The 142,274-nt window shown below is 39.7% G+C and overlaps 2 protein-coding genes and 1 long non-coding RNA gene across 3 annotated transcripts; 1 reads left to right on the forward strand and 2 right to left on the reverse strand.

The window, feature by feature from the left end:
• Positions 1 to 11,132: 11,132 nt before the first annotated feature.
• HEBP1 (heme binding protein 1) lies at positions 11,133 to 23,886 on the reverse strand. Its single transcript, XM_070946762.1, has 4 exons — positions 23,700 to 23,886; positions 16,079 to 16,217; positions 15,766 to 15,946; positions 11,133 to 14,579 (listed from the first exon to the last, which is right to left on the reverse strand). Exons 1-4 carry the CDS (start codon positions 23,775 to 23,777, stop codon positions 14,399 to 14,401), a joined length of 579 nt encoding a protein of 192 aa, XP_070802863.1. The 5' UTR covers positions 23,778 to 23,886; the 3' UTR covers positions 11,133 to 14,398.
• Positions 23,887 to 26,071: 2,185 nt separating this feature from the next.
• LOC139319465 (uncharacterized) lies at positions 26,072 to 44,506 on the reverse strand. The gene is made up of 4 exons (XR_011600625.1): positions 44,113 to 44,506; positions 36,529 to 36,692; positions 33,373 to 33,502; positions 26,072 to 28,341 (listed from the first exon to the last, which is right to left on the reverse strand). It is a non-coding gene; the product is annotated as an uncharacterized lncRNA (long non-coding RNA).
• Positions 44,507 to 54,634: 10,128 nt separating this feature from the next.
• FAM234B (family with sequence similarity 234 member B) lies at positions 54,635 to 92,045 on the forward strand. Its single transcript, XM_070947602.1, has 13 exons — positions 54,635 to 54,701; positions 59,031 to 59,423; positions 60,778 to 60,876; positions 61,229 to 61,417; positions 72,224 to 72,354; positions 72,763 to 72,910; positions 76,641 to 76,782; positions 80,395 to 80,538; positions 82,147 to 82,228; positions 82,829 to 82,984; positions 88,157 to 88,259; positions 88,860 to 89,083; positions 90,203 to 92,045. Exons 1-13 carry the CDS (start codon positions 54,665 to 54,667, stop codon positions 90,206 to 90,208), a joined length of 1,854 nt encoding a protein of 617 aa, XP_070803703.1. The 5' UTR covers positions 54,635 to 54,664; the 3' UTR covers positions 90,209 to 92,045.
• Positions 92,046 to 142,274: the final 50,229 nt, after the last annotated feature.

Genomic DNA, 142,274 nt, shown 5'->3' on the forward strand with positions numbered 1-142,274 from the left:
GAAGTTTGAAAAAAATTCATAAATCATTTTTTTCAGTGCCATTGTAACTTTGAAGAGTCACTAAATGACTGTCGAGGACTACATGCATAGCTCACAAGCTTGGAAAGGCTAGTTTAGTTCAGTATTCTTTTTCTGATAAAAGTCCACAGATTATATGACCACTACAACTGTTACTTGCTGTTTTCTAACAGGATACTGTTATGGCAATGCCTTTTAGCCATTTCAATTGATCATCCGCTGCATCATCAAAGCAGATGATTCTATTGCTCCATCTATCTAACATAAATGTACTTGGATAATGACTCTGATGTCTAAAATGTTGAGAAAAGAAGTACATTTTTAAAAATCCTCTACGCATATAATTTGTAAATTTCTGTCCTATTCTGCTCTGTAACTGAAAGTCTTTGCTTAGCTTTTCCTACTCATATAAATGTTCCACCTCCTTTCTAGTCATTTTAACTGTTCTTTTGTGCATTTTTTTTCTCAGCTGGATGATTGCAACTGTTATTTTCAGCTGGATTGTTTTCCAGCTGGGTGATTTCAACTGTTCACAACATTATTCACACACACACACACACACACACACACACACACACACACACACACTGTGCTTATGTCACCTATTCACCAAGATATTTTAGAGTATTCAATCCTTATTTGAATATTCTTAATAATTGGTCCACAAATTGGTTGTCTCATTGTTCTTCCTTGAACTGTAGTCATTTTGAATAACTAAAACAGCAGAGATTCCACTACAGATCGCTGAGGGATTTTAAATGTTTCTCATACTGTATAAAATACTATTACTGCTTCCTGGATGGTTCCAAATATGACTTTTATTGTGCAATTTTCTATTGCATTCATGAAATTTTATAAGCCCAAGACATATTCATCTCTTTGTGAGGTTGGGATTTTGTTTTTTGTCATTTTTGTCATCTTCTTTCTACCAACAGAAGAAATTATATGCTTAGGGCTGAACTGCAGTCCTTGGTGCTCTCTGAGCTTGGTTATTTGCAGATGTTGCAGATATTTCACCACCCAACTAGTTGTAGTGAGTGTGAAGTTTGCTACAGGTACATGCTTACCTGTTGTAAGTTTTAAGTACTGGAAAATAACATGCTAGTTTTCTGATTTGGGCAACTTTTGAATGTACATTTATAATACCTTTGGTTGGACAGATAGTATTAAGATTTAACTATATACTAAAAAAAAAAAATAGCTATCTCTGGAAACAATTATATAAGCCAGCTATGGAATGTAATGTTTAATAAAAACAGATTTGATCCGTTTTCTCATGCTGAATTGGTTTTATGGGGAAATTCAACATTAAAAATTGGGGAAAATTGTAATATGGAAAAATTGGATGAAGACAGGATTATTATTATTTTTTTTTATTGAAAAAGTTTTACAAATACAGATTTTCCCCCCTTTTCCCCCCCCTCCTCCTTAACCCCCCCTCACCCTCCCCTTCCCCTGTGGCTTCTCCAAAATAAAACCCAGATTAATAACAGATTATATAATACTTTACCATCCTTTTACTCTATCCTCCATATGCTGACCCTTTCTTTCTAACAATATTATTATATCCCCCTTATACTATACATTTCAAAGTAACATTCAGCTGTAAAATTATATAATAAATCCTAATTTAGCAATTTCAACTCATAATCTACCCTTTTCCTCCTCCCCCATGCATATATCTCTTAATTCAAATCTTTTACGTATATTAATATAACATAACATCCATTTTCTTAAACTAAACAATCAGTAAACTAACCTATCTCCACCCACTTTTCTACAGGTCTACCATACATAATATTTTTAATATCTTTGTTCTTCTGCCCACACCACTAAAAAATATTTTCATATGTAAATAAAATCCTCAAATGACTTTAAACTTGTAATCCATATAACATCTTCTGTAATGTCTTTCAACTGGATTGTTAATTCCATCACCCATGTTAAGGTAACATCAAATTCAAGTTCCAACAGTATGTTCAGTATCTTCAATTACCATCTGCCCCCATCAATAGTAAATGTTTTCGTATATAAAAAACCACCCGAGTGACTTTATATTTATATTCCATATAGTGTCTTTTGCAATGTCTTTTCATCTAGATTATTAATTCCAACCACCGTATTAGGGTAACAACCAGATCTTCTGCAAGCCCCAATCCCATAGTTCTCTTGCCTTGTAGCTCAGCATAAACGTAATCCATTTGTCAAAGAGTCCAAAATAGAAAGTTCCAATCCACTCAATTTAAGGCCATCTTCCACATCCCAAAAGTAGAGCACTGCAGAGATCTGTCACTCTCCTCAAAATAGTATAAACTAATACTTTGCCTCAACTACATTTTCATGTATTCAATCGTCTCTTAAGTAACTGGCATTACACTGTTGTTTAGTCTAAAAATTTTTTATTTTTGTAGGACCTGCTTCTTCTTTTCTTAACTTTTTGTGGCTTAAATCTCCATCCTGGTTGCCTTTCTATGAGTTGTATATCAACTGATTGATTTCCATGCTGGTCTGTAATTTGATAAGTCATCATATTAGAATCCAAAACCGCCTCTCTTGTATTTATAGGTAGTCCAACTGTGACCTCTGAAGGAGAATCCAAAAGCGGCTCATCCACAAAGGCCTCTGTAACTTGTTGTTTTTCCATTACCTCCACCTCCATCTGCTTAGCCTGAATTTCAATCTCTTGTTGATTTTGCTTTTCTTCATTCCCCTCGTGTGTTATACATGGAGATGTTGAACCCATTTTAAGAACCTTGTAGTAAAATTCTTCCGCTTTTTCACCAGTACTTAGTTGATATCTTTCTCCTTGATATCTCAGTATTATACCAACTGGAACATCCCACCTGAATGGGATGTTTTGTTTCTTTAGCTCAGTCACCAAAAATCCAAAATCCTTTCTATCTTTTAACATCTTGGGCGGCAGCTCTTTAAATATCCAAATCTTCCTTCCATGCATTTCAAGAGTGGAGTTAAAAGACTTTTGCACGATATCATTTCTTATTTCTTTATCAGTAAAGTAGATCACCACATCTCTAGGCAACTGCCTTTGCTTTGCCACCCAAGAATTAACTCTGTAGGCCTTATCAATCTTGCAGGATACCTCTTCAGGACTAACCTTTAAAATCCCAGCCAGAACTTCAGCAGACACCTTTCTCAAATCTTGTCTTTTATTTTCCTGTATTCCCCTAATTCTAACCGCAAATTCCATGAATCTGAATTGCATCATTGTGGCTTCATTTTCAATCCTTTGTTTTATATTATCTTCATTGTAAGTCTTGTAGTCAGCTTCCTTTATTTTTTAAAACTTTTTAAACTCTACTTCTGAGCTTTTTTCTTGAATCATTATTAAATCATTTTCAATTCTTTGTATTTTATTGTCCAAATTATAAATCTTATGATCAACTTCCTTCATTTTAGACTCTATTTCTAAATTGATCTCTTTATCCATCCTCATAATTACATCTAAGAAACTTTTCATATGTTGCTTCAGGATATCATACTTTTGTTGAACCAACTCTTTAATTTCCTGTCAAAAATTTTCAAGGTTCTGGTTCACAATCTTATCATGTCTTGCCATCTCCTCCTTTAGGTCTGTAAAGCCATTCTTCTGCATCTGCAAACTCACAACTTGTTCATGTGGTTTATAAATGGGGGAGCCCCCCCCCCCCACAGCTTGGTTATCTGGCTTTGTCAGTTTTAACGCCATCCTGCCACACAAACAGATTTTTTTTCCCCTTTTGAAAGAAAAAGACTTCTCTCCAGACAATATCAATATCAAGTCTCTAAGAAGGAAGAAGCATGAAATAAGAATTTTTCTCTTCACTCCTAGCCAGCGCTATTGTTTTAGATACTTTGTAATGTATTAAACTATTCAAACGGAAGGACTTTCGCTTTCAGCTTTCTTCTCAAGCCTCAGCCAGTCGCCATTTTAAACTCTCTTTTTTTCCTCCTTTCACTCTCCTTTACTTTTAAAATCAGTCTTAGGGTTAGAAATACTTGCAATTTAGGATCCCAGATCCGGATTTCCTCCTACTTGTTCAGATGATCTGTTAGTTTCATTAATTGGTCTGGTCCCATCGCCTGGCTCTGCAAAAAGCAGAGTTCTCCTGAAGCCCGGAGCAGTGGTGAGCGAAAATAGGGAGCCACATCTTGCTTCGTCCCCAAGAGTAAAACAAAAACTCTGGGGATTTCGCAGAGGGCTCTATCTGCCCTCGCCGGCTCTGTCTCACATTTCCTTTAGGAAATGGAGTTTTTTGAGCCGCCTTTCAGCTGTAAAGGCGGCTCTTTACGGGCGACGGGGCTGGCGGTCTCAAAAGACCGTCTGACGGCGATGGAAGCCAAACCGGAAGCCAAGACAGGATTATTGACATTGGAGCAATTGATTGATACTGAGGATGAATTTTTAACATATGCTATGCTGAGAGACTATATCATCTATGAGATTTAACTCAGTGGCAACATTTACAGCAACAATATTCCTTGGCAGCATTACAGAATAACCAGAATGGAAGGGACCTTGGAGGTCTTCTATTCCAAACCCCCTGCTATCATGTTACCCCTAGTCCTTCTTCTCATTAAACTAGACATACTCAATTCCAGCCACCATTCTTTATATGTTTTAGCCTCCAGTCCCCTAAACATTGCTTGGATCAGCAGCATTTTCAGCTTCTGGGACACCTGAGATACTAGAAGAGCTAGTTAAATCTTTTAAGACTAAAAAAACCTGCTACCAATATTTTTTAGAGATATTTATTATCAATGTACCTATTTGATATGCAAAAATTAAGTGATGAGCAGAATAAAGGCTCCTATATTGCCTAGGTAATGGGAGTGTATCTTAACTTCTATTGCAAGAATGTCAACGGATTTCAAATTACAATTTTTACAACAACAAAAATAGAATTTATTGGACTCCATTGTGCTTGTATAGAAAAGGATTAACACAATATTTTGTTAGAGGTGTAAGAAGGATAATACTTTCTCAAAACATGTTTTTACAATGTCCTATACTTACTATATTTTGCAAGAAAGCATAGGGATATATAAATGTATATAAAGGAGGTGCCATGGCTCAGCGGTTAAAAATGCTGAGCTTGTCAGCTGGAAAGCTGACAGCCTGGGTTGAAGGCCTGCCAATCTAGCAGTACCAAAGCATGCAAATGCAAGTAGATAAATAGGTACCACTTCAGTGGGAAGGTAACAGCATTCCATGTGCTTCACTGTACAGTCATGCTGGCCATATGACCACAGAAGTATTTTCAGACAATAATGGCTTCCTTGGCTAAGAAATGGATATGAGCACCAACCCCTTGAGTGGGATACAACTAGTCAGGGGAAACTTTTAAATGTGACTATGACAAAAGCTAAAATTTTCAGAGGATAACAATCTCTTGAATTACATACCTAGTATGTGGAATTTAACAACTGAGGAATGGAAACGGATTCTCCATGCCCTTACTATAGCTAAAAGACTGATATTGCAACATTGGAAAGATATACTTATGACCCCATTTACTCAATGGATTGAAGACTTGATTTCATTTGCTATTTATGAGCAGATTGCCTATAGACATAGACTTTGTGTGGATAAATGTAATGGAATTTGGGATTCATTTATACAAAATAGAGTTGGTTCAAAAAGTATTATAGTTGTACAGTATAAGTGTGTATGTTTCATTATATAATTTTATATAGCATTGTAATTGTTTACTGTGGCAAATATTCATTTTAATCACATAAATGCTCCCCAATAGTTATGTCTCCTTTCATCTTAACATATATATTTTAATGTTACCTCAAGTTCTAAAATAATAATTTTGAAATAACATGAAATTCACATTTGTCATATTAACAAGAAGCGTTTTCCCTTCTACAGAATTCATTCAAAAAATGGAAAGATCCATTTAAAGCAAATATACCAGAAATAAATTATTTTGCAAGGAAAATCCATTGTAAATGCTAATTAACTTGATGAAACAGTGCTACAAAACCTCATTTTTTAAAAGTATAATTAAATGGTAAATTTTAATTTTTTTTAAAAAAAGGAGGCCAAATTAAGCTCCAAACCATGCGCCAAAAATTCTTTCAACTGGAGGACTGCTGCCAATTTGCATTCTGTAATTTAGGTTATAAGTGAAATTTGCATTTAAATAATATGAGCATGACTTCAGGAAGACAAGTTACTCATATTATTTATGTCAGAAAGTTTAAGGCAAGTTAACAACCATAAGAAAAAAAACTCAAGCAGATGTTGAGACCACTCTGTTTTTCGGTGCACTCACCCATTTCTTCTGCTAAGGTACTTAAATCTTCTAATGCTGTCTTTGAAAAATATAGCAATATACAAGCATCTGGCATTTCAGTCTTATGCTGTATCACTCACCCAAGACATGGAAAGTACACCAGAATTCAGCAAGGCTATGCAATACAAATCAATGTGCAAGAATCAAGCAGCCAGTGCCATAAATCAGAACTACTTGGATAATTAGTGTTATAGCGCGGGAATAACGAGAGGCACAAGCAAGCTAGTGACAACAGCTCTTTAATTCAGAGTGAGACTTCAGCAAAGAAACACAGGCAACAGCCCTCCTTATATACAGTTCTGAAATAACCGTTAACCAATCACAAACATTCTACCATTCAAATCTCCTGCACAAAATAGATACATACATAACACCCCTCCATTCCCAGAAGGCACTTATTCTATCTATTTACATATTTACATACAAAATCACGCAGGTGACCAGGGCGTGATTTCACTCTGGTTAACCTGTGCAGGTCAGTTGTTGGTGAGGCGTAGAGCCAGCCAGAGGGACCTTCCGTCTGTCCTGGCTCCACCAATGGAACCTCCTGGATTTCCCCAGAGGCGTGGCCATCCCCGGCTGGGAGTGTCGACTTGTCGGGGTGGCGCTGGAGCCCCGGCTTACCCGATAAGTAATCCAGTTTACTCGGGCTTGAGATAGCTGTTTTGGAGAAACTTTGGAAGTCAGGTTCAACAGTATTTGGATTTTCGTAGGTTTCACAATCTAAATGCCTTCGCAATTGATCTATGTGCCTTCTCCAGATTTTACCTTGCCCTACGTCTACAGTGTAAGATTTTGGGCCGGTGATTCCCACAATGGTTCCCCCTATCCATAGTGGACCGCTAGCATAATTCCTTGCGAATACTGGGGTTCCTATTTGAAATTGCCTTAATCCTATTTCTTCCCCCTTGAAACTATCTTGGGAATAGTTTGGATGTAGACGGTTGAGAGTACATCTAAGTTTCCGACCCATTAAAAGTTCTGCTGGACTGCGCCCTGTGGCAGTGCACGGGGCAGCATTTTGTATTGTTAAGAATTGATCGATTCTGGCTTGCCAGTCACCCGCATCGAGTCGGGAGAGAGCTTCTTTGGTTGTTCTTACAAATCTCTCCGCAAGGCCATTAGAAGCCGGATGAAACGGAGCTGACAGTACGTGCCTTATTCCTAACTCGGCCAGGTAGCTTTCAAACTGTGTCGCCGTGAATTGGGGCCCGTTGTCTGATACCAGGGTGTCTGGTAACCCGTGGGTTGTGAATAGCTTCCTGAGAACCTTGATTACCGCCTCGGAAGTGGTTGACGGCATTAGGGCTATTTCCAACCATTTGGAAAAAGCATCAACAATTATCAGAAAATTCTGCCCATGAAATGGCCGTGCGAAGTCTATATGAATCCTCCCCCATGGTCCCTTAGGCTTCTCCCACTCTCTAACGGGAGCTACAGGGGGATCCGGTCGGGACTCCTGGCAAGGTCTGCATTTTCCAACCCATTCCATGACATCCTGGTCAAGTTGTGGCCACCACACATAACTTCATGCCAGTCCCTTCATTCTGACTATACCAGGGTGCCCCTCATGTAGCAGTTCTAAAACCCAATGCCTCAACCGTGAGGGAATTCCCACCACCCTATCGCCCCACAATAAACAACCACCAAGCATAGACAATTCGTTCTTTTTGGCAAAAAATACTTGAAACTCCCCACTGTCCACCTTAGTTGGCCACCCTCTCATGACCCAGCCCATAACAGTTCGAATAACATTGTCCTTGGTAAATGCCCTTGCCACCTCACCAGACGAGAGAGGCCCCAGAGATATGACATCAAGCAACAAGACAGGGGTTTCCGGCGCCAGGTTTTCCAACAAATCAGGCAAGGGGAATCGGCTGAGAGTGTCAGCATGGCCCAGAGTCCGGCCCGGTTGGTGGATTAGTCGATACGAATAAGCGGCCAGGAAAATAGACCTGGTCATCTGGGGGGAAAGAGCGGTCGGTGTTGGTTTGTCGCCAGCCAAAAGTCCCAACAATGGCTGATGGTCCGTTACTAGTTCAAAAGTCCGGCCAAACAAATATTCATGAAATGTTTTGACCCCTGCTACAGCCGCTAAGGCTTTCCTGTCCAGCTGGCTGTAATTTCGTTCTGCACTGGACAGGGTGCGAGAGTAATATGCAATGGGCGCCTCTAACCCATTCGGTAGTCTATGGCTCAATACAGCGCCTACTCCAAAAGGGGACGCATCACAGACAAGAACAAGCGGCAATTCCGAATTGTATTGAATTAGAAAACTGTCTTCCGACAAAAGTTTTTTGACAGCTTTAAACGTGGCCGCTTCAGTCTTGCCCCAAACCCAAGAACGTTTTTTCCTAATAATCTGTGTAACAGTTCAGCAATGGTAGCCTTGTCCTTAAGGAACATTGCATAAAAGTTCAGAAGTCCCAGAAATGCCTGTAGTTCAGCCTTCGACTTTGGTGTGAGTGCATTTTGGATGGCCCTTACTTTGCTCTCTGTGGGGTGTATGCCCGTGCCGTCAATTCGGTAGCCCAGAAATTCTACAGATGGTACTGCAATTTTACATTTAGTCTTTTTGACTTTTAGTCCCGTTTCTCTAAATCTGGTGAGCACTCGCCTAACTCTTTCTCCAAGCTGCGCCTCATTCTGGGCACTAATGAGGACGTCGTCAAAGTAGGGTACAACCCCCGGAAGTCCTTGTAATAGGCACTCCATGGTGCTTTGGAAAAGCCCTGGTGCAATGCTAACCCCAAACTGTAGTCTAGTGCATTTGAACGCACCTCTGTGCGTTACTATAGTCTGAGATTCTGCCATAGCGTCATCTACCGGCAGCTGCTGGTATGCCTGCGCAAGGTCTAATTTAGCAAATATCTTGCCAGGGCCCAGGGAATGAAGCAAATGGTGGACGATTGGGACTGGGTACGCGCTCTGTTGGAGCACCTGATTGATCGTGCATTTATAATCAGCGCAGATTCTGATTGACCCATCTGCCTTGACTGGCATGACTATTGGGGTCTCCCACTTAGCGTGATCTACTGGGACAGCACCCCTTGCTTAATCAGTTTGTCAAGCTCTGCGTCTATTTTTGGTTTTAAGGCAAATGGTACTCATCTTGCCTTTAACCCAATCTGGGCTACGTTAGGGTCTAGGTTGAAAGAAATAGGGGTCCCCACATACTTGCCTAGCGTCTCTCCAAAAACGTCCTGGAACTCGTGCAGGAGGCTGTTCTTTAGAGACGGTCCGCTGAGGCTGTGGACACCCGTGAAGCCCATGCCGAGGGCTCGGAACCAACCTAGGCCCAGGAGGCTTGGTAGCGACTTGCTGACGATCGTCAGGGGAAGCTCCTTTTGGAAATCGCCATAGGTGACCCAGAACGTGCCGACGCCTTCCACAGGAACTCGGTTTTCTTGGTAGTCGAGGAGGCGAACTCGTTGTCGTGATAGCTGGTTTCTCTGGAACTTCGGTAGAAGTGACTTAAGCGTTGCCCAGGACATGATTGACAGGGCAGACCCGGTATCGATCTCCATGTCGCATGGTCTCCCTTCAATCTTTACTCTGGTGTAGACTTTTTCCTCTACAGATGTGCTGGCTTGGCCGATTCTCGTGCTGTAGGTGTCTCGCTTTTGATTCTTGCGCCGTTTTCTTGTGCCGCCATCTTCGGTTGGCTGAGTTGAACATGTCGGTTCTGAGTGGTCATTGTGGTCATGTGACTTGTTATTTCTAGGAAATTGAGCTCTACAGACCCTAGCCAAATGGCCCTTTTTTCCACATTGCCTGCAAACGGCGTCTTGATATTTACGGCGTCTTGATATTTACAGGACTGTCTCTCGTGAGCTCCACCACAACTCGAGCAACTTTCTCGGTGATGATTTTGCTCGCCTTTCTTTTTGTCAGTGTGGAAAACGTCCTCATCTGACTCTTCTTCCGTACTGGTCCGCTCTTCCTCTTGGTGAACAGGTGTTGACTTTGGGGCGTCTTTACCTGACTGTAGACGTTGTAGCGCTTCGGCAGCCTTAGTGGACGCTTCGTGTGCTCTTGCTTCGTCAAGCGCGCTGGCTAATGTCAAATCTGGCTTTGCGAGTAGATGCCTCTGTAAATGTGTGTCTCTAACGCCACACATCAGTTGTTGTAGGAGTGCGTCTTCAAGATCCCGGTAGTCGCAATGCGTTGCGGCTTTTCGAAGGTTAGCCTTGTATGCGCTGACCGGTTCTCCTTCTTTTTGTACTTGTTGCCGTAACTCGTAGCATTGTATAAACTTTGAAGGAACGGGAGCGTAGTGGGCTCTCAGATTTGCTTGCAGCACGTCCCAGGCGACCGTCTGAACCGGTGCAGGTTCGCAGAGAGATTCGGCCATCTCAAAAACTTCTGGCCCGCAGTGGCTCAGGAAGAGAGCTCTTTTCCGATTTGCCGAGAGACCCTGCATCTCACTTGCTTCCAGGGAACACTCGAACCTGGTTAGATATGACCCCCATTTCTCTCGGGTCGGGTCGAAGGGTTTTGGCGGAACGTAGGCAGACATTGCAGTATGTCTCCGCAATCCGCTCGTCACCCTGGCTGAAACTCAAAGCTCTTTTTGTTTTGCCTCTATCCCACCTTTGTCGCCAATGTTATAGCATGGGAATAACGAGAGGCACAAGCAAGCTAGTGACAACAGCTCTTTAATTAAGGGTGAGACTTCAGCAAAGAAACACAGCCAACAGCCCTCCTTATATACAGTTCTGAAATAACCGTTAACCAATCACAAACATTCTACCATTCAAATCTCCCGCACAAAATAGATACATACGTAACAATTAACAAATCAAAGATCCATTTGATTCAGCTTTCTGTTTATAATTGTAATGAGACAGCAGCTTTGATGTTTACAAGCAGGACATTACAAGCCTTCCCATCTTTGTACTTCCCAAGAGTCATCCTTTTTCTCAACTAAAAATTCTGTTTATTTTTGCTTGATCTAGCTTTTCCAGCGTGGAGCTGAAGTGAAATGTTTTGTGCTTCCCTAAACCCATATATCTGCTATCTAGGATGATGCTCCTATTTCTATTATAAGCACTGCAATATGAAACAGAAAGCCTATCAGCCACAAGCATACTTTTAAATAGAACAAGTGATTGTATAACCTCATATTTTGTTTCTTTTAATAATTTTTGACAGCTAAATTATTAATCTTTTCAACTAATTTATACTTATGATAGAGGCAATTACACCCTTAGAAATGTAAAAAACTTTTTTTTTTAAAAAAAGGATACATAATAGCAGTTTTGAAATCCATATTTAGGTAAGTAATTGCATAATTATGCAGATGCTGACAAGCCTTAGCAAAAGACAACTGGGTATTTCATGGCTTGAAATTCATGCACCTGTGTAATATTCTGTTATTCTACTGCAATGGCATTAAGAATATGCATTCTTGATTCCAATTCCAAATAAACCAAGAGGGTGTTGGTAATCAGAATCCCACTAAAGAATAAAGCAAACAGATACATTCATATTCCAAGGGTATTCCAGGAACAGTCCAATGGCCAGGGATAGAAACTGACCTACCAAACAGACCCTTTCTGTTGGCCTTGAATCTGCCTTCATCTGTGTTCCTTGAGCATTAGTATTGCTTTGGTCTCAACCTCTGAATCAAATCTGGAAGACCAGCTTTTGGTAGTTTTGGACTATTGGCTCCACACCAATAGTCCAAACTACATGGAGTTGGTTACTCTCCCTATCCAGTCTGGATAGCCTCAAGAAACTTCATTATCTGACGAAAACTCTTGCCAGTGGAGGCATGGCATTTCTTCATATTCTTTAAGATATGATAGGAATTAAGGAAAGAGGGATTTACATTGAGATTCTCCATCTATCATTCATTAGGAGAGAGAGAGAAATGAATATCTTCTATCATACTACGTACACACATAACCACCCCAAATCTTCAGAGTATATTTTTGTTATTTTTGCTAAAATTGAGATTTCATTTTAAAAAATTGCACAAACATGTATCAAACTTGCAACATAATTATAGGCATTAGAAACCAGAAATAATTGTACATGATGTGGCAAAAATAGGAAGGGGATATGTATGAAAGAGTAGCAGAAGATGAAATTTCTTATATAAAACATTAACAATAATAACTTTATTCCCATGATCAACCTTCCCAACCTGGCATCATTCTGCTGTTGTGCTGAGAAGCTGCAGTGCCACCATACCTGAGAAGGTTGCCAAGCTCAGGAAGGATGACTTCCTTCCTGAGGAAGGATGCTAAGCTCAGGAAGGATGGCTCCACAAAGTGATGAAGACAAAGTCCACAGTGTTACAGCAATGGCTTTTGAGACATGAGTAACCTACTCAATTACGTTACATGGCAAGCAGTTATCAGACCCATGGAAGAATCAGAATTATGACAGAATATTTGCTATGCATCCAGAAAACATCAGGTTTTTTGACATATTCAGGTCAGATTGAAAACCTGTTTGGATTTCTGGAATGCTGTTAGGTAGTTTAGTAGTTACACCTATTCAAAAATAGCCTATTTACACATTGTTATTTCTCAATAATGAAAATATCAGCAGCAACATAGGAACTGCCTTTTTCAGCTTTCTCTCCTGCTCTTTATCATCTGGGAGACACCAGGGGGCGTCACCAAGAAACATTTTTTGACTTGGCATTTCTAGCCCTGCCAAGTTATCAATACTTTGGGTGATTTGCCTTTTTAGGTCAGTTGTCAAGAATTTTCTTTTGGGACAGGCTCTTTTCAATGGGATGTAGCTTTATTTTGATAAAATTGCTCTTTATTGTGATGGCATTGGTATTCAATTTTTCTTTTTTTTTATGAGAGGAGGATCAGAAAGTAGGCTATAAATCACCAAATAAGTATATTTGTTGGCTGGGAAATAGCAATATTTGCCTTGTTGAGACCACTTATTCTGCATGTTATACTGTGCTACTTGCAGGTATGATTTAATGTGGCACTTTTGGACAGATGTCAAAATCCCCACCACTTATCCAGTATATCTTTTTTTTTTTAAAAAATCACTTTTTGGGGTCTCAATGGAGCTCTGAAGTAATAATTTCCAATTTTCTGTTCATTCATTTCTGCCTTTCCAAATGTAACTAGATGACCCATAGCTACATTTATTTTTAGTGTAAACTCCTAGTGACTGCCTGGACAAGTCTTTACACTCTGCATCATGTTAAAAATTGTCTCTCAGGAACAAGAATATGTTCCGTTCTCTAGAGTAAAGATACCTCCCTTATAAATACTTAAAAAGGATATACTTTATTCCTTTGCCATCTATACATTCCCATAGTATCCAATGCCCGTTCTTCCCAAGACTGCTACACTTGGAGATGGTAACTATTGTCAGGACTGTAGGAAGTCCTGTTCAGGTTAGCACAAAGCAAGTTGAACTATTGAACAGAAAATGACTATTTTAAGTTTGAAGAACCCTGGTTTAGGATTGTGACTTGCCAAGTTAATTGCTGTTGTCAACAGCCATCTATCATGGGCATCTCATGGGAAGAATGAGAATATGTGCATACTGATGTCATCAGATGTCATGATGCAAGAATGCAGTTGTGTGATTATGTCAATATGGTTTGTTACAGGTATTGCCATCACCGATAGTAATAACATGAACGAAGGGGAAAATAAATTACTAGAATAGAGTTTAGTTTGGCTGTGTTTTAAGGTCTGGGTTAATAAGAACTGACAGAAAAGAGATAACCTGGATTTATTTGAATTAATATTTGGTCTTCCCACAATTCAATAATTGGCCTGTTCATTTGTTCTGGTGCAATAAAAAACTATTTCTTATGGCTCACTTAGTGCAGTTTAAAAATATTGTTCTTTGTAGAAGGCACTTTATTCTTCCTATTCTACGGAGGAGAAAAATCATCTCAAGAAATATAATTTATGCCTTATGAAATAAATGGCAAATACAAAAGAATTTTATGAATATATGTTCATTAAAAATAAAAAGAAATGCTGAATGAATCTCAAATGCAAGCCGTCTTAGTTTTCGTGTTTTCACTTTCATTGCTTTCCATGGCATTGGTGGTTATTTTTCTAGAGTTCCTTCCAGCCTTTTTAATTGGTCACTTTTTTCAACAGCCAAACTTCATTGCGCCGCCCATAGGGTTTCATGGGGGGATCGTAACCATTGCAAAAATAGAAGTCTTTGTGGAAGGATGCCTCATTTCCTAAAGCAGAGGTTAGCTTGGCTGCATAATTCACATAGTCTACTTCTTTTGCATAGCCTCCAAACAGCCTAGGAGGGGGGGAGAAAAGAACAACAACAATTAAAGACTGTAAAAAAAAGTCTACAGTTCAAATCATGTGTGAATGAATTCCAGGGAGATGAATTCGAAAATGAATGCATCAGGGATGACATTATTTGTATTTGACAGGAAAAAAGAGTGAATGATTGAAAGTTATATGTAAATAGTAAAAAAATAGAGCAAGCAAATTAATTTTTGTACTTTAGTAAATTTTAGCACTTTAGTAGCTTATCTATTCTCAAGAGCTGTGTCCGGGTTGTTTCCACAGTTATTCCATTTCACTTCTTCATTCCACAGAATCTGAAATAGCCCAAGTTCAAGATCCAATTTGATACACCTAATACTGGGTCTTAATTTTCTTGAATTGTCAAGGTATATAATGCCCTATCTGCTCTTTAGAAGGCCAGATCCTGAAGATGAAACTCAAATACTTTGGCCACCTAATGAGAAGGAAAGACTCACTGGAGAAGAGCCTAATGCTGAGAACGATTGAGGGCAAAAGAAGAAGGGGATGACAGAGAACGCAGTAGCTGGATGGAGTCACTGAAGCAGTCGGTGTGAGCTTAAATGGACTATGGGGATGGTAGAGGACAGGAAGGCCTGGAGGAACATTGTCCGTGGGGTTGCAATGGGTCAGACATGACTTTGTGACTAACAACAAATAATACCTTACAGAATTATATTAGCAAAATTAAATTTTAAAATGGAACCTCTTGCTTCAATTAACTTAAAAGCTAATGATTCAATAGGGTAGTTATAATTCCCTTGCATCCATAAGAATCATGCCTTGATGCACAGATATTGTCTTTGAAATAAATGGAAGCTGTTGTGAAATTAAAACTATATTTTTGGGTTGTGCCAATAGAAAAATGCTTTGTACTACTGCATGTTGAAATAAGCACTCAAGATAACTCGCTGATCCAACGTTAACTATGATTATAATCTGCTGAATATTAAAAATTAACAAAGATAATAAAATCCAAAGTATTCCTAGAAAATCTTGTGCTCCCCAGTTGTTCAGTCCTCATAGTCTCTGTAGCCAAGGCCAATAGCTTTGTTAGAGAGGGTGATAAGATTTCAGGTTGACTACATTTGGGAAGTACCAATTTAAGGAAAGTGAATGGCAGCCATGGACAAATCTGAGTCCTTCACTCAAACTTCTTTAAAGAAACTTACGTAGAATAAACAACCATTTCTTCCCTTTTCTCAACCTGGATGCTCTCATCAGTCGGTGAAGGGGGATTGTTCTGGAACTGGCTTGGAATCCGTAGCAGAACTTTCACCTTGTGCTGCAATGATCCGTCCTCTGCAGGAAAGACTGTGCTACACACTGGGGCCATCATCCCCATGCCAGCTCCTGAGAGTAAATGAATAATTGGTTCTTTATTGACAAACAAAATTATGTTCACCTATAAATAGGTTTTTCAGTGTTGCAAATATACAGCTAAGCAACTGAGTTATAAAGAGAGTCCTGAAAAGGGAACCTCACCTTGATTATTGCTTCCTCCAACATATTTAAGGAGCTTCAGCACTGCTTCACGTAAAGCCTCGTCAAAAGGCTTTCCAGAGAGTTCAACACTGGCAAACATCCCACCTTCATATGTCCTTTCCTCATAGGCTACATCATCCTAGTATCCCAAGAGATAAAAAAAAAAAGATTAATTGATGCATTGCTATAAATATTCATACAAAAAGGGCAGCTCATTGCAAGAAGTAATCTATAGGTTGGCTACTTACCTAAGAACTAGAAAACTCTTTAAGAGAGATAATGAATTATCTATGCATAGGTTTTCTATTCAAAGAGTAGTTTTGAAAAATAAATCCCATTTAATCTTTAACCCAATTCTAACCATAACACCAGTGGTGGGTTCCTCCCAGTTTGGCTCGGTTCTGCCGAGCCAGTAGCAGTGACGATATGATGTCACCGAACCGGTTCTGCCCCCCACCCCCCACACGTTATTCTTAGCTTTTATTTGGCCCCACCCCCAATCTATTGCTGCCTCCCAAGTCCCAGCTGATGGGCCATAAGGAAAAAAACTGTTTAAACTCTTGCCGCTGGGCTTCAAAGGGCCGCCCTACCCTAATCAGTGGTAAAAGGCGGTTTGGTGGTAGGCCAGTGCCTCCAAAAACAAATGAGTAGACCAGTGCCTGCAAAAATAAATGGGTAGACCGATGCCTGCAAAAATACATGAGTAGACCGGTGCCTGCAAAAATAAATGGGTAGACGGATGCCTCCAAAAACAAATGGGTAGACTGGTGTCTGCAAAAATACATGAGTAGACCGGTGCCTGCAAAAATAAATGGGTAGACCAGTGCCTGCAAAAATACATGAGTAGACCAGTGCTTGCAAAAATAAATGGGTAGACCAGTGCCTGCAAAAATACATTAGTAGACCAGTACAGCTCTGCAAGCAGTTAAAAGCCTGGTATACCAGTACCTCTGCTAAATCCTAAAGAATTGTCACATGACCATCAAGCCACGCCCACAAAATAAGCCACGCTCACAGAACCGGTAGTAAAAATTTTTAGAACCCACCCCTGCATAACACCGTTCTATACATGATGCTCTACAATTATTGAATAGTCAGAGAGGCAATAACAAGCCAAGAACTCTATTATAGCCTGATTCCCATCTCCTGTCCAAGGCTGTTGCCACCAACTGTCCAATGGATGATATAAAGTGCTATAATAATTGCAGTATAAATATTTATACAACCTAAACATAAGAACATTAAAGAGTGATATAAGTACGTGCAATAAATAAATGCTAATATTAAGCAAACAGAAAAACTTCTTCACAACAGAATATCCACCAAGAAGTAGAGAACTGGCCTCAATCATTCTAAGATTGAATTCAGGAAATAAGTGTTGGAAACCATGTATATGCAGAAGTTTGCAAAATATGTCTTCTGTTTAAAAAGAAAATCTGTAGCAGTCTATATTACAAGCCAATGAGGTGCAGGCTTGCTAACATGCCCCAATATACTTAATTAATTAATAAAAGAAATGGGACAGATGTGGAATTGAGTAACTGAGATAAGGCCTTGGCTGGCAGACTGGCACGCAGAAAAAGAATCACCCCATGTTTGATTGAGTTTCCTTATTTGCATATGGATGTACAGATCAGAGGCGGGTTTCAGCAGGTTCTGACCAGTTCTGGAGAACCGGTAGCGGAAATTTTGAGTAGTTCGGAGAACCGGTAGTAAAAATTCTGAGTGGCCCCGCCCCCATCTATTCTCTGCCTCCCAAGTCCCAGGATGAACTGGGACTTTGATCAGGAGGAAATGGGGATTTTGCAGTATCCTTCCCCCGGAGTGGGGTGGGAATAGAGATTTTACAGTATTCTTCCCCTGCCACGCCCACCAAGCCATGCCATGCCCACCAAGCCACACCCACAAAACCGGTACTAAAATTTTTTGAAACCCACCATTGGTACAGATCTCCTTTATAAAACGTTTTATTATTTCAATTACCCTTTTTATTCACTCTGATATTGTCTGTGAAATAAAGCGCTTGAGGCCATTCCCCTGGCCTCTTCCACATAGCTCGGCAAAGGTTGCTGATATGGTAGAATACAAACTTTGCCAGGAGAATAACTCTGCAGATGTCTGGGCACCCCACACTCATTCAGTGGAAGTCGTAGCTTCCCTTCTCCTAATTCAACCAGGGCAGGCAATACCAAAACCTCAAATGCTTGAAGTGGAAGGGAAATTGTGTCTCTGTTAACCCAACTCCCCACTCCATCCCTCCTCCTCTGTTTGAAAAACCTTTGCCTTGGAAAGAAGGGGAGAGAGAGCTGGAGTTGAGAAAGGACTCTGTGGAGCAGGGGTCTCCAACCTTGGCAACTTTAAGCCTGGTGGACTTTGCTGGCTGGGGAATTCTGGGAGTTGAAATCCTCTAGACCTAAAGCTTGGAGACCCCTGCTCTGGAGGAGACCAATGAGGAGGAAGACATAAGCAAGATGGAGAATGGAAATAGCTACATGGTTTCAGTGGGCCAGTTTATAGGAGAAGCATAGAGAAAACCAGTTCTCAAGTAGAGCTGCGGTAGGGGTGAGGCTGAACTTTTTGGAGACCAGAGGTGATTGGCAGCTGCGACATTGCTCGCACCTTTTCCAGAGGCATAGCAAAAGCAGACTCAGCAGGGCCCATGGTACAGCACAGCTCTAGAGGTACCCAGTTTCCTCCCTGGCATGTTCAGACTATATAAAAAAAATCCCGCCTGAAACCATGATGCACCTCTACTTATCACAAATGACTTTACACAAAATGATAAACCATAATGCAATTTATTTATGGTTTACAACATATGTATCAGGCTTGGGGGCTTCTAAACCATGACTTAAGGCCTACATGAAGTATAAATCTGGTCATTTTAATTTGATCAACATAGTCACTAAAAGAGACCACAGATTACTGCCTTGTATGAATCCAGTGGATAATAATGAGTTACACAAATCAGTAGACTAACTCAGTAGAAGTCGGTTTTCTTTGTTCCTGTGATATTTTATCACGATTAGTTTAAATCAAGTAATTTTAGATTTTTCTTTGGGTCCCCCCACTTTTTGCTCTATTTTACTTTATATTAGTTGTATTGTGTTTAAAATGTTTGATACAATTATACATTTTAAAAGAAACACAATGAGGGACCTGCAACCTGCATGTAGCCCTAGGAGCTTGTAAACTTTGCTGCAAAACTTTAGCAACTTTTTTTTCAGCAGCAGCGGAATTTTGGGGCATTCTTTTAACTGTGTCATGGCTGGGGAAAAAAAATGGTTAAGTAGGGGTGAAAGGTTTGGCCCATTAATCCTTAAATAAAACACATGCACATATTTAAGTGGGCTGTGAAAAGACTGCTCAGCCCTGATGTAGCTTGCCTCCTGAAGCATGGTCATGTTGACCTTGGCACAACATTGGGAGAAACAGGGCTGGAAAGAGGTATTTTAAGCCCAGAATCATCACTGGGGTCATCCCCACATCCCTTTTGTTCCTACAAGTTGGCAGACAACTCCATGCAATTAGAGTAGATTTTCAATATACACATAGGACTCCTATTCTATTTCATTCTCATTTATTTTACAGGTCTGGGCACTAAATAAACTTTCCTAAATTTCTTAGGGAAAGGTGGGATACAAATGTGGCAACTACGTGATAGATTTGGAACATAAACATTCATGCTGAGTAGCAGGAGAAAACACTACCAGCTGTGAAATAGCTAGTAATTTGCCTTCTATGCCTCTCATAGAAAGAAAATGTAAGATTTGACTAGCATCTATGCCCGTGATGGCGAACCTATGGCACGTGTGCCACAGGTGGCACGTGGAGCCATATCTGTGGGCACGCAAGCCGTTGCCCTAGCTCAGCTCCAGCATGCATTCCCCTTCCAGGAGTCTCCACGTGGCCCGTTTTGGATGCCAGGTAAGTACAGGGCTTGCGCAGAGGCTCTGGGAGGCCTTTTTCGGCCTCTGGAGGGCCTCCGGGAGGCGGGGGAGGCTATTTTCACCCTCCCCAGGCTCCAAGAAAGCTTCTGGAGCCTGGGGAGGGTGAAAAACGGACCTTCCGGGCCACCACTAACCTTTTTGCCATCGCGTGCCAAAAGCGTGGGGAGCGTGGGGGGGGTGTCGTGTGCTCATGCACAGCGGTGGGGGTGTCATTGAATTATGGGTGTGGGCACGCCCGCACATGACCCCCTTGCGCTCCCCCCGCTTTTGGCATACAACAGCAAAAGGGTTAGCCATCACTGATCTATGCTGTTGGTTTTCTATATCACAGTACAAGGATTGGGCTGTGTATGTGTTATTCCTCAATGTGCAATTTTCATACAAGAAAGAAAATGTTCACATTATTAGATAGAATAGTTACAGCCATAAGCCTACAGCTGGGAGCTATAAAGGATTTAAGATATGTGGCTTGCTATGTCATGTAAAATACTTCCAAAAAGTGCAAGGTTTCTCTGCAGATAATTTTGCATCTTCCATTTTGCACCTGGGCCAAATGGAATATGAGGTAGAAATTGTGTCTGGAGCCATAAAGGTCAGGATGAAGAGAATCATTAGACTAGATTAACAGAGTTGGAAGGGATCTTGTAGGTCATCTAGTCCAACCCCTTGCCCAAACAGGAGACCCTACACCATTTCTGACAAATGGCAGTCCAATATCTTCTTGAAAGCCTCCAGTGATGAAGCTCCCACAATTTCCAAAGGCAAGCTGTTCCATTGGTTGATTGTTCTCACTATCAGAAAAATTCTCCTCATTTCTAGGTTGAACCTCTCCTTGATCAGTTTCCATCCATTATTCCTTGTTTGGCCTTTGGGTGCCTTGGAAAACAGTTTGACCCCTTCCTCTCTGTGGCAGCCCCTCAAATATTGGAACATGGCTATCATATCTCCCCTGGTCCTTCTCTTCACTAGACTAGCCATGCCCAGTTCCTGTAACCGTTCTTCATGTTTTAGTCTCCAGTCCCCTTATCACCCTGGTTGCTCTTCTCTGCACTTTTTCTAGAGTCTCAATATCTGTTTTATAGTATGGTGACTAAAACTGGATGCAGTACTCTATGGTGTGGTCTTAGTACAGCTTTATAGAGTGCTATTAGTACCGCACCTGATCTTGATTGAATCCCTCTTAGGATTCAATCAAATTTAGGATTGCATTGGTTTTTTTGGTTGCCACTGCACACTGCTGGCTCCTATTTAACTGGTTGCCCACTAAGACTCCAAGATCCCTCTCACCGTTACTGCTATTAAGCCTGGTTTCACCCAGTCTAAATGTGTACTTTTGGTTTTTCTTGCCTAAATGTAAGACTTTACTTTTCTCTACATTGAATTTCATTTTCTTAGATAGGGCCCAGTGTTCAGGTCTGTCAAGATCCATCTGGATCTTAAGCCTACCTTCTAGGGTGTTAGCTATTCCTGCCAGCTTAGTATCATCTGCAAATTTGGTAAGTTCCCCTTCTATTCCCTCATCTAAGTCATCTATGAAGATATTGAAGAGTACTGGGTCTAAGATGGAACCTTGTAGTACTCCACTGCTTACTTCCCTCCATGTAGACGTAGACCCATTAAGGACTACTTGTTGAGTACAGTTTGTCAGTCAGTTACGAATCCATCTGGTGGTGATGCTATCTATCCCACTTTTTTCTAGCTTACCAAGAAGTAGGTTGTGGTCTACTTTGTTGAATGCCTTGTTGAAGTCTAAGTATATTATGTCCACAGTATTTTGCTGGTCTACTAATTTAGTCACTATGTTGAAGAATGAAATAGATTGGTTGGCATGATCTGTTTTTAACAAACTCATGCTGACTGCTAGTTATTACATTACTCGTTTCTAGATGTTGGCAGATCTGTTTTTTTACTATCTTTTCCATATCTTCCTGGGTATTGATGTTAGGCTGATTGGTCTGTAGTTTCCTGGATCTGTTGTTTTTCTTTTTTTGAAGATGGGAACCACATCAGCTCTTTTCCAGTCCTCTGGTAGTTTCCTGGTGCTCCAGGATTTTTGAAAGATGTGGTTCAGTGGTTCTGAGACAACATCTGCAAGCTTCTTTAGAATTCTGGGATGTAATCCATCAAGTCCCAGTGATTTGTATTCATCAAGATCAGACAGGAATCAAATTGAGGCTCACATTAGGGAAGACAAAAGAGTTGTTGATTCAGGAGACAATGGATTCCAGGATGGTACCAACTTGAGGTTTACAGGAGTTGGGCTGAAAGAACCTATCTGGGGTTCTCATTCAGCTCCTGTTAAAAGATCAGATGGAAGCCATAGCCAGGAAAGCTTTCCTCAGTTTTGAATGGTGTACCTGTAATGGTCTTTCTTGAAATTAGAGCTGCTGCCAATTATCACTCGTAACATCCTATTTGGACCACCATAACTCACTTAACAAGAATCTGCCCTTGAAGACTGTCCCAGAATTCAATTACTGTGTACAGAACATACTCACATACTAATACAGAGAATTCAAGGCTACTGTTATAATAGTACAGCAGTATGCACTGGTTGCTGGTTTGTTCCAAACGCAACTGAGGTTGCTGGTTATAACCTAATCAAATTGCAATCTGATGATCTTTAGACATACCTATTCCAAATAGAATCTAATAGCTCAAGATTGGTGGGCCGAGGATGCATGTTTAAAGCATAGACACACACTGCCCTGTGCGGTATGACAAATGGCAGGTTGGAACCAACATACTGTGTTGGCCTTTCTTTATGGAATAGTTTCTCCCAGATGAGAATAGCATTTGCCTTCCCCCCCCCCCCCACTCCAAATTGTCAATCTGGGTTGGTCACTGGGACCAGAGGTTTAGTCTTCCATGCTGGAGCCCAACCTCAGAGAATTTCTCTCCCACCAGAATGTGTGCTCTGAGCTATTCTATAGGTAGGATTTATATGGTGTCTGGTTGTGTGTGGCCTTTTAGTTGATTGGGTGGTTGATGACCCGGTGTTAAGTTGTTGGCTGCTGTTTCCTTCTGCTGCCAAGTCTCCAGCTCCTAAGTACCTGATAAGCTGGTGGTAAATCAGCACTCCTGTTGACTGACAAGGGGCCCCGTTTCCCAGCCTTGTTTAAATTCGATTTGGTCCTTTGGGGACTGAGATTAGTAGGTTATCCTGGAATGAGAAGATTGCTCTTCTCAAACCGTCTGGATCGCCTCAGATTTGAGTTTGACTGAATTTAAAGAGTAGAACAACTTCTCCTTCATGGGCAGCAATTGCAAACATTCCCCATTCTAGCAGTTGCTCGGCTTATTGTACTGGGTTTGTGAAGTCTGTTGAGCTACTGCTTGCTTAATCGGTTAAGCCAGGGGTGGGCAATTGTGGCTCTTTCACAACCTGTGGACTTCAACTCCCAGAATTCCTGAGACAGCCAAGCTATCTCGGGAATTCTGGGAGTTGAAGTCCACAGGTTGTAAAAAAAGCCACAATTGCCCCACTCCTGGGTTAAGCCAAAATTGACTCGGTTTGCATTACAGACCATACGACGAGGTGGGTGAAGGAAGCCCCCAGTTGCCCCTTTCTTCCTGCCCCTCCCTCTGGGAGGCTCCCACTTCCTTGTCCAGTCGAGGAGGCGACCGAGGCGATTCGTGTGGCCCTAGGGAGACCCCGCCCTCATTCCTACCTTCTCCCCCTTGCTCAGAACCCGGCAGGGCCAAAGCTCCGCGGTCCCAAAAAGGGAATTTCTGATCATTCCAAACATGCTGAAGGGTTCTGGCGGAGGATCCCGCTCGGCAAGAAGCAGCGCTGCCCGCCCGCTTGGGTTTCGCGCAGAGAGGCGAAGGCTGCGCGGCGCTCTTGCTCCGCCCTTCCAGCGGTCAACAAGTGCTGAGGGAAGGGCGAAGAAGGAAGGGGAAGCGAGCAGCAGCGGTTGGATAAACTCGTGCGGACCAGACTCTCGCAGTGGTCTCCAACCTTGGCAACTTGAAGCTTGGCGGACTTCAACTCCCAGAATCCCCCAGCCAGCTTTGCTGGCTGGGGGATTCTGGGAGTTGAAGTCCGCCAAGCTTCAAGTTGCCAAGGTTGGAGACCCCTGGACCGGAGCACGAACAGCGCAGTCGCCCATTTCGCTGTTCCTGCGAAGAGTCTGGGAGGTTGTGCCAGGCCAAAAAGGAAGAAGATATTTTGGCAGGGCTTTTTGTTGTTGTTGAGGGGCGAAGGAGAAGAAAAACTTGACTCCCGCGCCGCCTCCAACAATCCGAAGGGTAGAAATGAAAGGGACCGAAGCTTTTCCCAAAAGTGGTAGTAAAGTTTCCTGAATGAAGTAGAGCAGGAGCAATTTTTGGAAAACAAAAAACAGGAGCAGTTAGAAAAAGGCAACACGCGATAGGCGTGGGGAATGGCTAGCTAGCTACCAATTTATGTTGCTGCTCTCATGTAATCGGATGTTGCAGGCACAGACCATTCTAATGTCGATGGGGTTTTTTTTTTCCTGATCTTATTATATGTGTTCTTGTTCTTTATGATGGCTTAACTCAAAGCATATCTTGTTCCCTTACTTTCTACTGCATGAAGTAGATAAAATAACGAGTTTATATTGCTTAAAATGTTCCCGGGCGATCTCTTCCATTCTGTTCCTCTTTTACCAGTATGGAAGTGAACAGCTGAACAGATCAGAATTTATTGTTACCGTTTCTCCTTAAGAATATAAACAGCACTTTGATCTAAGATAGTGGTTTTCTCTGGCTGCTAACTTAATATAATGTACATCCGCTAATCCTGACCCTTTAAATCAGGGGTCTCCAACCTTGGCTACTTTAAGCCTGGAGGACTTCAACTTCCAGAATTCCCCAACCAGGTTTGCTTTGGTTGGAGATCCCTGATTTAAATGTAGTTGAAAGACATCAAATTGAGGAAAACTTGTCTATGCTGTTATTCCAGCCTGGATAGAAGCTGGAGATGCCAAGGACTGAACATTATTCCATGTTATTTGTGATATTTTATAATGATTATAAAGTGTCAAGGAGGTAGCTATAATCATTGTTTATTTAGCTGAAACTACCAAAAGTACCAAAGACCGTAAAACAAACTTGATACCAAGATTTTCTTCTAAAGTCTATCCCTTTTCTCAACCAAAGGACAATAAAGAGCTTTAAAATAAAATTTGACCAATTAGGCAATATTTTGGAATTGCAATTTTCCAGGCGTGTGTATCTATTACAGTGTGTATTAGTGCATTCTTTTAATTAACTAACAGGCCCTTCCCTTGTAAATTAGATAACAAGATGACAGTTGTCACTCAGTGAAAAACACCAGATTGTGATGAATAAAAAGTGGGTGGAACAAACTTTCACAGTTATGCACTAAAATAAAGGCTAATGAAAGACAAAGGCATGGAAGTGGCATGCTTTAAAAAAAAATTCTGGAAAGTTTCAGGTATATGTGGATTACTGTATTTTGGAAAGGGTTTATAGCAGGTGTGAAATCCAGCAGGTTCTGACAGGTTCTGGAGAACCAGTAGCGGAAATTTTTAGTAATTCGGAGAACCGGCAAATACCACCTCTGGCTGGCCCCAGAGTGGGGTGGGAATGGAGATTTTGCAATATCCTTCCCCCAGGAGTGGGGAGGGAATGGGGATTTTGCAGTATCCTTCCCCTGCCACGCCCACAGAACCAGTAGTAAAAAAGTTTGGATTTCACCATTGGTTTATAGTGTGGAAAATACCACTTGTGGGGATTCAAAAGAGCTACAATGTCTGTAGGGCAATACAGAACATTTATTTTTGGAGTAAAAAGTTAAACGTTCTAAAGAAATGTAATTTTCTGTAGAAAGGAAAAAAATGTCGGAGTTACTTGAACATGCTCATCAGTTCTTGGCTAGCTCATGATTAGTCTCAAGCAACAATTAAAGCAGCTGTGCAAAACTTAAAGAGTTTCCATATGAATTGGTTTCCTTCCCATCTATATTCTGAATCAAGTAGATTTAAATGCCTTGCTGAAGATATCTCGAAAGAAAAGAATGAGCCGATTCCTTTTAAAGTTTTAAATATGCTTTATGCTTCTGATGATTGACTATAAAACAAATTCTTCAAACAGCAGCCAGTGGAGACACTTATTCACACACTTCTGAAAGAGCCATGGGGAAATAGGTGCAGATCTATAGTGGGGTGTCTTGATTCAATAAAGTTTTAATCATTCACACAAGTTTTAAAATAACTGAAGCATGTTGAAGGTGCCCATTTTGACTCCATGCATTCAATTTCTTAGCTATCTAGCTAGACATTTTCACTTCTAGTTCACTTATGGCTTTGGCTGAATCTACTATGGTGCTGTAACCACTTCCATATCTGGGAAAAAGTTTAGGGGAGGAAATTGTGACAATTCTCTAAAATTGACATGATTAGCCAGACCTACTTTTTCAGAGTATATTTAGGGCAGGATTTGCTTTTATTATTATAGCTTTCTTCTGACCTTTCTATCCTCCTAGCTAGATTTTGTTTAGGCAGATTTGTTTGGAGAGAAAGATATTGTTATGTTTTTTTTCCTTGCTTCTTTTATGATCCTCAACCCTCCCCCAAATCTTATCTTCATTTGTCTGGCATATGTACCGCATTACTTTGCAAGTATGTGACTATCTCAGTTTTTTAGTTGCTTTAATTCCCAGAGACAGGCCTGGATGCTCCTGCAAGTTTTCTTGGCAAGGTTTTCCAGAGTGGTTTGCCTTTGGCTCCTTCCTAGGACTGAGTGTGTGTGACTGGCCCAAATTCATTCAGCTGACTTTGTGCCTGAGGTGGCATTTGAATTCACAATCACCCTGGTTTTAGCCTGATTAACCACTACACCAAACTGGCTTTCAAAATAAAATTCTCTAAATGGAGGGAATTGTGCACAAATAGTTCTGAGTTTGTCCATTTGCTGTCAGACTGATTTATAATTTTGATTTAGAAGACTATTCAACTCAGTTGGCCCGCTCCAGCAACATGAACCAGTTTCTACTTCAGTATTGACTATTTACTGCTTATTGAATACTCACTGCTCCCAATATGGTGCCTTTTTTTCCCCTTCAGATACTCCTCCAATGTTCTTCTGGCTTTCAATATCTGTGCGATTTTCATCATTTCTAATGAATCTTTTAAAAAAATTGCAGGCTTCCCATACTTATACCTTCTAGCAAGATAAATGCCTACATTTGCAAACTATGAAATTAGCATGATACTCAGTTAAATAGTCAAACCTGGTGGTAAACTTCACTATTATGATTCCAACTAATGCTAAAACTGATTTGTTTGTTCCCTCTCCTTTGCAGCTCTGCCCCATCCTCTAATTTTTGTTAGTTCTGTTGCTTCTTGTTGTGTTTGAAAGGTCCTAGCTCTATGTCCTTTTTCCAAAGTGTATTAGCTAAGAATGAGCTGCTAGCTGAGGAATGTGACTCTGCTTGCTCTCATCTGATCATTGAATCAGCTACAATTATAAGCTCCCTCCTCAGACATACAAACAAACAAAAGTACAGTCCTTTAATCAGAAAACCACAGTCAAACATTCTTCCCCAAGGTTCAGCAGATCAATTTCACAACCATTTGATTCCCTTGCAAAACTTTCCTGACCTTTTTTTGCTTCTCATAACAGCCATCTGTCTATTCTCTTTCTAAAGAATGCTGACTTTTAGAATTGTTTTTTAAAACTTGAATCTCAAAGCAAATCAAAATCAAATCAATAATTTTGAAGTACAAAATTGAATTGACTGTTGATACATCAAAATTTCAAATCTGAATACAGTGCTTATATGTATTAAAAACTCACAGTGGGAAAGGAGGTTTCTTGAGACTTCATGGGCTACATGGACCAGCCTAAAGACTGGAGATTTTTGTTTGTTTGTGTTCTATAAAAATGGTGCTCCACTGAATTTAGAAATAGGGTTGAAAATATCAGTTGAAGAGGAAGAAGGAATTATTTTTTCAAATAGCAAGAAGTCACAAGTTCAAAAAGCACTCGTGAGGAGAAGCATCTTCAGTGAATTGGCGTTAAACCTGTGTACTTTTAATCAGGCTTTTATTGTGTGATTTCTTAAAAATCTCAGGAATTGCTAGTCTTCTTCCTTCATAAAAAACAAATTAGTCCCTCTGAGCTCGCCTCCATGCATGGGTCCTCTTCTCTGGTAGTCTTTGCAGCTGGAGATTAGAAAGCTTTTGACTCCTTCTGGCCTTGTAGCGGATAACAAACGGAGCTCTTTCTATGATCCTAAGCCTCTCATTCAGTTCTGCCAATCTTGACTTTATTGAAGCTACTTGTTTCAGGAGATTATCAATTGCTTCTGAAGCAGGGCGGAGGCTGCAGATTTAAAAAAGTATCATGAGGTGGTGTACAGATCAGTATTCAACAGAAACCATAGCAATCTATTGACAAGCAATGGCATACTGCAATAAAGCATATGTCACAGTTTATGATAAAGTTATCAACAAGGTCAGGGCAGCCTTTCCCTTCCTGGAACTCTTCAGATATGGCAGACTGCAATTTCTGCCACTCCTAGCCAGTATGGCACTGACAATTTAGACAGGGAGATGTAATCCAATTCCTCTGGATAACTAGTTAGCTTTTGACAGGAAAAAACATCCATTTTTTTTGCTAGTTGGTTCCAGACGGAGCTTGGGCTATTCCCTGAAGTTCTGGCTCATGATGCGGCTGAAGACCTGGTGGCCGCCTGGGATAGGGCGGCTGCTGGAGCTTTGGACCGCGTCGTGCCTTTGTGGCCTCTGACCTGGTGCCGATCCCAGGTGGCTCCCTGGTTTTCCGAGGAGCTGAGGGAAATGAAGTGCCAGAAAAGACTCCTAGAGAGCGGTTGGAGGGCCAGCCGGTCCAAATCTGACCAAACACTGGTGAGGTCTCATATTAAGACCTACCTAGTGGCGATAAGAGCGGCAAAGTCTGACTACTTTTCTGCTCTTATCGCATCTGCAGATAACTGCCCAGCCGCCCTGTTTAGGGTGACCCGCTCCCTGCTCCATCTGGGAGCGTGGGAAGACCCCTTGGAGGGTAGGGCTGAGGATTTTGTACAGTATCTGCATGACAAAATCGCTCAAATTTGGGAAGGCTTGGACTCTGACGGGGTAGGTTCAGATGGGGTGATGGAGGAAGGTCTTGAGAGTGTTATCTGGGAGGAGTTTGACCTGGTGACTCCCGAAGACGTGGACAGGATTCTGGGTAGACTTAGCGCGGCCACATGTTTATTGGACCCGTGTCCCTCCTGGCTGGTGCTGGCTTCCCGGAAGGTTACACGAGGCTAGCTCCAGAGGATTATCAATGCTTCTTTGAGTGAGGGTTGCTTTCCCGCCGCCTTGAAAGAGGCGGTGGTGAGGCCCCTCCTCAAGAAGCCCTCCCTGGACCTGGCTGTTTTAGCGAATTATTGTCCAGGCTCCAACCTCCGCTTTGTGGCGAAGATTGTTGAGAATGTGGTGGCGCGACAGTTCCCCCAGTACCTGGATGAAGCAGTCTATCTTGATCCGTTCCAGTCAGGTTTCAGACCTGGGTACAGCACGGAAACGGCATTGGTCGCATTGGTTGATGATCTCTGGAGGGCTTGGGACAGAGGTTTTTCTTTTGGTCCTGTTAGATCTCTCAGCGGCTTTTGATACCATCGAACATGGTATCATGCTGCGCCGGTTAGAGGGGTTAGGGGTGGGAGGCACCGTGTTGCGGTGGTTCTCCTCCTTTCTCTCTGGCCGGTCACAGTTTGTGTTGACGGGGCCAGAGGTCGACCTTGAGGCGCCTTGTGTGTGGGGTGCTGCAAGGGACGGTCCTCTCGCCCCTTCTGTTCAACATTTATGTGAAACCGCTGGGTGAGATCATCCGTGGTTTCGGGGTGCAGTTCCACCAGTACGCTGATGACACTCAGCTGTACATCTCCACCCCGGACCACCCCAATGATGCCCTTTACGTGATGTCCCGGTGTCTGGAGGCCATGCGGATCTGGATGGGGAGAAACAGGCTCAAGCTCAACCCGTCCAAGACTGAGTGGCTGTGGCTGCCGGCGTCCCGATATAGTCAGTTGGTGCCATCTCTGACTATTGGGGGCGAGTCATTGGCCCCCACGGAGAGGGCTCGCAACTTAGGTGTCCTCCTGGATGCACGGCTGTCCTTAGAAGAACATGTGACGGCCATGGCCAGGGGGGCTTTTTATCAGGTTCGTCTGATCTGCCAGTTGCATCCCTTTCTGGATTGGGACTCCCTACGCACGGTCACTCATGCCCTCATCACTTCCTGCCTGGACTACTGTAATGCTCTCTACATGGGGCTCCCCTTGAAGAGCACCCGGAGGCTCCAACTGGTCCAGAATGCGGGCGCGCGGGTGATTATGGGAGCATCATGGCGCTCCCATGTAACACCTCTCCTGCGTGAGCTACACTGGCTTCCGGTGGTCCTCCGGGTGCGATTCAAGATATTGGTTACCACCTTCAGAGCACTCCATGGCTTAGGACCTGGGTATTTACAAGACCGCCTTCTGCTACCAATAGCCTCCCACCGGCCAATTCGCTCCCACAGAGAGGGGCTCCTCCGGGTGCCGTCGGCCAAACAATGTCGGCTGGTGACCCCCAGGGAGAGAGCCTTCTCTGTGGGGGCTCCTGCTCTCTGGAATGAATTGCCCCCCGAGATGCGGAGGATTCCCGATTTACGCACCTTCCGCCGGGCCCTCAAGATGCTTTTATTCCAACAAGCCGGGCTGGTCTAATTTTTAAATTTTTAATCGTTAACTTTTAACTTTTAAATGCCCAAAATGGGTAGTTTTATTTTAATTAGATATGGGCCAAATTATTTAATATTTCTTAAATTATTTTTAAATTTTATATCTGTGTGTTTTATTTTGGCTGGACACCGCCCTGAGTCTTTCCGGGAGAAGGGTGGTATATAAATTAAATAAATAAATAAATAAACTAGACTTCCTCTGAGATCCACCAAAGCTTACACTGGTTGGGCCTTTTGATTTGTAACAGATTTAGATATACTTTACCATGAAGGAAGCAACCAAATATTTTGAAAGGTGGGGCACATTGTACATTAAACTTACTTTAAAAGCGTAACATAGACAAATATTTAAAATATTATAGGTTAATATGCAGCTGTATGCTAAATGCAAAATGTTTTGATACCAAACGCATGGTATCAAAATGTATCAGAAGATACATTCACTGACAGAAAATAAAATCCCTAAATAATATTGTTTATATGAATATGCATGACACTGATCAGGACAATTCAAATTCAGCATTAAAGATGTCTAAACTACCAACAGTGCAAAGTATTTGAATACTGCAGATATATGTCATGAACTGCAGATACATATATTGGTATAAATTGTTAAAGTTTGAAGCTCATTATATTAAAATAGACCACATTCTCCTTCACGTGATTAGTATTAGCAATCTGAAACAAATTAATTCTAAAATTAAGAATAATTGATAGAGGATCATTTGAATGTTGAAGTGCTTCATTTATGTTATTTCAGTAACATTACATAGACCAATGGTATTTTATTGATTTGATATTCATTTTAAACAACAAGCAAAGAGAAACAATTATGTTGATATTTTTTTATGGATCATAATTTGCTTGAATTAATCTGTCTGATAAAGGATTTTTTTTACTTTATATTCTGTTTGTGTTTATGCCTGACTCCTGATTTCAGTCAGCCCAGGTAATAGTATATTCAGTATCTGTGTGTATGGCTGTATGAAAGAAAAAGTGAGAGAGAGAGAGAGAGAGAGAGAGGGAGACTCGTGCTGAATACATCTTTAATCTTTGGAAAATGGATTAGGATAGGCATTTTATTATGTATTTAGCATGACATTTAAAATCCTTTAGAGACTCCTGTACACTTAACTACCACTTTGCATTTACTTTAAGAGCATATCTTACACAGGGAAGCATTTCATGCTTACAACTGACACCATAAATGTTTCAGAAGATAAGCAAATAGCACTCATCTTTTCTAACATTAAAAATTACATCCTTCTTATTTAAAAAGAGGTAAGTGCAGTAATTTATTTGTTGTCAATGGGAACCCGTCCTCCTGCTCCACTCTCATATAACCTGCATCCAATCCTACCTACCCCACCCCACTCTCTCTATTTTTCTCAGCTTTGTACAGCTACTTTTGAATGATGAACAGCAATTTCTTGCTTTCTGGTGGATAGACCATCACTTATCTCTTGATCTTTAGAAGTCTAACTCATTTGTTAAGCTGAAGCATCACTGTCTAAGCCTGTTTAGATTTATCTATCAGAGATGCAGCCTGATTCTTCCCGCATTTACTCAGAAGTCAGTTGATGAGATCAAAAGAACTGTCTTGCTTTTTCTGTCCTGCTCAAGCTTGTACCTATTCTCTTTTAGGCAAATCTTATAGATGCCAGCATAATTCTAAACACATTACACATTTCTATAATAGCATTATATTTGTTGTTTTTATTTCTAGAAAACACACACACATAAATGCACACGCTAACTACAGAGTATTGTAGTTCCACCAGAAGACATGAGAATTGATAGCTGAAACTCATTTTGTCCTCATGGAGATACATAAAAGTGAAACGTGTCTCATGCAAGTGGAAAATGAAACAAAACCCCCCTAATTTCTCATGGACCAATGGCAAGAAAAGTCTGGAGCTGCAATTCAGCAGCAATAGGTGTGAGCCACAGAATCTCCACATCAATGTTAATGTAGTCTTTTCTACAGAAGGACAGATTAATGAGTCTGTCATCTGCAACTCTATAACTGTCTGGTTTGGTTCTGCAACCCAACAAGACAGACACAGACTTCAGAGGATAATTAGAACTGCAGAAAAAACAGTTACTACCGACCTGCCTTCCATTGAGGACCTATATACTGCACGAGTCAAAAAGAGGGCTGTGAAAATATTTACAGACCCCTCACATCCTGGACATAAACTGTTTCAACTCCTACCCTCAAACCTATGCTATAGAGCACTGCACACCAGAACAACTAGACACAAGAACATTTTTTTCCTGAACACTATCACTCTGCTGAACAAACAATTCCCTCAACACTGTCAAACTATTTACTAAGTCTGCACTACTATTAATCTTCTCATTGTTCCTATCACCCATCTCCTCCCACTTATGAGTGTAACCTTGTTGCTGGTATCCTTAAGATTTATATTGACTGTTTCCCTATGACTATCATTAAGTGTTGTACCTTATGATTCTTGACGAATATATCTTTTCTTTCATGTACTCCGAGAGCGTATGCACCAAGACAAATTCCTTGTGTGTCCAACCACACTTGGCCAATAAAGAATTCTATTCTATTCTCTTATATAGAGTGATGAACTGCCAATCTCTTATTCTTACCTAGACAGTTCTGGCAGCAGGGTGTCAGGGTGACTTAACAAAGAGAACTTTATTTGCCAAAAGATGCTGTTCCCCCACTTCTCCAGTAGGCGTGTGATGCTCTTGGTGCCTTGAACGTTGACCTTGTCAGCTAAAGAACCAAAATTGACATGATTTCATGCAGGGAAAAACAAAGACTCAGAAACAAAATAGTTTTCTTATCAACTATCAATACACAGCTACTTTTGTGAATTAAAGAACAACTTTAAATAGTGTAATCTGCAATACAGGTATATTTTATTCAAGTCCTGCTTATGGCCAATACTGGGAGGGGACCAATAAAGGAGAATATTTGTAGCTCAGGGTTGAAATGAGGGGTTTTTGGTGCTCTTTGAGCTTGCTTGTTTTCTTGCAGACATTTCATTACCAAACTATCACTGATGATGTTACCTACTTTGGGCAATGAAACATCTGCAAGAAAGCAAACAAGCACAGAGAGCACCAAGGACCCCTCACTGGGAATGGAGGCAGGGAGAGAAAGCAGAATGCTAAATGAGACCGTTAAACTATACTGCTCAAAAAAATAAAGGGAACACAAGCAGAAGACATCCGAGATCTGAATGAATGAAATAGCCTTATTAAATATTTTGTTCTTTACATACAGTCGTTTATACGCTGCTCAAACAACTAAAGGGAACACAAAACTACTGTATGTAACGAACAAAGTATTTAATAAGGCTATTTCATTCATTCAGTTCTCGGATGTCTTCTGCTTGTGTTCCCTTTATTTTTTTGAGCAGTGTATTTTCTTCATACATATGTGCAAGATTTCTTTCAGTTTTCTGAGATTAGCTTTAGAAAAAAAATTTTTTTTAGACTTTTTAGAAATGTGGGTGGCTGATCCATTGTCGACTTCTCTTCTGTACTCCTGCAGATTGCCAAGTTTGTACTGCTGGCTTCTGGGAACTAGAGTTCCTGTCAATTTTTGGAAGGAAACAAGAGTAAACAGGTATGGCAAACCTGTATTAGGCTTTGATTTCATTGAGGACGTACACATCTCCCACCAAAACCCCACACTAACCACATTTATTGCCATCATTTAGAAACCTACTAAGGTTTAATGTTTTTATTACAGTAATGCATTTTGACTACTTCTGAAATATCACTACCATTATTTTTTAAATATTGTGTTCATATGCACTCCCTTTTGCTAACTTTAAATTTAAAAGTTTAAAAATTAGTGTAATGTTATGCTTGAATGATATTTGGATAGGCAGTGCTAATTTTCTATACTTATTTTTGTTGGTCTGATTTTTGGAAAGATGGGCACTATGGATTTATATAGAGATAGGGTAAGTTAAGGTAATCAAAAGCTACAGAAAAATGGATGTTTCTTTTTAGCTTTCTTCCAACATTAGAGGTTTTTATCTTTAGTGCACCAGTATGTTCCAGCATTCCTATCTCAATGTCTGCATAAAAGTTGGAAAAGCTGGCCAACTGAGATAGGGTTTCTATGGAGACAACTCTTCTTGTGTTTAAGCTTTTTAGTAAGGGAGGGGAACTGTCCATGCTTCATTGCTGGAGATGAGTTTACACATTTCAAAGAATAAAAATGAAGAGAACAGTCTTGATTAGGTACTTTCAAAAGTATAAGCATAGATAGGAATGTCCGAACCTCTAACTCTGCAAAAAGCACCAGCCTAATGCAGTATAAAGGTAAAGGTAAAGGTTCCCCTCACACATATGTGCCAGTCATTCCTGACTCTAGGGGATGGTGCTCATCTCTGTTACAAAGCCGAAGAGCCAATGCTGTCCGAAGATGTCTCCGTGATCATGTGGCTGGCATGACTAAATGCCAAAGGCGCACAGAATGCTGTTACCTTCCCACCAAAGGTGGTCCTTATTTTTCTACTTGTATTTTTTACATGCTTTCGAACTGTTAGTTTGGCAGAATCTGGGACAAGTAACGGGAGCCTGTTACACGGCACTAGGGATTTGAACCGCTGAACTGCTGATCATTTGATCGACAAGCTCAGCGTCTTAGTCACTGAGCCACCACAGGGCTAGATGAATGTGGTAGATTTTGCCTGAAATACATCCCAGTAATAATTGCACTGACAATACAAATTGGAGTAATTTAGTTTGTCCACTTGCAAGATACTGGAGATATGCGATATTTCAGAAAAGCAATGAGAATCCTTTGAGGAAAGACAACCCAACCGTTTCAAGGAAAAAATGCAAGGGCCGTGGCTTAACTATTGCAATTATTGTATGAGAATTTTCATTACAGCATGAAAATAGTGATGAGAAGAAAAAAAATATTTGGATTCCCTACCCCCCCACCTATGGTATTTGATAAAACTTAATTCACAGATTATTTCAAAAGCGCATTTTGGAGAAATGTAGATTGCTGATGTAGCTTTTTTGCACTTATTTTATAAAGGGCCCAGAGATTGAGTAAATACCTCTCCATTTATTTCCTGAGTCTACAGCCAGCTCCCTTTTATTTCTAAGGGACAATATAATGAAATTATTTTTTCATTGTGGTCTAATGAGCATGAGATATGCTATTAAGAAAGTTTTCTTATTTGTCATGGAGAACTTTGGAGAAATTAATCATCAGCATTTGATGGAGAATTTTGAAAGATATGTGCTCTTCTCTCAACCTTTATATTACATTCTAAAAGTGTGCAAATCAGGTTAAATCTCACTAGAATGATGGATCTCTGAACTGGATTGTTGAGTTCAGTTGATCCAATCTGAAAAGATCTGATCTGGACAAAGACTTTTTGTGTAGGAGAAAAGATCATAAAATTGGCAGATAAATTCAAATTGATTCATTTGTTTTATCGGACCTGATTATGTGATTTGGAAAACTGATTGAATTTAGAAGTTATATTGTTACTTTGTTTATATTGTTATAATACCAGACATACATGGATAACATTTTCATCTTGCATTTGTTTGTAGTTTAGTGTTCTGTATTCAGATTGTAAAAATAAAGGAGTCATTCAGTACCTTACAAAAACATTCATATTTGTATTAATACAGAACAATCTGTGCTCATGAATTCTTTAGAGGGTTAAACAAGCAAACATAGATAGCCTTCCTCCCTCAAGAATGTGAGTCATCTAATGTTCCACAACTGCTGTTTTCTTGCCTTATTGCACCACTTACCTCCGTCTCTGTAGTCCCACTCCTGAATCTGATCCAGAAACTCCTTCTTACAAAGGCTGTTGGGCAGGGAGTGGAACAAGAGAAGAAGTGGGAGAACACCTATGATGGGCTTGGTCAGAACCTTCATCTTCTAGGTCAAGAAAATATAATCCAATTCCAAGTTTCTTTTAAAAGAGAAAAGAGAAAAGAAAGCTAATTCAAAGAAGCAGAAATAACACAATACAAGTTAAATGTCTATGGAGATTCTCAGTCATCCAGGTCATGGTTGTCCCAAAAGTTATATAGTTACTTTTCAAGAGGCAACTGTACTTCCTTGTTTTTCTTTGAAGATGTTTCACTTCTCATCCAAGAAACTTCTCTGAGTTTCTTCTCTGAGTTTCTTCTCTGAGTTTCTTGGATGAGAAGCGAAACATCTTCAAAGAAAAAGAAGAAAGTCCAATTGCCTCTTGAAAAAGAACTTTTAGGACAACACAATATAAGTCCTTGCTAGGCTACACAGTTATATTCAACACACGAGGAATTATATTTTTGGATAATTTTTACCTTAGAAAAAAATAGCAAGTTGTAGAGATCACTAAAGAGAGAATGAATAAAACGCCCTTAAAACCTGCTATATGATGCCAGCCAGATGTAGTTTTCCCAGCCAAATAATTTTTCCCAATTTAGTGAAATTTGATCTTACTGGATAAAGGTCATTAGACAATTGACATATTAGTAACATAGTGACTCCACTTGTTCTGTTAGTTTTCACAAATATGGCTTAAAGAAAGATGTATGTGGCTCATGTATGTAAGTCTTCCCTTAACTTCCTTGGAGCCAATACAACAATCTGCGTCCTAATAAGGAATTAAAATAATTGCAAGGGAAGGTTAATCTTTCTCTATTTCTTCTTGGTTGACACAATTATTGGATTAGAAGGCAAAGTGCCACCCTATCTCTAATCCTATCCTGCTTGTCTGGTTCACTGCAGTGAGCCAAGGACTAGACCCTGAGAGAAGCAAGCCAAAAGCCAGCATTCTCTGTTTAGAGCTGACAGTTATTTCTACACCAAAAACTGCTCTCTTTCAGGGTCACCAAGCACAACAGAAAGACTGACGGGCAGAGTCTGGGATAGACATTTTGTACTGATGTCTCAATGATGTACACAAGTGTGTAAAGATGAAGCTTGCATCATGAAATAGTCTCTTATGTTGCGGAATAAGACAATTCTCTTCAAGATCAGGATGTTCTTAAGCACTGAACTATATTGTAACACTAAATACCAGATGATCTTTTGCTGTTTTTCCTCCAATGGAGTAGCATAATTGTGGCTGTGAAAATGACTACGCCATTATTGCATTTCACATTTGACTTTTGTTGAGCTGGGTGTACAGTACAGCTGATCACAACTGGTGGCAGCACCCAGCCAGCCTTAGCCATCTTGAAAAAGCTGAGCAGCTGACTATAATTAAATAAGAATTACGAAGAAATTCCCAGACTTTAGGCTACATTGGAAAATTAGGAACCCATCCAAGACAATGGCAATCCCCTTCTGTCTTAGTGCCAAAACAGCTGGATGGCCATCTGTGTTTATATAGGTTCCATGGGTTGAACTGTGACCGATTTTGCATTATTATGGATATCTGATGATTGCTATAACGAGGGCTTCTGGCAGTCAGTAAGCAGTTGTGGTAATTGTGTTAGTTCTGTTAAATTGCAGAGGATTAAAAGAAACCCCAGTACTTTCAGGATTACTGGTAATAATTCACAAGGTTTATATCATTATAAACTAAGTTCTCATATGAGAAATGAAAAAGTGGATATTTCATGTAGAATTCATGTGTCAATTACTTATGGTAAGCTTTGAAAAACTTAAATTATCCTTCCAATTAAGTATGATTTGCATTACTTAATGACCTAGAAATCAGCATAGCCTCTCTTCTGAATACTCTCAGGACTTAATGGGAATTGACTCAAATATGAACAAAGGTGAGCACTTTTCCAAATTGGGGAGTCCAGCTATAGTTTAAGAAGATTTAATGCTCAATGGAACATTAAAATTTATTTCATGCTTTCCCATCCTGCAAGTGCACGGTGGAAGTTTCACAGTTTTTAGATTAATGATGTTACATCTTTCTAATATTATGACTTTTTTTCTCATCAACACTCGCATCTCCCTCTCCCCAGCCTTTAGCATATCTTCATGCCTGAAAGTTACATTAAATAATTACAGGAAAGAAGTAAGTGAGTTAAAAAAAAGTTTTGGAAATTTGATTATTGACAAATGCTTAAGTATGCAATATATCTTTGATCCTAATGTCGGACTTTTAGACAGATTAAGTGGAAGCAGGTACCATGATCTCTGAAATAAAAATTGCACAGTGGCTTACAAGTTGACCTAAAAATGTTGTTGGTAACATTATACAGGAGGAATTATATAGCAATATTTTTTTACAGCAATATTTGTGAACATCTCTCTCATGTGAAATATGGACAGGCTCACTGATTTTCTACAAGCTGCTGAAGATTTTGCTTAATCCATTTGTTGTACCGTACTATATTTCACTGGTATTATCCTTAGTGACTTTTTCTGCCAATTCTTATTAATAATTGAACATTCTTCTTTCTAAATAAACTGCTATCCCTTTTTATATTAAATTGGTAATGAAAATGCCTGATCATTTTCTCCCAGCAGAGACAGATCAAAGTTTATTATATCAAAAGGCTGAAATTGTAGCACAAATCTCATAGGTCAAATAAATGAAAGTGGAGGCAATCTAACAGCTCCCATCCCTTTACTGACTCAGTCCTATGAGATAAAATATCTCAACTCTTTCTCCATTGAGGATATAAAAGGCAAAAATAAACTCTCTCATATCTGGAAAAAAAAATCTTCTTGACTATAGATTCTATAAAATGTAAATGGTAAACCTTCAAACAAAAATTCCACATATTACATTTTTAGGGCCTTGTGAGACCAATCTTCCTCCCCAATCTTTGTAACAATACACATTCAATTTCTATTGATTATAATATGCCATCATACCTAGTTAGGTAGTTTTATTTGGATTACTATGCTATTTTCCTTTTTTACTATTTATAATTTAAAATTGAAGGCTTTAAAAAATGTATTTGTCCTATTTGCATTCTTCTCCATGTAGTTGAGTATGACTCGATTTATGACATCACAAAGAGAGACATAGCATTTAGAGTATGGAAACAAAGTCATAACCAGAAGCCAACAAGAGTTTGTTAAAAACAGATCATGCCAGACAAATCTTATTGCATTCTTTGACAATGTGACAAAATTAGTGGACCAGAGAAATGCTGTGGATATAATTTATTTGGACTTCAGGAAGGCATTTAATAAAGTAGACCACAATCTACTACTTGATAAGATATAAAAATGTGGGTTAGACAGCATCACCACCAGATGGATTCATAAATGGCTGACCAACTGCACTCAATGAGTAGTCCTTAATGAAACTGCATCTACACAGAGGGAAGTATGCAGTGGGATACCCCAAGGCTCTGTCTAATGCCCAGTAGTCTTCAATATCTTCATCAATGATTTAGAAAAGGAAATAGACAGGAAACTCATTAAATTTGCAGACCACACCAAGATAGTAGGAAGAGCCAACATTCCAGAAGATAGGCTCAAGACACAGAAGGATCTCGACAGACTTGGACACTGGGCCCTATCTAACAAAATGAAATGCAATGGTATGAAAAGTAAGGTTCCAATTTTAGGCAAGAAAAACCAAATGCACAGATATAGAATAGGCAGTACATGGCTCAATCATGGTAACTGTGAGCTCTTGGAATCCCAGTGAACAATTACTTATGGTATTTTTCGAAGTATAAGACACACTTTTTTCCCCCGTAAAAGAGGGTGAAAATTTGGATGCATCTTATACACCAAATGTAATCCCGCCCACCTGCTGGCCCCCACCCTTTGGCCTCTGCCTCCAAGCAATTTGCCTCCTTGCAGCAAACAGCAAACAGCCCGTTTCAGTTTCAGCTTCAGCACAGCCTGATTAGCACAAGCAGCTGATTGTTGTTGGATCGGCCTCCTGACCATCAGGTGTTTCAGGCTGCAGGGATTGCCATTGCCTATTGCTGTCTCCGACCTCATTTCTGGCCTTTGCTGTTTGCTATTTGCTGCAAGGAGGCAAATTGCTGGAAGGCAGAGGCAGATTTTTTTTTCTAGTTTTCCTCCCCAAAAAAGGTAGGCACGTCTTATAGTCAGGAGCATCTTATACTCTGAAAAATATGGTAAATATGAATCAGCAATGTACTGCAGTTGCCAAAAAAGCCAACACAGTCCTAAACTGCATTAACAGAGGGATAGAATCAAAATCATGTGAAGTGTTAGTACCACTTTATAATGCCCTGGTAATAGCACATTTGGAATATTGCATCCACTTTTGGTTACTGCAAAGTAAAAAAGATGTTGAGATTCTAGAAAGAGTGCAGAGAAGAGCAACAAAGATGATTAGGGGATTGGAGGCTAAAACATATGAAGACCAGTGCAGGAATTGGGTATGTTTAGTTTAATGAAAAGAAGGACTAAGGATCACATGATAGCAGTGTTCCAATAAGGGTCTGCCACAAAGAAGAAGAGGGGGGAGGGGTGTCAACCTATTCTTCAAAGCAGCTGAAGACAGGACAAGAAGCATGGATGGAAACTAATCAAGGAGAGACGCAACCTAGAACTAAGAAGAAATTTTCTGACAGTTCGAACAATTAATCAATGGAATGACTTTCCTCCCATAGTTGTGGATGCTCCAACACTGGATGTTTTAAGAAGAGATTGAAATAGGATTTCCTGCTGGAGTAGAGGTTTGGACTAGAAGATCTCCAAGGCCCCTTTCAACTCTGTTATACCGAAATCCACTCAAATGGAGCTGTCCAGCAAAATTCCAAGCAATGTTGCCCCCCCCCCCAAGTAATATAATGAAGTTGCTTATTGAACTTACCACCAGCATCTGAACTAGAAGGACTAAGAAATTTTAAAACAACTCTTACTTGCCATTCCCTTTAAAATAAAACTATTAGATTTATTGTGGTTACAAAGTCTTACTTCCAGACCTCTGAGATGCCATCTCTTTGGTCCTAATGATATAATAATTTAATTAATTTAACATTGATTAATTTCACATCGTAGTGACTTGCAAGATGTATGAATGGGACTTGAGTGAGCGAGAGCCTTTCAGGGTGCCAAACAGGCTCTCTTCTCAGATCTTAAGCTCCTGTAGTGGCCAGGAGTAGAAGTTCTAGAGACAGTATGAGGAACTGTTGGGTATATAGAGAATATACAAAAGTGGGATGGAGCTAAATTTCTGTATTTCAGTTGTTTGAAAATAGCTGTTGCTATCCTTGATTTACACATTACAAATCTTTTTTTTTTAAATCTATCCAGTTTTTTTCATATTTGTCTGCACCATTGACAATAGTAGTTATTTATCTTTTTTACTGCCCTAATATTATGTTCTGTTTCCAGTTAGCAAGATAAAAAGAAAAAAAAATAGCAAAACCAAAAATTAGAAAGGGAGTGCAAATGTTATGCTCTATTTTATTGGATTTTCAGCCAATTTGTCATTGCAGAAAAGCAATTTCTTTTATGGTTGCTGTTCATTTAGTTGGATAATCATGATATTAAAGGTTCCTAAGTCTAAATTGGGGGAGGGGGAGAAATAAAAAAAAGTAATAATAATTTTTAAAACTTTATTGATTTCTGTTTCCCCACTTTTTTTTTACATTTGCAACATTTGTAAGCATTCAGGCCTCCTTAAAAGGCATACTGTAGGTGGTTATATTTACCATGCTGCATGAGACATTGCATATATGGCAACCGTTCTTGCTTAAATTTAATTAGTTTTCTATTGTACATGTATCTTGTTAGTTTTGTCATTGCTGCATATTCTTCATGTTTAAATTCCCAGTCAGATCATGCTGTGATTGTGTTTTTCTTCTAGAGTTGAGCAGTTTATTCTCGCTGCTATAACATATAACTTATGAAATTGTTATTTTTTCTGAGATTAATGCCTAATAAAAATAATTGTGGTTTCATTTCAAATTAAAAATCCAAAATTTTCTGCATTATACTATGTATGTCTTTCCAATACTTTTGAATTTTTTGACATGTCCACTATATGTGATGTGTATATATATATGTGTGTGTGTGTGTATGTATGTATATATATATGTATGTATGTATATATGATATATATGTGGCTCAGTGGCTAAGACACTGATCTTGTCGATTGAAAGGTTGGCAGTTCAGCGGTTTGAATCCCTAGTGCCGCGTAAGAGGGTGAGCTCCCATTACTTGTCCCAGCTTCTGCCAACCTAGCAGTTCGAAAGCACGTAAAAAAATGCAAGTAGAAAAATAGGGACCACCTTTGGTGGGAAGGTAACAGAGTTCTGTGTGGCTTTGGTGTTTAGTCATTCCGGCCACCTGACCACGGAGACGTCTTTGGATAGCGCTGGCTCTTCGGCTTTGAAACGGAGATGAGCACCACCCCCTAGAGTTGGGAATGACTACCACATATGTGCGAGGGGAACCTTTACCTTTTTATATGTGATAAAATGTTCTTTCTGTATCATGGCATTTCCAATGTTCATTATTATAAGATTTGTCCATTTAAAATATCATTGATGGAGTGGTGTAACATCTATATAACATTTGGTACCAATTTTCCTTCGAATTATCAATTAATGCTTTTTAAATAGATTTTTATAGATTTAGTCCATTATCCTTCCTATTGTTATAGTGTAACTGTGACTTTAAAATTTCAGTCTCTAGTTGATTTATGGATCACTGTGTGAGATTTTTCATGTACATTCCATGTTCTTACTGTACTCTAAGTCTGTCTTTGCAGCTTCAATTTTTCTTTTCGTTTTGGCAGCATCAGCAACTAGACATCCCAAAGAGTTTATTCTAGTCAGGCAACAATTATGCCTTTTAGTTTGCCTACTATATTCATTGCTTCTTAGGCTACAGGCCTATGCACATTTACCTAAGAGTGAATGTTAATTGGTAGCTGCCTTTATTGTAATGGTTTTTATTTTTAGATTTTGAAAAATGAACCCTTTTATATGAAATGAAGAAACAAAGAGAAAAATTAGATAAATTAAAGTGAAATAAAATAAATTCTGGTAAACAAAAGAAGTAATAAAATCCAGACAGATTCAACCCTGCTTATAACTTTTACAATTTATATATTATTGAGTACATATTGTTAAGCAATAAGTTGCTTTGGAAGGAATAAATGACTGAAATGAGTTAAACTTAATGTCTGTTATCCTACAGATATATCTCAAAAGAGGCATAGTTATTTCATAACATAGATAACCTATATATGTCCAGAATCTAAACATTTATGTACAGAAGATCTATTCAAAGATTCTCTCTCTCTCCCTTTCTCTAACCACTTGAACTACTGCCTCATTGATAAAAAAAGCACATACATTTTCACATTTGGGCAACTAGACTCATCCAGAGAACTGATAGAAATATTACAGGTCATATAATACCCCTTGTATATTGGACATTTACCTTATTCCTGGCTAGGTAACCATGATATTCTATGTAAAATTTACCTGGATTTCACAGGACGATGCTCTCAAGAAGTCTGTTTTCTCTTCTTTTCTATTGCAGACACTCTTCTAGGTTCAGCTGGTAAGTGACATATCCTATTATGTACTATTGTGCTTCTTATTCCACATGTTTCCCCAAACTGTGTTCAGAGCTTTGTCCAATTTCTCCTTTCTCAGTCTCCCAACTTATCCATTCAAGCTAAACATCTCTTCCCCAGTGTAGGGGAATAGCAGAGAAGTGAAAATATCACTAACTGGCTTTTTTCAAAGCTACTTCTCCTGTCCAGCATCTTCTGATTCATCTTTGTACTTCCCGTTATATCCCCACAATTATTTGGCAGCCCCAATGATGATATAACCCCGTTTGCTGTCCACAGTAGTTCCTACTACTCTGTTGTTTTCCTTCATGGAAGACAAAATTTGTAGCCAACTCTGAATCTGTTCCCCAGGATGATCCTGCTGTTTGTCAAATTAATTCTTCATTGATTACCTCATTTGGGGTATATTATGCCAAAGCCTTTTTTTTTGTCTAAGTAAATAAGGAAATGAAGGGTGTTTCTGTTTTTTGCTTTTTCTTTTTTTGGTCACACATTCCCTTACTCACAAAGTTCCTGGATTGTTAAACTAAACAAAACCAGAATTACTCAACAGTTTCATAACAGCACAATCTTAAACATGTTTACTTAGGATTAAGTATTATGGAGTTCAGTGAAACTGCAATGAAAGAACTTCCAAAGAAATATATGGTAGTTTTTGTGTCTGAGCTTCTGTGTTCTTATTCATCTTTCAAAAGTGAACTGACAATTCAGAGGTACCATAGAATAATATATCAGTCCTTCAAGGTAGACAAATTTAGAAAACAGGAATTATTAGGAGTCTTGGAATGTACTTTAATATTGTTAAAGTATTGTAACAGAATCTTGAAAAACTGTCAAATATCCTCCCTACTTCAACTTATATCTAACCCAATCAAACTGGAGTAGTTTTGAATTTCTTTTCATGCTTTATTTTTCCAGGACTACAATCTATTTTCTGTAATGCACTTCACTCCTCTTGAGTCAAACCAACCTTCATATTGCCTTCCCCATCAATATTACTCTTCCCTCTCATGAGGCAGGTCTAGCAACTCATCATGGAAATGGAGAAGGCCAAGATGGAAAACTTAGATGAATTCAGAATGCCCACCCCACCCCACCTCCTATTGCCAAGCTACACCAACTAGAAAGACTAAGGTGGCAGGAAACAAAGTGTTCATTGTCTAGTGAGTCTAAAGTTCATAGAGTTGGTGCTTGCATGGATAGTATGGTATTGTTAGGCCAATTGTGATGTAGTACTCGTGAGGGATAGCCCTTCCATTTAATTATTGTAAATATTCATTCCTCCTTTTCTTGAATCCAGAATTTTAAAAACAAGAACAATATTCCACCTTCTATTCCTCTTCCATGTCTATGAAAGTAGACAGAGAGGAGAAGTTGCTGAATTGGGACAACTTCTCCTACCATTGGCTATCAGAACTCTCTGAGCAAAAGATGCAATCTGAACACTCTCTGACATCTTATTTTAGTGTTTTGGCAATATTACAATATATTTTCTCTGAGAGGAAGAGGAACATATAAATGACTTTTGAGAAACAGTTGTTGGTCAGTCTCAGAAGAAGGAGGCGAATCAACGTATAGGTCTCCTTAGGGGTCATCTGTTCAATCTTTAACTATGGGTTTGCTGTTGTGATAAGTAAATCTTATCCAATTTATCTATTGGTGATCTTCCTGCCTTTAACTTCTTTAGAGTGTACTTTGAGGGGTGGGGCTGGCAAAATTTTCAGATTTCAAGATTGTGATAGAGGGAAATGGACAGGAAATGTCAATTCAGGTTTGCATGATGGCACATTTACCAATTTATTTTGTGAGTTAGGAGTATAGGGGATGTGGAAATTGAAGCAGGATAGAAATAACACCTACCTGATCTTATATTGAGTGAGAGATTATCCGTTCTGCAAGTTTTCCTGATTCTTGGGGTCTGTCCTAACTTGCACAAGATGGATGGATCCTGTTGAAACGTCCTTCATCTTATTGTTGATATGCTGCTTTATTAGCAAATCTTTGATGAGGGTACAATAATTCCCTTCAGCGGGGAGAAGGTAAGGTGAGGCAAGAGGGCCTTTTCCTCTTCACTGAAGCCTGGAGGAATAAAAGTCCTAAAGTAAAGTTCAGTGTATCAGTTTGCACAAAAATGGAGATCTGGGTGTCTGAATAAAGGCTTGGATGAAAAGATACTCAAAGGTGTTTTGCTCTTGATTAGACATTTAAATTGGCATTCTTAGTTAAAGCTTACACATTCTGTTAAACAGGAATGATGCTTCTAAAAAATGGTAATATCCAGAACATTTTAGAGATCTTTAACCTTTCTAGGTGTCTGCATGTAAATATGAAATGAACTTTTATAGGCTCCATCTCCACATTATTTATAGAAATCTGATACTCCTAATAGTCCAAGATAAAAAACACTTTTTCCAACTTGATGTACTGTTTGCCTTCATGTTGGTGCTGTATCACGTTCCTGACTTGAATTGAATATAAAGGTTATCTGAAAAAAAAATCTGAATGTCATTCAGATAAATTACTATACAATTGTCCAAAATATCAGAGAATAACTTACTCATGAATCTGGAGAATGTGACAGGGCAGGTAATTACACCACAGGGCATTACTATGCATTCAAATTTGTCACATCAGCTGTCAAAAGCTGATAAATATCCATGTTCCCCTTTCATTCAAATGGCTTTGTAAGCTCTTTCAATTTAATGAAAATGCATGTATAGGAGAAGGTGTGGCAGAACATGGGAATAGAGTTAAAAGGGGGATCAGCCTAGAATCCCTACGTAGCCACAAGCAAATTACATCCCACCTCTCTTGAATTCCGTTGACCCTTTCTAACCCCAAGCAGTTAGTTAGTTGAGAAGATTCTTGTCCATAGGCATGAGTAGCAATAAATCAATTTAATTGGACCTTCATGTGTGGACCTGATCTTTTACACCTGACAGCTTTCTTCTGAGGCAATCCAGGAAAGAATGGCAGGTAATGGGCCCTAATAATCACAGAGGTTAGAAGTCCATCATGAACAGTTCTCATAGGAAAATAATCTTTTTAATTAAAAAAATGTGTAGGTGCAAGAAAGAAAGAAAGATTTTTTTTCTCAGACTGATACAGAAATTATTTTAAAGGAGCTCATTTCTGAATAGTCATGGAATATTGCCTTTTGACCGGGGCACAGGGTCCAAGTACACACACCACACCCATTCAACGTATATATCCAGATGCAAACCTCATGTTCTAAGCAGAAAAGCTGGAAGAATAGAGAAGACTTAGAACCTTCCTTTTCATTTTAACAATCTGCTTTATATCTCTAGGCTCCTGCCTACCATTTGGCAGAATGAGAAGCAAACAACCTTGATCAGAATTTCTGTAAGGAAAACCATATGATTTCCCTGGGTTTCTCAACAATCTTCCTTCAGACAGCTAAGTTCACACTGCCATTTGTAGACATATTTGGCTATTGGGAAGTACATATTTTTCTGGAGACCATTCCCAATGCAATCAATCTTTCCAATTGCTCACAATTGGAAGGTTGCAGTTACAGGGACACTGTGGTGTCCCTGTAACCTCAAAGCAGTCTGCAAGAGCCACAAGTATTAAGCCAGAGGATCTAGTATTAAAAAAGTAATGTATAATATCAGATTTGTAATAAAAGGAGCTTCCAAAGCCATGATTGTCAAGATGTGTTCCCCTGCTTAATGGGAAACAGCAATTCTTGCTGCTAAAACAAAAACCAAGAAAAACAAATAGTTTTAAGAGCTGTCCAAACAATAATCTATATCACATGGGTTGTTTACAGTTGTTTTCATTTCAGAAGGGCAAACACATTGCAGTTTCCTTCATTACCATTCAGCAAACCAAAATTCCTGGAAACATTTAAAACCTGAACAAGTAAGATAAGGAGCATTTAATAAAGCCGTGAGGGCAGATGGTCTCATACTGAATAGCAATTTCTATGCTTCTAAAATTTACCTATGTAAAACATTGTTAAGAATTATGTATTTTGAAATAGCACTGGCTAAAGGCATGACTAAAAGCATGGAAAAGAATAATTAGCAACAATGTTTAGATAGCTTTTCATTAACCTGTATGTTTTTTTCAATGAATGAATAGGATTATATTTGGGAGATTATCAGAATTGTCAGAAGCGATTAAGAGACAAAAGAGCAATAAAACACCAGGACCAGATGGGCTGCCGGCAGAATTTTACAAATGTTTACAAGATACTGTAGGCCCATCAATGTTGGAAGTCTATAATGGAGTATTGATTGATGCGAAGATACCAAATTCGTAGATGGAAGCAAATATTACTCTGATTCCAGTGGTGGGATTCAACCAGTGTAACAACTGGTTTGCTTTACGCATGCACAGTGCATTTGAAAACAGCTCTAAAATTTACCTTCTACTGCAGCCTCGGTGAATAAAACAGCTGAGGTGCGGCAATCCGCTCTGCTGTGCCTATCAGCTGGGCTTCAAAAAAAGGAAATATAGGTCAGTATAGTGCAGGGGCGGATGGGCCCAGCTGATTGTCGGAGTGAACCTGTTCGTTCTCAACTGATCGTCAGAGCTACCAGTCTGCCCGAACCGGTCTGAACTGGCTGAATCCCACCCCTTTCTGATTCCAAAAGAAGACTCAGATTTAATGCAGATAAAAAACTATAGGCCCATATCTTTACTGAATGCTGACTATAAAATATACGCTTCAATAATGGCAGAGAGACTAAAAAGATTTCTAAATGAATTTATACATTCAGACCAAAATAGCTTCTTGCCTATCAGACAGATTAAAAACAATATGAGAAAGATTTTAAATACATTGGAATATTATGAAGCACATCCTGGAAAACAAATGGCGTTGATCTTCTTAGATGCACAGAAAGCATTTGACAACGTAAATTGGCAAATTATGCTATTACAACTAAAAACTATGGACTTTGGTGAGAGATTTATTAATATGATAAAGGCAATATACCATAAACAAATGGCAAAGGTGATGGTAAATGGAGATGTGATGGAAAATTTTAATATAAAAAAGGCACAAGACAAGGATATCCACTATCTCCCTTACTATTTATATTGTCATTTGAAGTGTTAAATAGAAATATTAGATAAGATACAGAAATTAAAGGTATGAAAATAAAAAAGGAATAATATAAATTACAGGCATTTGCAGATGATTTGGTCTTTATCTTGGAAGACCCACAAGAAAATGGACTTAAACTATTAGGAAAGTAGAAGAATATGGTGAAGTTGCAGGACTGAAAATAAACAAAGGAACAACCACTATAATAGTTAAAAATTTTACAGACACACAGAAAAAAGAACTAATGAGGAAAATAGATATACAGATAGTCAAGAAAGTTAAATATTTAGGAATTCAACTATTGGCAAGGTGTGTAACGATTAAAGAAGATAATTATTATAAATTGGTGCAACAAATTAAAATGGATTTGGAGAAGTGGAAAAATCTACAATTATATCATTGATGGGAAGAGTACCCACTATAAAAATGAATATCTTGCCAAGATTACTATATTTATTTCAAACAATACCAATAAAACTGGAAAAAATATTTTGAAAAATTAAATAAAACAATATTAAAATATATCTGGCAAGGGAAAAAAGCAATTATAATTTTGAAAATGCGATCGCGCATGAAGCACGTACACGAAGAGGTGATTGTGCGCAAAGCACGTGCACAAAGAGAACCGGTAGTAAAGCCGGTTAGAACCCACCACTGGCAGTTTCATATGGTAATATTGACTTTTACAGTGATCAATCACCACTGGGATATTAATGCCTACCAATCTTCCTCCCACCATCACCACACTCACCTTATCATACCCCAGAGCCTCCTGGAGAGAGTTTAGATTCCTCTTTTCCTTTCTTGCCACTATTCCACATAATCCAGTCCAACTATAGCTAAAATCTTTCCCCATCTACTTCCAGGTTTGTTTAGGTTGTTTTTGATGCTGCATAAAGGTATTTGGACACACATTGCCATAAGATAGCAAAAATGATATATGATCCTGTCCCCTTCAGTCCCCTTGCCACAGGGACAAGATGGCTGCTGCTCAGAATGATGGGCTCCATGCAGGGATGGGCTTCAAAAATTTTAGCAAGGGGTTCTCTGCCTGGTTGCTGGGTGGGCATGGCCATGGTGGGAATGGCCTAGTTAGCCTCCTACACCATGGCAGGGGGTGGGGAGGCGTTTTTGCCCACCCCAGGCTCCGGAGGCTTTCCTTGAGCCTCCGGGAGGGCGAAAATGGCCTCCCCAGGCTCCAGAGGCCCTCTGGAAGATGGAAACAGGCCCATTTCTGGCCTTCCCAAACTTCTGGTAGGCCCATTTTTCGTCCTCCCCGACCCTCCATGCGTGCCCTGCACTTACCTGCATCCAAAACAGGCTGTGTGGGGACTCCTGGGAGGGGTGGGGTGGGCGGGGCCAACCAGGAGTGGGATTTGGAGGTTGTCCGAACTGCCCAGAATCTTAGCGAGAATGTTGTAGTCCACCAGCAGCCTGCGGAGTTGGCAGTAGAGTCGGACAGCAATGAGGCTGAGGAAGAACATGTGCCAGTCCTGGAGGCTGAGAAAGGCCTGGATGAGGGCTCTGCGTCAGTGGCAGAGATGGTGCCAGGGCCATCAGGGAGTGATGTGCAGACTTCAGAGCCTCCAGAGGCTGACAGTAGAGAGGCAGAAGAACAGGAGGAACCTGTTCCTAATGCACGTATGAGAAGAGCTGCCAGAAGGCAGGAGCAGCTAAAGCAGAGAGAACGACTTGGGAGTAGGGCCAAGAGATGATTCGCCCCTCCCATATGGTTTAAAAGACCAGCAACGGCTCTTGGCCTCTTTGCTGGAAAATAATGGTTGAGAGAATTGCTTCTTGTTTGGCTGTAGTTATTTCTTCTGTTTCTGAACTGTTGCCAAGAAAAGTCTTTGGCAGTTTGCCTAATTATCCCAAGGTCAGAGATAAACTAAAGACTGGTGTTTTATGGACTTTGTTTTCATTTCATTTAAAATACGCTGAGAATGAGTTAATTCTCAGCTGTTTTAATAAAATCTGTTTGTTTTTTGGAACTGTTTGCATTTAATATCAACTACGTGGGCCTGGGTCACAACACAGAGGTTCTTTCGAACCCATGCGAACCCCCATCAGCCCACCCCTGGTTCCATGGAAGCTGTAAAATTCAGACCAGCTCCAACTTAACTACGAGTCTGATTGCTCTCCTGCTGCCACTCACTTTTGGCACCTGGATCCCCAGATCTTCTGCAGCACTTCCCTGGGTAATCACTCCTACAGCTGAGCAGGACAACACAGCTTCCCACCCCCAAAAGATATCGATTTCAGTCATTATTGTCACTGCAACCAGCTCAAACATTTTCACTGGCTCCACTGCAGCTAAATGCAGCTAAATGCAGCTAAACTCCATGAGATGATCGAAATGCAGCTAAACTCCATGAGATGATTGGTGGAATTTCCACTTAGTGTTAAGCATCTGTACTCCCCTGAAATACTGCTTGGTTATGTTGTTGCGCTATCACTATGCCACCAGTTCCACAGTTAGCCTGATCCACATCATCTTGTCTGGCTTTGGTGTCTTTCTTGGTTGCTGATCTATCTGATTCTGCCCAATCATCCTGGAACCCCTCAATGTTGTTATCCTGGGCTCGCTAATCCATAATCCCAAGGCTCTATGGAAAGCTATCCAAGCAGTAGTTGCAACAGAGAGAAAAGAACCCTGTCCTGCCAGAGCAGCAAATGCTCTGGGAACAGAACAGTTGTTCTCTCCAATAGCTGCTGGAACCTCCATTGTCTACCATTGTCTGCCAATGGTAGAAAGAGAGGTTGAGACCATCTATATTCATGATGGTGAACCTATGGCATGGATGCCACAGGTGGCACGTAGAGCCCTCTCTGTGGACACGCGATCCGTTGCCCCAGCTCAGTTCCCACCGGCCCGCTGGTTTTCCGGTCTCTGCCATGCATGCGTGGGGGGTGGGGCACATGTGGAAGATGCACGTGTGTGGGGGTCGGGGTGCATGCACAGGGGGTGGGTGCATGGGGGGGTTTACATGTGCATTGAATTATATGCATTGTGCACGCTTTCGGCACTCAGTGCCGAAAAGGTTAGCCATCACTGATCTATATTCACTCAAGTGACTTGTTCTGTCCCAGCTCCGGATTTCTGAGGATATTGACACACACCAACGGCCCTTATCAAATTTATTAAGTAGCAAGAATAAACCAAAGTCCAGCAAAGGTTGGCAACCAGCCCAGAAAACAAGATATGATAAGACTTTTCCAAAAATGCTCTGATGATAATTACAAGTTGTTTCCAGCAAGAAACTTACTAACGGCATGTGACTTAAATAGGCTAAGGGAGTGGCCAATTATCCTCAAGCCTTACTCTCGAGGAGACTCCTCCTCCTCCTGAGTAGCCACTCCTGCCTTTTGGCAGCCCTGCGTGCTTGAGCATTGAGAAGAGGCTCCTTCACTTTGCTCTCTCCACTTGAAGGAGCCTCTGGAGGTTCTGAAGGCCCTGGCTGAGTCTCTGCCTCTGGCACCACATCCTCTTCAGCCTCCTCGCTGTCTGACACGAGCGCCGGCTGCGCAGGCTGCTGGCGCGACACACCAGCCTCCTCATCGTCAGGATCAGCCACGATCCATGCAGACCGCTGGTGGGACACAACATGACTATACAGCTCCTACAACATGCTTTAATCACAAACTCCCTTATGTTGACACCATCCCTATTCTTTCCTTACACTGTTATGAAAAAGAAAGTTCATTTTGAGCAGGTCAGATCATTATTGTACTATTTCTCCAGAGATCTAAAAAAAATCTGAAGAAGAATTTGCAAGGACAGCCAAGCTGTTAATATAGATCTTATTTATAATAATGCCAAGTTTCCATCCAAGAAGTAATGGGTAGAAACTTGTTAAAGAGAGATCTAACCTAGAAATAAGGATAAATTTTCTGACAGTGAGAACAATCAATGGAACAGCTTGCCTCCCAAGGTACTGAGTGCTTCATCACTGGAGGTTTTCAAAAATAGATTGGACAGCCATTTGATAGGAATAGATATAAGATTTCCTGCCTTGAGCAGGAGGTTGGACTAGGAGACCTCCAAGGTTCCTTCCAGCCCTATGATTTTATGTTTACATATTCACTAACTTGCATGCACTATAGGTTTTTTTTTTTTTTAAATGGCATTACAGTGTCATTCATCTTTGAAAAGGTATTTTGTGATCCAGGACAAAAAGATTGTGGCATCACACATACCCTCATGGATTGTTTCGGATCACTGTCTGCTTTCTTCTGTAGGCTGTAAGAGGTTCTTATCTGGAGGCAAAGTCCACCTTGGCTGCAAATCAAAATTGTGTTGAATATTGAGGCAGTAATGTTTATATATCTGGGACTACAAATATTGATGGTGCTATTTGCAGAATCGAAAATGTTGGTGCCAAGATGAGATGCACCACAATTCCCCTAGAAAGGACAAGCAACGCATTCCAGTGGTAGAAAAACATTCTGATCCTGGACATACTGTAAGCGGAAACGCTAATGGAGTATCCTGATCGGAAAGTTCGTTTTCATTCTCCGATCCTTGAACGACGTTTGACTAGGGACCAAAGCACTTGAAAGGCGCTTCCTCTGAAGACGCCTGCTAATGCCCCCCTCCCTCCCAACGTTTGAAACATAAGCAACCTTTCCAGCCAACTCCCCCCCTCCCCCTCCAATTAAAATACGCCTCCCCAAATGGGAACTATCGTCCCAGTATATCAAAGGGCAGAAGCGTTCTGTTTGGTCTGGCTTTTTCTGTCGGAAAGCAGGATAAAATAATCAGACCGTGAAAGAAACAGCAAAACACTTGTCGACTCTCGTCCCTTCCAATGCCTCACAGCTGCCTCTTTCGAAGGAAGGGAATTTACAAACTGAAAGCCTTTGATTGAAAAATGTGATTTACTGTATTAGAATTGCCGAGGTGTGTGTGTGTGGGGGGGCGGGGGGAGTAGGAGAAATCCTGGCGCCAAAGTATGCGCCAAACGTCGGAACCCGATTCGGTCGTGGTCAGAAGAGTTCGTGATCAGAGGTTCTACTAGTTATCTCTCAGGAGTTCCAGTTCCAATATTAGCAAAGTTTGGCTCATATCTTTAATGCCCTATGATCCTTTAAAAAATTGGTACCCAGCATTTTAGGGAAAGCTGAAGTGGATCCCTTGCATCATGTCATATGATCCAGCCACAAAATGCCTTACGCTGATCACCTTAAGGCGGTCTCAGCTGTAAAAGATATATACAGCTGCAAAGCTAATTACAAACGCAGACTGGCGGCTGTTTTCCCATCTACGTAATTTTCGTGCAAGCACGCTAAAGACCATTAACACCTTAATGCCTGCTGTCTGCAAAACTACACTTCCCAGGAGGCAGACGAGTCGAGCGCATGCGCGTCTCTTGCCTCCAGCATGGCTACGGTGTTGTCACGGGCGCTGAAGCTGCCAGGTAGGGGTCTTGACTTGCAGCGCGCCAAACGCTGGTGGGAAATGCAGAGTGGGCAGGATGAGGATGACATCCCTGGAGTATGCAGGGCTGGGGGTTTTAGACTCGGATTTCTCAGTCCGAGAGAACATCCGGGTCCCATCAGGAGAATAGACCCACCAACCTCCTCCCCGCGTATATCCGGGTCCCAGCAGGTGCCCTTTTATCTCTGACCATGATAGAGAAAAAGAAAGATGAATGGAATGAAAGAAGAAGGATAATTATGATAGGGAGTGGAGAGGCGAATGAGATAAATGCTGGCTGTTAAGCGTTTGTGGATGCGCAGTATAGGTGCAGAGACCACCCAGTTCTTTTGCGGGGAGGAAAGGTTAACCTTGATGGCAGAAGAAACCGGGGCAGTGCTGGTCCCAGGGAAAGTGATGGGGTGAAGCTTTGAGATAGAGGAATGGATAGGTATTGTTTTATTGTTGCGACAGAGATGGAAAATAGGTCTGCCTGTTTGTGCAATCTTTGTTTCTAAGAGCAATTTGGACCAAAGTATTGCTAGCCAGCGTTTTTGCAAATATTTACATTTCACTAGGAATAACTTGTTTTGGAAGTAAAGGAATTTATTTGAGAACTGGACAGACAGTGATAATGGGAGCCAGATACTTTCTGGCTATGCTACTACATTGCAGTCATCTTCACTTTCATTCATGGAATTTTCAGTGGGCTTAAATAATGCTTTTGGTTTTTTTGGAATATTTTTTTTGTTTCTTGACAGAAAAGGGGAAAAGGCAGAGCAGATAGAATAATAATACAATCCTTGTTTATTGGCTGTGATACCAGCTGTCCATTTGGAATCTGCCCAGCTGTTAGTGAAAGTGCTGGGAAGGCTGTGGTTGATTTAACTGAGTTTTTGTAATCTCTTTAAACTTCAAGAGATATAACTATAATTAAAGTCTTATTTTAAGCTTTTCATGGTTGAGTGAGGCTGCATATTGCACTGCTTACAAAGGTCAATGAATACTAACTTTCTTGCACAGCTTGGCTTATGTTGTCCAATATTTTCTGTTGGGCTAGTCTTAACCTTGAGTGAAGTCATTTAGGTGAGATGGATGATATAGGAATATGATGAACAAACATGTTTGTCTTTTTTTACATTTTAGTAGGTTTAAAGACTGTAACTTTGTGTAAAGATGCAGAGAAACACATTTAGAGAGAATTGAACAGTGAAAACTGAGCTGCGTTCTCTTCAGTGAATTGGGAAATTCTGGAAAATTAATTGAAAAATTCCAGTTAAATGCAGATCGAATTAGTGCATTATGGCACATAATTTGATTTGGTGAGTTAGAGCTGGAGAAATTCCAGACAAAAATGAGAAAGTACACCTAAGAAGGTGACTTTTTCTTTTGAAACTTAGCATCTTGCTATTAGCTAAAAATTTGGACTATTCTAACTTCTAGTAGTTGTAACTAGCAAAAGTAAATCAAATATCCTATAGCAATGTAAAGAGAACCAGTTTAGTGTCATAATTAAAAGATGGATAGAAACTGAGAGACTGAGTTCTAGTCCTGCTTTGGGCATGAAGCCAACTGGATGACCTTGGATCAGTCACACACACCTAGTCCTAGGAAGGAGACAATAGCAACCACTTCCAAAATCATGCCAAGAAAACCTCAGGAAACCTGTCTGGGCAGGTGTGAGGAGTTAAGGCTGACTTAATGGCAAAAAAAAAAAAAAAAAAAAATGTAGAAAAGCCCTGTCATCTCTTATGCTGGAATTCGATTAATAATGGTTGGCTTCAGATTCTACTTTTCCTTTATTTTGTTTGCTCTGGCATACATCTAGAAATTCCCAGGAAGAGAAATCCCTGGAGAATTGAGATAATGCACTTCTGATTGGGAATTCTTTCAGCTATCTTGCTCATCAGACTGAAACCACGTAATCCCTTTTTAAAGCATTTCCCCCTTTCTATCAAATACAGCCTTTTTCTCTGCATTATTTTTCCTTGTAGAATGCAGTCATATAGCGTGTATCCTATAGTTTCCTTTTTTTCCACAGGCATTGAGAATATTTAACTCCAATTGAGTTTGTGTAGTATGTTTTTCTTCACATTTGATATTTGATTTGGAATAGGTTTTTGTTACTGACATTTTAAAATATATTTTTAATCATCACTGGGAAAAATAAAAAATAAAGAGTTCATGAGGAGTGAGGTAGCAGATAAATGGAATAAAATTGAAAATACATAAATAGCATCCATAACATTTTCAGAGCAGTGGAAATGTGCCAGTTCCATAGCTGCCACATAAATTCCAAAATGTTAATGTATCAGAAAGCAAAGTAGTGAGGCTCCTCCTGCCACAATAACTTAGTTCGCAAGTTAAATTGGTCTTTGTTGGTAATAAAGAGGATGCCCAAAGAGAGATCTTTGTTTTGAATTAGGCTAACTTCTCACTTAATTTTGTTGCAGTTAAAAGGATATTTAAGCACAATTTCAGATGAAGCATAGAACCTGGTAGGCCACTGAGTGCCATGGAACACACTGGTAAACATAAGTGCTGATTTTAGGATCCAGGATTTATGAATTATTTTTATATGGGGTTATGTGGGTTATGTGAGTCATGGCTCAGCGTTAAGATGCTGGGCTTGTTGGCTAGAAAGCCAGCAGCCCAGGTTTGAGACCTGATTGTGATGCAATGGGGTGAGCTCCCAAACCCCCCCCCCAGTTCCTAGCAGTTCAAAAGTACAAATGCAAATAGATAAATAGGTATCACTTTGGTGAGAGGGTGCCTTGTGATTTCATGCTGGCCACATGACCATGGAAATCTCTTTGGGGAGCACTGGTTCAGTCGCCTTGAAACGGAGATGACCACCGCCCTCTATAGTTGGCAACAACTAGAGGAGTAAAATCTGCAGGAACTCCTTTTTTTTACTTACCAAATTTCATTGCCTATACAAAGCAGGCAAAAGAAATTTGACAATTTAGTTCTTTGGTGAAATTGATATGATTGGGTGAAAGTGTGATTCTTTTTAAAAAAAGTATAGTAACGGAAGGCATGTTTCTTGCTATAGTAAACCATATTAGATATGTTTCATGGAATATTAAAATGTGATCTCAAGCATATTTATGGGAAGTAAGTCATACTGTTATACATGCTTATTTCCAGGTAAGTGTGCATTGATAACAACAGTTTAAAATTCCTTTCTATTTGAGCTATAAAGTCAAAATGATTTGTTAACAGCTTTTGTATTTTGAACATTGCTCTAGAACAGCTGAAAAGTGTTGCTGTGATAATTTGGCTTCCTGAACATGTTTACAGATTTTTGGCTACTAATCATGAAAATAACTTGTAATTTAAACTATAATGTAGAGGGGTGGGTACTTATCTTTACTACCAGTTTGCAACCAGGCCGCGTGCATGCACAGAAGCTTCTACGCATACGCAGAAACTTCCTGATGATGTCGGGGTCGGTGGGCGGAGCCTCCTGCCGGTTTTACTACCGGTTCTTGCGAACCAGTCCAAACCGGGGGCAACCCACCATTGATCATGTACCATTTTATAGAAACCATCGGTTTTTACACAATGACAATGTACAACTTTCAGTACCTCCTGTTGGTTGGGCTGCAGACATGAAAGAAATATACAAAAACATGAAACTGTTGTTGAAGCACATCCAGTACAACTGGAATATCTGCAGAGATTTAAAAGTAGTAGCTTTGCTGCTTGGAATAAAGCTTGTATATATCAAGTACTGTTGTTACGCATGGGATGGGACAGTTGTGCAAGGGAGTGGCATTACATTAAAAAAATGATTACACTTACATTTGTGTTTAGTCTGAACAATGCCAAAGGTTTTCAGGAAATAAAACTTTGGAAAAAATTTTGTTGTCCAGTGTAAGTTTACAGGACTAGGCCATAAACGATAAGCTACAAAATCAAAAGTATTTTAATTATTGTGCTTTGAAAGAAGTTGAGAGATTTTTTTTAACTGCCTCACCAAAAAGATAGTTAAGAGCAGAGTTTCCCAACCTTTGCAGACTGGCTGGGGGAGGGGAGAGGGGATGGTTTTGCATGAGCGGCGGGCAAGCATGTGTGCACATGCAGCTCCATTTGTGTGAGTGGCAGGTACATGCACTTGCTGCTTGTGCAAATAGAGTGCATGTACCCACGCTTGCCCACTTCTCGCGCAAATGGGGATGTGCGTGCAATGTTCCGAAGGGCTCAAGGCCTAGTAGTGGGCTGCAGCCCGGGAGTTGGGGACCCCTGGTTAAGAGGACAGAATTTTGGTATATATAGATTATATAGTTCTTTCATCATATTTCTCACTTTTCATCTATCTTCTCAGGTAAGAAGAGTCCAGACCTTGGAGAATATGACCCTCTCACTCAGGCTGACAGTGATGAGAGCGAAGATGACTTGGTCCTCAATTTGCAGAAGAATGGTGGCGTTAAAAATGGGAAAAGTTCCCTAGGGGAAGTCCAGGATGTCGATTCCGATATGGAAACTAGTATAGCCAAGCAGCATCTCTCGGAGGGTATGACAGAAGAGTACCCAAGTGAAATGAACAATAGTTTGGAACAGAAGACAGCCAGTTCCTTGATGCCTTATTTGCGCACCGCCATCTTTTTACTCACTGTGGTTATCTCCATGATCCTTGTGCTGGTGTGTGCTTTCCTCATTCCTTGTCCACCAAGAGACTTGCATAATACTTGGATTCACAACTTAGGACAAGTAGCAGGTAAGAAAAATAACATTTTTGATTATGAAATGTATTCCTTACCAAGAAACATACTGAGAGTTTTGTTGAAACTATAGATACCAATAAAAGAGAATATTTGTAGCTCAGGATTGAAATGAGGGCTCCTTGGCACTCTCTGAGCTTGATATTTGATTATCCAAACTAGGTAACATCATCAGTGCTAGTAAGGTGTGTGGTTTGCTGTCAGTTTATATTCTGGTGGCTTGCCTGTCAGTGTTGGTGGGGGTGGTTTTAGAGATTATTTGGTTGACTCTTTGGCAGTTTCTTGCCTGGGGTATTTATACCATACTGAAAGTTTTATTTCAATTTAGTAAAAGCTATCTTAGGTTATATCCAATTAAGCAATTGTTCCAAATTGTCTCAAATTCCATAAACAAAACATATTAAAGCTTATTTTTAAACCAGTTACATAAATATATCTATTTAATTCTATGGCAGTTATACTGTTCAAAGATTTATTTTCTTTGATTTTGAATCTAGCAATTACACGTACATTGGACTAAATGCTCTATCCAGTTGAACATTTAATGGCTAGATAATTAATGTGCATATGTGAATCTTTTGAGTCATACATGGGAATGTTAACTAAATTTGATCTTTGGACAGAGGAAAAAAAACTCAGGGCTTAAATGTAAATTAATTTACTATTCCAGGAAACAAAACAATTATCTTTTATTTCTTAATTTCCTTAATTTGTTATTCTGTAGCTGGAAATGCCATTTTTAAATGCTGTTTTTGGTATTTCCATGTTTCCCACTTCAGAATTATATGGAAATGGTATAACTACTTTGATATTTAGTATAATGCAAGATATTTAGTATGTGCAAGAGCTATTATGTTGTAGAGTGAAGAGCAGGATTTGTAGTTTCTAAAAAGCACAGCATGATAGGAAGTAATCCGCAAAATAGCTTTATGTCAGTAACTTATCTTTAGATTCCAGTTTGTTACTTTGGGCCAGTCCTGACATCAATTTTGTTCAATTCCTCTTTTCCTCATATTGAAATATTGCAGAACTCACGCCAGGCATCTCATGTTCTTGGATTTTAGGTGATCTGAATTTTCCTTTACATTTGTAACAATAGTGGTGACATTGAGTTTCAGGATGCGGGGTTGTGATCAAAAGCTTCTCAAGAATATAGTTTTGTGAGATGTTAGCTCAACTGAATTGATTACAGTGATCAAGAAATATAACTGAGTGGGCTAAGCTGCAGAAAGTAGTGAGATTACATTTACCAAGATTTTTATGATACCTGTGTCAATAGTCATCCTGAATATGTTTAGAATAGATGGGAAGTACACCCTGGAAAAGTAATTATTCCACCTTATTTTTCAGATGGAGTTCTGTTTCCACCAGAACTTTTTGATGTAAATAATGATGGTCTCCCTGATGTCTTGCTCTCCTTCACAGCTTTGAAAAATGCTAGCGTATTGGGTAAGTGTGCAAATCGCAATAAGTAATTTGAGAATTGAGAGCTTAATGAAATTGTAGCAAGCTGGCAGCCCACAAACCCAACCTTCTCTTTAGCAAACTTGCCTGCAAGGAACATGAACACAATTTCTCCATATCTGGGTGACAGTTTTTAAATAAAATATTTAGTGGTTTCTTATTGAACAATCACTTCAATTAATTAGTTGAGTTAATTTGTTTCCTGCGATAAGTTGCAATGTATACTTTACTTTCCAAGTAGCTTTGGAAAAATTTGAAAGTAGCCCAACCTTCCACAGCAGTTTTTTTCCTTTTCATTATAGAAAGATCAATTTACCTCTTCTACATGTGTCCTCAGGTGTCTCCACACCATGGGTAACAATAATGGCACTTTCGGGTATGAACGGCAGCATCTTATGGTCCAGTCATGTTAAAGAAGAGATTCTGGGTGTGCAGTGTAAGAATTTGGACTTTGCATTCTCTGCAGAGCCAGTCTGCCTTGTTACTGGGACCTCTACTTTTCTCAGTCTTCTGAGTGCCTCATCAGGTAAGTTGACTTGGTGCAGCTAATAATTCACACTATTGAAAATGAGGAGTTTGGTAGCCCCTTTTCTGACTCACAGATTTTATTAGAAGGAATAATGATACCTTGTTGGACAGCTTCTTTTTTTTTTTTTCTTCCAATACTTGATCAAGGGTCTACTGTTTCATTGAATTGTCAACCTTCTTTCTTCAGGGCTAATATTATGGTTTACTTTTATAATAATGTAATCTTCAACAATGGACACAAAAAGGTTCAATAACTTCATTGTAAGACACAATTTTGGAAACAGGCACAGATTTATAAAGTGGCAAATATTTTGCAGGTCAAACTATGTTTTATTCTCTTCCTGCCACCTTCGTCCCGCCCATCAACCTAGCACTCTCTAGATCACTATTTCTCAATAATTCTGAAAAACACAAAGAACAAGAACTGATGGTGGATCAGACTAACCACACCCACATGCAGTCTGGTAGTATAGCCAGTATAATATGAATTGTATGTCGGAACAGAAAACTAACAAACATTTTTTAAAAAAATGTTTTATTAGTTTTTTATTTTTAAATATACATCAATATCAATACATGAACAGTGTGGCCCTGGGTATAATTCATTTTGATACAAACATCAATAATGATAATCATAATAAGTTTTATATTAATCAAACTTATATGATCCTAGTATTAACATACATGCTTTTTTAAAAGCAGTTATTGAATATTTCAATATTCCATTTTAATACCAATGATATTGTAAGCATGCATGGTAATACCATCTTTCCCCCTCTGATCTTTTCCATCAAATTATTACTTCTATTATATAAAAAGAAAAAAATATATCTACTAATATTCCCCCTTTCTTATTTCTACCTCTATTTTAACTTCTAATCAGATCACTATTGCTAATCCTAATATTAATACACATGTTTATATAAGGCATAGCTCTTCTTTATTTAGTTTTTCAAAATCACAATTCGTCATTCAAGTACCAGTCTTCCTGTTATTTAAACATACCTTATAATACCCTTTTTCAACCTCCATTCTTTCCATCTAACTATTGCTTTTTATAAAGGGGTCCCACTCATCATCTTCAGGCTGGTGTCTTCGGCTTCGTGCTTGTGCGAGGAAAGCGTGATCGGAGCTGCCGTCTCTCTATAAATACTGGTGGGGAGGTGTGGGGTGCTGGCTTTGTTGCTGTGAGCAGGTTGGTTGCCTATGTTGTTACATCTTGATGAGTTGATGTTTGCAGATTAGTTGCTGCACCCCCCTCCGATCCCCACACAAAGCAAACTGACACACGCCATGAACACATGGCAAGACCTCAAACTCGGAGCCAAACCAAAGCCCGGGATGAGGCATCACAGACATCTGCTCAGGACATTACATCAAATAACTCATGATATCACAACATTAGAACTCAGGATGTTAACACAGCCCATTACCCAGGTCGTTAAAACACAAAAGACTAATGGGCACACATCAAGGACCTCACCCACAAAGGATGTTACGAAACAGCTGACTAATCTGCAAACATCAACTCCATCAACTAATCAAGATGTAACAACACAGGGACTTCCGGTTTGCGAGCTTCGGCGACGGCGGTGATTTTCTAAAGACCGCCAGCCCCGCCGCCTGTAGAGCCGCCCCGCGAACGAGGAGCGGCTCGAAAACTCCGAAATCTTGAAGATTGCAGGAGCAGAGACAGCAGGGTACAGGTTGAGCCCCTGTAACCCCCCCAGGGAATCGCTTCTGGGGGTGAAAACAGGAGCGGCTCCCTTCCAACCTGCGGAGACTCCGGGCGGCGTGGGACGATTCTGCCTTCAGCAGAACAAGCCGATAGCAGCAAACTTTTAAAGTGAGAGGAACTAATTCTAACAAATAGTGGAAATATCAACTTGAATCCAGAAACCTGAAAATTGCAAGTATTAGTGCTTTATTGACTTTTTAAATTAAAGAGAAAGTGAGCGAGTGAAAGTGATTTGAAAAAATATGGCGTCCAGCACTTGAGTTAACGAGCTAGTGAAAGTGATTTGCGAAGCCTCTCTGCTTTGCTACAAAGTTGAAAAGTTGCTACAAAGTTGTTCTACCTAAAGGAAAAAATTTTTCTTGCTAAAATTTGACTTTGCTTTACTTCAGTTTTACTTGATTAAATCTGGGGGACTTTTTTAGAAGCTTCTGTGGAAGAGGGAAAGGAAAAAGAACTTCCCTCTTTAGAAAAACTAGCTTACGTGGCACGATGGCTTCAAAGAAGCAGGAAGGGAAGGCATCAGGGGGGGGATCCCCCACACACAAACATCAAACGCAACTTCCCCCTGCTCAACAGCTACAAACTCAGAAAAAAGAACTTGATGTGGGAGATTTAAAAGAATTTATTTCTAAAACTTTGGATGAAAAATTTCAAGAATCTCAACAGGAAATAGATCATAAACTTCAAAAATCACATGAGGAATTTTTGCAGGAAATTAATGAAGTTAAAGATATGGTGAAACAGAATCAAAATATGGTGACCAAAAAAATATCAGAAGTGGCGTCTGGCCTGGCAAATTTTATTGGGAAAGTTGATTTTAAAGTTGAAGAACTCAAATTAGAAGTTAATGTTAGGATGAAAGATAATGACTATAAAATTGAAGAAGCTGACAATAAAATGCAGAGAATTGAAGATGAGATTGTCATGATACAATTCCGGGCGATGGAATTTGCCATACGGCTTCGGGGAATTCGAGAGGAGGAGAGACAGGACTTGAGACAAGTTTGCTCTGAAGTCCTGGCTAAGATTTTACAAGTTAATCCTGATTTGGTATTTCATAAAATAGATAAAATTTACAGAGTGAACTCTTGGGTGGCCAGACAAAGACAACTGCCTAGAGATGTGGTCATATACTTTACTGAGAGAGAAATTAGAAATGAAATCCTCCAAAAATCTTTTCACACCTCTGTACAAGTGGGGGGCTCACGACTTGTAATTTTTAAAGAATTACCTCCTAAAATGCTGAAAGCTAGAAAAGAATTTGGTTTTCTTGTTAAGGAATTGAAAGATTTACAGGTACCCTTCCGGTGGGATGCACCAGCTGGGATAATTTTTAGATATAAGGGAGAAGGATATCGATTGAATACCGTGGAGAAGGCACAACATTTTTATAGTACTATTCTTAAGGAAAGAACACCATCTCCACGTACATCTACAGTTTTGGAGATTAAGGAGAGTGAAGAGAGGCAATTGGAAGAACAGTCTAAGCAGGAATTAGAAAATGTGCAAGGTGCAGAAGGAGGTTTTCTGAGTGAGCCCTTGCTGGATTCTTCTCCAATTTTGGATTTGATTCAGTTGACTGAAGTTAAAGATCAACGTATAACTAGAGCTCAATCCAAGCTACTTAAACAAAAGCAACAACAACAACAGGAAAGACAAGACAAGAAGGCAGCTAAGAGTACCCCACAAGAGAGTGGAGCTATGGGAGGAGCAAGATCGAAGCTCTTGGATGAACTTCAAATATTTTGCTCTGCGCTCCAGAAACAGGCTGATGACCCTTAAGTGTCTATCTTGGAATGTTAATGGGTTGAATTCAGCACAGAAAAGGAAGAAACTATTTACATATTTGAAACAATTTAATAATGATATAATATGTTTACAAGAAACGCATATTACAACTCAAGATCAGAAATATTTGATAAATTCAAAATTAGGAGTACATTATATATCTTCAACTTCGCAGAAAAAGAATGGTGTGGTTATTTATGTAAATAAAAAATTAACAGCAAAAGTTATAGAAGTAGATCAAGATGGTAGGTTTGTAGCAATTGAATTGCTCACAGCAAATGGTCAAATTCTTTTGATTGGAATTTATGCTCCCAACCAACAACAGGATTATTTTTACAAGATGTTACATACTAAAATATTGCAATGGGACTATAGATCTATTTTATTTATGGGAGATTGGAATGGAGTAATTGATTCTAAATTAGACAAAAAGAGCTTGGCAAAGTCTAGAATTAGACTACCGCAGACCTTTTTTGATATGAAAGAAGATATGGAACTAAAAGATGTTTGGAGAATACATAATCCAAATGAATTGGATTACACTTTCTTTTCCGATAGACATAGATCTTTTTCTAGGATTGATTTTATCCTGTTGTTAAATGATCTACTTGTTAAGACAAAAAGAACAAAGATTTTTCCAAGAACTTTGACTGACCATAGCCCTGTATGGATAGAAATTGAGATGGATAAGGTTGAGAGACGTTCTTGGAGATTAAATGAGAACTTGTTTAGATATGAAAAAAATACAATAGAACTTAAAAAGCATTTGAAAGAATTTTTTGAAATAAATTTGAATAAAGGTACCCCAATTGAAATTGTTTGGGACGCTAGTAAAGCTTATATGAGAGGGGTACTTATCTACATGAATTCTAAACATAGACTGTTCCGACAAAAGAAAAGATTTGAGTTGGAAATGGAAATAAAGAATAAAGAACAGTTACTTATTAAAAACCCAACAGATGAAAGAATACGAAGTGCTATAAAACTTTTGAAAGACCAATTTCAAATGCTTATGGCGGAACAAGTTGCAACAAGTTTACAATACGCGAAGCATAATACATTTTGCAATGCTAATAAACCGGGCAGATGGTTGGCTTACACACTGAGGAAAAAACAAAGTATACGGACTATTGATAGTATTGACATTGGAGGGAAAGAAATTTTTCAACAAAAATTAATTAAAGAAGCTTTTGTGGATTATTATACTAAATTATATGCCAAAGAAGAGGTGCAGAATGGACTTATAGAAAAATATTTAAAGGATAAGAGAGTTACAAAAATTACTGATCAACAAAAAGAAAGAATGAATTATCCTATAACAGAGGAGGAGATAATAGCAGCAATTAAGCAGCTAAAAACAGCCAAAGCTCCTGGCACGGATGGTTTGACTGCAGTGTATTACAAAACTTTACAAGCTGAAATGGTGGGACAACTTAGAGATTTATTTTGCAATATTCAACAAGGGGGTAAAATACCCCCATCTTGGACAACTGCTTATATATCTTTGATACCAAAGGAACAAGTTGGTCCTAAAAAACCAGAGAACTACAGACCAATATCTCTTTTGAACACAGATTATAAAATTTATGCGAAGGTATTAGCCAACAGGTTGATGCCAGTAATCCAAAAAGTGATTCATGAGGACCAAGCGGGATTTATTGAGGGCAGATACATGAAGGACAATGTAAGGCAAGTAATAGACTTATTGGAATATCTTGATAAGAATAAACAGATTTCTGCAGTGCTGGTTTTTTTGGATGCGGAGAAGGCCTTTGATAGAGTGGATTGGAACTTTCTACTAAAGACTTTAAAAAAGATGGGCTTTGGGGACCAATTTATACAGGCGATTTCAGCAATTTATCAAGAGCAAAAAGCACAGATTATTATTAATGGAAGTTTGACGACAGAGTTTAAAATTGAAAAAGGAACAAGACAGGGATGTCCGTTGTCCCCACTTTTATTTATTTTAACATTGGAAGTCTTGCTAAATACAATACGGGACTCAAAAATTTTGAAAGGTATAGTGATAAGGCAAGAGGATTACAGAATAAAGGCATTTGCAGATGATCTGGTTGTTACCCTATCACAACCAATGGAATCAACAATCCTGATGAACGACATTATACAAGACTATGGTAGAGTTTCAGGTTTTAAACTGAACTCAAAAAAGACTAAAATGATAGTTAAGAATATGACACAAGATCGTAAACATGAGCTTGAAAGGAGGGCAGGTTTTGAAATTGTACCTAAGGTAAAATATCTTGGAGTTCAGGTTGCAGAATCAAATATGAAATTGTTTCAAAATAATTATGAGGTGTTGTGGCGAGAGGTTCAGAAAGACATGGAGACTTGGAAAAAGCTGCAACTGTCTTTACTTGGAAGAATAGCAGCAGTTAAGATGAATATTTTGCCAAGATTTCTGTTTTTGTTTCAAATGATTCCGGTGCTTAAAAGTGATAAACAACTGAAAGTCTGGCAGTCTGGTGTGAATAAGTTTGTCTGGAACGAGAAAAAGCCGAGAGTGAAATTGAAAATTATGCAAGATGTTCCGGAAAGAGGAGGCCTTAAACTCCCAAACCTACAGTTATATTATGATGCAGCAGCTTTAACTTTAACAAGTGATTGGTTTGGAAATAAAAAGGCTGGAATATTGAATGCAGAAAGTTTTGATCTTGAATTTGGATGGCATGCTTACTTATTTTATGATGATAAAGTTGATAAAGTATTTAAAAGTCATATACTCAGAGATTCTTTGATGAGAGTTTGGAAGAAGCACCGACTCAAATGGGATTATAAAATACCGCTATGGCTGGATCTTGGTCATACCTTGTGGAATACAAATATAATGTCACTCGGGGGGTTTTTATACAAAGAGGTTCTTTTTACAGATGCGGGCAGATGGCAGCTGAAGACATTGCAGACACTGTTGGACGAAGGGATTAATTTAACCTGGTTACAATATAATCAATTACAAATGAGATGGAAAGAGGACCAAAAAACTGGTATTATACTGCATGAGGAAGAATTAGTTAGACATATAAGAGAGAAAGGTCCAATGCATATTAAAAGGCTTTATAATGTTTTGTTAGAAAGGGACTCAGAAACTGAATTAGTTAAAGATTGTATGATTAAGTGGGCACAAAATTTTGAAGAACCAGTGATGTTGGAAACATGGGAAAAAATTTGGGTTCAGAATGTTAAGTTCACACAGTCGCAGAATTTGAGGGAAAATTTTTATAAAATGTTTTATAGATGGCATTTGGATCCTAAAAAGTTGTCATGTATGTACCCTAATGTTCAGCCAAAATGTTGGAGATGCGAATGTTTGGATGCTACGTATTATCATGTATGGTGGACCTGTAGGAAAGTTAAGGCTTTTTGGATAAAAATTTGGTGGGTCATGCAGAATGTTTTGAAGAAAAAAATTCAATTTTCTCCACAATTGTTTTTATTGGGTATAGTTAAGGGTTTTACACGGGGTGAAATAAAACTAATATTATATATGATAACAGCAGCAAGATTGTTGATAGGTAAATATTGGAAGAATGAAGCTTTGCCTACTATCGAGGAATGGACTTTGAAGATGGCCAGTTTTGCAGAGATGGCGAAGATTTCAGCGTATTTAAAAGATTGTTCACAAGAGACTTATGAATGGGAATGGAAAAGGTGGATAGAATATGTTCAGAACAAATACCAAACTAGAAAGTATCAAATAGCTTTTATTTGAAAATAATGTATTAGAAATATTTTAATGTAAAGAGACAAAGAGGAAAAATTATATAGGGGGAGGGATGGGTTCAGGTTTATATATTAGTGTTATTAGTTATGAGTATGTAATAGGGAAGTCTGGGGGGGGAGGGTTAGGGAGGGTTAGGGAGGATGGGAAGTTTGGGGAGGGAGGTGGGGGGGTGAAAAAAGGGGTGAAAATGTAATTGTAAAACTTTTGCAATAAAAAAAAAAGATGTAACAACACAGGCAATCAACCCTTTCACAGCAACAAAGCCAGCACCCCACACCTCCCCACCAGTATTTATAGAGAGACGGCAGCTCAGATCACGCTTTCCTCGCACAAGCACAAAGCCGAAGACACCAGCCTGAAGATGACGAGTGGGACCTCGTCGAAACGTCACCAAGATATTATCAATCTTACATGGGAAAAGACCCGAATACACCAAAACTTGTATATCTCCATCATCTCTCACCTGTTTTATTACTTCAATACTTATTTGTTTTTTGGCTTGCCTCCCATACTCCTCTCTTGGATCTTCATCTCTATCAACATGTCATGGTCAGATCACTCCCTCCTTCGCCTGGACCTTCGAACCGCCATACCCCGCCGCAGGGAGGCGGAACCGACCAGGTGGTTCCGCCCCAGGCGCCTGATGGATCCTGAGAGATTCCAGATGGAGCTTGGGCCATTTCCTGAGGTTCTAGCACACGACTCGGCTGAGGACTTAGTGGCCGCCTGGGATAGGGCGGCGGCTGATGCTTTAGACCGAGTCGTGCCTTTGCGGCCTCTGACCCGGCGCCGGTCTCACCTGGCTCCTTGGTATACTGAGGAGCTGAGGGAGATGAAGCGCCGGAAAAGACGCCTAGAGAGCAGTTGGAGGGCTAGTCGTTCTGAATCCGACCGAACACTGGTAAGATCTCATATTAAGAATTACCTAGTGGCGATAAGAGTAGAGAAGAGTAACTACTTTTCTACTCTTATTGCGTCATCAGATAATCGCCCAGCCGCCCTGTTTAGGGTGACCCGCTCTCTGCTCCATCAAGAGACGCGGGAAGACCCCTTGGAGGGTAGAGCTGAGGATTTTGTACAATATCTGTATGACAAAATTGCTCAGATTCGTGAACAGCTAGACTCTGACTGGATTGATCCAGAGGAGATGACAGGGGCAGGTCCTGAGAATATTATTTGGGAAGAGTTTGATCCTGTGACTCCTGAAAGCGTGGACAGGATACTGAACAGACTAAAGGCGACCACATGTTTATTGGACCCGTGTCCATCCTGGTTGGTACTGGCCTCCCGGGAGGTGACACGAGGCTGGCTCCAGGAGATTATAAATGCTTCTTTGAGTGAGGGTGTCTTCCCCACCGTCTTGAAAGAGGCGGTGGTGAGGCCCCTCCTCAAGAAGCCCTCCCTGGATCCAGCTGTATTAGCAAATTATCGTCCTGTCTCCAACCTTCGCTTTGTTGCAAAGGTTGTTGAGAGTGTGGTTGCACGACAACTGCCTCAGTACCTGGATGAATCGAATTATTTAGATCCGTTCCAGTCGGGATTCAGGCCCGGGTACAGCACAGAGACAGCATTGGTCGCATTGGTTGATGATCTCTGGAGGGCTCGAGACAGGGGTTGCTCCTCAATCCTTGTCCTATTAGACCTCTCAGCGGCTTTTGATACCATCGATCATGATATCATGCTGCACCGGTTGGAAGGGTTGGGGGTGGGGGGCACTGTTCTACAGTGGTTCTCCTCCTTTCTCTCTGACCGGTCGCAGTCTGTGTTGACAGGGGGGCAGAGGTCGACCCCGAGGCCCCTTATATGTGGGGTGCCACAAGGATCGGTCCTCTCGCCCCTTCTATTCAACATTTATGTGAAGCCGCTGGGTGAGATCATCCGTGGTTTTGGGGTGAAGTACCATCAGTACGCTGATGACACCCAGCTGTACATCTCCACCCCAGACCACCCCAATGATGCCCTCGAGGTGATGTCCCGGTGCCTGGAGGCCGTACGGATCTGGATGGGGAGGAACAAACTCAGACTCAACCCATCCAAGACCGAGTGGCTGTGGTTTCCGTCGTCCCGATATAGTCAGTTGGCGCCATCTCTGACTATTGGGGGCGAGTCGTTGGCCCCCACAGATAGGGTTCGCAACTTGGGCATCCTCCTGGACTCACGGCTGTCTTTTGAAGAGCATATGACGGCCGTAGCCAGGAGGACTTTTTATCAGGTTCGCCTGATTCGCCAGTTGCATCCCTTTCTGGATCGGGACTCGTTACGCACGGTCACTCACGCCCTTGTCACCTCACGCCTGGATTATTGTAATGCTCTCTACATGGGGCTCCCCTTGAGAAGCACCCGAAGGCTCCAACTGGTCCAGAATGCAGCCGCGCGGGTGGTAATGGGAGCAATGTGGCGCTCTCATGTAACCCCCCTCCTGCGCGAGCTGCACTGGCTCCCAGTGGTCTTCCGGGTGCGCTTCAAGGTTTTGGTTACTATCTTTAGAGCGCTCCATGGCTCAGGACCAGGGTACTTACGAGACCGCCTCCTGCCACCAATAGCCTCTCACCGCCCAGTTCGCTCCCATAGAGAGGGACTCCTCAGGGTGCCGTCGGCCAAACAATGTCGACTGACGGCCCCCAGGGGGAGAGCCTTTTCTGTGGGGGCACCTACCATCTGGAACGGGCTTCCCCCGGAGTTACGAAACATCCAAGACTTACGCATTTTCCGCCGAGCCCTGAAAACATTTCTATTCCAACAAGCTGGTCTGGTCTAACTCTCCCTTTTTAATTGGCTTTTAAACTGTCTTTTAAATTGGGTTTTAAACCTCTTTAGATAAATTTGGATGTTTTTTAATCTTTGAGCCTAAATTACTTAATCTGTTTCTTAATAGTTTTTAACTTCTATATGTATTTGTATTTATTATGGCTGTTCACCGCCCTGAGTCCTTCGGGAGTAGGGCGGTATACAAATATGAAAAATAATAATAATAATAACAATAACATCTGTACCTTCACCATTCAGACTGAATATTTCTCCCATCTTTATCCTCCTAAGCTGCCAGGTCTCCAGAATATCCACTTAAGCCCCTATTTCCCTTTCAAAAGTATCTTCCTGGTTATCCTATTCCATTTTTAAATCTCTTAAGTGTTTTTCCCTTGGTTTATCTCATCAGTCATTATTATCTTTATCATCTTTTCCCCATCTTTTTGCTTTGTCGGTTGGTTTGTCCATTCTGTCTTTTCTTCCGTTCTTTCTGCTGTAGGTTTGCTGGAGCAGCCCTGGGACAGTGCAGTGCACGGTTGGGAACCTTGGACCTGACTTAATTATTGTATTTCCAGTGACCTTTAGAAATTAAATTATTGGAGTTGCGATCCTAACATACTTGGAAAGTGCTAAATTGAATATTTGATAGATGTGACCAACTTGGCTGAAGTTTGTTCAATTGCCACCTCCCCCTATACCCTCGCCAATCGAGCACACCCTACCTGTAAATCCTAGCCAGTTGGTAAGATGCTTCTTGGCTGATACCAATTTTATTGTATATCACCCTTTAGGAAAACCAGTTTGGACCTTTGATTCCTCCCACTTTTCTAATGGAATCTTGGCTGCTCCAGCTGTTATTATACCTGATGTGGATGGAGATCGGATCAGCGATTTGATGGTCTTGACTCTTGGAAAAACACAGGTAGGGTGCGTTTCCCAAGCCTGGGTAAGGAAGGAAGAAGATCTGAACATACTATTTTCTTATAGCTTATCCCAAAAGGGTGTCCAAGATATTTAGAGAGTAACAGATTTGGCAGGGCTATAATAATTGCTTAATGAATAGTCTTCCACAATGTGCCAGTCATTTTTTCTGAAGCAGAAAAATAATATAAACTTTTGTTAATTCCAAAACTGCTAACTCAACTTTCCCCACAGCATTTGATCCTCCGAGAGATTGGCAAAATAAGAAACCTGATAAGATTTAACAGGATGCAGCTAAAAAATAATTTAAAAATGTTTTTCATTCAGTCTTTCTTGGATGTGCATTCGATGGTGGGTGTTTGGACTTCCATCTTCACATTCCCTCTTCTTCTTTCTTTTCCTCATGTAGCCAGAATTGAGCTTTATCCTGATATCGGGTAAAACTGGAAACCCAGTGGGAGGACCTGTGAAGTACAGTATCAATAGAAGTGGAAAACTGATTGATCCACAGACTTATATCACCTGCCATGGAGCAGTCTACATCCTGTTTGGCTTTGGTAAAATGTCCAGTTGCTTTGTTATTCTTATTTCTAAAGCATACTGAAATTATATAAAAGGAGTTTGACCCATAAACCCTGGTAGCATTACTTTGGTCCTGATGACAAGCATTCCATGGGCTTCGCCTCCAGTATACTTATTTCTTTAATTTATAAATGCCAAAATCATATCAAGCATAGCAATTTACATTCCTAAAGAATATCTAGTTGGCATGGTGGGTAAAAAATGAAATCACTATGGATGTGACTTTTCTGTAAAGGCCAACCCTATTCAGTATCTTTTTAAATGCTATCAACTCCTTTTATTTCACATTTATACGTATATGGTACATATAACTGGTCAGTGGTGGGATTCAGCCAGTTCGCACTACTTCGGGAGAACCGGTTGTTAACTTTCTGAGCAGTTAGTTGAACTGGTTGTTGGAAGAAATTATTAGGGCAGAGAACCAGTTGTTAAATTACTTGAATCCCACCAGTGTAACTGGTACTATATTGCTTAGAAAGGTACCAATTTCTTTCATATAAAAAAAACCTAAAACTATAATGATACCTGAGCAGAAGGGAAATGGCCCAAAGAGCAGAAGAAACAAAAAATCAGCTCCTAATTGACAAGATGATTTTGGAAAACTGCAAGAGAAGGAACGTTAACTTGAATGCAAAAGGAGGCATTCAACTCCCTGCCATACAGTTGGATAATCAAGTGCCTAGAAGGAGTCAATAGAAATATCAGAAGCTTTGTGCAAAAGGCAATGGCATAATGGAAGACATAGTTGCTGGTCAATGGTGATAGATTGGGAGAAATTAACAGCAAGATTGAAATTTCTCAAGGAGTCTCACTGTCACCACTACTGTTTGTGATTGCACTGATTCCTCTGTCAAAAAACCTGAACAAGTCAGGCCATGGCTATCAAACATCAAAAGCATCTGCCAGGCTATCCCACTTCCTTTACATGGGGAATCTGAAGCTGTATGGAAAAACACCACCTAAAATAGAATCACTGCTCAATACTCTCCTTATATACAGCTAAGATATTGCAATGGAGTTTGGACTAGACAGATGTATAACCCTTACCATCAACAGGGAAAAACAGTAGAAACTGAAGGAATCTAGATGTCCTATGGAAACATCAAGAGTCCGAAGAAGATCACTACAAATACCTGAATATCTTTCAAGTTGACAACAACAAACACATTAAAATCAAAAAATTAGAAGGGAATATATGAAGGGAATACACAGGTAGTCCTCGACTTACAACAGTTTGTTTAATGACCATTCAAAGTTATAACGGTGCTGAAAAAAGTGACTGACCATTTTTCACACGACCATTGTAGCATCCCCACGGTCACGTGATTTACATTTGGATGCTTGACAATTGTTTCATATTTCTGATGGTTGTAGTGTCCGTGGTCATGTGATTATCTTTTGCAACGTTCTGACAAGCAAAGTCATATGGGGAAGCCAGATTTACTTAACAGTTGTGTCAGTGATTCACTTAACAAATGTGCCAAGTAAAATGGGGCAAAGCTCACTTAACAAATTTCTCATGTAGCAACCTAAATTCTGGGCTCAATTGTCGTACATTGAGGACTACCTGTATAAAAGATCTTAAAGTCCAAACTTTAAGATCAAGGCATTGAACACCTAGGCAATTTGAGTCGTTAAATACACAGCTGGAAGTATGGAGTGGATCCAAGCAGAACTAAAAGCCCTAGATAGGAAAGCGAGAAAAACAATGACAATGAATCATGGTCTTCATTCACACAGTCATGTTGACAGACTACTTACCAAGGATCAGGGATGGGTATGAAATGTTTCAATTACACTAGAAGTTGAAAAAAGGGTATTAGAAGAATATCTGAAGGACAATGAAGAAGATACAAGCTTGTACACAGTGAAGGCTTACTGAATACCAGAGAGACCAAACTGACTTACAAGAAAGACCAAATGAAAAATAGAAAAGAGATGTGGAAAGGCAATTACATGATCAGTACATAAAAAAAAAACCCTAGCAGGCAAAGTAGATGATGAGAAAACCTAGCCATTGCTAAGAGCAGGAAAGTTGAAGAGAGACACAGAGGAACTACCGTGTTTCCCCGGAAATTGTTTTATATTTTTTTGAACCCTGAAATAAGCGCTTAGCCTTATTTTTGGGAAGGTCTTATAATTTTGGGGTGCGTGGAGCAAGATCAGGCTCCTCTTGCCATCTTACCTGATTTCCAGCTCTGTCTCCTTTTTTTTGTTTTTATTTTGATTTATATGCCGCCCTTCTCCGGAGACTCAGGGCGGCTTACAGTGCGTTAAGCAATAGCCTTCATACTTTTGTATATTTATACAAAGTCAGCTTATTGCCCCCACAAACTGGGTCTTCAATTTACCTACCTTAGAAAGGATGGAAGGCTGAGTCAACCTTGAGCCTGGCGAGATTTGATCTTACTTTAATTGCAGACAGCTGGTGTTAAATTACAGTGCTTCTGTCTGTTGAGCTAAACCAGGCTCTTTAACCAGAGGAAATGGTGGGGACTGGCTGCGCATGCATTTAAATATTTTTGGGGTGGGCTTATTTTCAGGGGAGGGTTTATTTTCAGGGGAGGGCTTATTTGCGGGGAAACACAGTAATTCTCACTGCACAAACTAAGCTTTAAGAACAAATGCATTCAAAGCTAGAATTGCGAAGATGTTACCAGACAGCAAATGCCATCTCTGCAAAGAAGCTGAAGAAAGAGTGGCTGCCTGTTTAGCTGCTGCCAGACGATCACACAGACTGACTGCAAATAATGGCATGACAGAGTAGCAATAATGTCGCATTGGAAGATCTGCAAGAAATCCATTTGTTTGCAAGCAAGAACTAGTGGAAAACAAAGTAGACAAAGTAATGGAAAACGAAGAAGATAAAGTGCTCTGGGATTTTAGAGTTCAAACATACAGGTAGCTGCCACAGAACAGCCTAGGCTTAACAATTGTTGATAAGATAGGCAAAAAAGTCTGGGTAATGGATGTTGCAGGACCTGGAGACAGTAAAAGAGAAGGAACTCTCTAAAAATCACAAAGTACAAAGGCCTACAAATAGAAGTAGAACAACGATGGCAAAAGAAAGCAAAGATAGTACCAATATTAATACACATCTTGGGTGCAATCCCAAAACATCTGGAGCACCACTTAAACACCAGCACCGACAAATCACCGTCAATTGCAAAAGGCAGCTTTATTGGGAAAAGCTTACATCTTGCAGCAATACCTTTATCACGATCAAACAACATCTGCCTATCCCAGATCCTCAGAAAGGACTTGATAGGTAGGTTAAAATGCCAAATCCAGCCTAAACATCTGGCTGACTATGTGATCAACCATAATAATAATTTAGATAATAGGTCACATTAATACCAATGCAAAGAGTCTTGTAGGACTTTTTTATAGTGCAGATCTAGTTCATGTGTTCCGCACTAAATGAGTCCAGGGTTTGTCATGTCTTTTCTGGGAAAACATGAAGACTAAATGTAAAGAGCTCTAACAGAAAAATCCACTGCTCCACCATAAAAACTCCCAAGATCAACTGAACAGAAATATGATTATTGTAGAGTAGCTAGAATTTTTATCTGTATACATATAAAGGCCCTCATAGTGATGGGATGTCCCTATTGAATGTCTTTAACTTTCCAGTTGCTAACTGATTTCACACCTGCTTTATCAATCACAACAGAATTTTAGACTTTGCATTTCTTTTTTACCTAGGTCGGGTCTATGCAGTTGCTTTACGAGATATCTTTGCGCAGGCCAGAAATCATGATAATTTCCCTCCAGGGCTGCAGCACGAAGAACCAGAGTGGGAGAAACACAGATCGATCAATTTGTTAGAGTTCATTGATATTTACAGGTGGGACACTATCTTTTCTCTACAGTGAAATTTGTGAATCACCCAGTTTTAATTCACTGTGAAATGCACAAATCTTCAGCTGGCTAAAGATTCAAAAAATGAGTGCGATGATATAGTTTTTGTTGTTGTGGTCCAAGTCCAATATACATATACTGTAAAATTAAGATTAAACTAAAACTACAATTGGGCAAAACCAATGTGTCGTGCACTAGAAATATCGATGTATTACAAAAAACTCTTATTGTCATGACCTTTAATTGGATGAAAGAATGAATGACAATTTTTGGCCCATGTCTCCAGAGAGAATGAGGGAATGAAATTTGGGGTGGTGGTGGCTTTTGCTACATTGCTGCTCTGGTCATGTGATCTCCATTTTCAGTGTTCTGTGACAGTTTCCCAGTCAATCTTGCAATCTCTTCCTCCCTCCCCCACCCAACAACAGCAACTTACCTGCCCATTGGGAAGGAATGAGGGGGGGAGGGACGGAGGGAGCAAGGGAAGGAGGGAGATTTCCAATGCCCCTGCCAAATTCCCACAAAAAAACTCAATTGAGAAGCTCGCAGGAAATTAGAAGTTGCTCCTGCTCCCACTGCATTTTTATCTATCCATCCTTGATCATTCTGTTTCACTGTTTTAGGTAAGGAAATATCTTTGAAATAATGACCAAGTGGGGCATTGGTTGTCTATTAAACACTAAAAGTGAACTATGTAAAACTATACAAAACAGACCAAATTAAAAAAAAAACAACAGCAATAAATGACTAACATAAAAACCTGAATCATAAAGTAGCTAAAATTAGCCCTAAATTTACAGATGGTAACTAATAAACAGTAAGAACTATCTAATTTGAAAACAGAGATTAATATTTAGTGGTTAAAACTTATAGTTAAAAGGTTGGGGTAGGAATAGTTGTTTCAGATTAAATTACTTAAAATATTTATGAGCCTGGGCACAGATGCGTCTGTAACATCAATAGAGGGGTTGTACATAGAGATAAATATACACAATGCTCAGTGGTGGGTTGCTACCGGTTTGCCCTGGATCGGACGAACTGGTAGCAGCGATGGTGGGAGAGTCCACCCACCCACTCAGACACTTCTGCACATGTGTAGAAGTGTAGTTCATGTGCTTGAGCGCGCATGCGCCCACGAGCGAACCGGTAGTGATGGGTTTTGGAACCCGTCCCTGACAATGCTATTCTAGGTCCTGGATAAGTATGTAGAGCTGTGAAACCTAGGACTCTATTGGCATCTTAATGTGGGCACCGATTTATCTGCAGGCTGCATGGATATAAATCAGGGGTAGGCAACTACAGCCCTTTTATGACTTATGGACTTCAATTCCCAGAAGTCCTGAGTCAGCCACACTAGCTCTGGAATTCTGGGATTTGAAGTCCACAAGTCATAAAAGGCTCATGGTTCCCTATCTCTGATATAAATAATGGTCTGCTTTGGCCCACTGTGTTTATTATGCTGCTACACAGAATTTTGCAATGTGGTACGTAATAGCAGGGAGGTTCACTATCCTGCAGCATTGAACATTTGACATGCTGCTGCTTTGTTTTTCTCTAGAGGTGCAGACCTGGGGCCTCAGGCACAGGCAGTCTCTGAAAGCTTTGAATACAGCCCTTGGAACCTGCCCAAAAGTGATTGCTGAATTCTAATATCTAATCTGGTTAGAAGGGATCATTATTAAAGACCATAGGCTGTAATCCTATTTAGTTTAATCTAATTTAATGAAATTGAATCATTTTGGATTTTTCCTGCTTTTACGTGTTGTCTGACAAAAAAAAAACCAAAAAAAAAAAACCAGATATCTAAAAACTTTGCATACAGGTAGTCCTTAACTTACAACCATTCATTTAACAACAGTAGTGACTTATGATCATCTTTGCACTTATGACTGTCACAACATCCCCATGGGCACATCATGCTTCGGGTTTCCTCTCTTAAGGAGGTGGGCATCAAGAAGTAGGGCCTTCTCCATAGTAGCTCCCATCCTGTGGAACATCATCCCTGCTGAGATAAGATTGGCCCCCATTTTGACACTCTTTCGCAAGGCTCTGACGTTATGATTGTGCCAATGGGCCTGGGGACCCCAAAATGACATGGAGCCTATCAAATGGCTTGTTTGATTATTGTCACGCTCTCTCTCTCTCTCTCTCTCTGTGTGTGTGTGTGTGTGTGTGTGTGTTGCTTTTTGTATTGTTTTTGTATTGGGATTTTATCCTTGTAAACCACCCAGTGTCATATAAATAAAAAGTAATCAGAATTTAGGGACTTGTCAACCTGCATGTATTTATGAAGACTGCAGCATCCCAGGATTGTGTGATTGCCATTTGAGACCTTCTCAGTTGGATTCCAACAAGCAGAATCAGTGCGGGAAGCTGGATTTGCTTAACAACCACATGATTTATTTAATAACTGCAGCAATTCACTTAACCACTGTAGCAAAAAAAAGGTTGTAAAAATTTCCAGCTGCCTTGCTTAGCAACAGAAATTTTGCTCCCAATTGTGATCCTAAGTCAAGGACTACCGATATACTCTAATTATTCCTTAGCAAAAGTGCAGGACAATTGCCTTAACCCTATCACAAACATTTTATGCTGGAATTGGTTTTTAGTATTCTGTTCAAATTATGCTGCAATATTTTTGGTGGGCTTAAAAAGTAAAAGTCTGAAGTGTCTTTCCCAAACTCCCAGCAATAGCAATAGCACTTAGACTTATATACTGCTTCACAGTGCTTTATAGCCCTCTCTAAGTGGTTTACAGAGTCAGCATATTGCCCCCAACCATCTGGGCCCTCATTTTACTGACCTCCGAAGGATGGAAGGCAGAGTCAACCTTGAGCCTGGTAAGATTTAAACTGCCAAACTGCAGGCAGCCAGCAGTCAGCACTCATCAGAAGTAGCCTGCAGTACTGCACTCTAACCACTGCGCCACCAAGGCTCAATACACAAGTTGTTTAGATGGTGCCCCAGATACAGGTTACAGAATCTTCTCCTTCATGTGAACTTAACTAACAATCCAAACCATGGTTTGATTGAGAGTTTGTTTTAGCGTCTACCCTTATTTGATAATCCTATTTTATAAAGACATTAACAATTCTTTTTTTTTCTATTAAAAAAAGCTATAAGTAGTTGCATAAATGTCTTGGCTCAGGTGTTCTCTCTGAGCCTCAAATACCCAGCACAATTGTTGTGTGGTTAAAATTAGAAGATTCCAAGGACAGAAATCACAATAACAACCAGCTGAATGGTAGCACTTACCCAGCCTTGGTTAATCTAGAAAAGTTACCCTTAGTCAGACCTAGTTTTTTTAAGATAAATTTTTATTGCTTTTACAATAATAACAGAAAAATAAAACAGATGGTACAGACCTGGTTAATGCTTGAAGTAGAGACCATCAGAAAGTTCTAAGTTTATAAAATAGACTGGAAATTGAAAAAAAACCCCACATTATAAGAAAAAATGGGGAACCTGTTCTGTACAGCACTGCTGCCATAAAAATGAATCCGTGACCAGAAAAGCAGTAAGAATTGAATATACTGGGAAAATGATTGACATTACTGTAATTTGCTCATTACTTTTGTTTGCTCTCTGTATCTTGCAGTGGTGGCGTTGTGTTTCTACAGGCAGTGAAATCTCCTGACAGCAATTGCAGTGACCTTTTGATCACTACTGAAGATGGTTTGACTTTACTGCGAGGTCAAGATTTGGAACTGCGTTGGACTCTAGAGCAGCCGGATATTGACAGGTTACTGGGTTTGAGGGGGTGGGGAGTGTGACCTTTTCTACTTCTCCTATTGAGCTCATATGTAGTGGCAGGTTAATAGGGAACAACTCTTGTTAGCGTTAATCTATAGGAGCTTCCTCTCAGCTTTGTGGAATGTTTTTCTCTTAAATCAGCTTTTTTTAAATCTGGTTAAGCTGGATGGGGTTTTGGGGAGTTGGCATTCAGCGCTTCGTGAATCATCAAGTTGGGTCAGGTTGATCTGTTTGTGAAGAGCCACTGGGAAACAGCTCTAAGCAACTGAAAAATATATTCATCTGAAATAGTGGTGGAATTTAAATTTTTTTTACTACCAGTTCTGTGGATGTGGCTTGGTGGGTGTGGCAGGGGAAGTATACTGCAAAATCTCCATTCCCACCCCACTCCAGGGGAAGGTTACTGCAAAATCCCCATTCCCTCCACACTCCTGGGAGAAGGATATTGCAAAATCTCCATTCCCACCCCATTCTGGGGCCAGCTAGAGGTGGTATTTGCCGGTTCTCCGAACTATTCAAAATTTCTGCTACCAGTTCTCCAGAACTTGTCAGAACCTGCTGATCTGAACCTTTGATGGCTGGTGTTTTTTTTTTTTTTAATTATTCCATTAATATAACATGTCTGTAATGTCATAAGTTGATTCTCAGACATGAAAATAAGTTAAATTATAGAGGACAGTAATTACTGACATCAACATTTATCATTATGGAAGCAGAGAACTCATTCTGTTTTGGCTAGGCAGTTATTCACTTACCTGCCACATTCTTGTTAGTAACCCTTATTAATGGGAGTTTCTCCTTTCAGGAATCTGGTTGGCCTTTGTTGCCTCCAAGCCAGCAATGAATATATTTCCCCTTGTTAATTGTTTGACTCATTTAAGTTATTCCCTTGGTGTTAGATGAGCAAGTACATCTTTAGTTTATGCCAAAAGCTTACTAGATATGGCAGCAGCCCTAACTAGATGAGAAATAATATCACACACAAGCTTTAGAGGGAGCTTTAAACAAGCTCCCTCTGACTATAACTATGAAATGATATGACTCTGCAGTTGAAGCAAGAAGCTTGGTATTAAAAAGAAGTAGCATTAAAAAAAGTTTTGGTTTGAAGTTGTTCAAGTTCAGATGTGCGGTGTACATATGTGTATGTGTGTGTATAATCCTAGCCATGTTAAAAAGATGCATGAAAGAGTCATGAGGCTTTGAAGGCTACCTGTTTTTTGTATTACATATGTGCACAAGATTCATCTCCAGGCACTACTCTGAACAGGGGCATAGTGGCCATAAAGGATACAAAGCTTCAAGTGAAGTAGAAATGTAGCTGAATCAGATTCTACTCAAGTGGGAAAAATTGCTGCTAGGAAATTCAAGATATTACTAGGGTCCAAAACTGTCACTTTGGTTTTGTATTAACAACTACTCGTCTCCTGGTTAGGAGAGCAGATTCAGTGGACAAACACTTTGAAATCTTTTGATGAAGTCTAGGCTCATAGGAATGCAGATATGCTCCAATGAAGGAAAAGTTACTTCTCTCCAAGCATGGACATAAGATGTTTCCTTTGTCCACTTTTCAGTCTGACTCCTTTCTTCATTTTTGCAGCCAGCCTTGCCCAGGGTACTTCAATGATGATCAAACTTTGGACTTCATGCTTCAGGCCCAACATGGAAACGTCTCTAAAAAGGTGCAGTCACTGCTTGCTTACAGTACAATCCTCTGCAATCTTAACTATTCAGGCAGGTAGCTCCAAAGTAAATGTTTATTACATTTTTCCTCAACCCAATGCTGGTTGGAAATTCTGCATTTGAAGAGCACCAAATTGGGAAAGAGTTGTATAGCTGCCCAATGTACAATTTACAGTCAATCCATTGTGACAAGCAGTATTACTTGAATACTAATTCAAGGTAAGACAGATGGTCCTCTCCCTTTGGTATTTTGGATTTTAATTCCTGCAAGTGGTTAGTGGCAGCATAATGTAGATTATATAGTTCATGCCATTTAAATGTGTCTGCTGTTGATACAGCTATGACCTTTCTTCTAAACAGTGACCACAAGAAGTTGACTACGCTTGTCATGTGATCATTCATTTCTGAGAGTTAAGGGCCAAGCTAGACATTAAAGACATCTTGGCATTTAATGTGCATCTTTTAAGAATGGTAATGAAAGGGAACACAACAGATGTGGAAAGCGTGTTTAATCCCTTTTTTCACTTCTCTTCCATTCCCCCCCCGCCCCTTCTCCCCTGAAGTTTTATCTTGCTAATTCTGGGTTTCTCCATTTTCAGATTCTGGTTGTAGATGGTAAATTAGGACTGCCAGTTTGGAATTATGAGCTGCCGTATCACATGAGAAAATCAGATGCACTGTCAGTGCTGACTTTGGACAAAAAATCTGTATTTCTTTTCTGGGCTAATGAGAAGCAATCTCTCTTCAAAAGCTTGGTGAGTGCAGAGTTCTTGAGTATGGAGGAGGCATTTGCCCTGAAACCACACTATTTAATTGAATAGTGGTTGAAAACAAGCTGCAGTTATATAAGGGCATGAAAAACATTTTGCCCATTCTAACTTTTCTGATTTTATGTGTTTCCGGGACTTTGAAACAATATTTGGGGGGAAAAAATATTTTCATTTCTGTGAATATTTTCCTGGCCCATTTCTTTATTTAAACACATATACACATCTGTCATCAGCCTGAATCAAAGGCTTCTTCCCTGAAAGTTATGAACCATAACCTACCATGCTTTATAAACCAGGTTAGTAGATAGAGGGTTTTTAATTTTCCTGTCTAGGGTTGAGAGAAAGAGACAGACTGGCCCAAAGTCACCCAACCAGCTTTAATGCCAATAATAATAATAATAATAATAATAATAATAATAATAATAATAATAATAATAATAATAGTAATGTGTTGTCCCAATTGTAATTGGAGCCCTTGGAGCAATACCCAAAGGGCTACCCCGCTATTTAGAAATTCTAAATTTGTCGGACTTGAACATTTTGACTCTACAAAAAACCACCTTACTCGGAACAGCTTACATCCTCCGACGATACCTTAACAGTTCCTAGGTCCTTGGTTAGGACTCGAGCTGCTGAGCTATTAACCAGCCTCATAGGCTGTGAATCTCACTAAAGATTAAAAAATAATAATAATAATAATAATAATAATAATAATAATAATAATAATAATAAATAATAATAATAAAAACAAAAAAAAAAACAAAAGCAGAATATAAGAAAGAAGTAATTGAGCAGCGAGCTGAAAATTGGAAACACAAAGCTCTGCATGGCCAATACTTGAAAAGTATTGAAGGCAAAGCTGACCAGAAACTAACTTGGAACTGGTTAAGATCAGGAGTACTGAAAAAAGAAACTGAAAGCTTTATTTTGGCAGCTCAAGAACAAGCCCTAGGCACAAACTGTATGAAGGCAAAAATTCAACATGTTACCACCAACAGCAAATGCCGCCTCTGCAATGAGAAAGATGAGACAGTCGACCACCTGATCAGTGGGTGCAGCAAAATTTCACAAACTGACTACCTACAACGCCATGACCGTGTTGCTAAAATCATTCACTGGAAATTGTGCCAGAAGTTTGGATTTGAGTACAGCAAAAACCACTGGGAACATCAGGTTGAGAAAGTTTTAGAGAATGAGAAACTCAAGATCTTGTGGGACTTTAGGATTCAGACTGACAGGCACTTGGTCCACAACACACCTGACATAACAATAGTTGAAAAGAAAAAAGTATGGTTCATTGACATTGCAATATCTGGTGATGCACGAATTGAAGATAAGCAGCAAGAAAAAATCACAAAGTACCGGGACTTACAAATTGAAGTTGGGTGACTGTGGAAAAAGAAATCGTGTGTTGTCCCGATTGTAATTGGAGCCCTTGGAGCAATACCCAAAGGGCTACCCCGCTATTTAGAAATTCTAAATTTGTCGGACTTGAACATTTTGACTCTACAAAAAACCACCTTACTCGGAACAGCTTACATCCTCCGACGATACCTTAACAGTTCCTAGGTCCTTGGTTAGGACTCGAGCTGCTGAGCTATTAACCAGCCTCATAGGCTGTGAATCTCACTAAAGATTAAATAATAATAATAATAATAATAATAATAATAATAATAATAATAATAATAATAATAATAATAATAATAATAATAATAATTTTATTTCTATACCGCCCTTCTCCCGAAGGACTCAGGGCGGTGTACAGCCTATTAAAAACACAAAAATATACCGACATCAATTAAAAAATAATTAAAATTATTAAATAATTTCGGCCCAAATTAAAACCCAAAAATTTAAAACACCCAATTTAAAATCATTTACATTGATAGCCCGGTCTGGCAGAACAGCAGGGTCTTGAGGGCACAGCGAAATATACGGAGGTCGGAGATCTTGCGTAATTCCGGGGGCAGTTCATTCCACAGGGCAGGAGCTCCCACAGAAAAGGCCCTCCCTCTGGGTGTTGCCAGCCGACATACCTTGGCCAATGGTACTCTGAGGAGCCTCTCTCTGTGGGAGCGGACTGGCCGGTCGGAGGCTACTGGTGGCAGAAGTCGGTCTCGAAGGTACCCAGGTCCTATAAGAGGATTAGATCCTTGGGTCTCTCTTCTAGTCTAGTAAACATTACATTTATTTCTCTCTTTCCCTTCCCATCCCCCATCCCTACATATTTCTACATTTTAAGAACAGCTTCCTTTCGCAAAAAGCATCAGCCTAATGCAGTATAAAGGTAAAGGTTCCCCTTGCACATATGTGCTAGTCATTCCCGACTCTAGGGGGCGGTGCTTATCTCCGTTTCAAAGCTGAAGAGCCAATGCTGTCTGAAGACATCTCTGTGGTCATATGGCTGGCATGACTAAACGCCAAAGGCACACAGAACGCTGTTACTTTCCCACCAAAGGTGGTCCCTATTTTTCTACTTGTATTTTTTACGTGCTTTCAAACTGCTAGGTTGGCAGAAGCTGGGACAAATAACGGGAGCTCACCCCGTTATGCGGCACTAGGGATTCGAACACTGAACTGCCGACCTTTCGATCGACAAGCACAGCATCTTAGCCACTGAGCCACCGCAACCCTTATGCAGTATAGCAGCTGCAAAACCCAGGCATTATGCATTTAAAAGCATATACAGTACATGATAAGAGATAAGAAATAAGCTTTTAAAAGCCAATAAGTGTTTGCACCCACATTTCTTCCTAGAAAAAGAAATCCACATGGGGATTCCATTTCTCTTGTACCTGCCTGTCTACACAGTCTTTATAGTAGATTGACAAGTAGGGCCAGAGTAATATAGATACAGGCAATGCTTAAATATATTAGTCTCAGATTATGAGATTATCAGAATCTTAAACTGGATTTGGAAGCAAATTCCAGTTCTGAATAGGCAAGCTTTTTATTCCCATGTATCCTAGTTAGCAAAGTTATTGGCAAATTATGGAAGCTACAGACCTAATCATCTGAAAACATCAAATTGTGTCTCCCATTGAAATTTCACACTAGCTGCCTTAGAAAGGGTAAATATTAAATATTACTTTTCCATATCTGGAATGTTGATTATTTTTCAAATGCTTGCCAGTTCCATTAAATTTATAAAACCATAATGGCCTTGGGTTGGACCTGTTTGTCAGATCACACATGTTGGAAGATGTAACCATGTTTATTTTGAACCTGGATTCAATCTGGCATGCTATGGAATTGCTGCTGCCCTAGATATAAATCCAAGATAGGGAACACACCTTGCATTTTAGGATAATTATTTAGTAACTACAAGAGTATGCATTTCTTTGAAAACAACAGTCTTCAAGCTTTCATCTGTCTTTTAACAAAGGGGCTTATTACTCTTGTCAGTGAGCAGTAGTAATATTTATTACTGCAATGCAGCTTTGACCACCTTGAGATAATCTTCATGCCAAGATTGCATAAACAATCTTTATTCATCTCAGCCAAGCTATATCGGCTACACAAAACGAAAACATTGACCAAACTCTTAATGTCAAGTTTGATAAATCCACACAGGCATTACCTATATAAGGAACTGAATAAAATACGTTTAATAAACTTAAAGGACTAGCATAGCTAGAGAGAAATCTGATACAGATATCCTCAACTTACAACCAGAATGGAGCTCAAAATTTCTTTTGCTAAGTGGGACATTTGTTAAGGGAATTTTGCCCCATTTTACAACCTTTCTTGCCACATTTGTTAAGTGAATCACTGCAGTTGCTAATATAGTAACATGGTTGTTAAGTCAATCTGGCTTCCCCATTGACTTTGCTTCTCAGAAGGTTGCAAAAGGGGATCACATGTCCCCAGGACACTGCAACTGTCATAAATATATGAGTCACTTGCCAAGCGTCTGAATTTTGATCACGTGAGCCTGGGGATTCCACAATGGTCTTAAGTGTGAAAAGCAGTCATAAGTCACTTTTTTCAGTGCCATTGTATCTCTGAACAGTCACTAAATGAACTGTTATAAGTGAAGGATTACCTGTACTCATATGTTATTGTGGTGTTTCTACTCTGACATGACATGATAGTGTTCCAATATCACACGGGCTGCCACAAAGAAGGAGTCAAGCTATTCTCCAAAGCACCTGAGGGCAGGTTAAGAAGCAATGGGTGGAAACTTATCAAGGAGAGAAGCAACCTAGAACTAAGGAGAAATTTCCTGATAGATAGAACAATTAATCAATGGATCAACTTGCCTCCAGAAGTTGTGAATGCTCCAACACTGGAAGTTTTTAAGAAGAGATTAGATAACCATTTGTCTGAAATAGGCTTTCCTGCCTAAGCAGGGGGTTGGACTAGAAGACCTCCAAGATCCCTTCCAACTCTGTTATTCTATTCTATTCTTTCAAATGATTTTTCCTCACCCTGTCTGTACTTTTCCTCCACTGATAGCACATGATCATCGGAAGATCATGTAATGAGAAGAAAACAACAGAAGGTTAAAAACTAACCTTTTCTAATTCTTTTTTTCATTTCAGCTTCCTTCATATCACATGACTGTTGCTATCATTAGTAACTTCAGTTTAGCCAATACAAACAACCATATAAAGTGCAGTTCTGATCCTGCCTTAATCTATGGATTTGGGCAAACCACTGCTTCCCTGCCCCCGTCCCCGCCCCCTGCTTTTCTTGGAATAAAATAAAATGAAATAAAATGAAATAAAATGAAAGCCGCCTCTTAAGAATTTTTTCAAGGAACACTGGCAGTTATTGTGAATCTGGTACTTTAACTTATGAGCAATATTGGGGTTCGTGCAGGAGGAAGCAAGATGAAATTGTGATAATTGACATGCGTACATAGACTGATTTTAATGAGAATTTGAAAGTGGTAATAACTGGAAACATCCATGTACTGATTGCTGTTTGATCGTTAGAAGCTTTTCTCATCTCTGTTCCAAGTTGCTTTAGTTTCTTTTTATTACACTGTGTAATCTTGTATTTTGCAGTGTAGCTGTCATTACCTTTTATCACTGTCCATGCTGGCTGGGCTATGGAATTGGTCTACATGGTCTACTTTAATTCTGTTGAAATGAGTGAGATGAATTAAGCAGGGGCCCTTTATGACTGCGTCTGTTGTTGCTACTGTTTTAGGAACCCAGGCCAAGGATTCACCATCTTTATCTTCTTCATCCTACTTTCCCTTCAGTCCTTTTGGACCTGAGTAATACGACAGACCCAGTAATTGCTTCATCTAGTGAGTATGCCAGGAAAAATCGGGAAGGGAAAGCCAAGTTTGCTTAAGTAAATGCTGAAAGATGTCCTAGTTTGTGGTGGCTAATAATGGCTCAATTCCCTTTTTTTTGCTGGGTTGTTTGTAGTGCTTAAGTCTCTTAGTTAAATATTGATCTCTCCTTTGAATGAACAATGCAGTTCATTATTTGCATATTTCATTAAACTGGTCTAGGCTGTCAAGGATCTAAAATACTGAAGATGTGTTTTTCTTGGCATCTTATATTCTTCTAATAAAATTGGTTGCGTTTTATGACTATAGGTGTTAAATGTTGCAATTACAATTTCTAAGACGTAGAAGCAGTTACAACGTGCTAAGATTTCAGATAATTTGTTTTTGCTTCTGTGTAATTGTGCAACCAAAAATGCTGTGTGATTGTGACCTTGTATCTGTGCTGCAGAGCCATTTGTATTCATACCGCTGATCACCGTTCCTAGCTGTTAGCTGTAACTAGAAGCCAAACCTGAATTCATTTAAGAACAGCTAATAAATATTAGCTTTAGGAATCCAAATGTGATTTATTGTTTACTGGTGGTTGTTTTTGTTCCCCTTTTCATCTGTTAGTTGGAATAAATGATCTTCAAAAAGATGCCTTTTATATTACGGTGACAAGAAGTCCCACTTCCGAACACCAGCCAGGGGTTCTGTCAGTTAGGAAGCTCCGCCTGAGGTGGGCCCTGATGACACAGAGCCGGGATGTACCTCTGAAAGACACAAATGCCAAAATCAATCATGGGGAATTGAGGCGGATTCTTTCTAGGATCAAATTTATTGATTTTGCTCAGAAGGTGAGATTCCATGGGGTTTAAACATGGGCATGTAAGAGGGTGGAGAACTAACGTGACTGTTCTATTGAAGAGGAAGACAAATGATGTTTTGGTAAATTACAGAATAAAAGAGTTGAGAAACTGCTAAGCTATATGATTTCTCTATTTTGATATGGGAGGAATTGGCCTTGGTCATGCTCTGATTCTACAGTGCCTCACTTATCTGGAAAATGGTTAAGTGAGGCCTCAAGTAAGCAATTGAGGATTAAAGTTTAATGTTTTAATTTGCCTTCCCCTAATACAGAAGTTAACTTGCATGACTCAGAAATGTGATATAGTAGTTAAAGGTAGACAATATGGATTTTTATGTTTTTATTTGCTTTCCTAAAATTTAGTATTGTGCTTTTGAGTCAAAAATAAGATTGGGCTGTGAGACTTTTGGGAGATGAAGGAATCCTGTATCCACTCGATGAACTAACTAATTGCTCAAATACATAAAAAAGGTCAATTTTCAGTGACATCAGAACTGCTATGTGGAAATATGGGTGAGATTTCGTGGCCAATTGCCTTTTTCTGTACTTCTGCAGAGTATTTCCATATATTGGAAGATTGCCAAAATCTCTGAAAAGGAAGTCTTTATTAAAAAAAAAAAAAAATAGAAGAAGAAAATGAATAAACTCCAGTAGATAAATTGGAAATTGCTTTATTCATTAAGATTGAAGTTTCAAATATAATTAGTAGTATTCTCGGGCAAGAGTAGGCTCATTTTTCTAATCTGTTGTGATCTTTGGTGCAACGAGAACTGCATTTATCCTAAATAGGTTCAGAGAGATTTATATAGTTCACATATTATTGTAAACTATTATGTGTTTGGTTAACACAATATGTGAATTCCAGTTGTAATTTGTGTATTATGGTTTACAGATTAGCTTGACGGGAGAACCTAGCTAGTGATAAATTATTCAAAAAACCATACTTAACTAAAATCTTGGTCCTGACTACTGTCTGGCTGACATGATATAGTTGATGTTTCATCTCCCCTTCTCCCCACATGCTGTTACTGTTAATTGTGCCTTTCATAAATACTAATTCAGAAGCTAGACTTGAAATATCTGACACCTTTTCTTCTTTCTACCTCAGTTCTAGCCACATATCTCAGGTGTTCTGAGTGACAAATATGGAGCCACTGTCTACAACCAAGCTGCTCAGTCAGACTTTATGAAAACTCCGGTTAATGAAGAATGGGAACTAAGCCCAGATGTTTTAGCACTGGGGAAGCCAAACTGTTCACCCTTAAGTATCCTGACTTGAAGGAAAGCTGCTTGTCCCTTTGTTTGCTATTACATGTCTGCATACTTCTTTCCAGGTGGATTGAATGTGTGTATTTAAACAGGGATATTGGGATATGGGTATTGCCATCTTAATTTATGAAATATATTAAAAAGTTCCTATTTATATTGTAGAAGTATTTAAGATCCTATTTATATTGTAGAGGTATTTCAGTGTATTCTGCCTTTTACCACTAATCCCTTGACTGGCACTCTTCACTCCGAGTTCCTTCAGTTTTTTTAACCTCCTTTTGTTTTAGGATTACTCTTTTTTCTCATTTAGTTATTCCTATCTTCCATGTCTCAATCCATAATTCACAGTGAATAATAATATATGTCCTAGTGCCATTTGATACATGCATGCATTAATTCATTCATTTGGAGCCAGATGGATTAGCTACTGAAAGTTAGTCTAGTGACCATCAAATCTCCCAAATGAATCTAGAATCAATCTATTTATAGGGGAGTTTTATATAACAAATGGATAAAATGTTTGTCGTAATGCTCTGGTGTATTGACCAAATGAATTCTGATTAGGCATTCCAAGGAAACAGCATGACAGATGCTTTTGATGTTAGTATTACATAAACCTCCTAAAATAGAACTTATCTATCATTAAACAAGGTGATGATGATTCTACTATCTTCTCATAATGTATGTTCTCAGTTTTGTTTTAAAGTATTAAAAAAATACCAATTCTGAAAGAAGATACAATTGAAGCTTTTTCATAAAAACACGAGAGCCCTAATGAATAAGACCAAACATCTGTTTATTCTAGCATCCTATTCTGGCTGAACATATGCCTTTAGAAAAACCACTAGCCATTTCCTGCTCCTGTTCCCCAATACACATTTTGGTGACTCCATTGCTTATATTCCTCCTTTATGAGAAATGTCAATTTATTTCTGGATCAGGTACGGATCAGTACTACTGCCTTGGCAATGTAAGAGGAATTGCCATACTGGATTGAATTCAAGATCTGTACATAATCCCTTTCAAATGTGTTTCTTTATCAGCTTTTATCCTCACAGTAATTCTGAGGCAGTGGCTCACTCTACTGCTTTATTTTTATTTGTATATGTTGGAAAGGAGTTTTGGTAAATTGATATATTATACAATATATAGCACTTCTTCCTCACTGCCGCCTCCTGGGCTTGTTCTGGTTTTTCAGATAACTTAAAGATGTACGATAGTCTTTCCTAATTTTGTGTCCTTCAGCTATATTGGACTGCAACTCTTTTAACAGTTTAAGACCCTACTGTGTAGCAGTAACAATTTAACACAATCATAATATGTATGTCATAAATATTTTGGGTGTGTTTTCCATAATGCTTCACGTGGCAGTTTGATGTATCTGAAAGGCACCCAATTGGAGAAAGCAGTATCCACATTGCTTCCAGGGTTTCTTTAACAAGGAAAAATCTGTGCTGCTCATCCTGTTGGCAAATTTTGAAAACTACTTGAAATGATGACATGCATCCTGAGTGTCTCCCTTCAGTTCAGATTTGATTTATGCCATTTGGTGCTTCTGAGCTTTCTGTGATTGTTTTTTCTTCTTCTCTCCCTGTATTCCCTATGCACTTTAAAGAAAAGGCTTGTCTGTATGTTGTTCTAAGCTATAAATCTTACCAGAAGAAATAAATATGTACAGCATATCTCTGTGTCAGCTGAGTTTTCTGGCTTCTTTATGACAATTGAAAGTGGGTCTTGAAAAGAATAAAATTAGAGTCTGTAGGCTGTCAGCGGTTAAAACTGCCATGAGAAGCTACAGTGGAAATATGCACATATCGGCTGTGATCATAGTCAGCCTTCTGCCTAGAACAGAACTTGCAGAAATCCTTTTTCCCCTGGGGGTGAAATCAGATTTATGGAATAAGGATAGTTTAGCCATGACACTATGTTAATTGGCCCTTCAGTTAATCATAAACCTATTCTTCCTCATAAGTCTAAAGTTTATATCCATGGATACACATTATTTAAAATCCAACAAAGTCTGACAAAATGCAGGACATATGGAATGAAGACAAGGAGAAGCTAATCATATCATTCAGTAAAATAAATCCATATTGTTCAGTCACTATGTGGCTTATGTGAGAAAAGACCAGGTTGTCCGGGATAGGGTGTCAGTGCCAATCAGTATATATGAGTTTCACCAACTTCCTGTTATTTCATGCTGTTAGCAAGTCCTGAGGCTGTTTTGCTGTAGAATGAAATAGAAACACTTTTACAGGCCAGTATATTATCTAATAACCTGCATTTGTGATTGGATTTTATAAATGCTGATTCTCCCGCCATTAAGTAAATAACACAAGGTGGCAATTTAGACTTTAAATATTCATATTTCTCCCTACTCTAACTGAATAGAGCACCTCATGCCTATAAACAGTGAACAACTGTGATCAGCCAGCATAGTCTAGCTATTACAAGCCAAATGTTCTCATACGTCAAAGTGCTCCTTACTAGTTGGCCTAAATTTCAGCTCCTACTGTCTCTGGAGCATTGACTTGCTTCCTGTGGCTCTAGGCAGATGACAAGACTGTCAATTGGAAAAAAAAAACTTGCCAGCTCTGAAATATACGGAGTATATGCTACTTGTATGCTTACACCTGCCTGAATGAGACTCTTGGTTATTTGTTCCTTCTGGAGAGCAAGAGCATGGGAAAGTGTTAGCCTGAGCTGTTTTGCTTTGGTGTCCAAAGGTCCTATTTTTATGAAAAGCCACAACAATAAAAACAGCCCCAAAAGCAAGCTGTTTCTTATCTTAGCTGCGAATGCAGTTATGCAATGAATGCTAAAAGCAGAATCCTTGGGATGTGGAAGGCTGAGAGTATTTCTCGGCAAACTGTGAGTAGATTAATTTGTTTTCCATGAATGTTAGTAAATGCTTATACCACATTCCCTATTTAATGACAACATCATTGGAATGATATTAATTTATGGCATTTCTAGACAAATCTGTAATAAAGGTTGTCTGTCAGGGCACTCCCTCTCAGCCATGTTTAATGTGCTTTCCTCCCATACTTGAGGTGGGAAGAAAACAGGTCAGCCTAAATTGTGCTGCTTCCCACAATCTACCTTGACTGTGCTGCAGTGTTGCTGCCATCACACAAAGGACATGGAGTGGGTTCAAGCAAGGGCAGTAAATACAGGTAGTCCTTGACTTACAACAGTTCATTTAGTGACTGTTTGAAGTAACAATGCACTGAAAAAAAGCGTTGACTTATGACTGTTTTTCACAGTTAAAACGGTTGCAGCAGCTCTGTGGTCACATGATCAGAATTTGGACACTTGACAATTGGCATGTATTTTATGACGATTGCAGATTCCTGGGGTCTGTGATCCCCTTTGGCGACCTTCAATGGGGCAGTCAGATTCACTTCACAGCTGTGTTACTAATTTAACAATTGCAGTGGCAACTGTGGCAAGAAAAGTTCTAAAATGGGGCAAAATTCACTTAACAAATATCTCACTTAACAGAAATTTTGCACTCAATTCTGGTTGTAAGTCAAGGACTACCTGTAATGGATTCCCTGCTAATCTTTTTCTTCTCCCCAGTTTCAGCCACTGGTGGGAAAATCAACCAATACCCATGTTCATGAAGGTGTGGGGGCAGGGTTGATTTGCCTTTTATTATTCACTGGATATGCATAAAGGAGCTGGATAATGCTCTGAATGGGGTCTGGGAGGAGTTGGTCTACGGTAGGAATCTCCTGTTTTAGGCCCCCAGAAGTAAATGAAGAACAACAATTAAATGAAGTAAAACAAAATAGTTACCCTGATAAGAAGGCTACCCATCCAAAGAGTGATTTTACAAGAAAGAGGAACAAGGAAATTCCTAAGAGTAAACAGAGTCGCTCCTTGGCTATGCTGCTTTCTGTAACTTCTCTCTTCAGAGGCTGGATTGGAAGAGCAGTTCCATGAGTTAAGACTCTCCCGCCAATAAAATAAAATAAATAAATAAAAATCGGGGGAAGGTGGGGGCAGCGCTCTCCTGCTAGAATGGGGAGTTTGTTTTTCTCTAGGGGTTAGTAATCATATACTGATTTTTTAAAAGTTCAAGTGTGATGGAAACATTGATTTCTTCTCATGGAAAAGATCGATATTCCCTCTGCAGATTCAAGCTGCTGCTCTGCACTTCTGTGGCAGAGTAGGCTACTTAAAAAAATAATTGTAGGGACCTGGGCTGTCTTCCTTCCCTCCCATTTGAACCTTTTCCTCAGTGTCAGCATGGCAGGGTTGCCAATAAAACTGCAACCTTGAAACAGATTTGGGAGGAGAAGTGAGTTCTGGGAACTTGGCAGCCACCAGCAAACAGAGAAAAGCAGCCAAATAAAATAATGCATTTTTCCTTCAAAAGGAGTGGATGATCCAGCTATATAGGCACAGCAAATCAAAGTACAGTGTGGAAAGGTGCAAATATATGCCAATCATTAACAGGGAAGAATAAAGCAGAACTCCCAACGAGAGAGGAATTAAGGCAGAAGAGGGTTTGTAAAAAGAAAATACAGCTCATAATACTACTGAGTATAGTATAGTAATAGTAAAAAGAAAATGTTGTAATAATAGTTATACTATAGATAAGGGGTCCCCAACCCTCGGTCTGTGGACCGGTACCGGGCAGCAGCATGCCAGAAACTGGACCGCACAAACAAGCAAAGCCCCATCCACGGGATGCAGACAGCAAGCGAAATCACTCCCCCCTCCGGTCCACGGAAAAACCTCTCTCCACGGAATTTGGTCCCTGGTGCCCAAAAGGTTGGGGGCTGCTTCTATAGATTATAGTATAAAGGAAATATTGTAATAATAATTGATTAGTAGTATAATAAGGTATAGTAATTATTATAGGTTTTTTTTTAAATTTGATTTATATGCCGCCCTTCTCCGGAGACTCAGGGTGGCTTACAATGCGTTAAGCAATAGCCTTCATACTTTTATATATTTATACAAAGTCAGCTTATTGCCCCCACAAACTGGGTCCTCATTTAACCTACCTTAGAAAGGTTGGAAGGCTGAGTCAACCTTGAGCCTGGTAAGATTCGAACCTGCAGAAATTGCAGGCAGCTGTGTTAATAACAGGGTGCATTAAACCACTGTACTACCAAGGCTCCTATAGTAATAGTAATTAGCATAGTAATGTAGAAATATATTAATGTATTTATACATTAATACATTAATGTAGAAATCATTTATCCTTGCTAAATAAGGCATTAATAAAAGCATACACAGGCCTGGAAAACTTGCAACTAACCAAAACTAAATCAGCTACATCAATTATGCTTGACTGCCTGGCACTGATCTTATTTTGGCAGATTCAGCAAACAACTTAACTAAGTTAGCAAGCCACTAGTAGCCTGTCACATATGAAATAAAAGGTATGGCTGTACTAGGAATCACAGTCCAGTTCTAGGAACTGGTAAGGAACCTCATATATCCCTAGGCAACAATGGATTATTTATTTGTTTGTTTGTTTGTTTGTTTATTTATTTATTTATTTATTTATTTATTTATTTATTTTAATAATGGGCAATTGCAATTGTTATTTACAGAAATAGCACTTAAAGTTATATACCGTTTCATAGTCAATTCAATTCAATTCAATTCAAACCTTTATTGTCAGAGTACGACATGTGCCTCCCTTCGTGCACCCTCCCCAACCCAATACAACTCACAGTGAAAGACAGTAAAAGAAAGAAAAATCCCTAACTCAGTGAACCTTACTAACAAACACACAATCCTAGTGCTTTACAGCCCTCTCTAAGCAGTTTACAGATTGCCCCCAACAATCTAGCTCCTCATTTTACCAACCTTGGAAGGATGGAAGGCTGATTCAACCTTGCGCTGGTGAGAATCGAACTGCTGGCAGGCAGCAGAATTAGCCTGCAATACAGCATTCTAACCACTGTGCCACCACAGAAATGCAACAAGAGGTCTAAATGTGACTATTGGTTATTCTCTCTAGGGCCTGGAAAGCCTCCATGGCCTACTTATGTTTCTCTGACACCAAATAGATCAAGCTGAGGAGTGGGACACACATTGTAGTTTCCCATTCATGCTGGCAGCAATCTGGAACAGAATCATTTGAAAAACTGATCTCCCTGGATCCTACTAAAAACTGGTGATGTGCTGCAGACTTTTTTTTTTTTTTTTGGAAAAAGGAGTGGGGGAACAAAGCATCCCCTACTAGTGACACTGCACAGATTGTTGAAAAAAAGAGAACATATTTCCTGGCAAGCATTTTAAAGACTACCAATGACAATGGAGAAATAATTACTGCAGCATAAGCATGTGGAGATCATACATACATATGTATAGCCTGCGACTTCTGACTACCAGATACAATTTTCAGGGCTGGAAATGTGACTCATCCTTGTCCTAAGTAACAAGGATGATGCATGGACACATCCTTGTTACTTGTCTGATGTTTCTGAGCTCCAATTCTTGATATCATTTATCATTGGACATACTGGCTGTCATTACTAGAAACTGTAATTCAGTTTCTAGTTGTTTCTGTAATTCAAATTTCTAGCAATTGATAGATTCCCTGACATTACTAAGAATTGACAAATTACTGATATCAAATTCTAAACTGAAAAAAACAAACCACATCTTCAGCAATACAAAAGACTGTAAAGAACAACATCTCAGAGTATATTCTCCAAAGGGCTGAAAATATAATTAGGGTTTTTAAAAAAGCCTGGATTAGTACAGGCATCAGTGTCTTAAATGCATATGGAAGGGAATGGATAAGCCTCAGATCTGCTTATCTGGTGTCCTTGAGATACCTGGACAGTTGGAAAAAACATTATCTAGATCCTGGGCAGTGGTGGGTTGCTCCCGGTTCACCCTGGTTCAGGTAAACTGGTAGTGGCGGCAGTGGGAGGCTCCGCCCACCCGCTCAGATGTCATCAAAAATGCTCTGCCCATGCGCAGAAGCTTTTTGCATGCACAGAAGTACCATGCACTTGCCTGCACGTTACCAATAGTGAACTGATAGCGCCAGGATTTGAATCCCATTACTGATCCTGGGTATTGTATGAAGAACATATCACTGTTTTAAATAATCTGCAGCAAGACTCAGGACTGTGGAACTGATCTGGCTAAACATTTTTGCAGCTGTAAATGCTATTGATCATAGTATTTTTCTGGACCACCTTCAAGGAGTGGGAATAGAAAGCACTGGTTTGGAATGGATTTTCACCTTCCTAAAACTAAGGTTCTAGTCAGTGATAGTGGGAGGGGAAAAGTCATGTTTCCAGGATTTTCCAATAGAGGGTGCAATAATATTCAATATTGCCACTGACTATTCTGGACTGGAGCCCCCTGCTCACATTCACCATGCCTTAGCTATCTGATGGTCTTGCTTATCTGATCATTCCCTAGACAGCATCTATTACCCCATCTCCCAAGGTCTTTCCTACTTATCATTACACACACACACACACACACACACACACACGTATATGTATATTTACTGTTGTATACATTGAAACTAGGTTAGTACAGGATGCTTGCAATTTTTAAAAGTGAGAACAGAAGATACCAATAATACCATAATAAAAATGTAATCCAACACAGTACACCACTAGAAGATCTCCAGTAGAAAAAGACCACAATCAGAAATGGCTATTCCACATTTAATCTAACCTCATCATGAATGAATTTCATTGTCATAATGATGTTCTCTTCAGCCTGTGTGTAAGATAGCTTTAAACCGGTGGTGAAATCCAATTTTTTTTACTACCGGTTCTGTGGGTGTGGCTTGGTGGGCATGGCAGGGGAAGGATACTGCAAAATCTCCATTCCCACCCCACTCCAGAGGAAGGATACTGCAAAATCTCCATTCCCACCCCACTCCAGAGGAAGGATACTGCAAAACCTCCATTCCCACCCCACTCTGGGGCCAGCCAGAGGTGGTATTTGCCAGTTCTCCGAACTATTCAAAATTTCCGCTACTGGTTCTCCAGAACCTGTCAGAACCTGCTGGATTTCACCCCTGTTTTAAATCATCCTTATTTGTACTATTGTTAAAAATAGTGTTTTCTTCTTAAGGTAACAGCAGCTAGGGACAGTTTTATGATATGTCAAAAGGGACAGAATTTCACATTCATCAGAGGGACTGAAAAGACTATTTGTTCCAATTCTTTTAACTGTCAGCCTGTGTGTCCTTTATAGCAAACATCTTAAACAGATTTGTTTGCACTAAGATTTAAAAGGTGCCTAATAGACAAACAGTAAAGAAATCAGATTTCACATGTGTTATTGTATGGCAGATGTTTCCTATCAGTTGATAATGTTGAGAAGCATGGAGGGGTATAGCAAAGCCAGAAGGGATCAACCAAGGGCTTTAACACACCCTGCAGGCACTCCATCATCCCTGCATCATGTGGCTGCCAGCCAGAACAGAGGCTCTAGAGGCAGGTTAGGAATTGGCAACGGGGACCACAGATTTCATGCCAGGGTATTTTTTCTGCCAACTCAAAGGATAGTAGATAGTATTTCAACTCAGCAGTGACAAAAGGTCTAAGATGTTTATCTCTCTCTCTCTCTCTCTCTCTCTCTCTCTCTCTCCCTCCCTCCCTCCCTCCCTCCCTTCCTCCCTCCCTCCCTCCCTCTCTCTCTAGTAGAGATGAATGTTCAATGATGCTATGACATTTCTCATCTACAATAGAAGAAACTATGATGATCAAATGTTCCAAAAAGGAAGGAAATGTCAGTTCTCATGGAATAAGTTAGGCTGTAACTGCCAACCCAATTTGAAGAGACACTTCTTCGGCAGGCTGAGGCAAAGAGGCAGCCCCGGAACCAGCGAAATCTGAGGGCTGGGCAGGGGACAGAATGTATCTGCCCTCAGTGTGGAAGGGCTTGTGACTCTTGAATTGGCCTTTTTAGTCACACTAGATGCTGTTTTAGGGCCTCTTTCCAGAGCACGATACCATAGTCTCTTGAGACTGAAGGATGCCAATGAACTGTCAACCCTCCTGGCCAATGTAGAGGTATGTTACATTTTATAGTTTTTAACATTTGTTTTTTCAAAAATATTTTTATTGGAATTGTTCAGCACAATAAAAAATTAAAAGAAAAAAGAATGTGGAAAAAAGAACTGAAAAAAATAAAGAAAACACAGAATTATGACTTCCACCTTTCTTCCTATCAAGTAATTGCCATTTTATTATTCCCTCTTCTACCTTGGCCCTTTTAAATCCTCAGTCTACAAATCATAAGTTCGTAGCTTTTCTTCTTTCAACACAAAATCTATTTAGGGTTTTCAGTTTTTTAAAAACATCCTTATTTTCCCCCTGAGCAACTATTTGCTATTTCCACAAGCTCTGCCAATTTTATAACCCAATCTTCTACTGTAGGTATAAACGTTTTTAGAATGATCTACATTTTCCCATTTATAAGAAAGCATGCATGTATTTATTTTGAGTAAACATCAGTGGTGGGTTGCCCCCGGTTCGCACCGGTTCTATAGAACTGGTAGTAAAACCGATGGGAGGCTCCGCCCACCGACCCCAATGACATCAAAATGCTTCTGCGCATGCGCAGAAGAGCGTGTGCACGAGCGAGCAAAGCAAGGGCGCACGTGTGGCCTCTCTGCGAACCGGTAGTAAAGGTAAGTAGAACCTACCCCTGATAAACATGTATATTCTGCCATTCCTAAACTTAAAAATAATTTCTGTTCATGTCATTTTCTCCATAGGTTATAGCAGATATGCTAGAAAAGAAAGAATGGTTTGAGTAGATAAATCCTAGCATCCTAGCACCTTATGTTTCCTGTTAAAGGGGATCAGGATATATTAGTAATATTGTGGCTGCATTCTCTGAGAACCTGGCAGGACAAGAGCTGCTCTTGGCAGCCTCTCAGCTGGAGATAGATAGGAAAAGGCCCTGAAAAGATGCATCCAGGATAATATACTTTTCAGATCAAAAGCCACCCTTTCCCCTGAGTGGCCCAATTTAGACATAGAAACAGTAGCTTACAACTGACTCTGCCAATGGTCTCCTCCCACCTTCACCAATTGTTTTCAGAGATAGATGAATTAAAGTTGAATGAGTCCCCAGGTCAATTTCCTGCACTTTCACTGAAAAGAAGGTGAAACAATAGAGTTTGGGATATGGTGATAGGTACTGTAAAAACCCCACCTAGACTTGTTTGGCTAATCTTTCCTGACAATCTCTTTGGCAAGAGAATGAGAGAGGGAGGGAGGGGAAAAAAAGCCCTTACACTCCCAATTTAGAAAACCTTTCTCTGAGGTAAGCCTAACATTTCTTTCTATATTTTATTTAAGGGGGGAAAAGTGCTCATATCATTTTTTTTTCTTTGAATATTTTTGGTTCATGACACTCTAGTACAGAATTTTCTTAGAATGTCATTCTAGAATTTTAAAGCATCTAGGAAATAAAGTTGTGCTATATTATCTAATTGGGTTTGTAGGGAACAGGTTTATACAGTTCTACCTGTTTATGCTTCACCCATTTTTTAAGTCTTCATGGTATTTGATTTTCTCAGTTTTCTTTTGGCAAAAAAGCCCAGTTCTTTTCAGATGACTATACCTTGCCTCACCCAATTCCTTTTAGTTTCATGTTGCTTTGCAGTTTATGAAATGTATCTTTTCCAAAGGGGTCCCTTGACATATGAATATATAGATCCAAAGCACTGTCTCTTTTCATGTAAAACAATGCAAAGAATGGATATGCTGTGATAATTTTTTAACATGAGAAATAGGGCAGGAAATTGCAAAATAAAAGGTTAACATCCCAAGGCTAATTTTTTCAGAATTATTTTTAAGCACAGTGATATCTTATGAACTTTAAAACTTTGTATCTGCTAGTCAAATGGGGATCTTTCTGTTCTCATGATCTTAAATAGATAAATATTTGAACTGGGAAGATATTAAGGAAAGCGATACTAAAAGAATATTTACATTATTACAAGTATCTGCAGCACAATGTTAATAGCAGAGTCTAGGTCTGCATTGCCTTTAGTCACATTTAAAAAGTCTGCTTAGAAGGCTGTTGCAGCTAATTCTTTGGTTCTCAAGCGTTACATTTTGAACAATTACAAAACTTCCCAACTTTCTAAATGTTTTGGCACTACAGCTCCCATAATTACGGTACTTTCTCAGTCTAGGTCAGGAGTTGTAACTGAAACACTTTTAATGAAACTGGCATTGCAAATCACGAAAGACCCTCCCTCCCTCCATCATTTACTATATGGGCTGGGAGGAGGTGGCCAACCCATAGAATCTGATCTAGAAATAATGTAGGGGTTAAGGGTCTGATAACTCTACAATGCAGTGGCTTAAAGAAATATTTCTCGTCCCGTAAGCAACCAAGGCACAAGTCATGGAATAAAGCAGATCTCCACCACTATCTCTCAAAGATGCCACAACTCTTCACAGCTTCATATACAGCTTTCCACACAAGTGTACCGTAGATAAAATTTCTCAAGAAGGCTTCTTCAGTAGCTTTGAAAAAGGGATGAAACAGGTTAGTTCAGAATACTACTCTGTTGGCTCCAACCTTCGGTTTCTCTACTGCTCTCTTTGGTTTAATATATTTTAAATATACTTTAGAGGAAGTTCTCGGTCCCTCCAATCCTTTTATTTATTGACATCTAAAAGAAAGAAAACCTACCAGCATACTAAACAGCCCAATCCCCAAACCAGCAATAGACTGTAAATGATGGATTTTCCCCTTTTCTTTTTGGCCTGAGTACAAAATAATTTCCCTTGGACTGTAATCTTTTTGGCTCTTTAATTCTGCTTAGGTGATTACCTTGAGTTGTGAATTTCTAGCTTGAAATTACCTTTTTAAATGGAAAATACATTTGCATAGATCTGTAAATGTGAGAGCCATCATCCACTTTAGAAATTTTGAATTTGGGAATAACTCAGTAGGAACTAAAAAACACCCAAAATTTAAAGTGCAGAATCAAGAGGAAGAGTTAAATCTTATTTCTCTGGCTTATTCAAATACATTTCTGCTGTAGAAGGGATTATTAGATCAATTATTAGATTATAATAAGCCTCTGATGATCACGCGGCTCAGCTGGGATCATCAGAGGCTTTTAAAAGCATTTTTTTCTGCAACCTCTTTGGCCGAAGAGGTTGTAGACAAAAATGCTTTTAAAACCTCTGACGATATCAGCTGAGTTGCCTGATCTTCAGAGGCTTTTAAAAGCATTGTTTTACAACCTTTCCAGCCGAACAGGTTGTACAAAAAATGCTTTTAAAAGTTAAAAAAAAAGTTAGCCACGCCCATCCAGTCACATTACACACCCCCACCAAGCCACGCCCACAGAATTGGTAGTAACAAATTTTACATTTCACCACTGTCCCCAACCCCTGGTTTGTGGCCCAGTGCTGGGCCGCGGAAGTGGTGGGTGAGCTCATGTGTGCGTGCACAGCTGCATTTGTGAAAGCAGTGCACAAAACCATCCCCTCTGCCACCATCACTGCTTCCACCGATCCACCGATCCAGAAAGGTTGGGGACCACTGATGTAGTGGAATTCCTGTTTTAGATCATTGTGATTGATGCTGGTGTTACCATAACAGTCCTCACAATAACACATTGTGTAACCAAAGCCACAATGGAATGGAAAAATGGTGCCTGCCCCCATATCAAGCTGTTAGCAACCATGTTGTTTTTCATGACAGTCAAACAGCAGCTGGAATGAGGCTGGTGTCTGTTCAGGGTGATACATATAGTGCTCTTGCATGAATCCTCAGAGGAATTAAAAAAAGAAGTTGGAGTTGTAGTGGACAATCAGTTAAATAGGAGACAACAGTGTACGGCAGCAGCCAAAAAAGCTAATGCAATACTAAGTTGCATTAACAGAGGGATACAATCAAGATCAAGTGAGGTACTAATACCACTCTATAAAGCTCTATTAGTAAGACCACACCTAGAATACTTCATCCAGTTTTGGTCACCACACTATAAAAAAGATGTTGAGATTCTAGAAAAAGTGCAGAGAAGAACAATTAGGATGATTAGGGGACTGGAGGCTAAAACATATGAAGAACGGTTGCAGGAACTGGGCATGACTAGTCTAATGAAGAGAAGGACCAGGGGAGACATGATAGTAGTGTTCCAATATTTGAGGGGCTGCCACAGAGAGGAAGGGGTAAAGCTATTTTCCAAGGCACCCAAAGGCCAAACAAGGAATAATGGATGGAAACTGATTAAGGAGAGGTTCAACCTAGAAATAAGGAGAAATTTTCTGACAGTGAGAACAATCAACCAATGGAACAGCTTGCCTTTGGAAGTTGTGGGAGCTTCATCAGTGGAGGCTATCAAGAAGAGATTGGACTGCCATTTGTCAGAAATGGTGTAGGGTCTCTTGCTTGGGCAGGGGAGGGGGGTTTATTTATTTATTTTTTTAATTTGATTTATATGCCGCCCTTCTCCGAAGACTCAGGGCGGCTTACAATGCGTTAAGCAATAGCCTTCATACTTTTGTATATTTATACAAAGTCAGCTTATTGCCCCCACAAACTGGGTCCTCAATTTACCTACCTTAGAAAGGATGGAAGGCTGAGTCAACCTTGAGCCTGGTGAGATTCAAACTTACAGTAATTGCAGACAGCTGGTGTTAATCACAATGCTATCAGTCTGCTGAGCCACCAGGCCCTTTTTGGTTGTTGGATTAGATGACCTACAAGGTCCCTTCCAACTCTGTTAATCTGTTAAATATGTTAAAAAGAAGAAAAAATAGAAAACCCCCCTCCCCTTCCCCTCTCCCAGCCACTCAAAACCTCTTGCTGGCAGAAATAAATCCTGAACAAGTACTGGGAGAAACATGTTAGAACATATCCAGATTATAACAGAAGTAAAGGAAAGTGTTACTTTAAATCTGAAACAATACATTGATGCTAAGTTCCCTCAAGGAAAGGCTAGAGATGAGATAAAGGTACCATGGCAGAAAAAAAGTTACAGGTGAATGTCTGTGCTGTGTTTAATGTGGGACAAAAAGGCCCAATGAGGGTATCTATGGCTTACTTGAAGCCACCTGGTGAATGCAACGATGAAGGAGGATTGTAACGAGTGATTTTGATTGTTCATTTGCCAGTCAAATAGTCTTCCAACATGGTATGTTAGGTGAACCAGAAAGATGTTATCTAGCTAGCTGAAAAGAACTTTTGATCTCAGGAACTTAAAAGTACAAGGAGGATAAAGACATAATTAGCCTTCCCTTATCAGACAGTTTGCTTTGGTTGTAATGACATATATCAGGGTGCTCTTAACAGACAAAATACCTTTCTTGAAAGAAATGTTTTTCCTTCTTTTTTGAGTGGGGGTAGAGAGTAAAATGATTGTTGCTAACAAAGAAATCAGTTGAAGAGAAATGGGTCATATGCTTTCCATTATATATGGCAAAAGAAATTTACTCAAACTCAGATTAATAGACCTCCGTGAACATGATATTGCTGCGTTTCCCCATTTTCTTTCCTTAGATCAGAGGTTCTCAGACTGTGGATTGGGAGCTTATGGGGGTAGTTGGGTGGTGTCACACATTCTCCTGTGTTGCACAGATGCTGGTGGACATCTTCAAACACTGATGCTTAACCAGGATGTGTGGGATTCAAAGATCCCTTGCAATGGTTTTTGCATTCACAGAATCAACAATCTTAGCCCATTCTTGAGCACCACCCAAAATGATCAAGCCAGATCAAGGTGCTCTTGTCTAATCTCGAATCTCTTGATTTGCAGATCTTAAAAATCCACATCATCAGCATCTCCTCACCTTTTCTCTATTCCTGATTCTGGGGCTTCTTAGGTTGGTCCTGGCACTGCTCCATGTCTGCTCCAGACAATCCAAGTCTGTGCCTCTTCTAATTCTTGCAAAATGATGATGGGGAGTAGTAATGGCAATGACCAATGCTGATGTTCAGGAGCAAACTGGAGCTGTTTCAGGAATAACTGGGACAAAGGAATAATTGGAAAAAATTGGAGGACATCTCTGACCTCGGTTCTGCTAAAGTTTTCAGTTTTGGTATGCCAATTCTGCAGCATAGGTGTGTTACTAAGCTCATTATTTATTTATTTTATGTGACATCAGTGGTGGGTTGCCCCTGGTTCACACCGGTTCTATGGAACCAGTAGTAAAACCAGCAGGAGGCTCCACCCACCCACCCACCCACCCCAACGTCATCAAAACGCTTCTGCGGATGCGCAGAAGAGCATGCACACGAGAGAGCGAACCAGTAGTAAAGGTAAGTAGAACCCACCCCTGTGTGACATGATTTATTATTGTTTCCTTTGTGGTAGTTCAGAAGAAACATCAAGAACATCAGCACTATCTTTATTTTAAGGTAAACAGAATCTTGCCAGACTAAAAGTATTATCTCCTCCGCTCTTTTTGCTATCTGGAAAACAAGGGAGGGTCCCATTCCAAAATGCTTCCCATAGTTTTCTTCTGTCTGTGGATTGAGTTGCCTCTTATGAGATAGGCTATGGATCCTTCTCCTGTCTCTTAAGGTCATTCGCATATACTATCACACTTGGGAAGCTATAGCTTAAGAGCAATCAGAAGATAGGGTCCAAATCAGAAATTTACTAAGAATAGACTCAGATTTCCTTGAACATGGACGTGGACAGGATCTTAGGATGGCTGAATGCGACCACATGTTTATTGGACCCGTGTCCCTCCTGGTTGGTGCTGGCTTCCCGGGAGGTTACACGAGGCTGGCTCCAGAGGATTATTAACGCTTCTTTGAGTGAGGGTGTCCTGCCGGCTGCCTTGAAAAAGGCGGTGGTGAGGCCCCTCCTCAAGAAGCCCTCTCTGGATCTGGCTGTTTTGGCTAATTATCGTCCAGTCTCCAACCTTCATTTTATTGCGAAGGTTGTTGAGAGTGTGGTGGCGTGGCAGCTTCCCCAGTACCTGGATGAAGCTGTCTATTTGGACCTGCTCCAGTCCGGTTTCAGGCCTGGGTACAGCACGGAAACGGCATTGGTCGCATTGGTGGATGATCTCTGGAGGGCTCAGGGTAGGGGTTATTCCTCTATCCTGGTCCTGTTAGACCTCTCAGCGGCTTTTGATACCATTGACCATGGTATCATGTTGCGCCGGTTGGAGGGATTGGGGGTGGGGGGCACCGTTTTGCGGTGGTTTTCCTCCTATCTCTCCGACCGGTTGCAATCTGTGTTGACAGGGGGGCAGCGGTCGACCCCGAGGCGCCTTGTTTGTGGGGTGCCACAAGGGTCAGTCCTCTCACCCCTCCTGTTCAACATTTATGTGAAGCCACTGGGTGAGATCATCCATGGTTTTGGGGTGGAGTTCCATCAGTACGCTGATGACACTCAGCTATACATCTCTGCCCCAGACCATCCCAACGATGCCTTGGAAGTGATGTCCCAGTGCCTGGAGGCTGTGTGGGCCTGGATGGGGAGAAACAGGCTTCGACTCAACCCTTCCAAGACCAAGTGGCTGTGGCTGCCGGTGTCCCGGTATAGCCAGCTGGTGCCATTGGGGGTGAATCATTGGCCCCCACGGAAAGGGCCTGCAACTTGGGCGTCCTCCTGGATGCACGTCTGTCTTTAGAAGAGCATATGATGGCCGTGGCCAGGGGGCTTTCTATCAGGTTCGCCTGATACGCCAGTTGCGCCCCTTTCTAGATCGGGACTCCTTACGCACGGTCACTCAAGCACTCGTCACTTCTCGTCTGGACTATTGTAACACTCTCTACATGGGGCTCCCTTTGGGGTGCACCCGGAGGCTCCAACTGGTGCAAAATGCGGCCGCGCGGGGGATTATGGGAGCGATGGGGCTCTCCCACGTGACACCTCTCCTGCGTGAGCTGCATTGGCTTCCGGTGGACTTCTGGGTCGCTTCAAGGTGTTGGTGACCACCTTTAAAGCGCTCCATGGCTTAGGGCTGGGGTACTTACGGGACCGCCTTCTGTCACCAATTGCCTCCCACTGGCCGGTTCGCTCCCACAGAGAGGGCCTCCTCAGGGTATCGTCAGCCAGACAATTTCGGCTGGTGACCCCCAGGGGGAGAGCCTTCTCTGTGGTGGCACCTACCCCCTGGAACGATCTACCCCCAGAGATACGAGTGATCCCAGACCTCCGGACTTTTCGTCGGGCCCTAAAAACTTACTTTTTTCAGCTAGCCGGGCTGGCCTGATTCCATGTTGGTTTTAACGTTTGATACTGATTTTTAATTGATATGTTTTAAATTAATGGCCAAATTTCATTAATTAGTTTTAATAATTATTTTAACTTTTGTGTGCAAATGTTTTTATTTTGGCTGTTCACCGCCCTGAGTCCGAAAGGAGAAGGGCGGTATACAAATTTTATTATTATTATTATTATTATTATTATTATTATTATTATTATTAATAATAATAATAATAATAATAATAATAATAATAATAATAATAATAATAATAATAATAATAATAATGTATTTCAGTAACATTCATTGTGGATGTGTTCTTCTTTTGGTTGTGTTGGACTAAATAATCTTCAGTTATCATGGACTACAATCGTACTGATTAGGCTATAGATATTGAAATTCAGTACATGTAGAGGATATCATGTTCACACAGACTGGACAATGCTGATAGCAATAGTTGGCTATGCAGACAATTCAAATTAAATTCTCTTAGGGATGACAAACTGCAGTTAAGAGCTGATCTATGGTGCTTAATGTTTCAGTAATAAAAATGAGATAACATTATTTCTCACCATAACAGAATTATGATGACATTTATTCTATATACTAGTAAATGTTTAGAGTGCGTTTATTGGTACCTTTTAGTCTGACCAAAGAGACAAATCAGATTCTAAGGGCCCCACAGAGATAAAATCATTTAATCATTTCTCCCAAAGAATTTCTAGGAGCTGTAGCTCTGAGAGGTTGTATGGAGTAAAAGGCTTGGGGGAATGCCAGAGTCTTTCAGGATAAATATTCATCCACATTATAATTTCCATGATTTTTGAAGGATATCATAGTAACCCATTGTTAAAATAAAAATCAACATTTTTTATAAACATTGATAATTGCAAAAAGATGAATCCTGTGACTGGCATTCTTGGGGCATCATAGTTCTTCTTGAGAATATCTCAGTTACTTCAAGAAGCATTGTAAAATATGCTGCTGTCATTAGGAATGGACAATGCTCAAATCTTCGCTCGGCAAAAGAGCTCACTTGGTGAAGTTATTCCACATAACCTAGTCTTCCAGTTGGGAGTTTTTGCTATTATAGTAAAAAGAAGAAACTTCCCAAAAGTCAAGGTGGGATAAAAATGGCATAATAAAAGAGGCTTAGAAATTGCATCACAATTTTCTGATTTGGAGTTTTTCCTCAGAAGCTTCAAATTCAGGAACTACATTTTATTATTGTTGCCTTTCTGATATGTTGGACATTCTTATTTCCCAGAAACCATCAGATTTCCAAAACTGTGTTCTACAGAATAATCTATGATCCCTCTTGCAGAAACTAAAATCACCTGGCCTTCTATGCTCTGATCCAACTGGCATATACAAAACTGCACAACATATTTAAATTATGGTTTGAGGTATTTGAGCATGTGTTGTCCCCATTTCAATATTTAAAACCACTTTAATTTAAGAAGCATTCTGCTCTATGCCTCTTCTTTTAATCTTTGTGATTTTAAATATATTTTATTCATGTCCATGAAGTGGATTTTTCTTGTATGAGACAATGGGTTTCTCAAAAAGAGCGGAATCAGATGCTTCAATGTCCAAAACAACTTGGTACCTTAAAACTAAATTTGATGTAAAATGTAATTCAAATTGGAAATCATTTTTGGACTATAGCTTATTTTATGGATTTGTACAAAATTTGTATTTTTCTATGTATAGAGATGATATTGTAATACTGTGGGATATTCAAAACAGAACAGAATCTCACTTTGGAATGCAATCTATCATATCTTATAATTTTACTTCATAATTTATAATGTATTAATCATGGTTATTTATATTTGCTTAAAGTTTAATAATGCTTTTAATTATTAAAAGAAATGTATTAACTCATTCATCATAGTTAACTAATGGTATACCAGAAATCTATAACCATATTGACATTTTTAAATCCCTTGTTTACTAATATCTGCCTTACTCTTTTATTTGCTTGATCTATTTTCTATTTGTGTTTGTTTATACATTTTCTCTAAAAAATTAATAAAATTAAGAAAGTACACTCAGAAACATTTTCTGGATTACATTGCTAATTGGCAAGGAAAAAACTTGCTCTGCCTGTTTTTGTGCCTTTAGTAAAGAGGCATTTCAACATTTTTTCTACAAATTATCATTTAAGAGTATGATTCACTTTGTGAACTTTTACTGGTTTTCAAAATGCCCTTATTCTTTCAATATTTATCTGATAGAGCATTTATTTACACGATGAAACAAAATGGGTGCTTGTTCATTTACTCTGTTTTTCTGGGGTTGTATGATGAGGAAATCAGTGAAACTTTCCCCCTCTTTTTAGCCATTAGGTGGCAGTAAATGTCTAAGGAAACAACTGAGAACAAGCTTCAATTTGAGGGCAGAATTCCATGCACACTTATCTGGGATTAAGCTTTATAGAAGGTCTGGATCTCAACAAACATTGAAAAGATAACAGTGATGCTGATTTCCTGAGTTATTAGAAAACTCTAGTCAGACCTCAAAATTCTGGATAACAGACGTGTGGATATAATGTCCTTGGTTATTTTGGGTAAGAGAAGGAGAGAAGAGTGTAGTTGTTAAGAATAAAACAAGACTAGATTATCTAGATTGCCAGATGATTACTTTTGGTTCTCCTAACCTTTCCTACACAGTTTCAAGGAGAGGGAGTGCATTTTGACCTATTTTGTGAAGTTTAACCATGATTCCTGTCACTTAATTTTTGGCAGAGCTTCTATGAATTTAGGCACGTGCAGCATATTTGATGCTGTTGGCCTTCTGAAAGAGATATTTGATGCTGCAAAGAAAAGCTCTGTCTATAACAGTAAAGTTGGGAGGTTATCATGAATGATGACCTCTATCCTAAGAAAGCATGAGGAAAGGCACAGACGTACAAAAGAGCAGGCCAATTGATAAGTCTGGAGAGAAAAGAGACAGATTACAGAAACCAGACCTTTTCCTTTTCCTTGGTGTAAAGGGAGGCAGTATAGGGGCACAATAAATACCAAAGTTTATGATACATTGTGTCACTATCTATCATTAGGGTAGGTTAGAGTCCTGTTAGTAGAGAAGAATGTAGAGGTGATGGAGTAGCCTAGTAAAATAATCTTAAATAATCTTCTCCCTGGTGGAGGTTTGCATTGCAACTGTGGCAGCAAGATATTTTGAGAAGGGGCTGTCAGGAAAAATATTGAAGAGGGATAGCTGTGATGCAGCAAAAGCAGTGGTGATGATGTGGCTCTTTAAAGATTAAATCTCTGTGATGGCTAAATCAGGCACTTGAGGAATGGAATGCATCGACTGTACTCATAGGGGTGGGCCGAATTTGGAGGGTTGGGAACTATATCCAGCTCATTATGCATGCCCTCACTTTTTAGCTGATCAACAATGCTCAGTAGTTGTAGTAGGTACCAAAGACACAATGGTTAGAGTCTTGTAATATCTTTAAAGGTGAACCAATTTGTGATACAGTAGTAGGGTGAGCTGGACTCAATCAGAACTTTCTGATGAAATGGATCACAAGCCATGAAAACTGGTGCCCTCTTAGATGTGCTGGCAGTATAATATAAGACTCCTTGTTGTTAAAGAGAATGTTGAGAATGAAAGTGGGATGTAAGTAGAGCAAAAGAAGGGAGGAACCTCAGGATTTCTGTCCCTTTGGCAAGTGGACAGAGTGATTGGTGTGCCCCCTTTCTGTTTTGTTTTGGTCTAGTCTGCTTTAATTTTGTTTTGATTCTCTGCTCTTCTGGTTGTATTCTTTTATATGTTAGTTTTTAGGGTCATTTGGGAATCTGGTGGCCTACAATTTTAATAAAAATGAAGAAATAAAAATGTTGTGCATTTATCTATGGATTGCAAACCTAGTAATAATATCAAATAAAATACTATGTAAGCCATTGTATCTCAAAGCTGAAGAGCAGAGTGGGATAATGGCAGCAGGATCCACCCTTGTCTCATATATGTTTAAAACAGAATTGTGAAATGGTTATGCACCCTCCCATTTTGTTTCTTTGATGGCTCTTTGGATAAGCAAGAACCAGCAAGAGAAATATAAGGACTTTTTGGAAAAAAAAATTTTTTAATAAATTGAAAAGCTCACCTGCAGCGAATGTTGTTTTTCACCATGGCCAACCAAATATCATTGTAAAGTCATAGACATCATGCAACAGACATCATGCAATATACACAGTTATATCAGATTTATTTATTTATGAAATGTATATGTCTGGACAGACATGATGTAAAGTAATCAATGGTATAATTAGCACGATGATAATATCATGGCAATATGTCATTATTTTGATGTCATCATGGCTTGTTTTGAATGGCACAGTACAAAGCCAAGAAGCACAGAATATGAAGCAATACCTGCTAATTGTAGCAGTTCAACATGAAGAGCGAAGTTCAAAAATGAACTATTCTAGATCATGATAGGATATTACACTCCTTCCTCCCCTTAATGAGTCTTATCCCTTTAAATAGTGGAGAAAAACCAAAAACTCTATGGGTGAAACTTGGCTTATCAGATAGATGCAAGTGGTGAAGAACACTTGTGGAACTGCTGAATATCATTCAATACTTAGAAGACCAGAAAGTAAGTGGAAGTTCTATAAATTCATTATTTGCCATCAAGGCCATATTTAGATTCAACCTACCTGGACAATTTTTGTTCAAGTCTCCAACCTTTCCTTTATAGCACGGGTATTAAACTCACCACATCACATTGCCATCATGTGATGTTTTGCGATTTTTTTCCCATTTGCGGAACTGGGGTGGGCGTGGCCTGCATGTGACGCATCTGGTCCATGGGCCGCCAGTTTGACACCCCTTCACAGGTTTCAAACTGAGGTACAGCTCTGAGATGGTTTTTGTTGCCTTTGTCAATGACCTGTTTAGAGGAGAAAAAGTTATTAACTTCATCCTACGTGTCTAATACAACCCCAGTAATTGCTAGCCTTCTCAGCTGATCTTACCTGCCTTTGAGAAATCTGATGAGTTAACGGCAAAGTCCCCCTTATCTAGTTCTACCTTCAGCAGTTTGAAGTCCATTTGTCACCTTTTGCAAACAGTGAGTATTGCCTCTGTTCCTCTTATTTATGACACAAAAAGACGCTGAGACTTTAGAAAGAGTGCAGTAAAGAACAATAAAGGTGATAAGGGGTCTGGAGGCTAAACTGTAGGGTGAACTGTTGGGAGAACTAGATATGCCTAGTCTAACAAAAAGAATAACTAGGGTGACAGCATAGCAGTCCTCCAATACTTGAGGGGCTATCATAGAGAAGAGGGGCAGGAAAAGAAGTCTCTTGAGGGCAGGAAAAGAAGTAATAAGTGGATGTTTATCAAAAAGAGATCCAACCTAAAATTAAGGAAAAAATTCCTGTCAGTGAGAACAATTAGTAGGTGGAATAGCTTGCCTTCAGAAGTTGTGAGTGTTATATCACTGGAGGTTTTCAAGAAGAGAGTGGATAATCATTTGTCCAGAATGGAATAGACTCTCCTGCTTAAGAGGGGGTTGGACTAAAAGACCTCCAAGATCCCTTCCAACCCTGTTATTCTATGTTCTCATTTTTGGCCTTTTGCAGTAAGTTACTGTCAATATAAATCCAATGAGCACTTCACAGCAACATATAGAGATTGGGTTGTTTTTTTTTTTTTTGGTCAGGCACTACAGAATACATTGGTAGCAGCAGTGGCAGAGCTGAATTTTATTTACATGATCAAGGTCCTGTTTCATGCACTCTATAATACCATCTGGGATAATTGCAACATGCTATTTCCTCTAAAGCAAAGGCTCACATACTTGTATGCTTGTACTATCTAGAGAAAATGATTTCATTTCAAATGATTTTCTCCTATTTCTTTCCAACTATTTGCTCATGTTTGGAAATGAAAAAGGGCTTTGAAATGTCGGCTTCACTTCAGAAAGTCATTTTTTTTCTAGCTTTCTTAATGGATTCCATGATTCCAGTCATTATGAGACCATAGGCTATCATGCTTCTGAGATGACAGGCATCTCAGGGTTTCTATCGTTGGCAAAGAAAGACCCTGCTTTAAGGGCACTTGATTTGGAAATTAGGACAACAGCAGAACAGCAGAAATTACATTTGGCTAGCAGACCAATGGCTACTAATCATAATGTGTATGAATTATCTCCAGTTTAGAGGAAGCATGAATATCTGTTGCTATCGGGTGTGTTTGGGAGGAGGTATTAAACTCTTGACTTGTTTGTGATGTGAGATTCCCCAAAGCAACTAACTGGCTGCTGTGGGAAGCAGGATACTGGAAAAGATGAACCCTTGGCTTCTTTTACATTCTGTTGGAAGAAAAACCTGGTCCAATTCCAAGCTGGGAGAAAGACACTGGAAATAAAATGGAGGCTGACTGGCTGCAAGGAAAGAAGGTTTATTTGGTTGCCAGAAACTTCAGTGACAGAAGCATGTTTCTGGGATGGCTGACCACTTGGCTGGGTGAATGGATGGATCTTTATAGGATTCTGGGATTTTGTGATTGAGATGCTCTAGCAGTGGTTCTCAACCTGTGGGTCGCGACCCCTTTGGGTCGCCTAAGACCATCGGAAAACACATATTTTCAATGGTCTTAGGAATAATTTTATGGTTGGGGGTCACCACAACATGAGGAACTGTATTAAAGGGTCGTGGCATTAGGAAGGTTGAGAACCACTGCTCTAGGACAAGGGTGTCAAGCTCATGGCGTCACGTTATCACATGATATATTGTGACTGGGCATGGCTAGTGTGTGATGTATCCGGCTCGAGGGCCGCAAGTTTGACACCCCTTCTCTAGCGGGTTGTGCAATGTAGTGAGCCTTCTGTCTTTTGCTATTCTAATGGTGGTGGGTTAATGTCCTGTCTTTAGAATTTGGGTGGGGGTTTTGTTTATAAATAGATTGGTCCAGTCTTTCTTAATAGGTACAAAATATATATCTATAAAGACTTGAGGCAGCTGCTTGAGGCTATTAAGAAAGACTGGAGCTGCTTTCTGCCTTTGTTAAGATTTTTTTTCTTCCATTTCTCCTTTGGGAAAATATAATATTCTGCTTCTTTTTAATATTAAGAATATTTTAATCTGGGGAGTGGTGGGGGGCTTCCTGCAGTTCTTAAGATAATAACTATTGCTAGCTGTTCCTCCCCCTGCAGTGATCAGCCTCTGGCAATCTGAGGAATTCCACCCATGAACATGGCTATGTACAACCTTTTCCTGCCTTGCCACGTACAACCAGCAGGCAAGATGAGCAGAGTTGTTCCAAGACTGGGTCAAGGACTTTGGAAAGAGTAACAACGAAGGTGGACTTCCAGAGGAAGAGAGTTTCATAAAGTGAAAAACATTGCCTGTGAGGCCTGCGAGAACAATTATCTAAGAAAGCAAGAATGAATATTTGCAACCAAGCTTGTATTCATCGGATTTCATGGCTTCATTTGTTAAAACAAGCCAGCACTCTGAGCTTGGGAGCTGATTTGTAAACCTGAAAAAAAGCACTTTTTCTCAAGTTGCAATCTGAAACTACACTGATGTCTCTTCACCACATCGTGTGATAATTGCCACTTCATTTCAAGTGCTTTCTACCCCTCTTACCTTGAACTAACCTATCCATTTGAAGAGATTCCCATGCACTCACGTGTCTCTATGCACATTAATCAATTTCTTTCTTTCTTTGTATCTATGTCAAACTCCAAGCTTTCCATGTAACACAATGTTCCTGATGCAGTTATTATTTCTTTGCATTTCCTTGCCACAAGAAAGTTTCCAAAAGGAAATGCCTTCTTTCTTTGCTGTTCCAGGCCCATGTCATTTTTGAGTTAGGAGCACCAGAGAAAAAGGAAACAGAGACTTCTGGGAATTATTGTGCATAGTTCATATTTGCTTAACAGGCAATTGTAAATCCCCCTGAATTCAGTATTACTAAAATGGGCTGCAGAGTAGAACTCTTCATGATGGCAAAAAAATTCTTGCTTTAATTTCTTCCATGGCAGCTGAAAATGTTTCTTTGGCTCCCTGAATCCCCATGTCATCCAGGAGAGAAGGCTGCATTTTTATGAGGGCGAAGGAGAAGAATTTGGAGATGTTTCAGATCTTAATGTCTACATTTCCTGTGAGGAATGAAAGGATGAGATCTACTTTGATTACTGTTAGAACCCCAAAATTTAGCAATCACAGCCAGGTACCAAATAGAGGCAATAAAATGTATCTGGCAAATAAGAGGTAATAGTTAGTCTTCAACTTATGACCACAATTGAGCCCAAATTTCTCTTGCTATATGAGAAATTTGTTAAGTGAATTTTGCCCCATTTTGCAACCTTTCTTGCCATAGTTGTTAAGTGAATCACTGCAGCTGTTAAGTCAGTAACACAGTTGTTAAGTGAATCGGCTTCCCCATTGACTTTACTCATCAGGATGTCACAAAAGGGGATCACATGACCCCCGGTCACTGCAACCATCACAAATATGAGTCAGTTGCCAAGCATCTGAATTTTGATCATGTGATCATGGGGATGCTACAATGGTCATAAGTGTGAAAAATGATCATAAATTGTTTTTTTCAGTGCCATTGCAACTTTGCATGTCGAGTGTTGTAAGTCGAGGACTACCTGTATTAGATATTCCTGAACAAGACAGAGAAGACCTGACATGAAGTGGTGGTCTCTTTCTGAAAACAGCTCATCAGCACAATATTTTGCTTATCATTAGGAGTATTTGACTGCATTCTGAAGAACTCCAGGGGCTGAAGGAATTGGGGAACAAGTAGTTTTGTAATTTCACATCATTTGCAAAGAGAGTATTCTTAGAAGTACATTGGAAGGAAAACAAGGGCATAGTGGGTGAGAATCCAATAGTCATATCTTGGCCTAGAATCATGTGAGCTTCTCAGGTTTTCAGCTTGGCTTTGAAGTTTCCCAAATTAGTAGAAGTGTCCTTAAAAATATCACAGGTGCTGTCTTTATACAGAAATCTTACGCAATTAATATCAAATATTCACAGTACACGGTCTAGATCATTTTTCCAATCATTATCCAAATAGTCATGGAGATTAATTGATTGATTAAATTTATATGCTGCCCATCTTACCTAGAAGGCAATTCTAAGCAGTTTACAACCAAGTAAAAAGCAACAAGATAAAATATTAAAAAAATCCTAATTCTCAGCCTTAATCAATATTGTCAGTGTTAAGGGATGATAGTGTCATCTGAAAGTCCACCCACTTGAACAACTAAAATAATTTGTGAATGATAATTTCCTACTTTGGCACATACGCCCATTGCACATCTGCAAAAATTGTTTGCAAAAATTTAAGGACTATGCTAAAGTTATTTAAACAGTGTACTAAGATTGGCTTTGGAGAGTAAATTTCCACATCTTAAAACAGAACATCAAAATTGTTCTTTGTTCAAATATGAAGCTCTTGCTCTCTCTTTCTTTCTTTTCTACCCAGATATGGGAGATGGAACATGACAACTATTCAGAATATTTCAAATGTGGCTGCCTTACATTGTTTCCTGATGATATAGCTGCCCTTGATTTACAGCCGAGTATTCCATTACCCTTTTAAAACAGCACGAAGTTGTACCTGTTAACAAAAGGAATCATTTCCATTGGCGAGCATCAAGCTATCCCATAGTGCAGAAAACCTGAAATTGATTGTACCACTATCTATGGAACACTTAGGATTGTTCTTTCATTCTGAGTACAATAGGCAGGAAGATCCAAAGCAGGATTAAAGTTGCTAAAATATATTATTCTCTTGTGCAAGCAGCCAGGTATTTACCTCTGCCCTACCCAGAGTTTCCTCTTTATTAGTCTCAACAGAAACACACCCTAGTGACCCCTGGAACAAGTGAGGAATGCCAAAATAGATTAACAACAGCCCTGAAGTGGCAACCATGCATGTAATCCTCAAAGGAACATACAACTCTTTCTTTATGTGGTGTGGAAAGTGCAAAAACATGAATGCTGAAGTTGAAGTTCACTCAATACAAGCCACTGAAATCTGAAGTGAAAACGGCACCAGAATCTTTAACAGTCTTTAAGGAAAGACTTTATAAGAGCAGACATTCAAAAAAAAAAAAAAAGATTGAAAAACAGTGCATCTTTCACTCTGAATGATGTAACATAGCCTTTACGTCATAAAACAGATGAAGGTTAAAGTAGGAGGTAGGGACTGGCAATGTTGGGCACTGCCAAGCCTATTTTATGAGAGGACCCATTTTTGACCCCAGAAGCTCCCTCTTCTTATCTCTTGCATCTTCTTCCCTGAGCCCCCAAAGATATCCTCAAGGAAATAAAATTAAAAACCAACAAAAATGAACAGTGGAATGACAGTAATTTCCATTCCTACTCAGAAGTGTGGTGGGAATAAACTGGAAGCAAAGAAGAAATTGATGTATAAGGGCAGATAGAAAGAGCAAGTCCTAAGAAGTTCTAATGAGAGTTGTGCTAGTTTTAACATTCTAGCATACATGTATTAATAAATAAACCTATTTTCCAAATCACCAGAAGACAGGACAAGAAGCAATGGATGGAAGCTAACAAAGAAGAGAAACAACCTAGAACTAAGGAAAAAATTTCCTAATGGTTAGACCAGTGGTGAAATGTAAAAATTGTTACTACCAGTTCTGTGGGCGTGGCTTGGTGGTGGGGGTAATATGACTGAGTGGGCGTGGCCAACTTTTTTTTTTACTTTTAAAACCAATTGTAAAAAAAATGCTTTTAAAGCCTCTGACGATCCCAGCTGACTTGCCTGATCGGCAGAGGCTTTTTTCCCTTTAAAAACATTTTTTTTATAACGACTTCTGCCAAAGAGGTTGTAGAAAAAATGCTTTTAAAAATAAAAAAAAAAGCCCCTGATGATTGTGCGGCTCAGCTGGGCAATGGGGGGGGGGGGGCAGGGATTTTTGCTACCGGTTCTCTGAACCACCCGCCTCCATCGCTACCAGATCGGGCGATCCAGTCCAAACCGGGAGCATTTCACCCCTGGGTTAGACCAACCAACCAGTGGAATGGCTTGCCTTCAGAAGTTGTAGATGCTCCATCACTGGAGGCTTTTAAGAAAAGACCGAACAGCCATTTATCTAAAATTATATGGGGTCTCCTGCTTGAGCAAGCGATTGGACTAGAAGATCTCCAAGGACCCTTCCCACTCTGTTATTCTTTTATGTTCTCCCTCTAGGCATATGAGGAGTTGGGACAACAGAAAAGGAAATGGAAAAGGCGGATCTCATTTCCAATTGGTCAAACAATAACTCTCTTGTCTATATTAGATTTAAGAACAGAAATTCATCCACTTTCCAAGTTGAGAATTTGAGTCTTCTCTGCATAAGCAGACTGAGAAAGGCTGTTTTTAAAAGTCCAGATATAAGATTTTGTAAGACATTCCTTTCAAGTGTACATGCACAGCAACATAGACTCGAATTCCACTGGATGTTGACTATCTTGATTCAGCTGTCATTGTGACATTGTGAATAACAAGTGATAGCCCCAGATGGCCACATGGCCTTTTCAGAAGACTGCATTATAGTGCAGTGTGGGCACCCCCCCCCCTAAACGCACATGCTTTCAATCTTGCATACTTTTTTCTTATGAGCTTTTTTTTTTTTTTTAAATCAAGTTTTATTGGTTCCCCCCCCCCAACATTCACCCACATCTTTTTTGAACAGAGTATTGGCCATCTCTTATCTTATGCAATTTATCAAATTCAAATACATTTTACTCAATTAGAATTTTTGCCACAATTTTCTTTTTTTCCTTTTTTAAATCATATCTCAATATTTCTTTGCTTACTTATATAAACAACATCTTCATTCGCCCTCAAATTCTAATTTTCCTGCTTATTCATATTTATTCTCTTTTATTTTTTAACCATTCATACTTTATCTTAGTATATTTATATATGTTTGGGGTTGCCTTTCTTCTATTTCATCTTTTTTGTTCTACAGCAATCTTTCTTCTCAATCCTGCCATCTCCCTCTCTTCTTTCCTTCTTACTTTCTCTTCCCCTCCTCTTCTTCTTTATCTACTTCCCCTCCCCTTCTCCTTCTCCTCTTCTCTTCCACCTATTTTACCCTCTCTCCTACTCTAATTTCCTTTCCCTTCCTTCCTCCCTACTCTTCTTTCCCTCTCTCTCCTTCCTCTTCTCTTCCACCTCTCTTATCCTCCTTCATCTCTCTCTATTGCTGTATTCATCTTCAATTTAATATTTTCCACTATGGAGTCCAGGCAACCCCAATCTTTCATTTATCAAGTATAAATGAAATGTTCTGAGGGGACTATTTCCAAGATATGTTCCTTACACTTAAGGAATCTACCTGCCATCCTATCTTTCCATAAGTAACTTCCAAAAGTTTGTTAATGCAAAATTCCAAACCAGTCAACATAATTGTAATTCTTATTCCTTAAACTTCAGAGTATAAAATTCATTGGTAGAGTACGACACCCTCATCTCCAGGGAGAATCCCAAAACAGACCCTTGGATTTACCATAGATTTTCCTGTTCTCTTTCTGAGACATCCCTAGCTATTATAGCAGTGGGTACAAATATGTGAACAATTTGTCAAGCACTTTTGTTCCAGTACAATGGATTATAAAGTCAATATTCTTATCATATAAAATAGTAAGCTCACGGAGTATACTTACTTCCTTGTGTCTGGAGGGGCAGTGGCAGTCATGCAAATATATATACTGCTCAAAAAAATAAAGGGAACACAAGCAGAAGACATCCGAGATTTGAATGAATGAAATAGCCTATTACTTTGTTCTTTACATACAGTAGTTTATACACTGCTCAAACAACTAAAGGGAACTCAAAACTACTGTATTTAATAAGTATTAAATATGTATTAAGTATTAAGTATTATTAAGTATTTAATAAGGCTATTTCATTCATTCAGATCTCGGATGTCTTCTGTTTGTGTTCCCTTTATTTTTTTGAGCAGTGTATATATGTGTGTGTTTTCTATCGAGACACCTGGTCTACCCCAACATGTGGGAGGGGGCATTCTGCTCCCTTTCGCCTTTCAGCTCCAGTCCAGGAGCCCTCAAGCAGTCGCATTCACGACAAACCATTTTATACCAAATTTATATTTTTGCTGATAAAAAAATAAAGGGAGACTAGTATAGATCTATTTCAAGCTATTTAGCTCTCATCAGCTAGCCATACCCTTACTAGGATTCGAACTTCGGCTTCCTGCATATGTTAGGCAGTTGAATTAACCTCTGAACCTCTGAAAGGCAAAAGTGAGCAGAATACCCCCTCCCACATGTTGGGGTAGACCAGGTGTCTCGATAGAAAAATACTTAATCTTTCCCCTGGCTCAAGCTGATGAAGGAAGGAGAATTTGTGGCTCAGAGGTTAATTCAACTGCCTAACACACACACACACACATATAAATACCACAGGAGCAAAGGATTTTAGAGTCCACTCTCACATCCTGATCTTGCTGTCCTGCAGTTTTCTATGGTTTATGTCTTAACAGTTATTCATGTGGTTGCTTGAAGGTATCCATCTATCCTGATTTTGATTGATTTTCTCTGACATTGAAAAGATTTACAAGAAATATTTATGCCAAGTACATTTCTCAGGCACTGAAATTTAACTTGGCTGTTGCAGATTACAGCTTTTGTTTGAAAATGGAAACCAAGATAATCTTATCTCCACCAAGGCAAAAGAATGGTGGAAACTTTGCTTCTTCCACCCAAGTTATCTGTAAGAATATTTTTCTTGTTTAAAGTTCAAAAAACTTGCAGAAATATAAACTACTAATTTACAGTTTATCACACCCATGCTGGCAAGATACAGTAAGCTGCAGGCAATGGGTGCAGTCTCAAGAAGGGTGGAGTTTCAGTCTCATAGAACTAGTATTTGTCTAAATGTGATATGGGCACTCCTGTATGTCTCTAGGAGTGTGTGATATGTGTGATATGTTATGGAAATTGGATGTCCCAATCCCTTTATTTTAATAGGCCTTTGTTCCAAAGAGTGTAGGACAGACTTAATCAATAGGATACTTGTTTGTTTGTTCAATTTATACTTGGTCTTTCTACTCCATTGGGTACCTCAGAATTCACAGTTAACCTAGCCAACAATATTGGCAACTGGGAATTATAGGAATTTAATGTCAGGCTTGGGAAGATGGTTGATATAGTAGATTTCACTATTGCCACCTCCAAATATTATTTAGGCAACACAGCAGAAGAAATGCCCTGATCGTTGGGTATTTCTAGGCAAATGGTTTCTAGTATAACTGTGCAAAAAGACACTTTGCAACCATTCTGTCATTTTCTATTTAATGTATTTATTTAATCAAATCACACAGCTGAAGTAATGGATTTTTCCTTTAGGGTTTTTTTTTTTTTTTTTGGAAAGAAAATGATGAAAGAAATAATAGAATAACTCAAAAGGCTTAGCAATGGAAAATGCATTACAGTTCCAACCACTAAACGAATGAAGTAAAAAAAAAAAGAGTTATATTTCTTCTTGGTGAAATTTACTGATGTGAGGAATACTTTTCTACCTTTGAATGATCACTGCTCTGGGCAAATCTTCCCCTTCCCCTTCTCCTTCCTTCCCCTTCCCCTTCCCCTTTCCTCCCCTCCCCTCCTCTTCTTCTTTTGACTACTTTAACAAAAAGAACAATTTCCAGTTTGAAAATTGACCATTTAGTTAGTCTTCAGGCACTATAGCTCCTTTTTGACAAAAATCATGCCAATTCAATCATTTGACTGGAAAATGAGCATAGTGAGAATGCAAAAAATTATCCCATATTGTAGCTGATTTTCTTTCCCGCTGTAACTTTGATTCACGTCTGAGACATTCAAGGCACATGGCACATACCCTGCAAGAACCTCTTTTGCTCTTTCAGGTTCTTGCTTTAATGATCGTAAGACTGCTTCCCTTATTGCGTCCCCCTCTTTCCCTGACTGCAGTGGGTGGAGAAGTGGTCAGATGTTAATCCTTGTTCTTCTTTCCAATATGCAGCAGTGAAGTACATGACAAGTTTTCAGACCCTTTGCCAGCTACAAGATCTTAAGAATCTTGTTTTAGCATTTGTAACTGATATACCGGGACATCTTTCTGAATCTTTGAGTAAAGATAGGGAAATGCAAGGCTGGAGGATCTTCTGGAATAAAACAAAACAAAACAAAACAAAAAAACTGATCTAGGATGTGGTGAAAGAAAAGATGGTTTTCAGCATAGTAAATCTAGGGAAGTACACAGGAAATCATAAACTAGATTTTTCAATATTTCCTTTTTGATTTTTTAAAAATCTCATGCCTTTAATGTCTTCTATTGCTATTTCTTACTCCTTTTCTATACTTTGCACAATGTTATGTTTCCTCTAAGGGAATAATGTGATGGGTATGAATATAATTGCAAACCATGGGCCAATTAAAATGTTGCCCGGTCTCCTTGCAAACAATGTGTCTTCTGCACATTTGTATTCATGAAAATGAGATCATGTACGTAAGATATATACACGCAGATAGAACAATATATGCAATGCATAATGTCAGGACCTTCTGTTCCCAAACTCAAATTTGTTGTCAATCCTGCCATCGGATCTCCATTTTACTATTTAGAGGGTGGCCATAGAAATTGAGCAAATAAATAAATATTTATACATATGACTTTATCCACCCCTCATTCTGAAGGCACTTTAGGCAGTTTACAGATCTTTAGAAACAGTAAAAACAACAATAATGAAACAATAATAAATGTCAATAAATCATTATACTATAAATTAAAAATTCCATTAATACATTGACTAATATAGGTGCCAAGGCTTCATAACTAAACCTTGTAGATCCTTTAGAAGAATCAGTTTTTTTACCAGCTTCTAAAAGACCATGAGCGTTGAAGTCATCCTTCCTTCTGGCAACAGGTTGTTCCATTAGGAGATGAGAATTTCCACAGAAGAAGCCTGCACAGGGCCTCCTCCTGCCACACCTCCTAAGTTAGTGCAACCAGCTACCCAGGTCTTGGTAGTTACCAGCATATTGAATTGCACTTTAAATATATTAATAACTAGTGCAGCTCTCACAGCAAGTAATGTAACGGTATTGTGGTTGTCCAATAAGCATGTAGACCAAGTGTCAAAGGGGTGAAATCCAGAAGGTTTTAACAGGTTCTGGAGAACCGGTAGCAGAAATTTTGAGCAGTTCGGAGAACCGGCAAATACCACCTCTGGCTGGCCCCAGAGTGGGGTGGGAATGGAGTTTTTGCAATATCCTTCCCCCAGGAGTGGGGAGGGAATGGGGATTTTGCAGTATCCTTCCCCTGCCATGCCCACCAAGCCATAGCAAGCCCACCAAGCCACACTCACAGAACCGGTCGTAAAAAAAATTGGATTTCACCACTGGTGTCAAACTTGCATTGTCACGGTATTGTCATGTGACTTTCTCTCCCTTTGCTAAACCGGGCATGGTCAGCGTGTGATGCATCTGGCCCATGGGGCATGAGTCTCCCTGATGTAGACCTTTCCATTCTGCACCAGCTAAAGTTAGCAACCCACACTGAATTGACTGTAGTAATGACACTGAAAGATGGCAAGACATGAGTACCTATCTTCAGGGAATCTTGTTTCTACCTGCTCTTTACACAAAAGCCCAGAATATAGGAAAGTCCCAAGTTCTGAGCCTTCTGTCTGGAAAGTATGGCCCCATCAAGAATCAAAATTGGTACAATCGGTTTCTTAATTAAAAGCAACTCCATCTTGCTTGGATTGAATCAGCGTGTTTCACTCTGTCCAACATCTGTCTTTACAGTCCTCAGGTGCCAAATCAAAGTTTTCACTGCATCTCTCACTGATAACAGGGTACAGATGAACAATGGAATACCATCACCATATAGATGCTATCTTACCCTAAACAAATGACTAATCTCTCCCAATGGCTTCATGTAATCAATTCTTTGAGGGAGTCCAGAAAGGGAATCAAAACTGTGAATTTTCTGTTTTATATTCCCCATCTGAAATCAAACTCGGTGTCAGGTTTCGATGCTATCTCAAAATAAATGAATTTCCAAACTGCCGATCTTTGAGGAAATTTTCTCTTTATTGAGCATAGTGATCTGTTCCTGGCTGTTTCACGGTCAGCACTGACCTTTGGCCCCCCAAACCCTCCCTTTCCGATCCCCAATTCTCTGCGTCTCATTGGCTATCTTCCAAGCCACTCTCCTCATCCCATCTCTGTCAAATCACAGGAATGTCCCCCCTCCTCCCATCTCCGAGGAAACAGAATCTTCAAAGGAATTAAGTAGGCAAAAGTTCAAGTTCAAGTTTCTCCTCTCCTTTAGTATGTCAGTGCTGGAACCCTGACACTTGGGTCTGGATGGGTCTAGATAATTAGTATTGTCTAAACCTCTCTAAAGTTATAGCTCCATAATATTCTCAACAACCTTTCCTAAAACTATATGCACCATTTATACTCTTTGTTGATTATTCAATGTAAATTCTTCCTGGACCAGGGTAAATCAGTAGATTTAGGGTCAAGTAGTTGTACTTTGTTCCTCTTGAAATCAGTGGGACATAAATGATGAGCAACAAAGAGACCTTTAATGCAATTAAGTTGTGATTGGACTTGATGACCTTTGAAGTATCTTCCAGCTCACATGTTACATGTCTGAATCCATTTTGACTGTTATGCCAATTGTTCATCCTTATAAATTGATGTCATTATTTAAAACTTTAAGTGACCCTGTTTGGAGAGGCCATGTTGAAGTTTCTGAATAAAAGTTAACCCATCACCCTTAGAAATCCACAGGCCTAAACTGAGACATTTAAATTAAAAAATATGGTGAAGAATAATTTGAATGATAGCTTTTAAAACAAATTACACTTCACCAAGTAGTTAAAGCAGCTTGGTCAATATTGTGTAGTAGTTAAGTAATGGGTTTGCACATCCTGTTTTCAGATTTTAATTGAAAGTTTTCTTCATTACGTGACCCCTGAGACAATTCGCCTGGTATTCTGTCCTAGTCCTGGGATAACACTTCTAATATACTACAGCATTTATTTTATTTTTTGTTTAATGTTATATCTGTTGCTTTTACTGTTATTTTTACATGACATTTATAAACTGCTTTTACAGAATGGTTTTACGCAGAAGAAAAAGTTGTAGATTATAATATCCATATCTGTATGCCATAAAGAAAAATAATTTTGAAATTATTTTTGAAATTATTTTGGCCTTTTTTTTCATTGCCATTTACACCGGGACTTGTCAGTCTTTCAATGCACACAAACAAAAACCAACAAACAGAGGTTCAGTTACATTTCATTAGCACCATTTTGACCACACCCAGTGGACATATCTGACCAAACCAGCTTTAATCATTCATCAGCAGATTCTCAGGGAATGCTAGTGATACACACCACTGGCAATTTATCAGCTAATCAACATTCTTAAAATACCCTGCCTCCCTTCATCTGGTTAACTGCAGAGACAGACGTGTCCCTATTTTGAAATAATGAGCTCTGGGTTAATGCTAATGATCCTTAGTGTTTTACATCTGTGGAGAAATCTTTCCAAGATAAAATTATCTTCTAACATTACAGTCCCATCCAATTCAGTTGCTCTTATTCCAAAGAGAATAGATACAGGATTGCAGCCAATTCTTACAATAGTTATTGGCTTTGTTTGGTTTAACACATGTACTTCATAAAAAGAGAGATGAAGCCATCTCCCACTAAAAGATATTCCTTTTCCATAGTCCCAATTTCATCATGTAGGGATGCATTTCAGTTATTGAACCAATGCAGAGAAATTACTTGTGAGATGATCCTGTGCATACCTGATAATGAGGACATTATTCTCCTGTAGGAGATTAGGATATGCAAAGCAATCTGCTAGACTCAACAGTATTAAATAAATTAGGATTCAGTGAAGGAGTACAGGCTCCAAAAATTCCCTGGATGACATCCTCAGGAGGTCTTCTTATTTGTGCTATGCATGACTTTGAACTGGATGCATTGGTTTTATGGCAGACTGCTCTTAGCAGCTTGGTTCTCCCGCTTGCCAAATTTTTTTTTTTTTATGAGTCACAGTATTCAAAAAGTTCATTTGGATAGACATACCCATAGATTAGATTTCAAAAGGAGAAACTTCCAAATAAATTCTTCAAATTTAAATGACCTCCAGATGTGAATATTTCCTCCTCCCATTTGGAACAGAGGATTCCCGGAATGCTGCTCTGCAGTGGAAAAGGCTATCATTTCTAAGGTGCAAATAAAGCTATAAACCCCAGCCAAGAGTTAGGGTTTTCTGTATCTCTTTGCTGCCTACTATAATATGAGGAAGATAAAAATTGACCTTCACTGCAATTGGAGAAAAGGGGGAAGAGACACAGAATAAAAAATCAGATGCTGTGGAAAAAAAATGAACTACTTGGAACATTTGAGAGTATGCACCATTTCTAAAATAATATTCCCCCTTTCTTGTCCATAATCAGGGCATTTGATTCACTCTTACATTCTGAAATTCCTCCTGGGATATCTGACAAAGAGATGGCAAGCCAACAGTGATAGTAAAGCTAAAATTATGTTTGGCAGCATCTGCTGTGTTCATCATGTATTTTTAAATGGATTTCCTGTTTAATATTGAATAGATAATGCATATGTTTTTACTGATTTTATTCATTTACTAAAAATTCAAACTGCTCAATAGCCAAAGCTCTGTCTTGGCAGTTTCAATAAAACACACTAAAAATGCAATTGGAAGAAAAACTTATACAATAAAGTTAAATAAAATGCAAACTAAAGCACCATCTAAACTAGACAAAAACAAGGTAGTTTACAATCTAAAGCAATAAAATATAATTACTGTAAAATACTATACACACACACAGATCTTCCAGCAAGACAGTGGTGAGAATGGTTGGTCGTGTCAACATGGACTTTGTTGAACATTTGTTATGGTGTTATGAAGGCTTTTGGGGTTGTGGAAGATATGCTGGCTCATTGGTGACCCACATGCCTTTCCCAGGCTGGCTTTGGTGGCAAACTGGACTGCCTTGAATTGGATCAGGAAGCTTTTGCAGGAATGGTGAGAATGTTCTGCCTGCCGGAGACTGTGACATCTTGGTGTAGGCAATGATAAATATGCCCAGCCATGTTTTTGCTATGCTTGTAACGGCAGCGGTGTGATAGACTGACTTGTGCCAGGGACAGATGATGCAACAGAACATTTCCCATGGTTCCATATCAAGAGGCCACCCATGAGATTATCTGAGACCCTGAGGGACTGTTTGATTTAATCTTTGAGGGAATTGGATGGTTGGGATTGGCTGAGCTGGGAAGGGGTAGTGGCAGTGGAAGGCTGGTTTTGGAAGGCTGCTAGGCAGTGGTGAAATGTAAAATTTGTTACTACCAGCTCTGTGGCCGTGGCTTGATGGGGGGAGGGGTTAATGTGACTGGGTGGGCGTGGCCAACTTTTTTTAAAAAAAACTTTTAAAAGCATTTTTTCTACAACCTCTTCAGCTGTTCATCTGAGTCTCCTATGATGTTGTGAAAGCTTGAACTAAAGTGCCTGGAAAACTCAGTTCCCTGTTCACAGAATCATAGGGTTAGAGGGGTCTTTGGAGATCATTAGGTTCAAACCCCCTGCCGAAGGCATGAGTCCTCATACCATGTCAGATAAATTATTGTTCAACCTTTTGAAAATCTCCAGTGATTGAATACCCACAGCTCTAGGAGTCAAGCTGTTCAACTGGTTAATAGTTCACACCATCAGGAAATTCCTCCTTATTTCCAGGTTGGATCTCCCTCTGAGGACCTTCCCATTGCATCTTGTCCTACTCTCAGGTCCTATGGAGAATAAATCAATGTCTTCAATCTTGAGGCAGCCCCCTCAAGTATTGGAAGAGTGCTGAGATGTCTCCTCTCAATCTTCTGTTCATTAAACTAATCATACTTAGTTCATTTAGCCCTTCTTCATAGGATTTAGCCACCAGGCCCCCTATCACAGGGCTGTCAAATTCCTAGCCTGTAGGCCGGATGTGTGGCATGCCCGGTTTAGCAAAGGGGAAAAAAGTCCTGATACATCATGTGACATCACCATGATGATCTGAGTTTGACACCCCTACTCTATCATCTTAACTCCTCTGCTCTGCACTCTTTCTAGGACCTTAGTTTCTTTTTTGTACTGTGCTAGCCAGAATTGTATGCATTATTTCAAATGTGGCTTCACTAGTGCAGTATAGAACAGGACTGTCATATCCCTTGATCTTTATACTATCCTTGTGTTGATACAGCCCAGGATTGCGTTGGCTTTTTTGGCAGCTGCTGCACCTTATGGAATCATACTTAAGTGATGTCCACCAGGACACCTATATTCCTCTCATAGGCAGTAGTGTTGAGCCAGGAACTACCTATCCTTTACCTGTGCATATTTGCCTGTCTGGGCCAATTTTAATGCTGTGATTAAGCATAGGACTTTCTCATACAGTTTTGTATTTTCTACCATTGAATGAATGAGTGATACACCCCTGTTTTGAGTTTACTATGGTTATCATTACTATAGAATATATTAGTGTTAAGGTAAAAGTTTATTCCAGGCTATGGTATGAATTGAATTTGGGTTGAAATCGGTTTGCAACATTAGGGATAGAAGATACTACAGAAATGTACATTATTTATTTAATTGGGGGTGGGGTGGGGAGATTTAATAACCTGTTTGTGAAACATTGTTACAAAATTTTCTTTTATTTTTAGAGAAGTTACGAATGACAAATAGAGAAAGAGCTGTATTACTTGAAATGTAAGTAGGAACTCCTTCTCTTTGGCCCAGAAACAAATGTGAAAGCATCTCAGGTATGCAGTTACGTTAGGTGTTCCTGATCTATGCATTTCTCTCACACCCAACTCTTCTTTCCAGCCCATTCCTCCTCTCCTCTGTGTGCACAAGCCTCTGTCAACAAAAAAGGAATCTCAGTGGTGAAATAACTGTCACACTTACAGATGGAAACCACAAGTAATGCAACCACATTAACCAAAGTAATAAATTCACAGATTAATTCATCCAGCATGACAAAATGGCCAATATGCCTTCACCCTTTCATTTCTCAGCCTTCTTTTACTCCTGAAAGACACGAGAGCACAATATAGAAACAGTGGTGGCAAAGCTTCCATTCTGCATACTTCTTTAGGGCACAGCAGCTCTCTCAGCAATTTTATTGCAGTCAGCTGGCCTTTAGTCTTGTTGCTTATCCATCTGTTTTCTGCTGATTCTGTTCCTTCATGTTTAGGCCCTAATAAAATTTGCCCTGATCCTACGTTCTCCTCCTTTCCAAGCTCTTTCTATCAGTTGTTTCTTCTGCTCCTCTCCCTTTCTTCTCCTCTTCTACACAATAGATAACTTGCCTCACTCTCTTTATCCCATTTTCCTGACTTAATTTCTTTTCCTTTAGAACTGGCAGCTCCTTCTCACTCTTTTTATTTTTTTTATTTTTTTTTATTTTGTCGAGTACATATTAGATAATGGTTATAAGTATAAGCATGAATTGAATACATGGAATGAATACAATTAAAGGAAACTTTAGGACAGAGACGATAGGCACGCTGGTGCTCTTATGCACGTCCCTTACAAACCTCTTAGGAATGGGGTGAGGTCAACAGTAGACAGCCTTAGGTTAAAGTTTTGGGGGTTTGGGGATGAGACCACAGAGTCTGGTAGTGCATTCCAGGCATTAACAACTCTGTTACTGAAGTCATATTTTCTGCAATCGAGTTTGGAACAGTTCACTTTAAGTTTGTATCTATTGTGTGCTCATGTATTGTTGTGGTTGACGCTGAAGTAGTCATTGACAGGTAGGACATTGTAGCACATGATTTTATGGGCTATGCTTAGGTCATACCGAAGGCGGTATAGTTCTAAATTTTCTAAACCCAGAATTTCAAGTCTGGTAGCATAGGGTATTTTGTTGCAAGCAGAGGAGTGGTGGACTCTTCTTGTGAAATATTTCTGGACGCACTCAATTGTATTAATGTCCAATATGCAGTGCGGGTTCCAGACAGATGAGCTGTATTCGAGAATTGGTCTAGCAAATGTTTTGTATGCTTTGGTTAGTAGTGTGATATTACTGAAGAAGAAGTTACACACAAAATTAGGTTTACAACCCTTAATGTCTTTTTGGTAATGTTGTTACAATAGGCTTTGGCACCTAGATCATTTGATATGAGTATTCCAAGGTCCTTGACAGAGTGAGGGTCATCTACAAGGTCATGTCCACTTAGCTTGTTTCTCTTCTAGAAACTTTTGCCCAAATTCTATGCAGCCTATTTCTTTTTCTTTTTCTTTTTTGACAGTTTGCAATGTCTTTACACCACTGCTGTCCTGTCAATAATGGAAATTGTATTCTCCCAAACACAATTGCTAGCTTCATAATCTACTTTACAAGGGGCGTTGCAGCCTAGAATGGACATGATTTGTTGGAAGGGCTTGAATTTATTCATTGTCTGCAGGATATAGCCAGTGTTTTCAAAATGCTGGAATAGCTAAGTAAAAATGGAATCCAAGCCATTGACACCCAAAGCATAGTCCATGGGATAGGAATACAAGAGTAACATATTGGGTTAATTTACCTAATAGCTGATAATTGTAATAAAGCAAACTGGCTTAGTAAGTTATCTGAACAGCATTTTCTCTGAGCCATGTTGCTGTTCCCTCCTTGTTAAGTGTTTCTAACTCCATTTTAAAGCATTCAAAGTAAGTTTGGAGCCCGTGGGAATGTCTTTGTCTATTACTTTCAACACTATGCCATGTGAGTAGGATGTCTGACATAGTTGTTTCATATCAAAAAAACAAGCTGTGAGAAATTCTGCCTTTGGTTTGAAAAAGTAATTTTCTAGCTTCAGCTTTCTGTTAGTACAGGTGAGAGGAGCCAAAGATCCTTCAAAGACTCTTGAGAGACATGCATCCTTCAAAAAGCTACCCTGGAGTCATATTTATACATTAATGGGGGAAAACATTTTAATTCATGAAAGAAACTTTAGTTGATTAGCTACACCAACTGAGACAGTAAAGTAATTTAAAAGTTAAGAAAATATAGAAGACCTAGCCTAAATATATACAACCATGAGAAAGTAAGTGGGATCAGTTTTATAATTGAAGTTTCCCTCCCTTTTTAAACTATATTGCCTGCTCCACTTCTGCCGCATACTCTAAATATGCTAAAGCTGAAAAATGTTGCACTCAATCCTGTAATCCTGAGATTTGACTACATCTGGAAAATGAAACACATACAATATGCAGTGTGTTTGGTATGAATTAACAATGATGGGAGGACTGAGGTAAGCTAGCTTGAAATGCAAACAGGCTTGCAAAGTCATAATATTACAGTAATCATACTGTAGAAAGTAATCATAGCTTATTAGGCAAGCATCTGCTTTTATAATAGGCCTTTCCTTTTCCAAGTTCCAAATTTCTCTCCACTAAAATATCTGTTTCACATTTTCCCCTGTTAAAAATGCTTGCATATTTCTATGCTGAATCTCAAAAAATCATTTCCTGCCCATATGGTCATAAAATAGAATGACAATACAGTGCAAAAAAGCAAGAAAAGAAAACTGACTATAAATGAAGATGAGGAAAAGGTGCATTCTCCATCTAATGTGGGGGTTGGGGGTAGGGTGAGAGTCAAATGAGCGTGTTGCTTCCTCTCCCCTGGTTGAGAGCTGGGGAGGAGGAGCGTGGATCCCTGCATGGTGGGTGAGAATGACTGAGCAGGGGCTGTTATGAACTGAGTGGATGTATAGTGAGTGTGTTGGGGGATAGGGGAGTGCTGGATGTGACCCCTCTGCTGCAGTGAGGAAGGGGGTGGTGTGGGCGTGAGGGCACTGAGAGTAAATACCTGTTGGGTTCATCTTACCTTTGACTGTTTGCCAGTTGGAGGAGGTTCCCTCTTTAGATCAATAAAAGAGTGTTGAAGATGGAATGGCTGGCAGGGAAGTCAAGGTATATTTCAGTGGCGTCAGGTAACTGGAGATAGGGGATGCAAGTGGGAAGCCAATCACTTGGAATGAGGCCTTGGTATTCAGTACTGGTCTCTTATTCCACTCCCTTGCAGTCACCTCATTTACCTGGTCAGCAAATCTGTGGTGGCCCCGGTTTTAGGCTGATGCTTTTAAATGTCAGGTCAGCCTGTAATAAGGGTTGCCTTATTCCTGACTTGATTCTTGCAAAGAAGGCTGAACTGGCTTGTAACACAGAGACCTGCTGGGCCCAAAGGAAGGTGTTTCTCTCTCTCAGAAATGTGCCCAGCACATTATTGAATATGACATCAGCTAGACTACAGGGCTGGGGAGGGGTGTGTGGCTGTTGTCATTAGAGATTCTCTGGTAGTCTCAGGAGCATGGCTCCACAAGTGTCCGGCTATGAGACCCTTTTTCTTAGGTTGGGCTCAAGGCATCAGGTGGAACTGCTGCTGCTGTACCAACCTCCCTGCTGCATGGCAACTTCTGTACCGCCCTCCTGGACCTCACTGCAGAGCTGACAGGCTTATAATTCTGGGGGACTTCAATCTACCATCCCTGGGTTAGGAGGTAGCTCGGGATTTCATGGAAACCATGATTTTCATGACCCTGTCCTAGGAATAGTGGTCAGCAACCTGATTTGATGTTCTTGTAGGAGCAGTGCCTATGTGACCTGGAATTGGTGGAACTACCCATGTCACGATCCGATCACAATGAGTTTCTGTAGAGCTGTATCCCCCACAGGGAGGCAGGACTTATTAGATCAGTCTGCCCCCAGTGACTAATGGATCCAGTTGGGTTTCAGAAGGAATTGGGGGTTATAACTGCAGGTCTACTGCATAGTCCTGCTGAGCTATTAGTCATTCTTGGAATAGGTAGGTAACTGAGGCTCTGGATAGGATTGTGTCCGTGCAACCTCTCCTGAGCCATAGATCCCTTCATCTCCTGTGGTATATGAAGGAATAAAGAGGGATGAAATGGATGATTATTTCAAGTCAAATGGGCTAATATGTACATTTTGGAGTGGACTTTCTGTGTGGGGAAGTCTGCAACTGTTGTATAATTCCAATGATCAGAATCAATTCTTGGATATAGGTTTTTTTTTTAAAAAAATTCTAAGTTCATATCTTTTTTTACCAATTCTAGTTGATAAATCTCAGGGTATTAGGTAAAAACAAAGAACATTCTCTGTGTTCAAAGTCTGCTTGAATGATCTATATTAATTAGCAACGTGCAGGATTTTAGACAGAGAATTTTGTCAGGTATTGCCAAGATAACATCTAGGATCTTCTTGGCTTGCAAAGTGTGATATTGGGCCACCAAAATAAAAACAAATTTCTTGTATTTGTATCTTGCTTGTGAAAAAAAAAATGAAATACAGCCCTCCCTCCTCTTACTCAGCAATGAATGACATCAATGATACTGGTCTACTTCTCATGTCTATTTTCAATGAATGAAGAAAAAGTGGTAGAATCAGCATCTTTCTAAAATGCATGCCTTTTTAAATTTTCAAAAGGAATTTTATTTGCCCAGAGAGTAATGGTTGATAAAATGTTAACCCCAAATTTTTAGAATTTAGAGATTAGATTTCTAAATTATGAGATAAAAGGATACTCTTGAAGATTCTTTTTAATTATTAAGAAAATGATTAGGTATTAAAATAAGAGTTGGGATGACCAACAGTGAAGGGTGAACATTTAGAAGATCAAACATTAAAAATGCCTCTTCTAAAAGCAAAGCATTGTGGGTTTTGAATGAATTCCTCCTGAAGCTGCAAATGAACTACCCCATTCTTCTAACTATAGAAAGCCCAGGGGATGATAATTATGGGTTCTGTGTTCAGGTTAGTAAAATAGGTAAGTAAATAATGAGTTAGAACTGTGTATCAGTTACTTTTAATTAATGTTTTAGAAGTATCTGGGAAAGGGATTAGAATGATATTGTTATTAACAACAGGAAAAGATTATATGTTGTCTCTGAATCTCTCTTTTTTGCATGGGAAACATGAAACAAACAAATAAACTTCCACCCTCCCATAGATGAGGATGGGTGGCATTCAGCTATGGATCTGCAGAAAAGCACTTGGTTTATATTTTTAAAGGGCTTTACGTGGAGTAGTAACAACATTCTAGAAAATAGAAGAATGTAGGCTGTTTTGTGTACTCAGGCGGCATCTCTTTAAAATGATAAATACAGGTGCTACTAAGTTGGCTCTTAACATTGTCTACAGCAGGGCTGTCAAACTCCCGGCCCGCAGACCGGATGCGTCATAAACTGGTCACACCCGGTTTAGCAAAGGAGAAAAAAGTTCCGATATGTCACATGACGCTGCTGTGACGATGTGAGTTTGACACCCCTGGTCTATAGCATTAGAGCTAAGATCCATGTGACGGGGCTTCAGATATATAGATCAAAGTATTTTATTGTCAACAATGGGAGGGAGACTTTATGTACATATTAGAATTGACTATAAAGAAAACTACCCTTATGAACAAAGCAAATTCCTTACAAAGTATCCACAGAATCACTAAATTTCAGCAAATCTAGCAGAAAAGATTGGAGCCTATTAAGGAAACAGGGTAGAGCTAGCCCAGAAGTGGGATTCAGCCAGTTTGCACCGGTTTGTGTGAATCGGTTGTTAACTTTTTGCCCAGTTCAGAGAACTGACTAATCCCACCTCTGGCTGGCCCCACCCCACCCCATCCCTCCCCGTTTTGGCTCCCAGGGTGGTGCAGGAGGCCTTCCAGGCCCAAATCGGGGCACAGGGTGGCATTGTACGCCCCCCCATGCCCCATTTTGGCTTCCAGGGTGGTGCAGGAGGCCTTCCAGAGCCAAAACCCCTGCTCTAGGGTGAATTGGAAATGGGGATTTTGCATGATTACTGTGTTTTCTTGCAGATGTTTCATTACCAAACTAGGTAACATCGTCAGTACTAGAAGGGAGTGGAGTTTGCTCTTATTTTCATATACTAGTGGCTTACCCTGTCAGTGTTGATCAGCTGCTTCACAAAAAGTGTTTTGATTGGTGCCAGGTCTCTACAGCCTCAGGCAGAGAAGGACTATTCTGCATTCCTCCCTCAAATGTTCTTTAAAATACAGAATTTCCCATCATTCCTTTAGGAACCTCCAACATGCAAACAGTGGTTTCTCATCCTAAAATGAATCCTCTTTACCTGGGGCTTCAAAATTTGCTGTTTGCTGGGGAGGTGTGTAACTAAAAGTCAGTCTACATTTAGTATGCATCTGACTTTGGAGATATTTCTTCATAACCAAACAAAAGTGTATTTTCTCTGCAGTTCACACCCCTTGCTCACTGGATCTGGATGTCACAAAGCAAAGTCCACATTTTGTAATTAACCTCCGCGTCCCGTTTTGGCTGGCAGAGTGCTGCAGGAGGCTGAGTGCTGTCATGCCCCGTGGCCACGCCCATCCCGGCCACACCCACCCACCCAGCCGGTCATCAGGCCAGAGAACCGGTTGTTAAATTATTTGAATCCCACCACTGAACTAGACAATCACATGACAAACACCTAATGTAACCCTTGATCAAATAGCCTCTTGAGTCATATCTCTCTCCAAAGTCCAAAAGTGAAAGGATACTTCACTCTCATCAAGAAAGCACTTTCAGTTTTTCAGTGATTGGGCTGAACGCTTTCTGGATACTCTTGTCCCTCCTCTAGAAAGGAAATTGACACTGGCATTGGTAGTCTGAAATGTGGTAAATCACCAGACTTCGATGGCATTCATTCAGGATTCCTGATAAACTCCAGGAGGTGCACATGGAATTGAATTGGTAAATTCCTCTCAGATGTAGTTTCCTATGGCTGCCTCCACCAGAATTCAAAAAAGTTCAAATAATATCACTTCTAAAACCTGGCAAACCACAAGACAGAATTGAAAGCTACAGCCCAATCACACTTTTGAGCTCCTGCTACAAACTCCTGGAAAGATTAATTATAAAGAGGATAGGTCCTATAATAGATGAACATCTACTCGTAGAACAAGCCGGCTTCCAACAAGAACAGAACTGTGTAGACCTGGTGCTAAGCCTAACATGCTATATTGAAGCAGAAGGAATGTGTAGAGATCCACATTGGGAGTATAGGTAGTCCTCAGCTTATAACAATTCTTTTAGTGACTGTTTGAAGTCTGAAAAAAATGACTTATGACCATTTCTTATACTTATGACCATTGCAGCATCCCCATGGTCATGTGATCAAAATTCAGACACTTGGCAACAGACTCATATTTATGATGGTTGCAGTGTCCCAGGGTCATGTGATCACCTTTGTCATGTGAACTTCTGACAAACAAAATCAATGGGAAGACAGATTCACTTAACAACTGTGTTACTAACTTAGCAACTGCAGCAATTACTTAATAATTGTGGCAAGAAAAGTTATAAAATGGGGCAAAACCCACTTGCTTAGCAATGGAAATTTTGGGCTCAATTGTGTTGTAAATTGAGGACTACCTGTAACTAGGTATTGCATAGGTGCATAGAAAACCCAGGGGGCATTACCTCTGAATTGAATCAAATTTGTCATAGAGTAGATGGAAATGTCTGATAGCCCACTAATTTCAAATGATCTACATATATGACTAAATATAAGTTTGATCAGCCAGAGTAATCTGGTGGTTGGGTGACCTAGAAATATGACAAGTAATTTAATTTGCAATTTAATTAAAGTTAACATTTAATTTAATTTATTAATGTAACAACTATTAAATTAAATTTACATTAAATGTTATACATATGCATGTAACTAACAAGCTTAGCTCCCAAGCATGTTTCTATTTATTTATTTTTTGCATGCTTAAAGCTGCCTTAGTTACTTCTTTTGCTATTTGTGTACAGTATGCTTTACTGATTCTAATTTCTTTTACCTGTTTTTAAGGGCCACAAATAGCAATACCTGCTCCTTTTGAATATTTAAATTCAAGTTGCATAAACAGAGGGATAGACTCAAGATCACATGAAGTGTTAATACCACTTCATGTGATACACACTTGGAATACTGCAGCCAGTTTTGGTCGCCACAATGTAAAATAGATGTTGTGACTCTAGAAAGAGCGTAGAGAAGAGCAACAAAGATGATTAGGGGACTGGAGGCTAAAACATATGAAGAATGGTTGCAGGAACTGGGTATGTCTAGTTTAATGAAAAGAAGGACTGAGGGTGACATGATAGCAGTGTTCCAATATCTCAGGGGTTGCCACAAAGAAGAGGGAATCAATCTATTCTCCAAACCACCTGAAGGCAGGACAAGAAGCAACGGATGGAAACTGATCAAGGAGAGAAGCAACCTAGAACTAAGGAGAAATTTCCTGACAGTTAGAACAATTAATAAGTGGAACAACTTGCCTCCAGAAGTTGTGAATGCTCCAACACTGAAAATTTTTAAGAAGAGGTTGGACAACCGTTTGTCTGAAGTGGTATAGGGTTTCCTCAGTGGTGGGATTCAAGTAATTTAACAACTGGTTCTCTGCCCTAATGATTTCTTCCAACAACCAATTTGCCAAACTGCTCAGAAAGTTAACAACCGGTTCTCCCGAAGTGGTGCAAACTGGCTGAATCCCAGCACCGGGTTTCCTGCCTGAACAGGAACTGAGCAGGTTGGACTAGAAGTTCTCCAATGTACCTTCCAACTCTTGTTATTCTGTTCTGTTTTGTTAAAACGGTATGAATCAGTTGTTTTTGCATAAAAAATGGGTCATTTTAATAACTTGAAAATGTTTTGAGCATGAAATTGAAACATCTCATTTTGAGTGTGACATAAGGATTTTTCATTTGAAATGCTCTATCCTGAGAGTAAATTAACTATTTCATACTCAAACTGGGGCATTTCAAATTTAAAACAATTCATATTTTAAATTGGCAATTCAAGGTACGGTTGCCTGTTCTAAAGTCCTTCATGGCATAGGGCCTGAGTGACCACCTATGTCCAATTATTTCTCTCAGCCAGGCAGAGTGGGTGCACTCCATATCTGTTCAATTAAATGTTGCCCTAATGTGGGACTGAAAAAGCATGCCTTCTCTATTGTGATCCCTGCCCTCTGGAGTAGCATGGATTGTTCCCACTCTTCTGGAGCTGTGGAAGGTTCTTAAGATTTTGGTTCTGTCCAAGCCCTGAGTTAACCAGGGATTACAATAGAGAAGGTATGTGGTTGTTATATATTGGTAGGATCCTGTCCAATTTGTTGTTCTACTTGTTTTAGTCCAGGCTGCTTGTTTATGTGCGTTTTAACTATTTTGATTGTTTTGCTATTATTTTTTTTTAATTTTGTAAGCTGCCCAGAGTCTTTTGGAGTGGGTGGCCATACTAATTAAATTAAATTAAATTAAATTTTTGAAATGTTTGTATAACTGTGTTCAAAATCCTGGCTGGTCACACAGCTGGATTGAATTAAAATAGAAATTGCTATGTGATCAAGAATAAATTTCCACATCTAGGGATCAGAATGGCATAATCTGATCATGTCACAAGATATAGCAGGGAGATACTCTAGGCCATGCTTTTTTCCATCCATCCATGTCTGAGAAATTTTGCTTGGTGATTTGAGGGGTTGATCCACATGGAGTTGCAGAAGCTGCTTAAGACCTAGTTGTAGACTTGGGAGAGGAACATGTTTTGAGAAAAGAAACCTCTCAGAATCCTATAAAATGTGGACAGTTTGCCAAATATCTCTGGTGTAGGCTGACTAGTGATTCCCTCATGGTAGTCCTCCGACTACCATGTTTCCTCAAAAACAAGACCTTACTTTGGAGAAAACACCATTTCAGCATGATGCCCTGCCTCCCAGTGTGTGTACAAGAGGCGGCAAGCGTGCAGGGACTGACAGTATTTGGTGGCAACTACAGCCCACCGGTCCCTTGGTTGGCAACCCATGCAGCACAGGTGAGTTGAATACCTGTCCAAGCAGCAGACGGAGACAGACGCATGAGGGGGGGTGGGGAGGCAGGCGATCCAGATGTGCTGTGTGGGCTGCAGGAAAACAGTGAGTTGGTGGGCCAGAATGGGAGGCCAGCCGCGGGAGGCTTGTCTTTGCACGGTAGCAGTCAGATGCAGAGACATGGGGCAGAAGGCAAGTGATCCTGACGCGCCGCATGGGCCACAGGCAAGCTGAGAGATGCGAAGACAAGCCTCTCACGGCTGTCTGCCTGCTGGAGCCCATCGATTCTTGACTTTCCCACAGCCTACATGGTGCATCAGGATTGCCTGCCTTCCCCCCCACCCCCCATCTCTGCCTCCACCTTCTGCTTGGACAGGTAATGAACTCACTTGAGCTGCATGGGCTGCAGCTGATGCCGGATACCGGTGGCCTGTGCACGGTCACGGTCTACTGTGCTGGCCATACCCACCCCTTCACTAGGGCTTATTTTTTGGGAGGGTAGGGCTTATATTAGGCGCACACTTAAAAATCAGGCTAGGGCTTATTTTCGGGAAATGCAGTAGAGCCTGGCAATGTTTTCTTTTTGAAAAGTGAGTAGGGATGGCTTTTGGCTTGGAAAGAACGAGTCATTGGGGGTGGGGGTGGGATGTAACACATTCCACACTATAAAACTGGAACACTTTGTCTCCATCCCCCTAGAGTATCAATGAAGTCTCTTATATGTAGCCCTTATGGTTTGTGCATGACAAATTCAATTCATCACAATGTTCTGAAGGACATCACATGTTTCTGTAGAATGGCATAGATATCACATGGATGTCTTCAGATCTTGTGCATGTTTTATATACAATAATAAATTAGTACTTCAATTTCCGGTGTTCCTTTCCTAAAAGCCTTTGTGTTTCAGTCTTTCTGAACTTCTGTAAACAAGTTGACTGTTTGTAACATTTCCAAAGCATCACCAGATAGTTATTGAACATCTTGTCTGTTTAGCTGCTATTTCCCCAGTTTTAAAAGCACAACCAGGAGGACTCGATTTTCATACGAAGTATAGAGAGCAGAAGGAAGCAGAGATTTGGTCTTTCTTCAAGACCCTTATTTTCCCATCCCACTTCCATCCTTTTCCAGGACTTTCCCATCTACTTCAGAACAGTTGCTGAGGGAGACTGAAAGATGTGGCAAAGGAACAATAAATAGTTCTTTCCTCTCTGCTGTTCTCTGGAAGTTATAATCTCCAGACCCTGCTCAGCAAAAGAAGAAAAGAAGAATCTGATGATATGTGATGAAAATAACATAGAACATATCATTTTACGATGCATATGTACTCAGCTCTCCCCTTAATTTATGTAACCAGGATGAAATGAAGATATAACGAGTCATACAGCATTCAGGCAAATATATATTAGTGTGTGGCAAGCTGTAACTCAAGTGGCCTGTTACTCTGGATGTGAAGGGCACAGCTTGTATTTTCTGCAACTATATTGATTTTCCTATCAAATAGCTTGTATTCATGTAACCATGCTGCCACTTTTTGTCTCCTGTATTTTAGAGTTAAATAATGAGGGCAGGTTTCATATAGTGTGAGCACACCTACTTGGTAACTTGGGGAAGAGAGTTGAAAAGTTGAACTCCTTCAATGGGTGTCTGGGAGAAACTAATCAAATTAAATGAAGTTAATGAAAGGTTTGCATACATTTATCTTCCCAAGGTTTACACTAATTCTAGGAACAATTAGGAACTGAGAGACTGTTTGGTTCAGTGGTTAAGATACTAGGCTAGAAATCAGAAGTCTCTGTGTTTTAGTCCTGCCTTAGGCGTGAAAACTGACTAGGTGACTTCGGGCCAGTCATTTTCTCACAGCCAAACTCACCTCACAGGGTTATTGTTATGGGGAAAATAGGAGAAGGAAGGTGTATAAGGTATGTTCTCCACCTTGAATTATCTATATAAGTAATAAAGGTGATATAAAAAAATAAATAAATGAGTAAAAACAATTGACAGCTGTGTAGAGGAATTTCTGGTGTTAAGACCTAGTGTTGAATCAGATATTCAAGAAAAGATAGAAAAGGCTTTATGGTCTATCTCCAGGGTTGAAATGCTCCCGGTTCGGACCGGATTGCGCGATCCGGTAACGATGGAGGCGGGTGGTTCGGAGAACCGGTAGCAAAAATCCCTGCCCCCCCATTGCCCAGCTGAGCCGCGCAATCATCAGAAGCTTTTTTTTTATTTTTAAAAGCATTTTTTCTACAACCTCTTTGGCCGAAAAAATGCTTTTAAAAGTAAAAAAAAAAAAAGCCTCTGATGATCGCGCGGCTCATCTGGGATCATCAGAGGCTTTTAAAAGCATTTTTTCTACAACCTCTTCAGCCGAATAGGTTGTAGAAAAAATGGTTTTAAAAGTAAAAAAAAAAAAAGTTGGCCACGCCCACTCAGTCATATTAGCCCCCCTCCCCCACCAAGCCTACACCCACAGAACCGGTAGTAACAAATTTTACATTTCACCACTGCCTATCTCCCTTTCTTTTTTTTAAATAATTGTTGTTGTAGAAATTTTCAACAGAATAAACACAATACAAATTTTGAACTGAAGAGAAGAAAATAGGGAAAAGTAATAAGAACGTGAAAGGAAACACACAATTTCTTTTTCCACAGTCACTCAACTTCAATTTGCAAGTCCCGGTACTTTGTGATTTTTTCTTGCTGCTTATCTTCAATCCATGCATCACCAGGTATTGCAATGTCAATGAACCATACTTTTTTCTTTTCAACTATTGTTATGTCAGATGTGTTGTGGACCAAGTGCCTGTCAGTCGGAATCCTGAAGTCCGACAAGATCTTGAGTTTCTCATTCTCTAAAACGTTCTCAACCTGATG

The sequence above is a fragment of the Pituophis catenifer genome, unplaced genomic scaffold (assembly GCF_029215685.1).
Source record: "Pituophis catenifer annectens isolate HBS135680 unplaced genomic scaffold, rPitCat1.0.hap2 SCAF_7, whole genome shotgun sequence".
Taxonomy (NCBI): Eukaryota; Metazoa; Chordata; class Lepidosauria; order Squamata; family Colubridae; genus Pituophis; species Pituophis catenifer.

Bases quoted from the DNA above. Each gene is read 5' to 3' on its own strand.
- HEBP1 (XM_070946762.1), bottom strand. From the start codon at position 23,777: ATGTTTGGAATGATCAGAAATTCCCTTTTTGGGACCGCGGAGCTTTGG. The intron at 16,218-23,699 runs GTAGGAATGAGG...TTGGGATACTAG, and splicing joins TTCTGAGCAAGGGGGAGAAG to GATGATGTAGCCTATGAGGA. The intron at 15,947-16,078 runs GTGAGGTTCCCT...ATTTACTCTCAG, and splicing joins TGGAGGAAGCAATAATCAAG to GAGCTGGCATGGGGATGATG.
- FAM234B (XM_070947602.1), top strand. From the start codon at position 54,665: ATGGCTACGGTGTTGTCACGGGCGCTGAAGCTGCCAG. The intron at 72,355-72,762 runs GTAGGGTGCGTT...TTCCTCATGTAG, and splicing joins TGACTCTTGGAAAAACACAG to CCAGAATTGAGCTTTATCCT. The intron at 82,985-88,156 runs GTGAGTGCAGAG...CTACTGTTTTAG, and splicing joins AATCTCTCTTCAAAAGCTTG to GAACCCAGGCCAAGGATTCA.